The 144179-nt window shown below is 42.8% G+C and overlaps 2 protein-coding genes across 6 annotated transcripts; one reads left to right on the top strand and one right to left on the bottom strand.

Moving 5' to 3' along the window:
* Positions 1-227: 227 nt before the first annotated feature.
* FNTB (farnesyltransferase, CAAX box, subunit beta) lies at positions 228-56394 on the top strand. Its single transcript, XM_090270998.1, has 12 exons — positions 228-448; positions 13022-13086; positions 21598-21670; positions 23867-23958; positions 31379-31525; positions 31628-31711; positions 35789-35875; positions 40490-40619; positions 43664-43796; positions 50016-50127; positions 51029-51143; positions 54909-56394. Exons 1-12 carry the CDS (start codon positions 305-307, stop codon positions 55038-55040), a joined length of 1314 nt encoding a protein of 437 aa, XP_090127124.1. The 5' UTR covers positions 228-304; the 3' UTR covers positions 55041-56394.
* Positions 56395-70621: 14227 nt separating this feature from the next.
* MAX (MYC associated transcriptional regulator X) lies at positions 70622-96787 on the bottom strand. Of its 5 annotated transcripts, XM_090270992.1 has the most exons (6): positions 96549-96787; positions 95796-95822; positions 88096-88203; positions 87621-87683; positions 73372-73495; positions 70622-72137 (listed from the first exon to the last, which is right to left on the bottom strand). In XM_090270992.1, the coding sequence occupies exons 1-6, from the start codon at positions 96582-96584 to the stop codon at positions 71950-71952; spliced, it is 546 nt and encodes a 181-aa protein (XP_090127118.1). In that variant the 5' UTR covers positions 96585-96787; the 3' UTR covers positions 70622-71949. The 5 variants fall into 5 exon arrangements, with proteins under 5 accessions (XP_090127118.1, XP_090127119.1, XP_090127120.1 ...); XM_090270993.1 differs by lacking the exon at positions 95796-95822 and having other exon boundaries at positions 96549-96784; XM_090270994.1 differs by lacking the exon at positions 87621-87683 and having other exon boundaries at positions 96549-96781.
* Positions 96788-144179: the final 47392 nt, after the last annotated feature.

The following is a 144179-nucleotide window of genomic DNA, read 5'->3' on the forward strand; positions in this document are numbered from 1 at the left end:
TCTTTTGCATAACGAACCGAGGCATCCTACACCGTCTCTCAAAGGAAATTCAGCTGTATTGTACACATCCTTCCTTCCTTGCGCTCCAGGAAGCTGAGACTCTTGCAGCAGCAACTCTGACCAGTGGGGGGCGGTAGCATCTTAGTAACTGACTCCCTGAAGATTTGTAGGTAGGAGATAGATTCGCGTTCAAATCATTTTTGACTCTATCCGCTCGCCGTAGCGCCTTAACCCGCTCTAGTTTCAATGCGCGCTGTTGTTGGACGAGGCTGAGTCCTATACAGCACCCGCTGCTCTACTGACCATGGCTTCTCCGAGTTCCTTCACCTACTACTGCCCTCCATCTTCCTCTTCTGTCTGGTCAGAGCCGCTGTACTGTCTGAGGCCCGAGCACGTGAGAGAGCGGTTGCAGGACGACTCGGTGGAAACAGTCACGTCCATAGAACAGGTGAGATGACAGGACTAGGTGAAGCTCCTGCGCGGGGACTTCTGGGAGTGGGAGTCCTAGCCTCTGTGCCGCCCGTGTGCGAAACTTATCGCGGAACTACGACTCCCACAGTGCAGCGCGGAGCCCTTTCTGGGAAGCTCTGGGAGCCCGGGCATGGTCTGGGAAGTGGAGCGTTCGTGGGGAGTGGTCGTTGTCAGGGTTGTGTCGGAAAGGACAGTATCTTGGTCCCCTCTGTCTTAGGGAGCGGAGAGAATCGTGTTCTGTGTTTGGAGGTCAGAAGCACCCCGGGCGGGTCAGACAGCCCACTCCATTCTGCTGGGACATCAGCAGGTTCTGGGATAGATAGTACACTTTCCCCACCTGACTGTACCTCCGGGACATAGAGTGGAAGAGAAGCTGCCAGAGTGAGGACATGCCTTTTCACGATCTGTTTGATTTCTGACCTCCATTGCCAGGGTTGGGGCCTGCCTCGTGGCTGGTCGTTTTAGTAGTCATTCAATCGTTTGAGCACCAGTAGTGTGTGGGACACAATGTTAAACGCTGGAAATAGAAAGAAATAATAGTGCCCGAACATGAGCATGGCACAGCCTGGTTGGGGATGGCAGACAGGAAAACAATCTAGCTTGGAAAGTGTTTACAGTTAAAGTATAAATTTTGGACTACTTGTCATTCATTGAGTCCTCGAAGTAGGATCGGATCTATCTCTTTGAAAAGTGTTTAAGGAATGAGTAGTGAACTATAGTTTTGTTTTTCTTTTCATTCCCAGACTGTTCCCAAGTTATTGTGGAAATGTTTACCCATCTGTCACTAGAGAAGTGGTCAGATTGATTCTTTTAGCACTTACAAATAAACATCTGCTGACTAAAAGAAGATCTTTTAGTAAGATCAGTCCATTTTAACTGTGGAGGGACCTACTTGGACTTTTATATCTGAAGTTGGAAGCCTCCTCTGAGGCAAAAGTAGTAGTGATAGTTATTATGTTGTATATTATGGCTATAAATATAATTATGAATTACTAACAAAAACAAAAGCAAAGGCATGACTGACTGCACAGTTAGACACGCAGTAGCAGAGAGAATGTTAATACCGGAGATTTATGCTTCATGGATCTTAGGGTAGAAAAGGAAACCCTTATTCTCTTTTTAATGCAGCTCCCCAGGTTAGTTAGACCACCAGTGTGTCCTTTTACAGAAGTCTTGCAAAAGATAGCCAAGAAATCTCCCATCAATGAGAAACCTAGAGGACCTTTGCAGTATTTCTAAGCGATGAATTGTTGAGTTGATTCAGATCAAGCCTTTTTCTTTGTATCTGACCTAAGACTACAGTACTGGGTCAACTTTTATTTAATTAACTGAATTGGCCCAGTACATAAGGTTATGGATAGAATGCTAGTGGAGAAAAGGGAATAGAAGTTGGCCTGTGTATTTAGAGACCAGAACAGAGACTTCCATGATCAGAGGGGTCAGTCAAAAAAAGGAACATTATCAACAGCCTCACTGATCTGCTGTTTTTTCTATACTAGTTTTTTTTTTTTTTTTTTTTTTTCTGTAGAATGCCCCTGCTTAGTTCTTACCAGGAAAACACCAGCACTTATATTCTAAGTCCCTAGGCATAAACGAGTGATGCAGAAATGGATACGACAAGGTTCTGGTCTGTAAAAGGCTGGGCCAAGGCTAGGTTCAGATATGGAACATTGGTAGTATAGGGTGCCCAACTGTGGGGTAGATGGAAAAGGGAGAAAAGATTTCCTTTTGTTGTTATTCCAGTTCACATTTTAAAAGTCTAGGATAACAGTTCCAGAGAGTAGAAAGATAATGTAGTAGCTTATTTTCATGGTTGCCTCAATGTTTTAATAATCATAGTGCCCATTTATCAGGTCCCAACACTGTGCTAAAGGCTCCCCACACCCCGTATCATTCAATCATTGCACATTTTATAGTCAAGAAGACTGAGGCTTAGAGAAGTACTAGGTTGGTAGGTTAATAATGATATATTAATAAGAAGTACCAACCTTGCTAGGAGGAGTTGTTTACAGAAGGTACTACTGTTATTCTTTTGGTTCTGACTGAACCATTTATTCATAGAGATTTACCATCAAAGTTCAGTTTTGTGCCATTGCCAGTAGGAACAAATGCTTGTCACCTGCTTCCTCTCTGATTATTGGCAGATTTTATTTGCTGAACAACAATTTGATAATAGGAGTTAAACCTATAAATAGTGGAAAGAGCCCTTAGTTATGATTCCTTCTGCTTTATTAATTCATTTTAATTTAGTCAACAAATACTTTAGTGCCTTCTATGTGTCAGGCACTGGACATGAGGCAGTGAACAAAAGAGGCCAAGTTGATGGCTTTATGAAACTTTTGTTCTACTTCAGGATGCAGTCACTTACAAAAGGGTGAACTTCTATCTATCTATCTTATCTATCTATCTATATATCTATATATCTGGCAATCATCTGTCATTTTTTAGACCTATTAATTAGAAATGCGGTGGAGAACAAAAAAGCAGAATAAAGGAGATAGAGTGTGCCAGGAATAGGTGGAGTGGGAGCAGTGGTAGTATTTAGATAAGGTGGCCAGAGAAAACCTCTGATGATGTGACTGATATTTTAGCTGAGACCTGAAGTAAGTGAGGGAACAAGCCATGTGTGTATTTGTGGAAAAAAGCATTCTGGGAAAAGAAAGCAGCAAGTACAAAGGACCTGAGGCAAGATTGTGCCAGGTGAGTGGAAAGCTACTGTGAGTGGCAGGTTAACAGGGGAACAGGAGGTGAGTTTGGATCGTGTAGGGCCCTCCGTAAGTCCTCTCAAACACCCTGATTGAGATAGGAAGCACTGGGCTGGAGAGCTTATTTCCTTCCCCAGATTTACTCTACCCTTTTCCACCCTTGTGTCCCAGGAGGTGGACCTGCTTGACAGGCTCCCTTGCCTTCTGGCTTCTGGCTGTATTTGGCCATGGGGAGTATGGATCGGGGATGACAGAGCAGGAGAAGAATGAGATGGGCACATTTACTTCCTTCCTACAGGATTGCATGTGCTGGCATGTCTCTAGACTTAAGGTCACATCTCCCTTCAGGTGCCTTCCTCACAGTGCTCTCTGTATCTGTCTCCTTCTCTTCATAGCTTCTGGCCTGGGAGGGGATCAAGCGCCCCTGTGTTGCCAGCCCCAGAGCACTGCACTCTCTTTGGTGGTTTCCATACAGCTGCCCTTGCCTTTGTAACTCGTTCCTTTATAAACGCTCCTCAAAGCACCCACTTTGAGTGTGCCATCTGCTACCTTCCAGACTGATCGGTGACACAGTCTGACTAGCATTTCATCAGGCCCATTTAGGTCACTGTTGGAAAATAGATGGCGAGGTGGAGAGGGTGCAGGGAAACTAGTTAGGAGGCTTTGCAATACTGCAGGGGACAGGTGATGGCTGCTCGACTCAGGGCCATGGCAATGGAACCTGGGTTTTTATAGCACCTTAGGTCAGGTTCTGGGTATATTTTGAAGGTTTCTACCTTGACAAGCTGTTTTACTGATGGATTTGAGGCGTGGAGCACCTTTTATAACTCCTAAAGCAAGATGGAGTTGTGTTGTTAGTGGTTTAGTGGTTGCCTTTTTTTTTTTTTTTCTTTTTCTTTTTGCCATCTGCAGTCACCCCACCACAACTGCTCCGCAGTTCAGGCCAGTAGGTTAATACTGGTATTGTCTTCAGAGGTTATGTACTGTTAAAAACAGTTATATACTGAAGGTATTATTCCTGTTTTTTCCTGCAGTTTGCCCTTGAACAGGGGCAAAAGCTCCTCCACTTGAAATGGCATGATGTCATTAGACAACATTCAGTGAAGTAACAATCAACACGGAGGGGAATCTAGAAGAATTATTAGTTTAGTCCCTGCTATCAGAATTTTTTCTCTCAGAGGAAAAATAAAATAAAAAGAATATGCCTGAAGCCATCACAGAATAACTTATAAAAGCATGTAATTCAGCTAAATTATGACTGCATTGTGTGAGGATTTCAGGGCGGTGGTGGCCAGTCTGCTGTGGACTGAGGCCATCCAGGCAACTTCCTTTCCTGGGACTGGGGTTGGGTTGCAAAGGATAAGGATGGAATTGGGGCAGGGGAGCCATTCCAGTGGAAGGAGCCCTTATGAAGGAAGACTGACCAGGAATGAATGGAGGGTGCAGGTTGGCTGTGGTGGGAAATTAGGTCAGCTGGGTGGGGGAGCCTGCTAGTGGTGGGGTGCCGTGGAGAGCCAGGCTGAAGAGCTGGCTTGAAGTGATGGGCATTGCGCCACCGCAGTTCCTGAAGGAGGGAACGCTTGCTGTTGACTTTTTTCAAGTCATAGGGTCCAAAAGATTATTAAACGGAGGTGGAACGAATCACTGAATATGATCAAACTCACTAGTTGTTTTTTTTTAATGTGTCTGATAGAAGGAAAGAGAGCTCTCTGCTTGGTTAAGTAGTCAGTAGGCTAGCTGTGTGAATCAATTTTATTTTATTAAATTTGGCATATGCTATATTTCCCAACTGTAAGGCAATTCCAAATACCAGAAATTTCCCCATTTTCCTTGTTAAAAATTCCCCCTAAATTTTTTTTTGTCAGCTTGAAAGTACATGTACTTTTACGTATGTAGGCAAACAAATCAAATGCCTACTTACAAAATTTACATTTTAAATTCAGGTACATAGACCTGTTTAAAATCACATGCTCTATAAAATCACACTACTTTATTTTTTATTTATTTTCTCTTTGTCCTCACCCAAGGACATTTTTTCATTGCTTTTAGAGAAAGGAAGGGGGAGAGGAAGGGAGAGAGAGAAAACATCGATGTGGGTGAGAAGCATTGATTGGTTACTTCCCATATGCCCTGACTGGGGACTGTCTATGCCCAGACTGGGGATTGTATACTCCTGGGTTGGGAATCAAACCCACAACCTAGGTATGTGCCCTGACTGGGAATTGAACCCACAACCTTTTGGTTATGGGATGATGCTCCAACCAACTAAGCCACACTAGCCAGGGCAAAATTGCACTCATTTAGAAATATTGTTTTCCCCCCTCCTCCTATTCATAAAATAGTTTTCTTCAAACTCTTCACATCTATATTTGACCTTAGTATTTTTATCATTACTGGAATCACATTTTGGATGAGCTAGTATGTTTTTCCAGACCACACTTTCAGTTTTTTAAAAATTCATCCCTTGTGAGTATGGGTAAGATATTGCCATTGACTATTTTACTACAGGTTACAATTAGAATTCTCTTACAGTGTGTTCAGTCTGTGTATATCTGTGATCACCACAATTTAACCACTTTATTACTTTTTAAAGTGATCTTTAAAAGGTTTTACAATAGTAACTTCCATGTGAAAGTGTGAGTTCATATCCCTAAGAATAATTACTAAATCTGTGTTTAATTTGTCTTCTTTTGCTGATACCATCACCTTACCTCTATAAACAACCAGAACCAGACCTTATTTTAGGCTGATGTGTCAACCCCAACTGCTACCTTGTATACAAAATAAAGAATTGAAAGACTTCAACACAGCAAGAGTTACCTTGTAAAGATTGCTTATAAAGTGACTTTTTTTCCCTGAGAGAGATACATTTTTTTTAAGGAAGAATCCTTGCCTTATATTTCAGCTATTAATGATTCTTTTATCACATCTTTGGAATTAGCATGAGTCTCAAGTAGCAAATCTGCTTTCTGGAAGGGTCCTCCTCTGGGAGAGGGGGGGAGGTGTAGGAAGAAAAGTGATGGTCCATGATGGGAAAGCTGGTGCATCATGAGACTGGCTTTGGGTAGGATCTGTGAAAGAGAAAGTACCGAATGCATTCTTTGGTTTTTACGACTCACCTTATGAATGGAAATTATTCTGTGGTTCTATTGATTGGATTTCTAGAAAAATTTCAGGAAATATATTTTAAACAGGGCTGTTGAGAATGAAGACAGATGGTTAGATCTGCATGTATTTATTGCCGTGGCCCTTCAGTCTGTGGACTTGATGCTGTCACTTTATCTCTGGACCCTAGATTCTAATGCATTCAATCATCATAAAACACAAACTAATATACATCATGTGTATAGATGATATACACACATACTGATATATATTTATTAGTTTGTATTATATATTTTAAAGATATATGTTCACATGAATATGTAAATATAAATATATAGTAAAGCAGGAAAAAAACCTTTTCCTCTACCCATTTTAGGCTCTCCAGTAGACTAGCCGAAGAAAGTTAACAAGAGAAAAAAAATAACAAATTTATTACAAGTGCATTACATAAGTATGCATGGTAGTACCCATTCATCAGTAACCAAAAGGGGTGGTTAGAACTTGGTTTTTTATATTATCTTAGACTAAAACAAAGGAAAAGGGTTTGGGCCTTCTAGGTAGGGGAGGTAAGTTTTGGGAAGGGAATAGGAAAAGTATGGTAAAGAAGAGTCGTTTGGTAAGACTTGTTATAAAGAGTTAGTCTTCTCTATTGGTTAGAGTTGTTAAGAGTTGCCACTTCCTGGTACAAAGAGGGAGACATTTTTACGAAAGGAAATTTTCTTTACAATAGGAAAATTTATGCTCTGTTTTTAGAGCTTTTCCTGTCTCTTGGTTATCAGTGGCCTTTACCTCAAAATAATCCATATGCCAAAGAGGTATATTTTGGGAAGACATATTTTAGTACCCCTCAATATGTATAATCTGACTTTAGCAAACTTAAAAACATCCTGTACCTAGAAGCACCTAGCCTGTGTCCTGTCAGAAGCAGGGGTAAACTTCCAACAAACTAGTAGACTTGAACTCTGAACCATAGTGTTCTCTTTGGCTCAGTGGATTGAGCGCCAGCCTGCGAACCAAAAGGTCACCAGTTTGATTCCCAGTCAGGGCACATGCCTGGCTTGCAAGCCAGGTCCCCAGCTGGGGGCATACAAGAGGCAGTCAGACATTGATGCTTCTCTCCTTCCCTTCCTCCAACTCTAAAAATAAATAAATAAAAGCTTAAAAAAAAGAAAAGAAAATCGGAAGTTGTCCCAGATTCATCATCATTCTTGTTCCATTCTGAACACTCACAAGGGACTAGTGTAAGCACTGGCCTAGATGGAACACAGACTGCACTTCTCAGCTGTGCCTTCCTTAACCAAGAGCTGAAAGGGACAGGAAAATACACAAGAAAACATGTACTCGTATAGTTAAGTGAGTCGATGAATTCTGAATGAAACAAAAGCAAGTGGGAAGAAAACGCACTTCCTTTACTCAAATACAAGCTGATTCAAATCCATATGACTTAATATTTAAAGGCTAATGGATGAGGCCATCTCCTCCTTAGCACTTTGACACTTAGACCCCTGGGAGAAAAGCTTCCAGCCAACAACTCCTCAATGAAAAGTCCCACCTTCAGGTCCCACTCGGGCATCATCAGCAGCCAGGTACTAGAAGAGGAAAATGGAGGTTTATTTCTAAACTAAAATACCCGACAGAAACACAGAGGTACGTCATAAAGCAAAGTAGAAAGTGCTTAAAATATTCCCAGCTCAGTGTCATTTCTTCTTGGATTTTCCTAATCACATTTTCTAATCATATTCTTCAGAATGAACAAGTGCTATTCTCATGCAGTTAGTAACTGACTCATATCTGAAGATCTAAATTATGAATTCCATTAAATACCTCAGTACTTACTATAGATCAGCTTTTCATAATAATGGATAAATAAAAATTTACTTTCATTTTTCTCTTCAGAACTGCTATATTCTTCTAATAGCTTGATGAGATAAAATTCACACACTATTCAACTCACCCATCTAGAGTGTACAATTCAATGGCTTTTAGTATTTTCATAGTGGTGTATCCATTACCCCAGTCAATTTTAGACATGTTCACTACCCGAAAAGAAACCCTGCTCCCTTTAGCAGTCACCCCCAAACCTCCATCCTCCCAGCTCCAGTCTACCACTAATCTGCTTTCTATCTCTACAGAGTGCCTATTCTGGATACTTCATATAAATGGAGTCACACAGTATATGGTCCTTTGTGACTAGCTTCTTTCAGCATAAGGCTGTCAGACTTTATCCACGTTGCAGCATGTGCTGGTACTTTATTTCTTGTCATTGCTGAGTAGTGGCCCATTATATGAACACGAGTATATCACATTTTGCTTATCTGTTCATCAGTTGATAGGCACTTGACCTGTTTCCATTTTGGGGCTATGCTGAACAATACCGCTATAAACATTTCATTCTTCTTGGGTATATATCTAGAAGTGGAATTGCTAGATCATATGGCAACTCGATGCTTAACTCTTTCTTGAACTGCCAGACTATTTTCCAAAGCAGCTGTACCATTTTACATTCCCACCAGCAGTGCATGAGGGTTCCGACTTCTTTGCATCCTCACCAACACATAGTATTACCTGTCTTTGATTACAGCCATCCTAGTGGGTGTGAAGCAGTATCTCATTATAGTTTTGATTACATTTTTCTGATGGCTAATGATATTGAATATGTTTTGGGGGCTAACTGGCCATTTGTAGATCATCTTTGGAGAAATGTTTATTCAGATGCTTTGTTCATCTTTAAAATTGGGTTATTTGTCTTTATTATTACTGAATTGTAATATTATATATTCTAGATATAAGTCCTTTACTGGATACATGATTTACAAAAATTTACTCTCATATGTATTTTTTTAGGAAATGGAGATCACCTAAGAATGCACAGTATAGTTTTTAGAATACAACTTTACAAATAATATTTAGCAATAAGCCTAAATTGGTTTTTGACAAATAGTAATGGATTAATATAGAAACTTTAAAGTACTTATCTGGGGAAGAAAATGTCAAAGCAATCACCAAAAACATGCAACATCCTTTTTTTCCCTCCATTTCTCCTCATACAGCCTGCCAGTGTTATATAAAAGCATTCTTTAAATGTTCTGATTTGCATAGCAGGAGGAAAAGGAAAAAAACTAGTTGGTTACAAAAGAGTTAACATACAGGCCTGAGACTGCTAAGCTTAGGAAGGCCTGTATGAAAGGTTGACCCTTGGCTGGTGTCTGGGAACCTGGATTTCAGGAGAGTTCCCAACATTCCCCAAACTGGTAAGAGGGGCTCACTGTGCCTAAACTGCATAAACAACGTGGTTTACACTGACCAGCTACTTTTCTTCTGGGAATCTGGCACTTTGAGAAGTGCTAGGCAGAAGGCACCTCCGTGAGCAACCCCCAGTAGAACCGTGAGCTCCAAGTCTCTGACAAGCCTCCCCGGTAGACAACACGTCCTGTGCCATCACACTTCGCAGCTCGGTGGAGGAGTGAAGCCGGTCCTCTGCGATTCCAGCGGGAGAGGACTCCTGGAAGCTTAGGCCTTGTTTTTATCCAGGCTTTACCCCATGAGCCTTTTCCCTTTGCTGATTTTGCTTTGTAGCTTTTTGCTGTAATAAATCACAGCCATGAGTATGACTATATGCTGAGTCCTCTGAATCTTTGTGTTGAATCACCAGCCTAGGGGTGGCCTTGGGGACCTTGACACATTAGTAAATTTAGAAATTTAGCCTCCGGGACAGAATTAAGGGAATAGTCATAAAAACTGCACAATATCTATAAGCGAGATATATAAATTCCTTTAAAAAAATTACCAAAATCCTCACTTGTAGGAGAACTGAGGGCTAACTATTAAAAAAGAAAGCTAAGTCATGATAAACTCTAAACACTATACAGCTCTCTAATCAGAACTCAAAAAACAAAAAGCAGCTTCAGTACAGGGATGCTAAAGCACAGCCACTTTCCCTGGCCTCTCATTTTATCTGGAATTTCCTTGCCTCCTTTCCATCCCAAAGGACCAGTCTATTCTACTCTAGCGAGTTTCTCCTTTCTGCATGAGAACCCCCCAGGCAAGCAGTTACCAACTGAGTACAATACAAAGGCTAATTAACAGCCCTATAACCACAGATAATTTTCTTTTGCATAAATAGCAAAGGGCCTATAGGTTCCTTTCCCTTGGGCACAGGGCACATGGTTCAGGACCATGTTTTGTGCATATGTGTGTGTGTGTGTGTGTGTGTGTGTGTGTATTTTTTTCCATTACCATGTAGTCCCTTATACTCCCTCTCCTCCGGCAATCACCACACTGTTGTCTGTGTCCATGAGTCCTTTTTCCTTTTTGCTCAATCCATCCATCCCCCATCCTCCCCCAACTCAGCTGTCCTGCTCTCTATGAGTCTGTCTCTATTTTGCTTGTTAGTTCAGTTTGTTCATTAGATTCCACATATGAGTGAAATCATATGGAATTTGTCTTTCTCTGACTGGCTTATTTCTTAGCATAATGTTCTCCAGGTCCATCCATATTGTCGCAAAGGGTAAAATTGTCTTTTTAATGGCTGACTAGTATTCCATTGTGTAAATAAATGTCCCGTAGTTGTTTTTATCTACTCATCTACTGATGTGCTGTTTTTTTCAATCCTCACCCAAGAATGTCTTACTGCTTTTAGAGAGAGAGGAAGGAGGAGAGGGAGAAGGAGAGTGTGGAAGAGAAAGAGAGAAACATCAATGTGAGAGAAACCAGCTGAGAGAGCAGCAGGCTGAGGGCTTTGGAGGGGTGGGTGGTTGGGAGGGGTGGAGGGATTGAGCAAAAAAGAAAAAGGACTCGTAACATGGACAACAATATGGTGATTGTGGCGGGGAGGAGAATAAGGTTTACGGGGATAAATGGTAATAGAAAAAGTACAATAGAAATAAATTAATTTTTTAAAAAGTGCATAAATACAGAACTTATGGATGTATAAAAGGATTAAAAATGAACAAGAAGAAGTATATACACATAACTCAGGATAAAAGTTGCTTCCAGAAAGGGTGAGGGGCAAAATGTTAATTGTTTTCCTTCAAACAAATAACCAGAAGAAAAAAAATTAAGATATTAGCACTGCTAATACTAGGTTATAGGAAAATCGCTGTTAATTTTGTTATTGTTTGTACTTTTTGTTAACTATAAATTTCTTTTTTAAAAAAGAAAGATTTGAGCTCTGCCCAGTGTGGCTCATTTGGTTGAGCATCATCCCACAAAGTGTAAGGTCACAGGTTCAATTCCCAGTCAGGGCACATGCCTGGGTTGTGGGTTCAGTCCCCAGTCGGGGTGCCTATGAGAGGCAACCGATCGATGTTTTTCTCTCACATCGATGTTTCTCTCCCTTTCTTTCTCCCTCCCTTCCCCTCTCTCTAAAAATAAATAAATAAAATCTTTAAAAAGAAAGAGAGAGAGAGAGATCAGAAAGTGCTTAGTTTTGTGATGCCTTATCCCCTGAGCTTCCCCACATCCTACACAGATGGGCCACAACAAAGACCCTGTGTTCGGAAAGTTCATTGGTAAGTCGGTTCTTTAGACCTTATTTCCTTCCAAACAATGTTATATCTAACAGGTCCCAGGCCAGCCCTCCCAAACCTATTTAATGTAGAACATATCTGTTAGTACTAACAGTACATCTTTCATTTTCTCCAGTCACGAAACAGCTAGTCACTTAATATATGGGACAACTTTCTTAGTCCTCCCAAGTCACGGTCTCATAGTGACTTCAGACTGTTTTTTGAAGTATTGTACATCCTTAGCCAGATCATCCCTCAAACATATGTTCAAAGGCAAATATCAAAGCATATCCTAAAACCACATATAAATAAATTTTAGATTGGCTGTCATTTTAGATGATTCGCATCACTACTCCCCTTATCATCACAAATCATTCCCACACACTTGTCAAAGGGACGAGAAGCTCTGACTCAGTGGGCGTTTCAGAAATAAATAATACATTAAAAAAATTACCCCGAGAGGCCATTATTATATATCTTGAAATCTCAACGAGGACATGCCTCACCACGGAGTGGGGATGCCGATGAAGGTGAAACCCGTATCCTGTTAGCTACCCCTCCCATGTTGCTGTATCTGTTTCTTAGAGAAGCTGCACTGTGTGACTATATCATGGTGTGCTCTTCAGAGGACACAGGTCATATGGTTTCCTGGGTGACTTGGCTCTTGTATATACTTCATTTTGGTCTTGTGAGTGATGCAGAACCAATGTGCAGATATACTATTTCTTTGGTGTTGCTATGATTGATATTCTTGTAAATCCCTTAGGGGATTTTAATTCTGTTTGGTCTGTATTTAAATCTGTATTTAAACAACAAGAAGTATGACTCTTGGCAGGAATTAATTGTGTATTTGAGAATGGGCAGTAAAATGAACACCTAAACAACTATATAGAGCAGGCAAGAATAAATCTTTCAAGCAAAATGTATCTGTCTTCATCTGCTCCCTCAGTAACTGGTATCAGAGAGCCAGACTGCTGTTAGTTTGGACATTATGGATTAGTTTACTGGAAAAGTTGACTGTGATGCCAGCGTGGTACGGGGCATTCTTTCTTTTTCTCCTTGTCTATGCCTGTCTTTCCACAGAGGCCCTGAGTGCAGTCTTACAGTATACCACGGAGTATAAAACCACACCAAGCAACTCCAGCCAGTGGGCTTTTGTGGCAATAGGAATAAAAGCTGATAGAGGTCTTATCTGTATTTGTTTCTCTCTCCCATCTCCTGTGTCCTTTCCAGGCAAAAGTAGAAGAAAAGATCCAAGAAGTTTTCAGTGTTTACAAGTTCAACCACTTTGTACCAAGGTAAGCTGTGAATACGAGTTTGAAGGGATTGGGGAGACGCCACCTCTTATGAGAGGCTTTCTTCTTTCCTCCTTTTTTTTTATTTTTTATTTTTTATTGATTTGAGAGAGTGAGAGAGAAACAATGATTTGTTGTTCTACTTCACTGGTTGATTTTTGTCTGTGCCATCACCGGGGATTGAACCCACAACCTTTGTGCACGGGGTCAACGCTCTAACCAACTGAGCTATTCACCCAGGGCTCTTCTTTCCTCCTTGAGTGTATCCAACTTCGGGAGATGAGTCTGCTGAGAGACTGGTGTTTCTTGACCTTGTGGCTACCTGGATATGTTTATGACCCCAACTCCTTCCTCTGTTAGAATGCTGTGTAGGGACGTTACCCTTGGACTGAGCCAGCAGGTGTTGCATGGGGGCACCCCTCCAGGCCTGAACTCCGAGGCCTAAAGATGAAGAAGGCAGTTCCTTTTCTGCTGCTCAGGTGTGAGCTGCTGCTTAGGTGTGAGCTGCTGCTGTAGTGTTCAGATGAGAATGCTCAAGTTTTTCTTTTTCACGTTATGCTGTGAAACAGATGTAGGGTCCAGGGTGTTGGCAAATGATGGCTTCTTTGATGCCTGTTATTATTTGACTGGGAAAATGTGAGAAGTTTGAGCTTCTCCCAGCCTGGCCCTTATTGGTCGTTGTGCAGCAGATCCGTGGATGAAATTTCAAGTGGGAAACATAAGGCCTTCTGTTTTCTTCAGCACTAAGCAGGTTGAAGCCTCCTAAGCTCTTTGATGTCAGAGATTCCAAAAAAGGGATTATAAGCAGAAACTTATTCTATCATGTGAACCTTTATTTTCGCTTTTTTTTTTTTTTAGTTTTGTAATGTATCCCACTAGAATTGCATGAGGTTATTTTATTCCTTTATTAGCATTTTTCTTCTAGACATAAATTGTTTCTCCAAAACCATCCTGTGTCGTATTTCCAGCCATCAGAATGGATTAGTCCAACACTGCACGTGGTCCTCATTTTCTCTCAATGATGCAACCTCTGAACAAAGTGTGGCCGGCCTGCTGGCTGATTCACTCTGGGTGGGAAGCTGAGGGTCTCGGGTCCAGCCAGGCCACCTGTATCGCCTCCCGACTTCCTGAGACCTCCTCAACAGACTTTCTGGCCAGTTAGGCTCTGGGTACTTCTTTTTATTGGGACATTACAAATGGTTCTAGCCTGAGTTAACTGTGTCTTTTTTACCACCATTCTATTTTGCCACTACTATTTCCTTGAAAAAACTTTTTTCTCTGAGAAAATTAGCTAAGGCAAAAAATAATTAGAAAAGGCAAATTGGAAAAAGGGAAAGATAGATGGAAATGTTATCTTTATCTTTCTTCTCTGGGGAAGGAAAGAAGGAAAATATCAACTAACAAGAGGAGTCTTCCCCCAGACTGCTGAACTGAATCTCTGCATTTGCTCAAAGCTCAGACCTCAGTAAAGAACTATTGCTCTCGTCATGAGCCACAGCCAAGGATTAGCAGATGACACCATTTGATTGCTGTAGGAGGCGCTTTGTGGAGGGGCTTTTAGCAGTCACATCCCTGGTGACTCACCTGGCTGGGCTCTGAGTCACTGTCTACTGTCTTCAGCTCTGTGCCCACATCCTTTGTTTTTCCAAAGGGATCTTGGACCATTTGGCATTCCTTGTTCACCCACCATCAGAATAGAGCCCTTGGACTTGTCTTTCATTCTTCCTGAGCTATGAGGGAAGATGGTAGGGGACAGTCTGTGAGGAAGACGTTGTGTTTTGGGAGTGGTGGTAGAGGATAATAGAGAATCGGTCTTAGGTCAGATGTGGGAGGGAAACAAAAATGTTCCTCTTGGGTTCGGATCCTTTGTGGACAAAAAATATCACAGAGCTCAGGGTTTATTTCAGGAATCTCACATTTCCCATTTTATCATTGTTGCCTATGAAAATGATTATTTTAAAGGATGCTAATGAGCATCTTATTATGTTACACATGCTAAGTAATATTAGAGATATTGCCTGGCTGGTGTGGCCCAGTGGACTGAGCATGGGCCTGTGAACCAAAAGGTTGCTGGTTTGATTCCAGTCAGGGCACATACCCGGGTTGTGGGCCAGGTCCCCAGTTGGGGGGATGCAAGAGGTAACCAATTGATAGCTCTCTCACAAATTGATGTTTCGCTCCTTCTCTTTTTCCCTTCCTCTCATTCTGAAAATAAATAGTAAATAAAATCTTAAAAAAAGAAAAAAAGAAAAAAAAGATATTAGAGATGTTACACATTTTGGCTGAATGCCTGAGTATATAAATCAATATATCAATATAAAGTTGAAGCCAAATATCATCATCACAGAACAAACTTACAGAATATAAAAATAAATTGGAAAATTTATCAAAATTTTAAATTATAATCACAATTTCAGTATTTAACATTTTAGCAGTCAGACTTTAAAAGTCTGACATTATATTGTAGGAACAAACCTTTATTATTAGCTAAAGCGAATATTTAGGTATTAGCAAGAAGTCTAGCTGCTCTGACTTATTTGTTTTTCTGAGGTCACGATGCTGATCAGATGTGAGACAGTCACACACACTCCCAGGACCACTGAGCACACACAGGACCGGGGATACCAGGAATGATGCTGAGGGAGGCACTTGCCTATTCAGTCTTTCAGAACCACAGCCAAATAGCAGATTTGGCTGAAATTCAAGGCTGAGGCTGGATGGCTGTACATTTGACAATCACTTCCCATCCCAGAAATGATTTTACTCTCTCTGTAAGACTGTGAAACACAGGCATGCTATCCTGGATAAGGGGGTCTGTCGCAGGGAGCTTTTTGACCATGCTATTAATAGTCTTTTTTAGCAGCATCCTGCTTTCCCACGGAAGTGATATTTTCCTTCCCCACAGTTAGTCTTACTGTCCCACACACTTATGAATTTACCCTTTTCCATTTATTACATTACCTTTAGTAAGAAATCTGAAATGTGTAAACTAAACACACAATTTCTCTCTCTCTCTCTCTCTCTCTCTCTGTCTTCTCCCCTCAAACTCAGGTATAATTTAAAAAAAGATTATTTTTCCTTGGGAAAAAGTGGCCTGTTGCTCCTAGGAACTGAGAAATATTGATAATGGCCCTGTGCTAGCAGAGCGCTGACGGTTAAGTGTTGACAATTGTCCTGAAGTTAAAATACTCTTGAGTTAAAACTCTCAGAGCAGTTCTCACATAGGTGCCTGCCACACTTCCATGTTCTTCTGCCACTCTGTAGGTGACACTGCCTCAGAATTCCCCAAATCCTGATCACTTAGAGATGTTCTTCATACTGTTGTTTTCAAAAAGGTCCTTCCTTCCAAAAATTTCATTTTCCCACTGCCTCTCACATGGCTTATTACTGACTGACAGTGACTGGGGGAGAGGGAGAAGGGGAGAAAGAAGGGGAAGGACCTAGTCAAGGAACAGGTATAAATGACCCATGAACATGGACAACAGGACAGGGATTGACTGTGGGAACGGGGGCCGGAGGGTAGGCAGGGCAGGGGAGAGCAACAGGGGAAAACTTGGGACAACTAGAATTGAATAACAATTTTAAAAAAAGGCAAAAAAAAAAGTTACTTATTACGTGCCAGAGGCTTACTTTTTGACTGGCGATGCCCCTGGCTTTAGTGGGTTTAAAATCTTCTCAGGTGCCAACAAAGGGCTGACTCCCTGTCCTCTCGCCAGTTACAATCAAAGGCACGATTCTCAGGGATGCTCCAGGCTTAGGGAAAGGAAGTGTGTTTGCTGCCATTCAGTCTGCCACATTCATTTAAAGCCACTCATTCCTTCGCGCCCTCAGCAGCAGTATCCAGAGGTTCTCTTGTTCAGTTGCTTAATTCAAGTCTCTAAAAATGCCGGTTCCCACAGGGAAGGTTAACCTCTGGCTGGTGGGTCTCCTGCAGTGTGGTGTGTGCTGACACCCGAGGGAACTGAGAAACAAACCCCTGAGCCAGAGCAGAAACACTCCTGAGTCTAATCACCCCTCTCCTTGGCTTCTCTGTTTGATTGCATTTTAAATTGCTTTGGAGAGTCATCATTCTTTTTATCGAGGAACATATATCCAGGGAGAACAGTCCTTTTTGGTTAGTTAGAAACTGGCCTTAGTATTCCTTTGTTCTCTCTTTTGTGCATTTGACAAATAGCTGTTGAGACCTGTTCTGTGCTGGGCACCGATGCTGAAGGCAGACGTGAGCTGGGCTCCCAGGGCTCCAGGGCGGGGGCTGGGCAGGCATACTGAACAGAGAGATAATTCCACTCAGCGCGGCCCCTTCTCACCTGGTCCCTTTTCCCAGTGCTGTGCTTAGGATCCTGAACTTTTATTTACAAGGAACCTTTAACCCTGACACTTCTAAACGAGGTGACTAGTGTTCTCCTTTGGAACTGAGTATTTTTCCTTCCTTCTGTGGTTTAGCATTACAAGGTATTCAGCATATCCGAATTTCTTTGCCTGTTTTTTAGGTAGAAAAGAATTGACCTATAGAAAACCCCACTGTGAATCGGTCCTTTCAGAGTTCTGTGCTTGCCCTCGCCTGGCTTGGGTTTCTCAGCCTCCTCTCGGTTCTTGAGTGGATCCCTGCCTGCCCTCATTAATGGTACCTGTCCTGGTCACACCCAGCCAGCTCTGCCAGGGCCAGCCCGTATCGTGAACAATTTCAGCAATTCTGATCTCGTTCAGTTCCTTCACAACTCTACTTTTCTGCTCTCCCCATCTTACCAGTTCTCACCACAACACCTGCATTGCTACTTCTGCTAATGGGTCCCAGCAAGATTTCCAAGGAAACAAAATCATGTAACAGTGCCGGCAGAATGGCTTCACTAAAAGTTTATACCACTTAGCTTCAGCTGGGCCCTCACTACTGCTTTCTAATCCTCTTATTCATGTCATGTAGATACCCTGGCACACTGCAACCACAGTGGCCAGTCCACAGCTCTCCCATGGTCTTGTCTCCTAATCCCTGAAAAAAATTAGGCTGTCCCCTATTAGTCTCCGCAGTTTCCCTCTTCCCCACTTCAGAGTCCTTGCTTTGTCTAACTTAACACTCTCTCCCAACATTTCCGTCTCCAAGAACGTAGAACCCTTCCTTATGGCCAAATTCACCTCTCCTCTTGAACCCTTGATCCCAACCCTCCTGCCTTCTCCCTGGGGACCTTCCTGGTGGATTGCATCTGGCCTCTTGCATTTCCAGCATCTCCCTCTTCCTCGCTTCTCCTCTCTCTGAACCACCCGTCTTTACCCATCAGGCCAATGCTCTTGTCTTTCTTCCCTTACAGTCACTGCAAACTCACTTAGGTTGTGGGTTTGGTCTCCTGCCACTAGCTTTTGACCCCCCCCCCCCATTCAGTGTGCCGAAACTAGTGTGACCTAGAAAATGCAAGTCTGACCATGTCTTTCCTGTGCCTGCAATATTTCAATGACTCCCTTTAAAACTGTTCATTACAAAAATTTTTATAACAGCTTTAATTCATATATCATCCAATTCACCCATTTAAAGTGTAAAAGTTTAGTGGTTTTTAGGATATTTAGAGTTGTGCAACCATCACCACAGTTAATCTAGAACATTTTCATCAATTCCCCAAAACCCGTCAGCTATTACCCTCCAACTCCTGCCCCTTTTGCCCCCTTTCAGCCCCTGACAACCACTTAATCTATTTTGTCTTTAAGAATTTTCCTATTCTAGACATTTCATTTAAACAGAATTATACAATATGCGGTCTTTTGGGACACCGTCTTTCACTTTGCATAGTGTTTCCAAGGGTCATCCCTGCTGTAGCAGAGTGGCTCCCGTTTGCTCTCCGGTTTACAGTCACACTCCCAATGCTCTTTTAAGTCTGTCCCTGTAGCGCTAAGTCTGGCTTCTCACTGCTCACTGCCTTGTGCTTTGGCTCCAGCTGAACTAAACCACACTCACTGGGATGTGCCATGGTGTTCCTTTCCTGAAACACCCTCTGTCCCCTTCGTTTTGCCTGGCTGAATCATGTCCTTTTGGTCTCCTTCATTCACGGACTCAATGCTGCGTCCTTTGGGGTTTGTTGCGCCCCTCCGTGCCTTCCCGTGTGCCACCAGAGCCCCCTGCCTTTCCCATCAGACTGTTTGTTGGACAGGCCCATAATCGCCGTTGGCTTGTCTACACTTGTCTCTGGACCATCGCTCGAGGGAGCTGAGTCAGCATCCACCCCAGCCCTGGACCCTCGGCCCCCACAGGGTGGGTGCTCACTGAGTCCTGACTCCTGCACCTCCTTGAAAGAGCAGAGTCTGACCTTCTCTTCTTTATGATCTGGAATCTACTCTTAGCAGCCCCTAAACTCCCTTGAAGGTTGTCAGCCACTGTGTCGCTTGTCCTCTTCTTCCTCGGTCTCGCTGTGGCATTTGTCACTGCTAAATACCTCCATGAATTCCCTCCTTCTGAACTGCCTGTGACCCAGCACTGCCCGTGACCCAGCGCTGCCCGTGTCCTCCCCAGCTGATGTAACTAACACTCTTCATTTGTCTCCTCGGGCTCCTTGTTCTGCTCCAAGGACGGGCCGTCCCCCAGTCCTGCCCTGAAACTTGCTCTCTGCTCTGTCTTGCACTCCTGCAGCTTCCCCTGTCACGCGCATGCAGGTAAATGGTTCCCAGTCTGTCTCTGTCACCTGGCTCCTGCTCTTGAGTCTCACATGTGTTTCCCACAGTGCGACTGACATCCTCACCTGCATGTACTTTCAGTGCCTTAAAGCCCACCTGTCCAGAAGGCAGCTGCTCATGATCACCATGCTAGTTCGAGCCTAAGTACCTCTCACCTGGTTGACTCTTAATAATTGTTCAGTAAACAGTGGTTGAACTGAGTACCTCAAAAAGAGAATGGTTCGTCTCTCTCCCCACTTAGTGCTTTCATTGAATCCAGTTTGTAAACACATATTGAATACCTACTGCTGGCGGATAGTTTTGCTAAAGCACCATTCTGGTCATTTTCCTTCCTCAGCTGAAAACCTGCAGGGCTCCCCTTTGCTTAGTAATTTGGGTAGAAATTCCTCAGCTGGAACCCCGGATCTCTGTAAAGATGGGCTTCGGCTGCCTTTTGACCGTTCCTTTCGTTTTTCACTCCTAATATTCAGGCTAAACCTGTGACCTGTCACTCCTCTTACACACTAGACCTGGGCTGCATATTAAGTAGCCATTAGCCACCTGCAGCAATTTAAACTTAACTAAAATAAAGTTTACAACTCAGTTGCTCAGTCACACGAGCACATTCCGAGTGTTCGAGAACCACATGCGGACAGTGGCTGCCCTGTGGACAGCACAGCGACATTCCCGTCATCACTGAAAGTCCCTGGACAGCGCTGGTCTGCACCTTTTTGCTTCCATTCCTTCCGGCTGAGCCATCCTCCCCTCACCTCCTCCCCTCTGGCCACCTCTACCTGTAACATGTCTCCCACTCCCAGGGCCGCCCACCCCACATCCCTCCTCTTCCACGTAACCTTTCCTGGTCATTCCCTTCTCAGTGAGTTGCCGCTCCCTTTAGAGCCTTGGTGGGGTTTGATCTGTGTTTCCTTTATGAAACCTACCCATTTCCCCCTTACATTGTGACTGTTCATCTCCTTATTTCATTTCCCGTACTGAATTGGAGGACTTTCTGAGGTAAAGACTACATTAATGATCTTATTTTGTGCACAGCGTAGTGGGAGTTCAATAAACAATTGTTGAGTTAAATACCTAGAAAAGAGAATGGTTCTTCTTTTATTTCTGGAATTAGCAAGCACAATGAATGTTTTGCCATTTCCATCTTTTTCCTTTTCTTTGTAATTGCACAGGCCTCTTCCGCAAGACCAGGCACGGAGGGCAGCCTGTCCTCTGCCTGCCTGCCTGGGCAGGTGGCCATGGGCGGCACATTCCATCTTAGAGCCTGTATTGCTGACATCAGAGCCAGGGAGAGCGGCTGGCTGCAGAGGACTGCCGTCTTCTGGCTGGGGCTGTGGGTCAGCATGTAGGAGGTGGAATTTCAGGGAGGGAATAATAGATGGATAACTGAGGGGCAGGCAGAGTTCGAACTTCAGACCTCAGAGAAGTGACTCAGAAGAAATGACTGGAATGACGGAGGCCAACCAAGTTGGGGAAGTGGCAAGGCTCAGATTTAAATTGCTTACAAGATGGGGAGCCACCGTTAGACCCTGGAAGAACTTTCTGGGGTGGTTTGTCACTGCCTTGCTGTGTGTGTTCATTGTGGCTTTCCACTTACCCCAAAGTCCCCTGCCCTGAAGAAGGGGATCGTACCCAACACATTTGCCAGCACAGTTTCAGACACTTTAGGGCCGTTCAGGTGCTGGACTCTTTTCTCTGATTTAGCTGCCCTTGGAGCTAAAGAAGTTGCTGGCTATCCATTCATTGGGGGCAGGATGTCCTGAAGCTGAGAGTGAGTGTGTGCGCACGTCTGTGTGCACATGTGTTCTCTAGTGGGGTGGAAGCCTAAGCTAGTAGAATAAGTTTACACGTTCTTTGTCTTTCCAGGCTTGTTTTGCACAAGGAGAAGCACTTCCATTACCTGAAAAGAGGCCTTCGACAGCTGACAGATGCCTATGAGGTAAATACAGTGTCCAGGAGCTCTTCCTTTCACATGATCAGCCAGATCATTCTCTCTTTGTGCTATTTGAATGCAGAAGACTTGTGAGTCTGATCTGTTGCTAGTCACTCATTGTACATGTGCCCTTGACAGGAACCAGGTGCACAGGAGTTCAGGCTCTGAGCTCCCTACTCTGCATCCTCCCTCAGAGCTCACAGAGCATCCTAGACAGGGATGGCTTTCTTCCTGTGGTCATGGCTGAAGGGGTCATGTGCTTTCTTCTACATAGCCTGTGACAGCTGGCTAAAAGGCACTTGTTATCTGTTTACCCCTTACCCTTTGCCCTATAAGCTGATATAATCCCTAGGCTGCCCAAAGGATCAGTATATAAATCCCAGAGAATACTGCTGCAGTTTAACAGTGTAAACATGCCCACTGTAAAGTTCATATCCCTCAGATCCCTAGGGTTCCACGGAGGGGCCTCAAGGGACAGGCAGTGATGGTGGGAGAGTGGAAGGGTGTTGGGAATGGGGTTGAGGGGCAGGCAGGGTGTGAATATGAACAGGAGGGCCCAGTCTTCCTGTCCCGCTTTACACAGAGCAGCCCTGCTCTTGATTTGCTTTTTATTTTGGGTTTGTGCATTTGATTATTTACTCCAGGGATGGGCCAACTCAAACGCCTATAGACCCAAGCGGTAGCATAAATAGGAGAAGTGGGTTTGGGGACACTGAAGCAAATCAGAAGCCCCGCACTTTTACTCGTTCCTGCCCATTGCTGCCATCTAGGAATGCAGAGCCAGGATTGTCAGATCTCCCTCTCTCTTTCCCAAATGAAACCAGAAATTCAGATTTTTATGTGAATCTCCAAATGTTAAAATGCTGCAACCAATTTTAAACGAACAAATAAGCAAACAGAACACTACAGGAGCAAGCAGAGCACATCCACAGGCTAGACTGAGCCTCGGGTTCCAAGTTTTTAATCCTTGACTCAGATCATCCATGGTTAGGGCCCAGCCCTGATACAATTAGTACCATACCAACTAACAACCCATGGAACCATGTGCTAAAGGTTTACCGTGCATTACCTTATTACTCCTTGCAACTAACTACTCCATGAGGTAGGTGAGGCTTTACTTTTTACAGATAAGCAATCCGGCATGGCAAGATGAAGTCATTTGTTCAAAGGCAAATAGCTAGTAAGAGGAGGAGCTGGGACTCAAAGCCAGGCAGGCCAAATCCGTAAGTGTCTTCAGTCGCCACACCAGGTGGCAAGCTAGTCATAGCACATTTGTGAAGAGGGCAGCATGGACCAATGGGAGGAGCACTGGCCTGGGAGTCCAGAAACCTGGGTTCTTGTGTCCTCTCTGACATTTATGGTCTTTGTAACCTAGAAAAAGTTCATCTCTCTGGACCTCATTTATATACTTTAAATCTGGGAATCGGGGGCAGTAATCCTACGTGCCTGCCTGGCCTTGAATGTTCCATACATGTTTATGGCTTGAATTAGGATGAAGTTCTGTTTACAAGTCATCTTTGGATGCCTTTCCCAGCTTCCACAGGCAGAGTCCGTCAGTCTCTCACATGTGCTTCTGCAGGACTGTTTCTGCCATTACAGCATTTATCCAGGTATATGCACATGTGTGTTATATGCCACCTGTTCCAGAAAGACAGAAGGTAATCTGTACTTATGTGTCTGTCCAGGGCCCTCTTCCTCTACAGATAACCACACACATTCTATATTCCAAGCATCTCAGGAATAGGAACAGAATTTTATTCATTATTGTGCCCCCAGAATCTAATACAGTGCTTGGCACAAAACAGATAGTTACTAAATATTTGTTTAATCAGTGAATGAGTTAACCCAGGAAATCTCTTTCTGGGATTATATCTGTTCCTGGGTCTACACTGAGAACACAGCCGCACTTAACTTCCTTGATGTGAGAAGTACTCTGCTCAACCTTCCTTAGGTGCCTGTCACGGAAGGACCCGTTGGGTTCAAGGTAAACTTCTCTGTCCCGTTGTCCTTTCCTCACATATGGTTGTTTCAGCTCCTGGCTAAGGCCACAAAGCCAAGTGTCCTTTATTCACGGATTGTTTGTCAGGTGCCCTCCCCGCCTCCCTGGCCAGGCTGCCAGAGTGAGACAGATGCCCTCTTGTCAGCAGTATCTCAGAAGGATTCTGAATAAGGGGTGTGTTTTCTCCCCGGTGCCTTTCACAGTGTCTGGATGCCAGCCGCCCATGGCTCTGCTATTGGATCCTGCACAGCTTGGAACTGCTGGATGAGCCCATCCCCCAGATGGTGGCGACAGAGTGAGTCTGGCTGCGGGAGATCTAGGCTGTTCTCTGGAACTGTACTTAGGGTGCTTTTTGTGGTGTTTCTGTTTTATTTATTTTAAATGAAAAACACAGAGTGCTTTAAAGAAACCCATGCTTTCTTCGCCCTCAGTAACTTCCTGAAACTCCTCCACTAGAAACCCATTGTAAGCTCGTGGGTAGAAAAAGACTTTGAACTCCCAAGGGAAGGATTGTGATTTCTTCTGTGGCCTTTTCTTTTGGCTCTTGTTCTGGTCTTTGAGAAAAGTCTTCATCATCAACTCTGGGAGGGAGACATGATTTTGCCAGAAAGTACAGTATGCATTTGAATAGCTTCTGTGGGGAAGCATGTGCCAACCCAATGGACAAAAATGCCTTTGCCTTCCATAAACACCTCCACAGAAGTCCCTCCCCACCAATGCCTGGGGGACAGAGTAGCTCTTCATGGCACTGGAAGGATTACTGTGTTGGTGTGTAGATGCCATGACTCACAATTTCCTTATGATTAGAGATCTAAGCAACTATTGTATCGGCAGCCGTCCGTCTCGAGAGACGATGGTGTAGCTTCTTAAGAGTCTATCTGCACCGCCGAGAATGGTTGTGCAGTCCGACTCGGGAGTGACACGGTATCTGTCTCCTCCCGTGTTGAATCGACATCTTGCGATGACGCTGGAGTGTCCTCTCCAGTGAAGCTGAAGCTACAGAGCCTGGGCAGGGTGATATGGAGGGTCTGCTGTTGCCCATGCAGCAGACCCCCCCTCTCTTCGCAGCTGAAGGGTCCAAGGGAAAGACGGAGTCAATACAGCTTGGCTTCAGGTGCGCCGCAGGAGTTGCCGGTGTTGACTACAGCGTCAAACCGCCTTAGGGACTCCGGCTCCGGATTTTCTGTCGGGGTTTACTCCCTTAGCCTTTCCCCTGAAGAGGTATGCCGCAAGGCAGCGGAGGTTTTTTGGAGTCAGAGTTTTCCTTCTCTAAGCAACTAATACTTCCCAAACTGCTGGTGCAGATGGTGTTCTCAGTGTGGTACCTCATCCTTAGAAGCTTGTGAAATATATTTTTTAAAGAAGAAGAAGCTGATCATCATGGCAGTCTTAGGGCTACCTGGGGGAGGAAAGGGCAGCTGGGAGTCAGACCTAATGTCCCAGTTCTCAGTGAGAGAGAGCACACACCCCATCGCAAGCAACTTGATTTCATCCACTCCCCCAGGGCTCCTGAGGGAGCGAAGTCGGGGGGAGGAGGCCCTGAGCCAGGTTCGCTTTCTCAAAGCACACAGGGGTGGCTGTACCAGGATACGTGGAGGCTAGCCCATGCCCCTCCTTGGTCACAGTGCCCTGCCTGGGTCACATTGTCAGGTCAGAAGAACAGAACTGCACATTGTCTCATTCACTCTGTCTTAACAATAACCTCTCATTCTTGCCTTCCTGGGCAGGGTGTCTTGTGATGAATGTGGATAGGGAAGATAATAAAGAATTAGACCATTAACCCTTGTGATATATACGATGCTTTCTGAGTGAGAGGAAAAATGGGCATTGTCTTCCCTATCACGATGCTGCTGCAGGCCTACTTGCTTCTAGCTCAAAGTTCCTGCAGTACCAGGCATTTAATTGTCAAAATAAAGGCCCATGTGTTTTGAAATACCACTTGGGGTTGTGGCTTGTTGGAAAGTTTCTCCCTAATGCATACACAATCAGGATGTTCGGTAGGGTAATGGGAAAGTCGTATAGGAGAGGAGAAATAGGGAAGGGGGGACTCTGAGAGTGAAGCACAGATGCCCCCTAGAGGAAGACACAGACCTATGTGAAGCGGGAAGATAGTGATAACGGGGTTCTCTGGGTCAGCACCAATTGTGGGTTTTTTCTACCTTGTCTATAGGGAAGGCTTTTCTGAGGAAATGAGTGTCAGAGCGGCTTTTGTGGCATCTGATAGGAAGACAGGACCCCTCTAAAAGGCTTTTCACACTGAACAATTGGAGACAAATAGTCATAGCAAGGGATGCTTTAAAGGATATTTAAAGTTTAAGTAAATTATGAAGCAGTGCATACAATGAAATGCTATGCAACCATTTAAAATTTGAAAAGGTAACAGATGCTAACTAGACTTATTGTGGTGATCAGTTTGCATATATACAAATATCAAAGTATTATGTTGTACACCTGAAACTAATATTATAAGTCATTTATACTTCAATAAAAATTATATGTAAATATGTATATTTGAATATAAAAATTAGTATACTTATATAGAAATGTTCATGATTTAAGTGCAAAAGGGAGTTTAAAAGATTTCACTTTTATAGATTAAAAATATAAATGGTTATATGCATAAAAAAGCCAGATATATATACACATGGTAGTTATTATTACCATGGGGTTAAAGGTGATATTTTCTCTTTCTTTTTTCTGAACATATTTGCATTTTCTAAAATTTCTACAACGAACCTTCATTGTTTTATAATGAAAGGATGTTTTAAAACTGAAAAGCTGATTTCAAGAACAGCTTGATAGCAAATGACTAAGTTTCTGCTTCATGGCAGTCTTGAAAGCTTTACATATGGTTCTGCAGAGCATCAATTTAACAAACTCTTAAAGAATTACTTAGACTGTCCTAGCAGGCAGTTAACTCTAGGTGCTGATAATATTTGTTATGAACAGAGCCTAGTAGCTCTGACCTACAAGGAAAGCAATTTTTTTTTAAGATACAGAGAAATCTTAATGACTTCTATAAAAATATGGGGATTTGTTTTTTAGACGACCTGACACAGGATATTGCCTTTTTATTTATTTTGCACAGGAAAAAGAAATGCTTTGAAAATGTGGACCATTTTTTTTTTTCTTCCTCACACAAATATTAAGGTGACCTAGAGGCTGAATTTAGCTCTGGACTTTTATTATTTCTTGTCCTCTCTTCTCCCCATTCCCTCACCTAGTACGTGACACACACATACACATACTTTTCTCCTTCCTATTTTGTTCACTGTTGTGCTTCTATTTGTTCAGGGAACAAAATGCCAAGCTGAGTTCCCTCTACTGGTCAAAATCACTTTTGTCAGCTACTGTGACTGCTGACTGAAGCCAGCAAGGCCAGGTTTTAACTGCTCTCGTCAGACCTTTCAAGAATAACATATTCATAGGTAGGAATGTAGCTTGCCTCTGTGAAGACATTATACCCACAAATGTATACATATTTACCCAAAATAAATTTGGGATCCAGACTAAGTACATTTGCTTTTGTTCACAATTTTAGCGCTGAAGGAAGCGTCCTTTAACGAGAATCCCATCAATGCTTTGTTATTGAAACCACTTGAATGAAATGCACAGACTAAAAGGAAAACCGCAGGGAGACCACTGCACTGTTGAGTTAGGTTTTTAGCTTCTGTAAGATCTAAAAATTGTCTTTAGCTTATAAATTGTTTTAGGATTTTTACACTTATAAAGTTTTCCCGGAGATTAAACTTTTCATTTGTCAATGTTTATTTTCCTTTCAAAAGGTTATTAGTAGCTTCTTCCCTGAATAACTCCTTATTTTTTCCTTTTAATTTTTAAATTAAATATAATTTTGTTTCTTTACCTTTTAGTAAGGATACCTTCTTTGTCTTCTGAGTTTTTTTTTTTTTTTTTCCAGCAGCACCTGGCATCTAGGGGGTAGAGGCCAGGGATGCTGCTAAACATCCTCCACAGGACAGTCCCCACAACCAAGAATAATCCAGCCCCAAATGCCAATAGTGCCAAGGTGGAGCAACCCTGCTGTAAAATAACCAACTTTAGACTTGACCACACATTCAAAATGGCAGCATCCAGGGGATTGCCCGTGCTTGATGAAGAATCAGAACACCTGTCACACCCCATGGCAGCCCTGGCCTCCTGGGATCAACAAGGGAGCCTGCTTGCCTTTCACCTGTTCTTTGCTCTATCTCCCTAGGCCAGGAGTTGTCCTCTCCCTTGTAGTATAAGCTGAAGCTGTTCTAAGTATGAAATCTGAAAGGCTTAGTACTAGGAGAAGTTTGATGTCAACTCATTCTTATTACATTGGCATCTACTCCTGAGCCATTCTGCTCAAGGATCACTGTTCCTATTTCTGAAGCTGTAATCTTTGTCACTTATTCTCGACCTTAAGTCTGTCTGTGGTAACCTATTCTGGTGCTAACGTTTTTCTTACATCTAACCTGAAATCTTGCTGCGGATTTTTGTTTTTGTACCAGAAAGTTTGTATAATTACCCTTTGTATTTTGAGATATGTTGCTGGGTAGCTTTCTCCTATGGTTGCCTGTAATATTAAGCCTTTTAAGAGTTTTTATATTTAGCGATTTTTACAACTCTAATCCAAATTTCCTTTGAGTTGAAAAATGGCGGCTTGAGCCAGTTCTGACCAATATTGTGTTTATAATGCTTTTAATAGACACTTTTGTTATTGTGCACAACTGATGGATGCTAACCTCTGGTCCTTCTTCTGCTATATTCCTAGTCCTTTCCCATGTTACATTTATACACTTTACTCATCCCCCCTCCTGCCATGCCTGAGTATGTATATTGCTACTTGTACCTATTTCATTGCTTTTATTCTAATTGGCTTCTGATTTGTTTTATATTATTCTACTTTAATTCTCACCATGGAGGTGTTTCCCTGCTGATTTGTATTATTGTATTATTCACTGTACATGCTTTTGAGTTCTTCCTTCAGTTAGTGACAGTGATGTCCAGAATCGACCACATTAGGTCAGTCTTCAACTGTCTCCTAAAAGTCTGAGTCAACTCCTTATAAGGCTGATGGTAATTCTTTGATACTCTTCTTTGGACTTGATCCTCTTGTAAGTTTTACATACTCCTTCATAGTTGAATGTTAGAGTGGTGGTGTCTAGTAGAACTTTCTGTGAAACTGGAAATGTTCTATATTTTGTGGTAGCCACTAGTGACATGTAGCCTGAGCAGTTGCAGTGTGCCTTGTGTGACCTAAGGAGCTACATTTTAAACTTTATTTAAATTAAAAATTTAAGTAGCATCATATGGCTAGTGTCTACCTATTGGACGGTGCTGATCCCTCATATTACTACCCAAAATGTGGTCCCCAGCCCGGCACCATTGCTGTCACCTGGAAGCTTGCTAGAATGCAGAAATCCGACCCATCTAGGCCTACTGAGTTAGCTCTGCATTGATCCCCAGGTGATGCCTATGCACGCTTAGGTTTGAGAAGCGCTGATACTTGGTTGTACATTTGAATCAAATGGGGAGTTTTAAAAATATTCCTGCCTGGGTCCCATTTGCACTGATTCTGATTTAATTGGTATTAGGTATGGCCTGAGCATTGGGCATCACCCAAGGGATTCTGATTGCCCAGTAAAAACATGTGGTGCTCATACTTTGTGTGTATCCAAATCACCTGGGAATTTGATAAAACTATAGAGCCCAGGCTCTTTCCTGCTTCAGCAAGCCTGCATCTGTGTGTTCTTGACCAGCTTGCCAATGAATCTGATAACACATATTTTGGGTTTGAAAATCCTTGATCTAGAAGATAGTTTCCAACTTTGTTGGTAATGGTCATGTCATCTAGAATGAAATGCCTTGCTGATTTGAAAGAAATTCGATCTGCTAGATCTTTTAGTCATATGACTAAATGAATAATTCATGAATACTTGTTTTTTACAAAGTGTTAGTTGGTGCATTTCTAGTCTTTAAGATAAGTTTTTCTCCTTTTGAGAGATAGAAGTATCAGTCACATTTAGGTTTTCTGAACTGCTAAGAATTCTGCGGATGACAGCTGGTAGCTTCAAGGTCAGTTTGCCAGTTACTTAAGGTGCTGGCCTCTGGATCAGAATGTTCCATAATGCGGAAGTGTCTGAAAGTCAAGAAAAGCCCAATCCCCGTGCCCCAGCGGAGCCCCATGGGCAGTCAGATGCAGCCTGTCAGCTGACAGTGGTTGGCGTGGAGGAAGGATTTAGAGGTGTCTGGTACATTCTGATCCCAGCTCATTCCAGGCTTTAGGCTACCGGGTCAGGACAGTTGCATGTGGCATGATTCCATCTTAGGAGCTGGGCCAGCAAATGGATAACTAGGTGACTTTTTTTTCTCTTTAATGTGCTAAGTTTTATATCAGCCAAAACAAAGAACACTTTATGTGCTAGTGCAGCCAGCCTTTGTTAGGACGTGTGTTTATTAGCTATTTGTTTCTGGGAAGTGTGATAAAAATTAAGGATGGTTTGGGAAATATGTCAACAACAAACTCATTTTCTCTACTAAAAGTAATTGCTATTAAAAACATGCCACAAAACTCTTCTTTTTCTGGTTATCAACTTCAGTTTCAATCCTTGTGTTTTCTACAGTACAATTTTAGGTGCAAATAGAATTTAATGTGTGTTGTTTTTGACCTGTGATGGTTTCAGGACTCCAACAGCAAGTCAGCAGCATTTTCTGTTGCTGTCCCCACCCAGATAATGGAAGATCTGAGATCAAACATGCTGTGGAAAAGCAGGAATAAACTGAGTCCTAGTGGAGATTAGCTGGGCTCTATGTGGTCTCTCTGGCCTTGTAGATAAGAAAGAATGAGACGAGCCTAGGAGAAGGCTGCCTGGGCACTAAAGGGACACAGATTTGCAGTTCATTCTCTTACATGGAGGCCTGGGGTCCCAGCTGAGCTGTGGGGAAAGAACTTGGTAACCAGAACTTTCCTGGGGCACCCCTTTCTGGTGAACTTCAGAGCATCTTGGTCGAATAGGGGCTTTCTGGGTTTCACCTGGAGCAAGAATGTACCTTCTAGGCAAACTGAGGCCGGGTTTGTGGGCAGGGCTTGAAGGCCAGCCCTCACTAAACAGGTCCCGCAGTGAGGTGCATTCAGTGACGTGCGTCAGCAGTACTTGAGGTTTCCTCCATTGAGGTGAGCATGGTTCTCCTAACCATGGAGGCAGACTCCATAAGAGCTTGTGTCTGGTCGGTTAAAGGAATAAAAATCACTAGCCCACTGGGGCTTGGGTGGCGATGGGAGTGAGAAAGCATCTCTTTAAATATTCTTGGTAGGCCTTGATGATGGATCCAGACCTGGGTGGCTAGTATGGAAAGAAGTAGTCGAACACCATAATGGAAAGTACGGGAAGGGTTTGGTCAAGAAGCCTGAAAAGCATGACTGTCCCCCCAGTTCTGTGTGAGGCCATTTGTTCCTGCCCAGCCTTATGCTTTTGCTTCACCACTAGGCAAATGCTTAAATGTAAAACTCAGATGGGAAGGCACACAATACTGATGATAGCAGGGTAGAGAGTTAGGCCTTTTGCAGGATTAACTACTTTTACTATATACTCAAGAGGTGGGAGGAGAGCTGTTTGCTTTTTCCTTATGAGAGACTGGGGAACATTTGGAAAGGCATGGACTCTGGTGGAATTTCATGTTTTGAAATTAATGTTTGACTTTGCTTTTCCCTTTGGCTGCGTACCTAGTGTGTGTCAGTTCCTGGAGCTGTGTCAAAGCCCAGATGGTGGCTTTGGAGGGGGCCCTGGCCAGTACCCACACCTGGCACCCACATATGCAGCAGTCAATGCCCTGTGCATCATTGGCACCGAGGAGGCCTATGGCATCATTAACAGGTACAACCAAAGCCAGCAGTGATGGAAATGCAGAAGGGTGACCTGCCTGCTGACCCTGCCCTGACCTTGCCACCTCTGGCTTCTCTCCCATTCGTTTTTCAGGGAGAAGCTTCTTCAGTATTTGTATTCCCTGAAGCAACCTGACGGCTCTTTCCTCATGCACGTTGGAGGTGAGGTGGATGTGAGGTGAGTGCGGTTTTTCTCAGGCTGCTGCATCGGTAGGTTCGAGAGCTTACCTGCCACTAGAGACGCCAAAGCCAAGTAAGAGCATGGTGAAGCTGCTGCTCTGTCACAGAATGACACGCAGAATGACTTGCTGGTGACACAATATCACAGTCATTGCAGAGATGGTGCAGATGTCCTCATTGTGATGATCATGCGACATCTTTTGTGTAAATATCAAAACATAAGTATGACAGAAACAAAATCAGCTGCTCTTGTTTTAAAAGTTAAAAATACATTCATCTGATATAAAATGATATACCATAATATGTCATAACCATATAGGGTCATATAATTTTTTACCTCTCTGGGATAGAAAGGGAGAGGAAAGCCCAGTAGGGACTTAGTAAATATAATACTTTCTGAATGGACTAGATAAAATCACAGCAATGTTTAACACCTGCATGAGAACTGCTTTGGGAGGTGCAGAAACCCTGATGGGCCAGTGGAGCGCAGGGAAATAGATTTGCATTAACTGATTAGAACCAGTTGGCACAAAATTATTATTTAACTCAAAAACTGTCTGATGTACCTAGCAAGTAGCTTACTCGCCTGGCAGATGATTGCTTATGAAGCGTGTAGAGAATTCACTGAATAAGTCATTTCTCAATGGCAGTGGATCATTGAGATTTTATACCAAATTCTGGTTACTTAGTCTGAGTAATACATTTTCATGAGGTTTCTATATCAAAGCCATCTTATCGCCTATTTGTAAATGTGTTTGCTTCTACACGAGAGGACTAGTATCTTGGCTGAACCATTGGTTTGAAAGTGTAGGGGAAGGAAAAAACATGACAGTTGTGAAGCATAAAATACATTGCAGATAAAAGTAGACAACGGGGAGGCAGGGGCTTTTAGTAAAGGATTTTCTTCTCTCTGTAACTTGCTTGTTCAAATAAAAAAATTAGTTTAGGTATCTACGAGAAAAACTGTTTCTCTACTCATGACACTTCTGATACCACGAATGTGAGTGAGGAAGACACCACGGGGTAAGGGCTCAGTCCAATAAGACCGCCCCTACTTCAAACGCCGATCACAAGTAGTGTGCCCCCTGGTTACTCATACTCCCATACTCCTGCCTGACTTGGCTACAAGTTGAGGGTTCCTGTGATGCTCTCCTGGGGTTCAATGATTTGCTAGAATGGCTCACAGAACTCAGGGAAGCCCTTTACTATTACTGGTTCATTCTAAAGGATATTATACAGTATACAAATTAGCAGCCAGATGAAAAGGTATATAGGGAGAGGACTGGAAGGTTCCAGAGCACAGGAACTTCTGTCTCCATGATGTTGGGGTGTGCCATTACCCCCAGAAGGCACTGGCTGCGTTCACCAACCCAGAAGCTCCTTGAATTCCTTCATCTAGGATTATTATGGGGGTTCCATTATGTAGGTGTGAGTGATGAAATCATTGGCCATTGGTGATTAACCCACTCTCCAGCCATTTACCTCTGGAGAGTGGGGCTGAAATTTCTAGACTTCTAATCACATAGTTCCTTCCTCTGGCAACTGGCCCCCATCCTCTAGGAGTCACCTCAGATACAGTTGAATGGGGCTTGTTATAAATAACAAAAGACTGTCCTACCACACCTGCAACTCAGAATATTCCAAGGGTTTTATGAGCTCTACCAGGAACTGGGGAGAAGACCACATTTATATTTATTATATCACAATATCTCAGTATGTGTTGTTAAAAGGGAAACTGAGGCACATAAAAATTTTAAGAGTTTATTTGAGCAAAAATCAATTTGGATTGGGCAGCATGCAGTCTAGCCGATGGAAAGGAGCTCCCAGGAGCTGCAGCACATGAAACAGTTCTGTAGGCAGGAGGGAGCAGGGACAAGGACGGTGCACTCGGCAGAAGCAGGCTGGTTATTGCGAGGCCCCTTTTCCTTAGGGGGTGGCCGGGGTTTGTCAGGCAGATGACCTACCCAGTGCTGAGCAGGTGACTCCTGATGGACTAGTTTAAGATTTCATTTCTGGGGGAGCCGAAACTAACTACGTCTTGGTTTAGTGTAAGTGACTCCATTTTGGGCTTCTTAAAACATTGTATAGGTCAACAAAGCCAATATAAACTACTGAGAAAAAGCAATACAGTGTTATGTTGATGCTTCTTAAGGAAAAAGTTAAAAGATTTTTTTTTCTTCAAGGTCACTACATTTTCATTCCTGTTCTATAGATATTCCAATCAAACATGCAGTCTTGAAATTCAGCTTTTTAAAACTTTCTGAGATTATTAGGCAAAAGCAAACAAACCCTGGTAAGATCGCTTTGGCATTTTATCACATACCTAGGTGACAGAGCATAGAATGTCTTCAAGAAAGAAGTGCCGCATTGCTGAAGTGTAGAGGGTCTGAGGGCAGTGGGAGAATTGGGGCTGCAAGTACCTGCGGGGAACAGGTGAGGGCCCCTGAAATCTTAAGAAGCCCAGAGTTTATTTTAAGGGCAGTAGGAAGCCACAGACAAATTTTAAGTAGGGAGTGATATAATCCGACTGTATGTGATGTAATCTGTATGTTATTAGTTCCCCAGTTGCAATGAGTAACTAGTAGTAGTATTTTAGTAAGTCTTTTGGTTTCAGGGCTGAAGGGAGAAAGACCAGACAGGAGATTGATCCAGGTCATGGTGACTTGGATTTAGGTAATAGCAGCGTGGATGGAGAGCAGTGGACAAATTTGAGAGATGTGATGACTGGATGGAGGGAGTGAGGAAAAAACTGTACCGAAAAGGTGTATTTTTGTTCCCTCCCCATCTCAGTGTGAGATCTAGGACTAGTCAGTGGCTTTTCCCATCACGTCTCAGTTCTTCCATTTATAAGAGGTGAACTGTGTTTTCAGCCTCCTCCCTACCTCAGAGGTTATAGTAGGATTCAAGAGCAAATATTTTTGAACCTTCTTGAGAGGCTCGAGAACTGAAGGAAATTAGATCAGACCTTCGAAGTCAGCTTTTGGTAGATGGTAACATTTGGCACATAGGACTCTTGCATGCTTCCGATGCCTGCTGGCATAACTCGGCCTCTGCTGTGCCTTTGGCCCGCGTGAACAGGCTGTACAAATGCTTGGGGGATAATAATGCTCGCAGCTTCTGCAGAGATTTCTTTGCAATGTCTCAGTAAGTTTGAGTATTATGAATAATATGGAAACTAGACCCTTCTCATTCCTCCCTTTTATAATTTCTTAGGAGGTCTTAGAAAAAGGATTTGTAAGAAGAATGTATGTCTTCAACATAAAACAGAGCTAAGCTGCTGGCTGTTTGAAAAGACGGTAGAAGGGAAGAAAAGATAGCTTGTAGACGTGTTCCGTCATAGAGGGCAAAGCGGAAATAAATGTTCTGAGAAGAGTTAGGGCTGGCAGAATCATTCCAAATCAAATAGGACAGCATTACAAAAATAAAAAGATGTGCTCTTTTTTTGCATTCAAAAGTGTGTGTGTATGTGTGTGTGTACTGGTGGGGTGCTTGAAATCAAAGGTTTTTTCCTCCCTCCAGGAGCTGAAGGAATGTATCTGAGTGGGCTTATCTAGTCCTCTCTGATCTAGGCAGCCATTAAGGTCTGGTGGCCTGCTTTGAAATGCATTTGTTGAAGAAAAAAAAAAAAAGAAGAAAGACAAGCTTTAATGTGTCCATGCCATAAATAGACAGAAATCCTGGATCTAAAACAGTACTGACATCTGAATGAGTGAGCATTATCAGAAATACCTGAATGACACCATGGAATTTTGGGAACCCTTATCGGTCTTTGAAAGAAAAGCTGAATTCACTTCTGACATGAATGGATATGGCTGTTGTTTGCTCTGATGTAGACTTGACCATGTGGAGGTAGGGAGAATAGAATGTCATGTTCTTTCACTGAAGCCATGCTGTGAGCAACTCTATCCAAATAGAATGTCAAACCTCTCAGTTGGAGACTGAGGAGGACTGACCCTGTGCCAAGAGTGAGGACAGGAGGTGATTACAGCTTACTAGGCAAAAGGAGCTCAGTGAGCCTTATTTAGGCTCTTCCTCAAAGCTTAACACTTTCCCCTCTATTTCTGTCCTTTTTCAGAAGTGCGTACTGTGCTGCGTCGGTAGCTTCTCTGACCAACATCATCACTCCAGACCTCTTCGAGGGCACTGCTGAATGGATAGCAAGGTGAGAGAAGCTGGGATTTGTCTTGACCTCTTAGACAGCTGTGGTCAAACTCTTCTGAAAAATAAAGAAAATGAAAAAAAGACCGAAAGGGAAAAATAAAATTACAAGAGATGTATTGGGGTTATAGCATTGTGAGTTTCAAAATTACCTTAGAAAGTCTCCCCCCCAAACTTTCTTTAATGTTGTATTACAGTTTAGATTGGCAAGGGTCAAAAAACTTAGACAGTAATGGTGAGAGTCTAAGTGGATGTATCCATTTTGGAGAGCAATTTGGTAATATCTCTAAGTGACCCTTGCTGATGACCCAATAATTCCACTGGTGCAGAAACTCACACAGATGCATGAAAGAGACAGACAAAAAGCCGGAAACAGGTTAAATGTTCATAAGCATGACATGGACAAGTAAGTCTTGTTAGAGGCACATTGGAATATAATATAGTCTTTAAAATGAATGAATGAAAGCTACATGGATCAATATGAAGAAATTTCAAAGCTCTCATTTAAAATCAAAGGACAGATAAAGAGCTTCCCAGACAAGAAAAGGCTAAAGGAGTTCATCCCCAAATCAGTATTATGTGAAATGTTCAAGGGTCTTCTTTCAGAAGAAGGAAAACAAAGATATGAACAGTAAAGTGGCAATAAATACATATCTATCAACAGTTGAATCTAAAAATCAAAATAAAAGAGCAAGCAGAACAGAAACAGACTCATAGATACAGAGAACATTTTGAGGGTTCCAGATGGGAAGCGGGTTGGAGGGCTGGGTGAAAAAGGTGAGGGGGTTAAGAAGTGCAAATTGGTGGTTGCAGAATAGCCACGGGGGTGTAAGTACAGCGTGGGAAATGCAGTCAATAGTATTGTAATAACTATATACGGTGTCAGATGGATATGAGATTTATTGGATGATCACTTAGTAAGTTATGTAGTGTCTAATCACTGTGGTCTACACCTGAAACTAATATAATAGTGTATGTCAACTGTAATTGAGAAATAAAAATGATTTAAAAATGAACAAGAACTATATGCATCAACATGGACAAATCTCAACCATGTTGAATAAAGAAAAGGGGGATGTTAAAACATGCCCATCAGGATATTTACTTAAAATGTAAAAATATGCAAAACAGTTCCATGTTGTTTATGGAAAGAATTACATATAATGATATAAAAACATGCATGGGAAAGATAAACACCAAATTCAAGGTGTTGGTTACATCTAGGAAGAGAACAATGGAAGCAAGATCAGGGGAGGTCCACACATCTCCACTGAAGACTTTAACTGTATCTGTAATGATTTATTTCTTTAAAACATTTTTAAAAAACGCTGAAATGTACATGGTTAAATTAAAGGTAGGTGTTAGATACATGTGTGTTCTATATATTATTTCCTATACTTTCCTGGATGCTTCAAATAAGGAAAACAAAATGTATAGTAGGTACATAGGCATATTATGGAAAAATAGACTGTATTGGTTTTATTTTTTTTTACATTTTTATTTTTATCAAAATATATGTATTACAATGAAAATGTAATTTACAGCTAAACCAGATGATATACTATGATGATATCAATTTTTTGGTATAACTTTAATTTTCTTAGACTTAATCATTACCTCTTTTTAAAAATGCATGTATCATGAACTCATTTTCAACTTTTCTGCCAGAACTATAAAATTACTCTCAGTACAGTCAAACACTTCAGGTAATATATTGATTCTCTTTTATGGTTGTGTATTTGTGGTCGTGTATGTGCACACACATGTGTGTGTTTCGAGTTATCCTACCTGGAGCCCTCTGCCTACTGCTTCTGTCTGAACAGATTGCGCTCAGCTTGCTGCAGTGGCGTCCAGACGCTTCCTTTCAGCAGGAACTGCACTTCACGTCTCTCCTTTGCGGAAGCTCTCGCCTCCTTTCTCTTGGTTTACTGACTCATTTTAATGAAGCACATATTCCAGTAGAGCCTCCAAAAGAGCATTTGGGTGATGCATTTAAAATTTTTTTAAAATTAAATTTATTGGTTATGGTGATACATTTTTAAAAATTTTACATGTATCTCTATTCTGGTCTCACATTTGATTGATAGTTTATTTGGTTTTTAAATTGGAAACTGTATAAATTATACCTCTTCAGAATTTTTAAGCATTGCTCCATTATCTTTTGGCTTCTAGTGTCAATGTTTAAAAGGCTGATAATAACAATAACCAACATTTACCGAGGATTTGGTATATGGTGCTCAATAATGGGGTAGCAATAGTTTAGAGATTGAGAGTATAGGCTTTTGAGCTGGACTGCCTGGGTTTGGTAATTTTTTATACTTTCTGTTGCTCAGTTGAAATTCCCCATCTTTTTATTCATTACAAGTATATTTTTCTTTACTTCACTGAGCTAAGTATATAATTATAGTACCTGCTGTAAAACCTTTGGTAGTTTTAACATCTAGGTATTTTGAAGTTAGGATGTCACATTTTCCTGATTCTGCACATGTCAAGTAATTTTTGGATTGTATCTCAGGCACTGTGATGTTCTGTTGTAGACAATGGATTCTGTTAGATGGCTCTAAAGAGCTGAAATACAAAGAAATCCAGTGACCGAAACTGTTTAAAGTTAAGTCTGTGTTTTCTTGCCTCCTAATGCCATGAATTCAGATCTCCTGAAAACACTCATCTTCTGCTGGGTACCTGGAGGTCTAATGGATTCCTATATAAATGTGCAACCAATCAACTTGTTTCAAATGCATCGCACTTTAAGAGGCACCTAGTGTCTCCAGTCCCTTGGCCTTTCATTGGAGCAAATCATCTTGCTTTCTGTTGCCTCCTTCCCGCTCTCTGGGCTGATTTAGGGTTCTCTAGTCTGTTGAGTCAGTTACTTCTCTCTCTCCTTTCTAGCTTTCAAATTTTATCTTCTGACTGTATTCATATTGTCTTACTTTCTCTACCTTGGTGGGTTTATCCCTTTTAAATTGCTTTACTTTTCATTTTACTGGGCTCTTGTGTTCAGTCCGTTATGTTTAGCTAGAAGACACTCCCAAAGAATGTTACTAAGTTGCTTCCATGCATGTAAAAACAAGAGGAGGGAAAGTGGAATGCATATTGTGTGCATGTGTGCGTGCGTGCATTTGTGTGTGTGTGTGCAGAGAAAGAGACTGACTGGGACACAGATACCGACAGGGGTCGTTGCTGGTGAGAGGAACTAGGAGGCCAGTGGGCAGGAGACTTACTCTTCATTGTTGATTTTTGAACTGAATTTTTTAAATTAAAAAAATTTTAAAGGGAAGTTAAGATAAAGAAAAATTTTAAGAGGTCTCTTGTGTATGTATTCTTTACTCATTAGAACATGCAAACTTGAGCTATTTCTATGCCTCACGTAGCCAAATGTACTGGACAGAAAACGTGGAGTGTGTGTTTGGGTGGTGCTTAAGGATCTGCATGGGAATGGCAGCCAGTATCTGCACTGTGATCTCTCTGGGCCTGCGGCACCTCTCAGAAAGGTCTGTGAGTTCCCAAGATGCCCAGCCTCAAGGAGAGGTACCTGGAAGACAGGAGGTATTACTGCTCCCTTTCTGTCCCACCTGGAAGTTCTACCAGCTCTTGGATTGAATGCTCATCCACCTGTGCACTCTATATGTATACTTTCAGATCATTGGAATTCTCTGTTGTTACATGCAAATATACTGAAAATTTCTTTATTTCACAGATAAAGCATGTTTGTTAAAGCAAAAAGAAGAAAGTCTAAACCATTTGTAATCCACTACCAACACCTCCTTTGGTGTATATCTTTCTAGAATTCAAGAGTAATCGTATAGCACATTATCATTTAAAAACTTTTGCATGTAATATATTTGGAATGTCTTTAAATTTATTTCTATAGCATTTTAAATGACTGTAGTATTCTGTTGTACAGATATACCATAATTTTATATAGCTAGTCCTTTACTTTTGAGCTTCTGTGTTGTTTCTAATATTTTACTGTTATAAATGGGAATATAGTAAACATTCCTATAATTTGATCTTTGGAAACATTCTTTTTTTGTAGGATTACTTCCTAGAAAAGGCCTATCTTTCTGGGCCAAAGATTATGCATGTTTTAATTACTAGGAAATATACTCTTAATATATAGTCTAACTTAAAATAATAATGTAATAATCATAAATGAGTAATTTAAAGATATAGAAAATTATAATTAAAAAATAAGTTTATTTTGAACAGTTATAAAGGTATATGTGTTTACTATAGAAACTCTTGAAAACACAGGAAAATAAAGGGGAAAAATATTAGCAATAAACCTGTACTAAAAGATAACCAGAATTAGCAATTATTTTTCAATTTTATTTTAACCAATAGTAATCATATTACATGTATGATTTTATAACTTTTTTCCAAAAAGTAATTACTTGAGGTATGTGTTATGTAAGTAGACTATTTCTGAGTTTCCTTTTATTTTTCTTTTGAGGAAAGGCATTTCCAAAAGTTAATTCATACTTGTGATGGTTTATGCCTTTATGTGAGTGAATACCTTATTTGCCACCCAGGGTTCTACATTTGTGCCCATCTGTTCAGCCTGGCCACTCATAGGTTGACCCTGACCCCGCAATCTCTTTTCCCAATCTTCTCCTAGGTGTCAGAATTGGGAAGGGGGAATTGGCGGGGTGCCAGGGATGGAAGCCCATGGTGGTTATACTTTCTGTGGCCTGGCTGCACTGGTCATCCTCAAGAAGGAACGTTTCTTAAACTTAAAGAACTTGTTGGTAAGTGTTGATCCATCTTCCTCCCAGACCCCAGGCCCCCAGTGATGGGACTCCTCAGGCTTTGGGGAAGCATGGCTGTGGGAGGGGCTCACAGAGCTCCTGCCTGGAGCTGGTGAACCAGGAGCGCAATAGTGAAGCTTTTCATAGAGTTGCTAGAGCGCTCACACTGTTCTGAGAAAGTTGAAGGAGTGAACATCTGCTCTCAGTTTCAGCTCCCTTCTTCCTGCCTTTCTATCTTCCTGCTCTGAACTTTCTGCATAGTGCGTTAGGCCAACTCCAGAGTTTTCCTGAGTCCCTCAGACATCTGGTGTAAGCCAGAGTACCTTCCTCAGACTTCCAAGAAAAATGTAGCTTCAGTCTCTTAAAATTAGGGGTTAGTATGTGTCTTAGAATATCCTAAGAGAACAAGTTATGAGAAGAGCTTTGAGGCATTTTGAGCCAACCTTTTATATCCTACCGTGATGTGAACTTTTAGTAACTATATTTAAATTTGCTGGGCAGAGCTGGGTAATTGCATTGAGCAGCTGACCCAAACATTTATGTCTGGACTCCAAGCTCCTGACCAATACTCAGAATGAACTCAGAAAACTGTCAGCTTTAAGGGGGTCACTAGATTATAGTTAAATTATCATTGGAGACCTAGTACACAAGCACATCCCCTCCCCCCACAGCCACCCAGGAGATGTCTTTGGGAAGCATGCACTCCCTGACTATGACCTTAAAGCAAACCAGGTGCAATTGGCATTCATCTTTTCTCTCCAAGTTTAGATGTGAGGCTCCTAATCATAGGAATTGGCATGAGACCCATCATGAGCTTCCTAGAGAGTTTCTGTTCTACTCTGTAGAGATATGACCAGAAGCTTTTTGTCTACATCGTTAGGAAGCTTCCTTTAACATCCTCTTTTTGAAGGTTGTTCAAAGCTTGAAGGTTCATGCTGAAATGGCAAACTTTGTGCACTGGACTCTGAAATTCACTAAAATATGATTACTAATAAGGCATGAAACACAAAAGTTTTATCTCCCACCATGACCAGGGTGGCTTAGTTGGTTGGGCATTGTCCTGCAAAGCTCAAGTTTGCTGGTTTGATTCCCAGTCAGGGCACATGCCTGGGTTGTGGGTTTGGTCCCCAGATGGGGTGCTTGAGAGGCAACCAATCAATGTTTCTCTCTCTCTCTCACATCAATATTTCTCTTTCTCCCTTCCTTCCCCTGTCTCTAAAAATAAATAAATAATATCTTTTAAAAAGTTCTACCTCCCAGGCAGAAATAAAGAATATAATTAGCAATTGCCTCACTTACAAAGACAATATTCTAGATTCGAATCCTGTCTCTATACTTCATAGCCATGTAACCTTAGGAAAATTGTCTAATCTGTCTTAGCTTCAATTTTTTCCCCCATATAAGATAGAGATAATAGGAGGTTAGAGGAAAGAATATATATAAATAGCCTGGCACATGGTATGTGCTCAATTACTGTTACTATCTTCTTACCTGAACTACTCTCTCCCCTGCATTTGCTTTGGGAGAACTAGGGCCCATTTCTGAAGGATTTTATATAGTTAACATAATGAACCCATAGGCTTAGACACTGGAAAAAATTAATTTATCTTGCTTAAAAACACTTAATATATGGGGTAAGTAAAAATGAAGCATGGACTTCCCACAATAGTCCTATTATCTTTTTTTTTTTTAAGATTTTATTTATTTTTAGAGAGAGGTAGAGAAACATCAATGTGTGGTTGCCTCTCACGCACCCCTAATCGGGGATCTGGCCTGCAACCCAGGCATGTGCCCTTACTGGGGATCGAACCAGCAACCCTTTCATTCTCAGGCCAGTGCTCAATCCACTGAGCCACACCAGCCAGGGCTATCTTTTTTCTTGAGTGATGCATCGCTTACTTTCATTAAATGGTATCAGCCCCCAAGCTTTGGTTTATTTAAGACTGGGGATAAATTAGTGCCTACGTCTGCAGTGCAATTATTTTTTTGTCTTTTAAGAATTTGGGATTGTGACTCTCTGGGTGAGCATTGTCTTAAGGAGAGATATAATCTAAACCCTACAACCATTTACTTAAAGGAGGGCTGGAACCTGTTCCCCCCTTTCTGCAAGGGTCCTGTGTAGCTACTTTCAGGAACTCAGCCCAGTAAGAATCTAGGTGCCAGGGAAATGCCCTACTCTGTACTGTCCAGTTACCAAGGCAGCTCTGGAAGTCCATGGCTGGTGGTTGCAACTGCCTGGCAGGGCTGAGAGGGAAGTGGGAATGTCATTATCTGCTCAGCCAGTTGGTTCTGCTCCTCCCAGGGGCCCAACCCATGACCTGTGACTATCTTGGTCTTAGTAGTAGAGTGTGTTTAGAAAACTTGGAGATAAGCTAGAGATGCTAATATCATGTGTGACCACTGAGTGACATCAAGAGCCATTTTACAGGTCCAAAGTAAAAGGTTTTCTTCTCCTAGCCAACCATAGGTTCCCTGGAGAGAGGCCTGACTGGACAGAGCCATCATTGGCCATCAGAACTAATGGCTACTGCTTCCAGCCTGCGAGTGACTTGCTTAGAGACGTGGGATGAGTTTCCTTAGGAGCCAAGTAGAAGTCAGAAAGAGTTTGAGATCATTTGATGAGATGTAGCGCAAAATTCCTGCTTCTAATAAACTTCCCTGAGCAGGGAAAGTGATTAGAAATGAGCTCTTGGTGGACTTGCCTTAAATTTCCTAGTGAAGCCCTGTTCATTAGGAGACACTTGCAGGTCTCCTTACAAGCCAGCTTGGCCTCTTCATTCTCTCGGCACTGGAACCCATATGGAACCTGGGAAAAGCGGGTCAATGCTGGTTGCCTCCGAAGGGAAGGGTCCGCTTACATGCTGCACTGGAGGTCTGGCAGGGAGGGGAGGGAGGTAAGAAGCCAAAGCCCTAGAACTCTGAGCACCGGCAAGCCGAGAGATGGGAGCCCTCCCTCCCCAGATCAGCCTCTGGAGAACTTGACTCGCTGGAGTTTGTGTCCATTTTAGATGACAGCTGCCTCTCCCTCTTTGTCTTCTTCTCAGCAATGGGTGACAAGCCGGCAGATGCGGTTTGAAGGTGGGTTTCAGGGCCGCTGTAACAAGCTGGTGGATGGCTGCTACTCCTTCTGGCAGGCAGGGCTCCTGCCCCTCCTCCACCGTGCGCTGCATGCTCAAGGTGAGCCGGGCCTGCTGCGGGGGCAGGGGGCTAGATGACTTCCCTCTGCTGCTGACAGGTCAGGAAGCCAGAGTGCATTTTCAGAGGGACCAGAACAGCTCTGTCTGTCCTGGATGTTAAGGTGCCAGCCTGGAACCTTCTCTTAGGCATGCATGTGCAGACTAGGAGTTAGGTCCAATGGTTTTGGGGTCATGGCTGGGAGGAGGTGGTGTCGTCGTGGGCCCCCTGTGGACTGCCACCTCAGCTGGGTGTGAAACCACAATTTCCAGTGCAGTGCTCTGAGCTGGTCATATCAGAACTGAAAACCCATGCTGTGTGCATGTGGTCACAGCAGTGACAGAAAAGGGAACTAGATCAGGGGGCAGAGGACCAGGACCCCCAGAGAAAAGACCCACCGTGTCTGTCTGGCTGCATAATTGCCTCCATAAGAAATGTTGCATTTTAAAACATTAAAAAACTCAAAATGGAAGTTTATTCCACCTGCACTGATCAAGTGGAGAGACCTATGTTCTTTCCCGTGGCCTCTCAAACGGGTGTGCAGAACCAAAGCATAGTAAGCAAAGCTTCTGGGACTGTCCCCGTATTATCTCTTGACATCTCAGGGCACGTGCTGCCTCCTGATTATCTTTCCATTTATTTTGTGAGAGAACAGGATGTTTCTGAGGAAGCCAGTTGGGGGGCGGCGGGGTGGGGGACGTGGGGCATGGCTGCTCTGCTTGGTGCTGATCTGTACTTGCAGTGAGATCCCTTGACCTGGGGGAAGCTTTTCTTTGGACTTTGTAGTTGGATAATCAATTGCTCCAATGTAGACGATGAGATTCTTTCCTACTGCCTACCCCACCTCCACCTCTCTCTCTCTCTCTCTCTCTCTCTCTCTCTCTCTCTCTCTCTCTCTCGTTTGGCTGTTCTTTCTGAGCCCCTTTCTTTCATCTCTTTGTGTCATTTGGGTTGTAGCCACTTTTGAGACTGAACTGAAGTAAACAGAGCCTCTGTCTCCTCCTCCCTTTCTCCCTGTCTCAGTCTGTCCTGAGAGTCCTTGGCCTGGGGCTGGGCTTTCTGTCTCAGGGCATAAAGACTTACAAGCCCCCTGACTCTGGAGCCCACCCTGTCTCTGGCTTGACCACTATAGTGGGGAAGTCAGGAATTCCCCTAGAGTCCAACATTTTCAAAACAGAAATAACATGGTTTTAGTGATCTTTTTATTGGACCTGGTGAGATGGAGCCCCTGGTAAAATCGTCCGTCTTTCACAAGCCTGTCCCTGGCAGGATAAGATGCAGTTGTCCTGTGGCTGCCAGAAAAATGCAGAGAGAGCTGTAACAGGAGCGGTACCTGCCAGAGTTGCCGAGGGCGGCCTGGGTGGACACTTGGTTTATTGTAGCACAAGTTCTGGAGGACTTGTCACATTCAAAGCTTGCCTGTGGAAAAGGTTGCCTGTGACTCGGTGCTTCAGCTTTTCTCACTGCCTGGGAGAAGGCCTGTCCTGGGCCTGACACCCACCTCTCTCGGAAACCGTGGGCTTGGACCCAGCAGGGTCTGGGAAGAAGGGAAGTGTTTTGAACAGTGAGCAAAATCCTGACGTTGGGGGTCAAAAGGAGATGCAGTATAGAAAGACATTTAGACTATACTGTCATGAAAATTAGTTTTCAAGTCAGTATGCATATAATTCCAGTTTTCGTGAAGAGTATCTGGGTTGTGAAATGAGAGGTGATGTTTGTTTTCTTTCTTTTTTATTTGTGTTTTCTAATTTTTCTACAATTACTTTGTATTTCTTATATAAAGAAAAACAACAAAAGTTATTTTACAAAAGAAGGGGAATTATTTAAACAAAACAAGTAGCAAGGTGGGAAAAATATTTGTGACAAATGACAAAGGGCTAATGTCTTTAGTTTGAGAAAGTCATCTAAATCATTAAGAAACAACTAAACCATCTGGTTGAAAACAGGCAAAGGATCTGAACAGACAGATTCAAAACAGACAGAAAAAGGACTGCTATTATTATTACTTCTACTACTGCTGCTACTGTGGCAGCTGAGACTTGCCAAGCGCTCGCCATGCCAGGGGCTGAACTGAGTGTTTCACATGTATTTTCTCATAGGGCCCTCAGAACAACCTTTTAAAATAGTTACTATTGTTATTCCCATTTTACAGAGGAGGAAACAGTGCATTGAGGATAAGTGGCTTGCTTTTTAAATACCTGATTGCTACCTGCAACAGTATCAGAGCCCTGCTTGTATCCACCACAGATGGCCATTAATCAAATGAAAAGGTGATAAAGAAATGCAAATAAACAGTGGGGCACTATTCGTTTTTGCTATCAGATTGACAGAGATTAGAAAGCTTGATGCCCTATGTTGGGGAGAGTGTGGAAAAACAGGCACTTTTGTCATGGTAGTAGGGGCAGATATAGATGCATCCTTTTTTGGAGGGTAGTTTAGAGACAACTGTTTAAATTATTTGAACCTAGCAAGTACACTCCCAGAGCATTACCTGCAGAGATATTAGCAAAGGATGTGTATTGGAGTTTTTAGTTTTTAAAAAAAAATCCTCACCCGAGGACGTTTTTTCATTGCTCTTAGAGAGTAAGGGAGAAAGAGAAACATCAATGCAAAAGCGAAGCATCGCTCGGTCACTTTCTGTACGCTCCTGGACTGGGGACCGAACCCGCAACCCAGTCATGCACCCTGACCAGGGATTGCACCTGAAACCTTTCAGTTATGAAACAGTGCTCCGACCAACTGAGCCACACTGCCAGGGCTGAAGTGAAGTTTTAATAGCAAACAACTCACTGCCCATCAAAAGGTCAAAAGTTAAATAAGTCACGATCTGTCCATACAGTGGCTGTGTACAATGGGCTGATGTTGAGAGCTCTCCAGGACACAACTGAAAGTATGAAAGGCCAGGCCTAGAGCTGTCTGTCTGTGTTTGCACACAGGCTGACATCCACGCAGCTTTCCCTGGAAGCAGACACAAAGCCCTTTTAACAGCGGGTGCCTCTGGGAGAGGAGAGGAAACAGAGGGAAGGGACTTCCTTCTTAAATTTTCTATCCTCTGCCTTTTCTTTTTTTTCCATGTGCATTACTGTTTTTATTTTAGTAAATGAATAAATACACGTTTAAAAGGCAGTGAGCATATGGCTAACTAAAAAGATAACAAGGGACTGACACACTGATGCACATGAACCCAGGCTGGGCCCTGGCTCTGCAAGTGGCTGTCAGTGTTCCCTGCGGGTGCATTCCTTAATGCGTGCAGAAGTGTTTGAGGAGAAGCATGAGTTATTATTAGTATCTTAGAAATATCAGATGCTGACCAAATCAGTGAGTTATTTTGTATTTGTGGAAGAATAAGAAAAGCAGCAGGCCTGCAAGTTCCTGTCTGGATTTGTAGTTACTAGTTGCTTGTTTGTTCTTTGGGACATACCCCAGGCCTGTATTTGTCCACTTGTGAAATTGAGCTACATGTGGCCACACCTGTCTCTTACTGTTTGGAAAAAAAAAACAACTTTTGATTTCTTAGATAAAAGGAAACTTTGAAATGCAAAATGGCATTATAACGAGGATCTATAATTTAAGGGAGAGGTCTGAAGGATGTGAAAGCTGATTCCGGTGCACAGCTATGGCCCTGTAATCATACGCCCCTTCATCTCTGTGATTCTGTGTGCCAGTGTGCAAATTCAAGGTCTCTGGAAGTTCCCTGTCAAGATTAGGAACTTGGAGCTTTAAGACTTCAATAATGTAGGAGGTAACTGAAGCACTCTGTAATCTATTTAATAGTAAACATAGCATTTTCTTTTCAGATTATAATTTTTGTGATGGGTTATCATTTACCTTATAATAAGTCTCTTATTTCTCATAGGATATGAAATAAAGGTATGTTTTGTACAGATGTTTAATGCTGTTATCCTAGAGTTGCATAAATATGCTTTTAAAAATAACAGCTTTCTTGAGATACAATTCACAAACCACATGATTCACTCATGTAAAGTATACAATTTGATGGCTTTTAGTGTATACACAGAATTGTGCAACCATCATCATAATCAGTGTTAAGAGTTTTGATCAAACCCTGCCTCCCACCAAGAATCCCCATACCCATTAAATATGCTTCTTTAAAGAAGAAATTACAAAGGTAAAATCAACAGTGTGATTATAGCATATGGGTTTTATATGTACATGTGTAATTTCTTTAAAACACATATACCCAAACAAAGTGGAAATATGCATAGCATATGGGTAAATATAATAGAAAGCGAGATTGGTAAAACTGCTTCTTGGAGCTCAGAAGACAAAGGATCAACAGATACTCTCAAAAAGAAATGCAATTAGTAAACAAAAGTTACAGGACAGTGTCACCTAATTAGTAATCAAAGGCATGCAAATCAAATGATCAGATACTGTTTCTTTTTAATATTTTAAATGCTGATTTTTTTTTTTTAAGTAAGCAATGCTGGAGGTAACACAGGAACATCTTAAATTTTGCTGCCAGCTATATAAATTCTTAAAGTAGTTTATCAGTATCTATTAAAAGCCTTAAAAATGCTTATTTCCCTCAAATGAATAATTCCACTCCTGTGACTCTATTGGAAGAAAATAATCCTAACATAGAGAAGGCTCCCAGAGATGTGGATTACAACATTTTTTAATAACTGCAAGGAACTGGAAACAACCACGGAAATATGTAAAAGGAGAGATAGGGTGCAGTCCCATCATAGGTGTGTGTATCTTCTACCAAGTCTGCTGTGCTCAGAGGTGGGGAAAGAAGAAGAGGGAAGTAATTAAAATAGTGCGAGTGCTTCAGTGCGTCATCCTCCTCACATGGAGGGAGCCTGAGACGTGGACCTGAGGGCGCTCTCCTTGCGCTGGGCTCAGTTCCTGTGCGCCTCGTCTACTGTGAGCGACTCAGGGCTGAGCGTGACTTGGCTGTTGAAGAGGAGTAGTTTTGTACATGACCCCAAATGTCAGCCAAGCACTGCCCGGCAGCTAGTGCTCAAACCAGAAAGAGTGATCCCTTTCCGACTGCCCCATCTCTTAATCTCTCATTTAAGAAATCTAAAAGTTATTTTTTGTGTGTATTTTATATATATACATACATATATATCCCACAGTTAAATATTTTCTTACCTATTCTCTTTATATAGTGCATTTACTGTAAACATTGACAAATTTTTACCATAGGCGATTCTATACTCATATATGTGACAGTTTTGGCCCAGTGCCTATATTAATAGTTACCTTGTACATCCACATAATGAAATTCTATGTGGCTCTTCAGAATGATGGGTATGAAGATTATGTAGCAGAAGAGGAAAGTTTATATCTATAGTGTTAAATGAAAAACTTAAGATATTGTGCAAAAGTACAATATTATATAGAAAATTGCTTATAGACAAAAAAAAAAAAAAAAAAAAAGAAAAACTGGAAGAAAGGAAAAATAGCTTTCAGTTGCCACTTCAGTTTGCTATTTTTGTAGCCTAGGTATCAAAGTATAAAATTGACCAAGGACTTAATGCACATCTTAAATGTGTATTTTTAAGAAATCAATCCCCACGTAAAGGGTTCTGTGCACATCGTCTCTTGGTGATTTGTCCCTCCTCCCTACTTGATGACCACGTGGCCCACAGAATCCTCTGATCATGCTGCGTGAGCTTCAGAGTACAGAAGCCAGTTGCCTGACAGTACTTCAGCATTCTTACCAGAATCGCCAGTTTCTACTTGGGCTACCATATTATATGATGCAAGAGGACAGTTCCTAGCAATGCTTCTCAGGAACATTTTTGAGCCAAGAGAAAAGTTGGAGAATTTCCTTTGGAGATAGATTAAATTCAGGCTTAGAAAAATCGACAGACATTATCACCCCTGTTAAGAGTTCTCTTAGCTCATTAGAGTCTGGTTAACAAGTTTCAGAGATGAGCTACAGGAAATGTCTTAGAAGCCCAGAGTCAGGAGCTGTGGACCAGGTCAGGAGCAGTAACAGAGGTCTGGAAAGCCGAGCTAACCAACTAGTCCATGTCTGCCTCAGGTGTGGTTGAACTGGTCGTCCAATGTCATGGGTGCACTTCAAACAAAGCAAAAAGCCACTCTGCACTGCTGCTCTTTGACTCATGTCAAGGTTCAGGAGAAAGGACATGTTATGGAAAATAAAATACAAAGCAGTCACTGATACTGTGCTGGACTGTTTTTTAACCAGGCCTGGGCCTGCATTGATCCTTTGTCTTTCCACAGGTGACCCTGCCCTCAGCATGAGCCACTGGATGTTTCATCAGCAGGCCCTGCAGGAGTACATTCTTATGTGCTGCCAGTGCCCCGCTGGGGGGCTTCTGGATAAACCTGGCAAGTGAGTGCCTTCGCTCTGTGGAGGGAGGGATGGAAAGGGGACAAAGAGGTATGTACTTCAGGTCTACTCAGAGCAAGACAGCAGCAGGTGTCGACCTTTAAAAAGCTGGGGTGTCCTTTTCCACCCAGCTGCTTAGTGCTGGTGTGGCGTGGGAAGAAGCACCCCAATTCTGGAGCACTCTCTTTGAGTGCCATCAATCCTGGCACCTCCAGCTTACATGCACTCCCCTCTCCAGATAGGCAAAGAGATCGCTGGGTTGGTAGTTTTTTTTCCTCTTTTATTTTCTTTTAACCAAACTGCTTTAAATAGAATAGGATACAGGATTTAAAAACCCTTAAGTATCATAAACAGAGATTATGATTGCAACTATTACAGAACAGATTAAATATCTTTAGGTGCCAAATAAAAGAAAAAGGGAAATCAAATAAGTTCTGTTCCCTTTGCTTCTCGCCTGCCATGCATATGTGCGCTCTCACACACACCTGCTGCCGTCAGCGTCCAGGGGAAGGCCCACCTGAAGGCTGGTTCCCAGCAATTAATCAGGAAGAATTTGGCTCATTTCTAGACATTTTGGTGTTGGTTTCTTTTTTTGTTTTTGATTCTGTTTTTTAAGGAATGTATTAATTTAGTGGTAGCACTACCCAGGAGAGCCCTTTCTGGAAGACAGCTGAAAGGACTGACTCTAAAGTGACAGTTGCGGCTGTCTGGCAGGGCTGCAGGATGGGGCTTTGAAAACGCAGCTGGGGAAAACCAGGCTTCCTGGGCTGCATGAGGAAGGCAGGGTGGGACGAGTGGGTGCGTGACCTCTGAGTCCGTGTGGTTGCTTTGATGCTGGAGGCTGTGACGGGGGTGGTTGTGGGGAGCAGAGGAGTCCCTGCTCAGAGCTGCCTTGTCCTTGCAGGTCACGCGACTTCTACCACACCTGCTACTGCCTGAGCGGCCTGTCCATAGCTCAGCACTTTGGCAGCGGAGCCATGTTGCACGACGTAGTCCTGGGTGTGCCTGAAAATGCTCTGGTAAGGCAGGATAAGGACGCTTAACACCCCTTCTCCACAGGGCCCCTCAGCTGCGTGCCTCTCTCCTGAGAAGCCTTCTCAGACCACCTCTAGTAAATGAGATCTCCCAAGCGCTCTGCCGCAGCGCCTCGCTTGTGCCTTCATAGCCCTCATCATGATTTGTTTAATGTGTTTTGTCTGCTGCCCTCAAAACCCATTGGCCCTGTGCGCCTGGGGTGTTCCGCATCCTGCCCTGGAGCAGCCTGGTCTCAGGAGACGCTCGGGAGCTGGGACCTGAGTCTAACTAAGACTGTCCACCGCCCTCAGGTAACAGGGCCTGTGCAGGTTGTCATGAAATGTTTCCAACAGAAGAAACACAAATGGCCAGTGCACGGATGACGATCAGAGTAACAGCACTAGCTTTTTCAAGTCTGAACATTTTTTTCCCATTATTTGCCTCCTATACAGCCCTCTTCTGTTCTTCTCCCTCCCTCCTTCCCAGCTAACCCTATCCTGAATTTGACATTTATCACGCTTGCAGATGTTTTTGTGCTGTTACTTCAAATGCTTGTACCCCTAAACAATAGAGAGTTGTTCTGTGTTCTCAAACTTTTTACAATAGTATCTACTGTGCCGCTTACTCCACAGTACTTTTCTCACTAACCATTTATTATACTTCCAAAGTTTATCTGTGTTCCTATGTGTTGCTCTGGTTTATTCATTTTGACTACTATACAGTCTTCCTTTGTATAAAGGTACTTTTCCAGTATCTTGTTGGGTATCAGGGAGCTGATTTCAGTGTTTGCTCTTACAGTGTGGCAGTGAACATTCTGACACGAGTTTCTATGGGAGAGGCTCGCTGGGTGGGAGGAGATCCCCACCTCCATCCTCACTGGATGGCACTGAGCCTGCCCTGCGTGGCTGTGTGGTTTAGCACTCCCAGAGCCCCGAGCCGCTCCATAGTCAGACCTTTCCTTTCTGCCAGTTGGATAGATGCGAAATGGTATCACTGTTTTGTTTTGTGTTTCCCTGGTTACTGGTGAGATGGAGCATCTTTTCAAATGTTGTGTCTGTGAATTTCCTGCCAGTTCATATCGTTTTTGCTCATTTTCTTCCCGATTTGTAATTTCAATTGTTTGCCCTTCCTCATGTATTTGTGGGAGTCCTCTGCAGGTTCTTGATACTGATACTTTGTCAGTGGTGTGTGTAGTGTGAATCTCTTCCAGTTTTTTCACTTTGTTTTTAGTGGGGTTTTTTTTTTGTTGTTGTTGTTGTCGTTGTTGTTGAATAGACTATTTTAATTTTAAAGGGAAGCATTTCATTTGCTTTTTTTGGCTTTTGAGGTTTCTTTATGGGGGTGTAGGTGGTTACCTAAGACATTTTTCCCTATGCAGAGGTCATAGATACATTTCCTTCTAGACAGTTTAAACTTTTGCTTTTCCTATCCAGATTTTTAATCATCTTGGAATTGACTTTTGTCTGTGGTGAAGGTTGGATATAATTTTATCTTTTTTCCATAAGGATAACCAATTGACCAACACCGTTTATTGAAGTTTGCAACCTTTCCTACTGATGTGTATTACGTGTGTCACATACTCAGTTTCTATATATTAGGTGACTATTTCCGAACACTGTTCTGTGCCTTTGGTTTGTTTGCCTACTTGTACCGCTTAAGGAAATCTTATATACAGGTAGGCAAACAAACCCACCCACCTTGTTCTTTTCTTCAAAATTGCATTGGCTTTTCTTTGCTTTTTCCTATGAGTATAGAATCAGCTTCTCAAATTCCACCAAATACATATAATGGAATTTTTATTGGCATTGCATTAAATTTAAGATTAATGGGAGAGAACTGACTTCTCATTATTAAGGCTTCCTGTTTATGATCATACCATGTCCTTCAGTGGTCTTTTATCATTTTCTCCATAAAGAACTAGCACATCTTTTGTTACACATTTTTTTCTTAAGAAATTTATAGTTTTTGCATCTATTGTGACTGGATATTTATTTTCCCATTATATTTTGTAACTGGTGTTACTAATGTATAGAAATGCTACTGATATTTATATTTTAATTTTGTTTCCAGCAACCTTGCTGACCTTTCTCAGTAGTTAATAGTTTGTCTATAAAATCTCTAGGATTTTCCATTTTGAAAGTAATGTCATTTTCAAATAAGGACAGTTTTACCTTTTCCTTTCTGATGCTTAAGAATTTTATTTCTTGTTCTTGCCTTTTAATGGTGGCTAAGACCCCTCTAGAGTGTGGACTGAGGGTAGTAACAGAGGCCATTCCTGTCTTGCTTCTGATTGTAATGGGAAGGCTTCTATGATTTCACCACTAAGTAGGATGCTTACTGTGGGGCTTTGATAAATCCTTTCTATCAGATTAAAGATGTTTCTCTCTGTTCTTGGTTTGTTAAGTTTTTTTTTAAATTTCAATCATAATCTAGTTTTAGATTTTATTGAATGCTTTTTCTGCATCTGGTTTTTCTCCTTTAATCTAATACAGTATGTTTAATTAATAAATATTCTGATGTTAACCTTACATTCTTGGGGTAAGCCCTTCTTGGTTATAGTAATGTGTGTGTGTGTTTTATATTCTGCTGGATTCACTTTGCTAATATTTTTGGCTCAATTTTTTTTATTCTTTTCCAGTTTGTTTCAGGATAATATTATAGCCTCATAAAATTAGATGGATATCTTTCCCCTACCCTCTTTTTTCAGTCTTTGAAAAATGTTGTGTAGGTTAGAGATGATCTCTTTCTTGTAGGTTTGATAGCACTTGCCTGAGAAACCATCTAGGCCTGGTGTTTTTTGGGGGGAATGGGGATGAGAAATCATGGTACCAGAAAAAGCAATTGTTATTATTGATTTAACTTATTCACATAGATTTTAAAGAAATTCTTCTTGAATCAGTTTTGAAAATTTATATTCTATAAAATTATTCAGTCTATCTGAAGTTTTATGTTTGGCACGAAGCTGCTCACAGTATTCTTTAAAAAATTTTAAAACCTCTCCTGCAACTATGTCCCCTTCTTCATTCTCTCAAGTGGAAGAGAGTCCTGACTACTGGCCTAGGCTTGTGCCCTGTCTCAGACCTGAAGTTTCTTTTGGGTTTCTGTGATGTAGTGGAATAATACAAAAGAATTTAATATGGCCTGACACTTTTACTATGAAATAGGGTTGTGGTTCTTTTTCTTTATTATAAATGTAAATACTTGCTCATTATTGTAATAATCGGAATATATAAAAAAGCTTAAATAAGAGAATTAAAAACAATCAATCATATCACTATGCCACTCTTCCTATTTTGGTGTATGTCCAATTTTTGCTTATCCATATACATCACATCTATGAACATATTTTTAGTTTTATATATTTTTATTTTTAATTGTATCTTTTTGATTAAAATATAAACATAAAAGACTGATAAAATATTTTTCAGAAAAATGGCATTTTTCCAAGTGGTGTACCTAAAATGTTATTACCCCGAATTACACACACTGTAACTCAGAATTACAAATTTTTAAAAAGTAAGTATGCAATAATATTGTGTGTACTGTTTTCCCTATATCATTTAATATTTAAAAGCGTGTGTTTAATGGCCCCATGTACTATGAAATTTTTTTTATCAATGCCCTGTTGTTGAACATTAGGGCCTTGTGTGATAACCCTCTGTGCAAACCTCTGATGATTCCTCATGCTAAATTCTTACAAGCACATTTAATGGATCAAATTTCCGAGGACTGTCAGGGCGATTAATTGGCATCCGTTCTTCTCTTTGCAGCAGCCCACTCACCCTGTGTACAACATTGGACCGGACAAGGTGATCCAGGCCACCATGCACTTTCTGCAGAAACCAGTCCCAGGCTTCGAGGAGCATGAGGATGAGGCAACAGCAGAGCCTTCCACCAACTAGAAGACATGGGGTCCCAAGTCTCTGTGTTCACCGCAGCTCAGTGTCCACCTCTTCAGACCAAGGTTTATACGTTTCAATACATACTGCATTCTGTGCTGCACAAGGCTTGGCCACTATGGAGCGGTGATCGCCCTTTCTTGTCAAACAGATCAAAAGCAATGACTCTGGGTTTGGAGAACACAGTGGCATGGTTAAAAAAAGATTCTTTCCACTCCTGAAAAACCAAAAACCTGTCAGCACGTGAAGCATCTAAACCTATTTGGGCCAGGCCAGGGTTGTTTGGGGAAGAGTACACGCCGGGAAGAAGCAGCCCCTCCCCACCAGCTCTCCAGCCTGGACAGTTCTATTGAAACGAATGACGTCCATGAGTATGACAGCATCTACTGCTGCGATTCCCACTTGCGTGCCACCATTAAGTTGCCAGGAAAGTACCCTCCCATGGGCAAGTAAATCTGCTCCAGCCAAAAGAGGGGCTTTGGGTCCCACCAAAATGAATCTTCCAGAAAAACAAACCATGGTGTGGACTCACTAGCAAGAGCCCAAGGCTCTCACCTCCCTCCCTGGTCATTTGCAGTGGAAGAGAGCCAGGCTGGGGGAGACAGGTCTCCTTGAGTTGAGTCCCGCTTCCTTCACCCTGGAGAACTGAGCCACACATCTCTGGAAGGCCACGCTTGGTGCACGGGCAGGATTTGCTTCAGCCTCACATGTGGGAAACCAATTATAAGTGGAAAATGAAACTCAGATTCAACTCTGTGCCAGAGGAAGCAGCCCCTGAGCCCACGCCCTCACCCCACGCCATCATGTACTGTGAAAAACCCCTCTGAGGGCCTCAAGGCAGAGCCTGCAGCCCGTGGCCATTCTGCGTGTTTCCATCTTTTTTCCACCAGAGCCCCAGGCCACTCTCTTCAAAGACTGTGTTGTCTTCTCCCATCCAGAGTATTAACGCTACTAAGTCTTTCACCTTAATTTCTGACTCAGGATTTATTCCCATTCTGCCCACTCCAGGCTCAGAGAAATAAAATCAAGTGCTAGACAGGTTGGCTGCTGCTAAGGCTGGAGCCACATGGACCTGGCTGTGGGAGGGCTGATGCTGTCTGATGTGTTCAGCCTCTGATGCAAACATGGAACCCTTTCTTGGTCAGTGGGGTGTTGAGTTGGGTCATCTGTTCACTGGTACTGTCACAGCAAGTTCCGTGTTGCTGACTGGCAACATGGGCTGTGGGCAAATGAGAGCTCAGAGATGCAGCATGAAGCTCTTCTCAAAAACTGTGGCCATTTGCTGCCTCTGATTCCCTATTGCTTTGGTGTATTGGACTATGTTACCTTCTTCAAATAATAAAGGAATAACATTTTCTATGCTGTCTCTCGTTTGTGCCTGGTACTAAGAAAATTCCTTCAGAATGCTTAGTGTAGGAGTTGCAGAAGGTTGTTCATGATTGGCAGTCTCCTCCTGTGAGCGAGGTTCCATACAGCTGTGCTAGTGACTACAAAGAGGTCTGACTTGGGTTCCGCCATCACAGACCTTCTCTAGCTGAGGACACAGTGGGCCTAACAGCGAGGAGTGGGAAAAGCTATGTTTCCCAAGTTCCCTGGAGCAGTTCGCATCTGCTTTTATCCTAGCATCTGCACACTGCATTTCATGGTCTGTTTAGGTGTCTGTCTCCTCGGCATGACTATAAGCGGGGTCTGTGCTCCTGAGTCCTAAAGCAGGCATTCACAATGAGTGGGTGGGAGCACATCCTGGCCAGAGGCAGGGGGAGCTGTCACAAGGACAGGTCAGAACCCAGTGGTCACTGGGCTTTCCTCCTCATCTGGTTAGAGACCCTTTCCCAAGGAAGACCAAGAAGGTGGGTGCTCTGCAGCCTGACCCCCTCTTGACGGACGAGAAGAGGGTGTCCTCAGAAGTAGAGCATAAACTAAATCCACATCCTGGAATGTAATTCCTGCCTGGATGTTATTTTCGCCTTGCTAAAAAAGGTTTGGGCTACAAAGCAACATATTGAAATGCATCATCCCCATCACTTCAACCTTACAAGAGATTCTAAAATTCCATTCCTATCTACTATCCATGCATTGTACTAGTAGCCTTGTAAAAAAAATTAATAAACAGAAACCTCATTTAAGGTGAAGTAGGGTGAACCTCCCATCAAGATGGAGGCAAAGGTAGATAGATATACTTCGCCTCCTTGCACAACCATAAGGAGGATCACAACTAACCTCAAAACAAGAAACACCCAGAACTGCCAGAAAATTGAACTGTATGGAAGTCCAACAACCAAGGATTTAGAGAAGCCATATTCATCCAGACGGGTAGGAGGGGTGGAGACGAGGAACTGGGATGGAGAGGATGGCAGCAGGGAGGTGGCAGCCAGCAGAATGGGCGGTCCCATATTCACATGCAGTGGATAAAAATCAGGAATGGTACCTTGGGAGTGAGCGATTCCAGCCCCTGGCCAGATCGCACAGGCCAGGGTTCCAGTGCCAGGAAAATAAAACCTCATAACTTCTGGCTGTAAAAATCAGTGGGGGTTGAGGTGGTGGAAGAAACTGCCAATCTTTCAGGAGACTCCATTTAAAGGGCCTACACAGTCCTAGGATGTACTCAAACCCACCCACCCTGGGAACCACTACCAGGGCAACAGCTAGCAGGCTGCCAGTTGCATACGGGAAGGCGCTTAAGTGAATGGAAATGGGGTGAGACTGAGCAAGCCTCCAGCAGCCAGGCAGCAGCACTGTCCTGTCTCCAACCCCTCCCCAACATACAGAGCCACAAAGTGGTGAAGCAGGTTGCCCTGCCCTGGCAATTACCTAAGGCTTTGCCCCATAAAACTTAACAGGTGTGTTAAGACAGGGAGTCAAAGCAGCTCTGCCTAGTACACAGAAACAAACATAGGGAGGCTGCCAAGTTGAGGAGACAAAGAAATACGGTTCAAATGAAAGAACAGAACAAAATCCCAGAAAAAGAACTAAACAGAATGGAGATAGCCAACCTATCAGATGCAGCATTCAAAACACTGGTGATCAGGATGCTCAGAGGACACAGTACAGCAAAAGCATAAGAGAAGAAATGAAGGTTACAGTAAGTGAAATTTTTACAAAATCCATAGTGAGCCAACAGTGAAGGGAAGAAAGCTGGGGTTCAAATCAACGATTAGAAACATAAGGCAGAAACAAATATTCGACCAGAACAGAGTGAAGGAACAATAATTCAAAAAAATGAGAGAATAAGAAGACTCAGACATTTCCAAAAGTACCAACATCCTAATCAAAGGGATGCCAGGAGAAGAGGAAGAGCAAGAAATTGAAAACTTATTTGAAAAAATAATGAAAGAAAACTTCCTTAATTTGGCAAAGGAAAAAGTCCAGGAAGCACAGAGAGTCCCAGACAAGTTGGACCCAAAGAGGACCACATTAAAACATCATAATTAAATTGCCAAAGGTTAAAGATAAAGAGAGAATCTTAAAAGCAGCAAGAGAAAAGCAGAGTTACCTACAAAGGAGTTCCCATAAGACTATCAGCTGATTTCTCAGAAGAAACACTGCAGACAAGAATGAACTGGCAAGAAATACTCGAAGTCATGAAAAGCAAGGACCTACAACCTAGATTACTCTATCCAGCAAAGCTATCATTTAGAATGGAAGGGCAGATAAAGTGCTTCCCGGACAAGGTAAAGCTAAAGGAGTTAATCATCACCAAGCCCTTATTATATAAAAGGGACTTATTTTAAAAAAAAAATGATCAAAACTATGAGCATTAAAATGACAACAAACTTACAACTATCAACAACTGAATCTAAAAAACAAAAACAAACTAAGCAAAGAACTAGAACAGGAACAGAATCATAGATACGGAGATCATATGGAGGGTTATTAGCTGTGAGGGGGAAGGGGGAGATTGTGGGAAAAGGTACAGGGATTAAGAAGCATAACTGGCAGGTACAGAATAGACAGGGGAATGCTAAGAATAGTATAGAAAATGGAGAAGCCAAAGAACTTGTATCAATGACCCATGGACATGAGCCAAGGGTGTGTGTGTGTGTACTGCAGGAGCAAAAGGGGGTACCAGGTGGAGAGGGGCAAAGGGGAAAATTTGGGACAACTGTAATAGCATAATCAATACAATATACTTTAAAAAATAAAAAATAAAATACTACTAATTGTACAACAACAAAAATAAAGTGAAGTAGGGTTATCAGAAGTGGGTGCTCTCATGCCCTATGTGGTGCGCATAGCACAAGGGGGAAACTAACAACCCTTCCCAACTTCCTTTTCCCTCTATAAGAGAATTTCCTCTTCTTTGTTTTAGCCAATTTGACATGCAGGTGGCTTGCCAGTCTTGTTGTCTTGTTGGTCTTGTCCCCACAGGAATATAATTCCTTGTTATTCCCAAATAAACCCATTTTGCTGGATAAATATCTGTCTGACTTTTTGTTTACAGTCAACAGCCCCAAGGTATTCTGAGATTAATTGCAGTAATAATTGGTGTGGTGAAGAGACAGGAGGGATTGCTCAGTGTGAGCTGGCTTTACACCAAGGAGGGAAGATTTGGGCTGGGTCCCAAAAGGTAGGTAAAGTTTGGCCAAGTAGAGAAGAGAGTCGTTTACTGGTATTCTTATCTCAGAATCTTGTGGGCATATCCATGAGACTTCCTTTCTGCTCCCAGCTGAGCCTGGAGGGTTTCCTGACTTGAACTGCATTCAAAGTGGGTCCTTGAGGTAAATTCTCAGTGGATCCTTAAATAGAAGGCAATTACATATCACTCAAGGTGGGTTACTCCAAATAAATATTTCTTCCCTCAATAAATAAATAGAAAACAATTACAGATCTCTATATCCAGATGAGCCCTTACTTCCCCCTTGGGTCCATCTCGCACCCAAGTTGAGTGCTGTGTACGTTGAGAAGGCTCCTACTGGGAGCAGAAGGGGAGCCTCATGGATAAGCCAGTGCAAACTCCACTGAGATAACAATACAGTACCAGTCAACAGTATTCCTAAACTGCCTTCTCTTCTAAGTATTAGTTCTGAGTCAGATGTGATGAGTTGGATTCTGGCCACTGCATTTTATTCTTGAGGAAGCCGCTTCTCAGGAAGACCTCACACAAAAGCCGAGACCATATTAAGTAACTGTTCCACAATGGCCTTCCACTGAGGGCTAGCCTTAGACCTTGCTATGTTGCTTCCTGGTGATTTAACTTAGTGAGATTCAGTTTGGAAAACTCAAGGAGGTGGTTACTTAAGTGACCTTGGCTATTTCATCAATATTAACTGTCTATGCTGCACTTCTGGCAGGGGCTTGATAGTGAGAAATTAAAAATGGAGCTTCCCAATTGCCCCCAGGTGAACTATATTGTTGGTTGAAGTAGAATCTGTCAGCTTTAGATGTCTGATGTACAAATAACAATGCCGCCATTCCATTATGAAAACTGAGGAACCTGTCTCATTCCCACCTTGTTTACATCGATCCTACCTCCTTATGGTAGTGGGTCACCGGGCTACCACTGGAATTTGCCAGTAGCTTTAGCATCTCAACTCAGAGGGGAGGGTAATGGCCTGGGGTGGAAAAAGAATGTTCTTGTGCCTGTAGGCTTCTGAGACTTGGGGACCAGGGCTAGTAAGATACAGGCACTGTATAAGTCAAATCTTAAAGACATAGGATGTCTCTCATGCACTGTCTGGGATAAGTTTGGTTCTGTGAAAGTTTGCTTTCCTAATGCTGATAACTGACCTGATGTTAATGGGATACAGAGGTCTCTGATGGAGGACCACTCAGTGTTGCTTCCATTTGGGGACATGCATATTCTTTTGGGGAGAAGTAATTTGCTAATACTTTATTCTTTCACCATCTACACCAAGGGGCAACAAACTTCCTCTGTAAAGGGCCAAATACTATTTTAGGCTCTGCAAGCAACTTGGCTCTGCCATTGTAGTAGAAAACAGTTATGAACAAAGTATGGCTGTGTTCCAATACAACTTTATGAAAATAAATGGTGGGCCTGACTTGGCCCATGGGCTGTAGTTTGCCCACCCCTGATCTAGACTCAATCTCATCCATATTCATTCGGCATTCTTCCACATCTTTCATGGCTGGGATGCTTTCCTTGTGATGTGTGTCCATTGACAAATGGTGATGTTTGGACAAATGTTCTAGCCACCCACATGCACTGCTCTGGGCACTCATTGCCTTTGAACGGGAAGGAGAATTGTATGATTGAAGACATTGCTGCGACTCAGAAAACTTACCCAAACCAGCTTAAAGCAAAAAGAAAATGTGTTGATGATGTAAACAGAAATGTCCATGAATCAGCTTGGCTGTGAGTGACTTCAGGTCTCTCCCCCTCTCCATCGCTCTGTATTAGCTCCAATTTCAGCCTCTTTCCATGTGGCTGTAAAATGGCAGCAGCAATAGCTCTAGACTTTACATCATCTTAGGGGCAAGTTTAGCAGACAACAGCAACTGGCACAGTCCCAGCCTTCCTTCCCAGTGAGTATCATTGTGTTCACTGGCTTTGCTCAAACCAAGTGCCTGTCTGAGAAGCAATCCAGTGGACAGATCCAGTACATTGATTGGCCTAAGTCTTGATCACATGCTTCTCCTATCAGTGGGAAATAGAGCTCCAACAGAGGCACACAGTCTAAGAATTGGGAAGAATGAAGCCCGAAATGCAAGTTAGGGTTGTAGCCAATAAGGGGAAATGGGTTCTTAGAGAGGCTAATTACCCTTGTTCTCTATCACGGTGAATTCCTCCTGTGATGAAAACCTGTAGTGGTCATTGCTGGAACCCTTTCCTCCCCTTCCCATGTGGCAGACAAAAGGCCTGCATGGATTTGACTCCTCCTACCTCCAAGGCCAAGCCCTGATTGGCCTAAGTGAATCATTTTAACCCACCTCTCTTTGCTTCGATAATTTGTTCAGGTTTAGTAATAACCCAGATCTAAGCCAAAAAAACATGGCTTGTCCTAGCCTCAGTGACTGATTCAGAGCCAAGCACGTGGCATAAAAGAGACCCAAGAGAAGAGTCCTAGACATGTTGTGATAAGAAAAAAAAGCAGCTATTTTTATTAGGGATGGTGGAATGTGTGGCCTGGGACTTCTAAAAAACCATTTTCCTACCTAAAAGCAAACCAACTTTAGAAGCTACTACACAGATTCCCTGAGAGACTGAGAAACATGATGAGACCCTGATCACACTGCTCCTGCAGCCTATGCTGTCTCTGGATTTTTCAATTATTAGCCAATTTTGGCTGGACTTACTATTACTTGCAATCAAAACATCCGAGGTCATACAAAAGTCTATCCCAGGTTAGCCGGCCATGAAGGAAGACTTCCTTGATGACTGAGGAACAATGACCATCCTTGCCACATCTACCCAAATAATACCCCTAAAAGAATGCTTCCTGGTCTACTGCCTCTCCTCATTTCATCCTTGATTCAGCCTCATGAGGTGGGTGAGGCAGGTGTATTAACTGCATTTTACAACTAGAGAAACAGGTTGGAGCACTTAAGTGAATCACGCAAAGTTTCCTAGGTACCAAGTTGTGGAGTCTGAATCTGAACACAGATCTGCTGCCTCCCAAGGCCATGCCCTTCCACCACTCCAGGTCTCTAAAGGAAGGTGAAATGGGTGGTCTTGGGGTGGGAGGAACACAGCTAAACATGCATGGGATAGCTCTGGGACTGGGTGATGAGGCTCGAATGCCTGCCCCATCTTTTACCTGGACAAGGATGGTGAGAGCAAACAGCAGGGGCAGGCTCACCTTACCCTAACCCGTCTCCCACTTTCTGCCAAGTTTCTGGCATTGAGTGATGCTCCCTGCACTAAATGTGTGCCACTCCAGTGCAGAGTGTGACCCTGCATGACTCACAGCAAGGCCACGGTGAATGAGTCTTTCTGGGAGCCGACCGCAGTCCGTGGCAGCCAGCCTCTTCCAGCCTGGCCCGGCATGCCCGACCATTTCCTGGACATCCTCTCTTAATTCCCTGCAATAGCCGCCTCACCTCTGCTTTTCACCAGCTGGTGCAGGAGGTCCAGAGCATGGGCTCTGGCAGCTGACGTTCCTCCCTCCTAGTTCTCAGGCACATCCAAGAACAAAACCAGGCAGGTCAGACAGAGTGCTCATCACCAACCCAGCTAAACAGAAAACTTGCCCTGCCCTCTGCCCAACCCCCACCCCGCCCCCGTCACCCGCCGCAGAAACACAGCTCTTACAAAATAACAAGAACAATAATGCATTTTAAAAAATAAACTTCTTTTGGTCAATCTACACCCCATAGCCAGTTTCCCCTACTGCAGTCACCTTACATGAATATTGTACATCTGTTAGAATGAATGAACCAATATTGATGCATTTTTTATTAACTAAAAACCATACTTTACTGAGATTCCTTAGTTTTTACCTAATGCCCCTTCACTGTCTCAGGATCCCATCCAGGATACCTCATTACATTTAGTTGTCCTGTCTCCTTAGGCAGGCTTTGGCTCTGAGAATTCCACAGACTTGTCTTGTTTTGGGTGATCTTGACAGTTTTGAAGAGCACTGGTCAGGGGTTTTGCAGAATGTCCCTCAACTGGAATTTGTGTGGCTGTTCTGATGATGAGACTGGGGCTCTGGGTTTCGGGGAAGACCACAGAGGTCGGTGCCCTCTCATCATATTCTGTCAAGGGTCACATGCTACCAGCATGGCTTACTACTGATGCTGTTAACCTTGATCACCTGGCTGAGCTGGTGCTTGTCATCTTTCCCACCATGAGGTTCCTTTCTCCCCCTTTCCAGTGTACCCTGGAGAAGTCCTTGTGCACAGCCCACACTTAGGGAATGAGGAGTTATGCCTATGCCCTTGACAGGGAGTATCTATATAAGTTATCTGGAATTCTTTTGTATGGGAGGTTTGTCTAGTCTCCATTTATTTATTTATTTATTTATTTATTTATTTATTTATTTATTTAAGCACTTATTTATATCAGTATGGACTCATGAATATTTATTTTATACTTGGAGTTATGTTCCAATAGTATGGTTAATTTTGTTGCTCAACTTGTCCCAGCTTTGCCCATTAGGGACTCTTTTAATTGACTTGTTTCCCTTTGACATAGCCACACTTTCTTAATAATAATGTATTCTTGATCCCTTTTCTCTCAAGAAGTATTGCATGTTCGGAGGCAGATTTAATCGTGGGTGAACCAGGCACATGCCCTGGGCCCCGACTTCTGAAGGGCCCTGCAAAACCCCAAATTTACACTTTCTTCTAATGACACCAAGTTTGGCTTCATATGTGCAATTTTAATTACGTACAAGTTTCCAATTGGCGGTGAAACCTGATAGTATGTTTGCATTCACTTATTTTCATTATTTCATCACCACGCTGCATAGGCCCTGCGCAGCTGCGCTACCACTCGTCGGAGCAATAGAATCGTATTTGCTACTTTGTACTTAGAAAGGTTCCCCTGCAGTGCAGACTTACTATACATGGATACATGCAAATACACAGGGATGTAAATTAGTTTGTGGATATGTACTTGTTTCATTTACGGTTTTAAAAAGTTTTCTGTACGTATAAATACTTTTATTTTCCCTCTCTCTCTCTCTCTTTTTAAAGGGCCCAATATTTTCTTCTGTGCCCGCGGCCTCAAACGACCTTAATCTGCGTCTGTGCATGTTGATAATCATTGACACTGGACAATGAAGATATTAGGGTTCAGTACTACTCTCTCAACCATTGGTCACATTAAATTCTTCCAAAATAAAAAGTACTGCACATTAAGTTACTTTGGATGTGAAACTTCATGTTCCATCTGCTGTACCTGAGCAGATGGAACAGAGGGTGACAGGGCCCTGGCACTTCAGCTACCGGAGTCAGAGCAGGATCAATGTCACAGCTCTCTCAAGAGGAAGGCTAGGTGGCCTAGGGCTGCAGGGGCTGTGCTCCCCAGGTGTGCTGGCCAGTGCCTGGCAGGCCAATGGTGAATGCCCTGCAAGTAGGGCCTCTGTGAAGGGGATGATGATGGTAATGATGAAATGAAAACCTGGGAGATTTACACTGTGCTCCCAGGAAGGCTGACACTTTGCTGGCCTCCTGCCCTCAAGTACTTCCCCTCTCTTGAGAGCAGTGGCCACCATGAGCCTAGATACCAAGGAGGCCAGTGAATGTGTTGCAAAGTGAAGGGTGACCAGCCCATGCTGAGTGAAGCCTTTGGCCCACTGTCCCTTCACCAACATCCTCCACCCAGCCTCCCTGCCAGCTGCAAGGGAGCCCAAGTCTGGGCTCTCACACGGAAGAAGGGGAGCATACTGAGAGCTCAAGAAGCGATGGCCTAGCCCTGTTCCTTGTTCCTCCCATACACCAGCCCTCTCTCATCGATGGCCCCAACCTCTGAACTCCTCTGGCAATCAGCCCTGACATGTACTTTTGTGCCATGTGCAAAAATCTGTTCTCTACCTACGCTAAGCTCCTTGAAGGCAGGGCCCTAGCTGCATTAGCTGCCCCCAAACTCCATGCCCGAGAGTGCTGGGCTAATACGTGATGCCCAAATACCTGTGGGTTGAACTCATGCAGAGGCAATTCCAGAGCGAAACTAAAAGTGCAGAGAGGAGCATACTCTGGGGAGCTTAAGTCCACTGACACACACACCCCTGCGTACTTGCAGGGTACCCGTGATGGGCCAGGCACTGTGCTAGGGGTGCTGCAACAAGCAAAAAGAGCAGTCCTGGCCTCATGGGAGCTCCCAGTTGGAATGCCTGCCAATATTCATGGCAGCACTCTGCAGGGGAGGGGGCGGGCCCTGGACTCATTTCCTGGATGGGAAACATAGGTTGTTTGAACCAGAGTTCCCCATGGAAAGTCTACCGCTAGCCTTGCAGTAGCCATGTGCTGTGGACGTGACATTCCTTCTCTCAACTGGCTGGCCTTGCTGTGGCCTTTTGGCCCAAAGCCACTGGCTGCTGTCCTTTAGCCCCAGATCTGTCCCTGCTACCTCCAAGCTGTTGATGGCACCGGGAGATATGAAACAATGAAGCTCTCAAGCATGTGTGTGGGAGCCACATGGCCAGCTGGACTCCTCTGGCTGGGGATGGGTGATCAGGGGCATGGGTGGCAGCCTATAAACCCACTGGTTTTTTAAAAAATCACAAGTATATGTATTTTTACATTTTACATTATTTTGTATTAGTTCCAGATGTACAGCATAGTGGTGATACAATTATATACTTCAGTGTTCTGCTATTTCTAGTACCCATCGGGCCCCATACATATTACAATATCACTGACCATATTCCTAAGCTGTACTTCACATCCCCATGACTGTTATGTGAATACCAACCTGTACTTCTCAGTCCCCTCACCTTCTTCACCCAGTCCCCCAATTCCCTCTTCCCTAGCAACCATCAGTCTGTTCTCGGTATCTATGAGTCTGTTTCTGTTTTGTTTGTTTATATTGTTCTTTAGATTTCACATGTAAGTGAAATCATACTGGTTACTTCTTGAACCAGACTTCGCACAGCTCATGCAGCCCTGGCAGGAGCTGGCTTGTGGAGTGCATACCTTTCCCTAACAGGCCTGCCACGGTAACCGTCAGGTTTCTGTTTTTCTTGGCAGCAGGCTTGTCAAACCTTCACCATGTTCAGTACTGGAGTGGAAGGTTCTGGCGCAGATTTAAAATTGGATCCTTGATTCTTCTGTCACTTAAAATTCACAGCAGAGAGCATGCTGAATAATTTTACCCAGGGAAGGCTGTGGGTGTACAAGGGCCCCACCCCTGCAATGGACACCAGAGGAAAACAATCCTAAATGAGGCCTGGCAGTCAGAATGGGCCTGCTGATGAAGTTGGCACCAGCATAGGACGCAGGAGGGAACCTGCTTGGCTGGTTGTGAATTGTCCAGGGCCCCCTGTTTGGCTCTCTTCTAGACACGCCCATCCTACTGGGTGTGTGTGCACGTGCACAGGGCAAACACATCAGCCAAGGCCCACTCGTCAAGACACACAGAGCTACCAAGGTAGTCTGTCCCAACCTCACTCCTGAAAGTCTGAGTAAAGAGGGTTCAACCCCACCTTTAAAAAATTTATTTTTATTTATTTCTTAGAGAGAGGGGAAGGGAGAAAGAGAGTGAGAGAAACACCGATGTGCAAGAGCAACACTGATTGACTGCCTCTCGCACACCCACAACTGGGGACCTGGCCCACAACCCAGGCCTGTGCCACGACAGGGAATCAAATGGGCAATCCTGGTTCGAAGCAGGTGCCCAACACACTGAGCCACACCAGACAACAGGCAGGGCTCAACTCCTATCTTAACCAGGCCCTGGTGGGAACTGCTGCAGAAGTATAAGATGGGCTTGCAGTTGCTCTGTGTCTAGCATGGTGCAGACCACCAGGCATTGCAGAAATGTGAACTAAAACCAGGATGGAGAACATTGCAAAGCAAGCAGCATCGTAATGGTTAATTGTTCCAATCCAGCCAGCAAGGGTATATTTATTTCCCAAATCCGGATTCTTTTCAAACAGATTTGAGGTCTGTCACGAGTTCCTTCAGAACTCAAGCAAAGCCTATTGGTTACCACCCTTTGGTATTCAATATACATTAACTTCCCCTTTAAGGATTTTAATACACTGAAGGATGGCGTTTATTCCCTCCACATTTCAACAAAACTCGAACAGAAATGGTTGCACTGCCCGGGACCTATGATGGCAGACAGACCTGAGGATTGTTAGGCACAGTTCAAGGGCTTTCACACTTAACGCCTTCACGCCTTTGTGCTGTTGCTGGCCTCATATTAGGCCTCAGGAAACCAGGACTGTGTCCCTTTCCCCAACGTCTTCCTTTTGTACCCTGGGCTATTTTATTTCTGGGGGTCAGACCTGAGTGCATGAGACTACCTGGGAGAGCTTGTTGAACTGACTTACGTTGTTGGGCCACAGTATGCTTTAGGTCAGGGGAGCAGGAGCCCGGAACCCTTTCAACCAACACCCCTGGGCATAGGCCAAGGATCTCACTTTCAGTAACACCATGGGCACTTCTGAGCAATTCTTCCTGAGCAGAATGTCAAATATCCCAAGTTCAGAGATGCCACTGAATGGCGGGAGGAGGGAATGCAGAACCTCACTGAAGCTGACACCAGATCTTACTGAGGCTGCCTTCGGAGCCCCTCTGGTTTCTAAGAGGGCATCAGTTAAGTCCTGGGGTTTCCTTGCTGTCTCCTTATTCCCTCTACTTTGTTAGGATAGGACACAACTCAGCGTTGGGGCAGGGGGAAGCAACTGTGAGATACCAAGAAGTCCGCCCTCACTCACCCCAGAAAAGGGTACAGGAGCTAGATTTTTTCATCTTGCAGATTCAGCCCTGGTCATACGCTTTGTGAAGACAATGACAGCCGGCACCTACCCAAGGGTTCACTTGCTCCCGACGTCACGCACTTTATAAGTATACTTCATTTAATCCTCATAACCACCATAAGAGGTTAATACTATTAAAAAAGAAGATAGTTTATGTAAAAATCACAGAGGTAGAAGCGAGCTGTGGAAGAACTGGGCTCAGGAAACAAATTACAGAGACAGAAGGGCCCTTGGAGCTTAGGAGAGGGAAAGGTAATGTGCCTTGGGGTAAGAAGAGGGGGAGGGAAAGGTGCTGGAGTGTTGCAGGGGGAGAGCGCCAGGTTAGTACAATACTATTATTATACTCATTTTATAGATGAGGACACCAAGGCAAGAGAAGCGACTCACCTGAGGTTTCCCACCTATTATTGAGTCAGGATTGTGAGCTAGGCAGTCTGACTTCAGAGGCCATGCAGAAAACTACTCTCTATCCCATCATCTGTTCAGTCTTGTTATTTTTAAACCTTTCCCAGCTAAGACAGCTCTGAGCTAATTCTTTGCTGAAGTTATAGCTTCTCTACATACAAGATAAGTATATCAAGAATTTAAAAACACTGGGCCATTTAAAGTGCTCTTTCACTTGGGGCAATTGTCAAGGTAGGAAAATATCAAGTTCACTGCATGTGAGAAAGAGGTGGCTTTTAACAGGATCCTCGAGGAAGCTACCTGCTGTAGTAACGAAGCAAACCACCAGGTTCACTGGCTTTATGCAGAACTGTCCAGAGTGCAGTGGGGAGAACAAACCAGAGAGTAACATTGCTGTAAGAGAGTAAACCATGGCCACATTTTGGTGTCCTGGTGGGTACGGACATTGGCTTCCTAGACACATATACCAGAGGGAACCTGGGTGTGACTTTCATTTGTCCCCTTGAGAGAGCACAGTTTCTAGCTTGGGTCTCTTACCTTGCTTTCCTTTCCAGGCAGCTGCTTCCAGCGGTACCACCTTCCCTCCACCACTTGCCAGTCTGCTCAGCAAGTCAGCCACGTGCTTCCGATTTCCCAGGTGAATCAGCTATCCGTATACGCTCTTGTCTTCCAATTGGTTTACTGCAATTTTGAGAAGCCTAAAACTTAACCCCTTGTCCAGCCAACAGCCTGGCTCTCAGGGACATCACCTATTCCCGTGCTGGTGTGAATGCCTCTTGTTTGCTCTCTGCCTGCTGGTGCCCCAGCTTCACACTCTTTCCATCTTATCAACACAGCTTAGGACCTGCAGCTCGGTTCTAATGCCTGCCCTGACCAAGCCAACTGTGTGATATGGAGTTTATAACAAAGGCCAGAAATACAGAGAGATATAGTCAGGGGCAATGAAAAAGAGGTGGAAAGCAAACTAACTTTGAGGAATTAAGAAATCACCCAAAATCTCATTCCAATTTTTTAATTCCTATTTCTTTTGTCTTGAAATGGAGTGCCTTTAATAAATAGGGTAATGCTCTCCCAACATCCTTACTGTCCTTACTGCAATCATGGTGGGGGTGGGGGTGTGAGTGCAGTTGGTTTGATCATGTTACAAAATGTCTCTTGTAGAAACATGACTTACCTGTCAACTCCCACTGACCAAAAAGAAATACTGTGCATGTGACATCCTGTTGATAGGGGCCCCAGCACTACCATTCTAGAGAGTGACAAAGCAAAGAACTGATTTGACTTTACCTCTGGCCTAGGTACACTAATATTTTTTGTCAGCCAGACCAAAACACACACAAATTAAGCTGTTTTATGGCCATAAATCCTCTTCCTTCCAAGGTCAAACTGGTCCCTAGCCTGAGTCAAGTGAACTTGATGTTGTTGAAGCCTCCCTTCCTTGCAGCCCTTGTCAGCTCTGCTGCCTCCTCTAACTATACTGGAACTCTAGAAACTGAGAGATCCTAGACAACACCGGTTGCCTTTGAACTGAGCATTCATCACCAGGAGAAACTCAAACCCACAGCTCTGGGCTACCAATTTCCCAAGGGTCATTTATTTAGCAGGAACTGGATCTAGAAGTGTTGCCCTGGATAACCACACCCCTGTTGGAACTTTAAAAGCTTCTATCCAATGAGCAAAGTCATCACCACCAGTTTATCAACCTCCTGCCCTGCCCAGGCTAAGCCGAGCCTTTAGGACAAAAAGGGAACTGCTCCTCTCTCAGGCTTCCACACAGGCCTGGTGGTCTCCACGGGGCCCTTCTCTTAACCATCTTGGCCTGAGTAAGGGCAAGAAGACACCACCACCAAGAAGGATAAAATAAGTTTTTATTTATAGTCTTATAGTAAAGGGGGAAGCCTTAACTTGCAAGACAATTCTTCGGCAGTATGTACAACATACTTTTTATTTCCATGGAATGGAATCAAACACGGACTGAGACTACAGAGTATACACTAGAAATCAGCAAATGCCAGGAACAGAGTAGGAAAAAGACAAAGAAATGAGGTCTAAACACACAAACCCTTCACTGGGATCTGCTGACCGCAGCCAGAACCAGGGCTGGATCACACAATGGGGACAGGTTCCAGAACAGTAGGAAACGGAGTGGGGTGAGGGTGGGAAGGGGCCGCACTGGGGTGCGGGTTTAGTACCAGGTAAATTGCTCTTGGTATTTACATACAAAATCAATTGGCTCTATTTCTTAGAAATACACATGTAAAGAAAGAAAGATTTGATCATTACTTTATGAATCTGTCGCTTTGCAATACCGACATCATCAGAAATAGGGACAATTCACTCAGATTCAAATTTCAGTAGCAGGAAATAAATATCAAAACATCATCACTAACCCTCAATACAAAACCTCTACCCCTCCCGGTCCTCCCTCCTTGTCCCATCCCCTAGCAACCTCTGGTGGCTACCACTTCACTGCTGATGAGCCCCCCACGTACCACATGAGTGCCACACGGCCCTCCCTAGGGCTGGCTAACAGAAGCAGGAGTAAAGCAGGCCAAAGACTCTGTGCTGCAAATATGCCCCCACTTCCTTTCATACCACAAACTTCTTCAAGGATTTGGTCTTTCAACAGGAGCGATAAACAGCTTTTTATGAAAAAAAAAAATCCTTAAAAAGAAGAGGGGGTGATTCTGATTACTTCTTAAATGAGTCATCTTCTTAAAGCAGAGCAGTCCACAGATTCACAAAGTCTATCAAACGCAGGTGAGGGTGGCCAGGAGGAGAGGCCTAGGAGGGGCAGGAGTCCTCTGGGCTTGTGCCCGGCAGGGTTGGAGAAGCTGGTAGGTGGTCAGGACACCATGTGCTCAGAGGTCCGGTCGGCCGTCTGTCCTCCACAGAAAAAGCTGCCAAGTTGGGGTATTTTGGTTTAAAAATTCCTGGTGGGGACAGGGAATCCCTGAAGGGAAATGTTAAAAAAACAAAACAAAACAAAAACTGGAGATGGGGAAGGAGAACGAGAGCTGTTTTCCAAGAGCTTCTATGTAAAAATAAAATTTAAAAAAAAAAGAGAAAGAAAAAAAAATAGAGTCTCTTAGATGGTTCTGAGGGTTCTAAGGAACTGAAAGGAGGATGAGACGACGGAGGAGACAGACAGTTTTTATTGCTGGCCTGCCCCGCGGAGCTTAGCTGGCCTCCATCCGCAGTTTCTTCCTGCTTTGGGGCTCTTCAGGCTCCGACTCTGAGCTGGAGTCCGAGCCCCCATCGAAGGCAGAGATGGTGCTGCCCTTGGCGTTGGTGTAGAGGCTGTTGTCTGAGGAGGGGTAGTTGGTCTGCAGTTGGGCACTCGACCTCGCCTTCTCCAGTGCACGGACTGAAAGGCAACCAAGCGGGGCGGGTTACAGCCTTCTGGAGAATGGGGGAGTAATTGAGTCTCAGGTCAGGGTCCAGCCTGTTCTTCCGAAGGGGTTGCTGGCTGCTGAGGCTCAGAAATAACTCCCTTCTGGTGGCTGTTCCACCAGTACACTTCATTTCTTTCCTCCTTTCCCAGCCAAACCTGGAGCCCAGTGGACATGGCCAGCCACTTTGCAATGCCACCCAACCCTAAAGAGAAGGCTTGTGATGTCACCGTCCTGCCTTGGAAGCCCAGTGTAGAGACAGGAGCAAGAGCTTCCCATGGGACCCAACAGTGTAGTGACAGAGGAGAAGTTGGCCCAGCAATGCCAGGATCCATAAGGGTGTGAAGGCCACACAACAGCAGGAAAGGATGACATAAGATGTATCAGCCAAAGAAAAGTTTTGGCTTAGCTCTCACGTACGAGATCCACTTGGAAAGACAAGCTGGACACTTGCAAGCAATTCACCAATACACACGGAATACCTGAGCCTTTCGACATACATCCCCTGCACGCAGGCCGCTCAGCCTGGTAACCAACCCGCTGCCGCCTCCCTCTGCCCGTCCCTCAGTTCAGCTCATCTTGAGCCTGCAAGGCCAACCCTTTTATTGTATTTTCATTTCATTTTATTTCAGGTGTTCTAACCCAAGTGGTTACTTGCATTTCTTTTTACTTGCATCTTCCATGAGGGAGGAAGAGAAGTGAATTCCCCAGGAACAAAGAACTTGATCAGCTCTCGCTTTCCCCTGTGGTTGTAGGAAAAGGCGGATGTGAGCATGGAGAGCAGCACAGGCCGGGCCCGTAGGCTGCCCTGATTGGACGACTACTGGCAAAGGGGAGAGCACCCTATCCCTGAGCACCTGGAGTTTCTGGTGCTTATGAAGTACACTCCAATGCCAGGACCTTAGCTCTTTTGAGACTCCTGATGCCAGGTGTGACTCTTACTACAGGCAGAGCACCTAAGCCCCAAGAAGGGGAGAGAGCGAGATCAGGTCAGAAAAGCCTCAGATGTCCGACCCCTCGACTCCACTGTTCCCTCACTGGTGGCTCAGGCCCTTCCTCAGGATGACTAACACTCAACTACTCAGAAGCAGGGCCGCGCCTGCTTAGGAGGGCACGCTCCGTAACTGCTGACGCTGGAGGCGCAGGTGCAGAGCCCTGACCTGGCTGGAGCACAGCAGGGCCAGCTGCCCCGCAAGCCCAGGCGCTCACCTTGCTGCTCCAGAAGAGCATTCTGCCGCTTGAGGTCATCAATATCTTGCTGGTGTGTGTGGTTTTTCCTTCGCATGTACTGGATGTACTCTGTGGCTTTGTCTAGGATTTGGGCCCGAGATGCCTGTTGCAATATGAGAAAAAGCAAAGGGGACAAAATAAAGACCTAGTCCAAGCAGTGAGGAAACTTTGGTACCTCTGTCTTTCTGTAACAGCAGCATGGGGGAAGGGAGGCAGAAGGGTGAGGAGGCACGAGGCTGAGGAAACAAAGTAATTGCTACTGAGAGCCTTCTTTGTGCCTGCCCAGGTGCCAAGTGCTTAAACAGCTTACCTCACCAGCACTCAGAGGTAGCTCCCCAGGAACCTGAGGCTCAGAGAAGTTTACTGGTTTATTCAAAATCACCAGCTAGACAGTGGTAGAGCCTGGATTTAAACTCGGGTCCATCTGACCCCTGAACTTGAACTTTAACCCTCCCACCCCCTTTGGTCCTTTACGTTGCTTTCAGGTGTTCAGCCTGGCTGTGTCTGAAAGCATGAAAATACTACTAACTGAAAGCCTGTGCCTCTCACTCTCTGCCAGGGCCTGACTACAGACAGCTGCTCCAGGAACCTAAGAGCCAGATCTCAGTTAGAGCTGGCTCAGAGTGGGAGTGGGTGCAACGCTTTTCATTGAGGTCCTAGATTTCAACCTGACCCTCAGACTGCTGCTAACTATTTCCACTATGCCATGCTGCCGTGTCACTTTTTCAGCCTGCGTGACTAAAAGGACTATCGTGAAAGCCATCAGAGCTTGATGTCAACACAGGAAGGGCATGAGATTGGGCCACTTCAGGAAGCAACCACACCTACACCATGGCCACGGGTAGCTGAGGCACTGCCCTGACAGAGGAGTAAGTTAATAAGTCAATAAAATGGATGTCGGGTTACTCTGCCCCTGAAGGTCACATTTGCCTGGAAGATTCTCTCCAGGTTGCAAACATGGCCAGAGTTACTCATGGCCAGACAGCCAACCAGCTGAATTGGTAGAATGGCACAAAACCAAGAGTTATGATGCCCAAGGCAGGGTAGTCTAGTAGTTGAAGGGTAGCATTCATGCCACCCGGGGTCCTGAGAAGTAGCAAAGCTTCTTACTCAGGGTAGAGCAGTACTTGACCAACTCTGTATTATAACCCCAGTAGGTTCTAAATAACCAGAACACAGCATGGGGAGAGGCGCAAAGAAAACATCCATACTCAGGCTAGCAAAACTAAATCCACATTATTAAATCCTGACAATCTCAATTTACAGACCTCAGGATGGGCTAGGTAGAGAAGTTTGCAAGGTCTGGGTTTATTCACCAGTCCTTACAAGTACAAAAATTTCCAGGCTCTCCTCTTATAGTAGTACCCTTAAGGCTACTTCCTCAAAAGGACACTTCATATTTAACCGTTTTTATACGGTGCAAATTATGTGCAAGGTACTGAGCAGACACTGTGGGGAAACAAAATTATTAGTCATGGTTTCTTTTGCCTAGATGTTTACTTATTATCTAGTTGAGGAGATAAACATATCTACACAGAGACAAATCACAGGGCAGTGCCAACAAGTGTAACTTGAGTAGTACAGATTAGGTATTAAGCAGATTAGAAAGGCCACAGGAAAGATGGTTTCTGACTAGGGAGATTACCCACTGGGCGCCCGGCGCTGGCCTTGGCTCTGCATGCATGTGCACTCACACACACACACCTGAAATAGCGAACCTGGGTTACACTGAGGTGGAATTTGTGTAAAAGGGTCACTGGACCAGGAGAATAGCACTAGCAAGGGTCGAGACAAAGCCAGGTCTTTTGTTTTTGTTTTTTTTTCCCAGGTGTATTTTTTTGGTTAAGTCAGCTTATGTAGGAAAAATGAGAGTACCTAGCAACAGGGGCTTGCAATTCTAGTTACAAAGTCACTTCAGATGCTGTTTCTCATTTCTGCCCAGGGGCACTTATTAGGGTCTAATTATTACATGATTAAATATGGGATTAAAAATAAGTATTGTAGGACAGGTGGCAGTGTGTCAAAGAAGAATTTAGGAATCCAGAAGATAGTGTACCCTAGGCTTTGTCATTAACAGGCTCTGTACCCACAAACATAATTATTTCTTTCTATTGCAAATCCTTATGACTAGGATTTCTCTCAGACCCTAGCCCTCCAAATCCTATGTACTCCATCACTGATCCAACTGCTATGTATATTTACTTCACAGACTCTCTTTAAACTTGCCCATTTTTTTTTTTTTCAATTAATGGTTCCCAGAAAGCAACATTAGCTTTTATTTACTACTCATTGAATCTGGGACAAGGAGAAAAAAAGAAAAATCTCTAAATGACAGAGCACTTACCTGCAAATGATTGGGGCAATAACTTTTAATGAATGACACAGAGTGCCTTGGGAACAAGATGTCTTGAAAGAAGGCTGGATTGGTATAAATCCAGCACAAGGCCTGCAAGTATGCTAAGCACAGCCCTTCCTCCATTCCCTGCCAAAAGAGCAACCCCAGGCCATTCCCAGTACCCCTGACTCCTTAGCCAGTCCAAGAGAATGGTTTAATTAACTGAATTTTGCTCTTCCCAGGGTATTCAACCAGAAGCAAAATCCAACAAGAAAAAAATGTAAGCACAAATTATAGAACTCCTGAAAATTTACATGTACACCTAGTCCAGGGAAGAAAAAGCAAAAGGTTGAAGCCAGAAAATGCTGGATTCATCCAGAGTTCTCTCCTGCCAACATTCTAAACCATGTAAGATCACATGACCAGCCATAGGATTAAGGTGTGGGCAAGCCCTTCCCTGCTTTTATGAGTTTATACTATGTGAACAGTGTACTATGAGGCCAGCAAGAGTCCTGTGCTTTATGGCGTGGACTATGGAGTGGCCGGGCTTTCAGTTTCTGTTTTCTGTAACAGGATCATTTAGCTAAGTCAGCAATCTTCATGTGAGTGTGACTGAGCAGAGAGAACATGGTAAGTCAACATGTCCACAGATCAACTCTTGCCTTTGGGTAACCAGTAAGGGCCTGAATAATTTTTTTTCTCTGCTAGTTTTTAAAATAAGAAGGCATTAATTCTTATTCTGCCTTTCTGAGCAGAAACAGATTCCATCAATGGATACAACCCTGAGACAGGAATAACTGTGGCTGAAGGGACTCAAGAGGTCCTGGATCTCATACAGAGCAATGTGAGTTAATGCAAACTGGCTCCTCAAGCCTCTTTCACCTCTGAGAGCCATGCAAAAGGACAACGCACAGCCCTGCCAGGTCTTCTTCCAAAGGTATGGTTGCACATATGATACAAATGATCATGATGATAATGACAACAGCAAATACTTCCTGAGTATTTACTAAATGCCAGGCATTATTATTTCCTTTTTATAAATAAGGAAACTGAGGTAAAGAGTTGTAACTCACCTCATGTTACATAACGATTAGACTGTAGATTCAGAATTTGACCCAGGCCTCCAAGACACCCATATTTTGGGAACAAAGGAGAGGCTATGGAACTAATAAAAAAAATCAACAGATTTAGAGAGCCAGTATTGTTATGAAGAGGAGGGTTTGAGCAGGAGGAAAAGGACTATAGAAGAATATCCTGATTTATCCACAAGGCTGTCCATGAAGACCCTGGTGAGGGTGGTTCTCTTGGAGAGTTTAGGTACATCAGCTGCACAGATTATGGGTATAGAAGTGAGTTGAAGCTGAAGCAAATATGAAGATAAGTCTTCAGGTTGAAAAAGAAATGAAAAAAAAAAAAAAAAGAGCTTGGAGTAACAGCAGCATTGAAGGAAGGATGTTTTCCTTTTTCTTTAAAAAAAATAGGCTTCTAGCAGAGAAGCAGCAAATAGAGAAGAGCCTGAAGATGCAAGATAGCTTGAGAGAACTGCCTGAACCTGGCCCTGGAGGAGGGGAAATGACAGTCCCCACAGTGCTGTGGCTTTGTTACCCAAGAAGGGTAAAACCTAAATGGACAACGGAGAAGACCTGGTCTGGCCAAGGGGCCCAACAGATTCCTACCCCTTTTGCTTGTGCTGCGGCTGCTTGCACATATGCACCCCTGCCCATAGCAACAAGGAGTCAGAAGAGGGTCAATCCAGCTTCCAGAGGCTCCCACTTGGACAGAACAGACTGCACCCACCTCACGTGCTAGAGGAAAAATCAACTACATATTTAACCAAAGGCCCCAAACCTGAGAGTTTCATTCTAATTAGCACCTTTTTAAGGCCCCAAATGATTCTTTGGTTTTTCCCCTCAGCTCATTTAAAATTTTTTTTTCTTTTATTGTACTCAAATGATTCTTAAAGTAGTTAACACTTATGCTTAGGATGACATCCAAGGTGACTAAATCCCATTTAAGGCAGTGGTCCTCAAAACTTTTCATATGAGGTAAAAATTCCACACATTTCTGGAGTTGTAAATCCTGTTACAGTCACCTGGATTTGTGTAGAACTTCAAACTGTTTAAGAAAGCAGACTGGGAGAGGCATGGAAGAGAGGAGTGGTACCAGACTTAACACAGGAGCCCTGCTGTTGTTCCTTAGAGTCCTAATGCTGACTCCAGAAACAATGACCTTAGTTGTACTGATCACATTTTCCTCCTCACTGTCAAAATCAGATCCTACTGGGTTGATGCTACAACTGCCTTGTTACCCCAAGACCCCAAATGCCATATCCTGGGGAATGAAAGAAGAACTACTACTTCTTCTTTTTAAAATATTTTTATTGTTTTTGAATTATAGTTGTCCCATTGCCCTCCCCTGCCCAGCCCTCCCATCCCTACTCCCATAGTCAGTCCCCACTTTGTTGTCCATATCCATGGGTCCTTTAATACTTACTTGTTCCTTGACTAGACCCTTCCCCTTCTTCCTCCCCTCAGGTCACTGTCAGTATGTTCCTTATTTCCATGTCTCTGGTTCTGTTCTGCTCATTTGTTTGCTTTGTTCATTAGTTTCCACGTATAGGTGAAATCATGTGGTATATAAGTTGTGACACCATTAAAGTCCTAGAGAAGAACTACTTCTGATTCACCTGTTTTATTTTGTACTAGTTATTTTAAAGAAAATAAAATCATTATTTTCTAAAACCTGTGCAAGCTTTTACAGACGTTAAGATAAAGGGAGGACTAGGATAAAACCAGCGTACATTTTTGAGTAAGCCATCTCTGAAAACAAATTAAAAGAATTTGCAGAATAAATTTTGGGTCTGGATTAAATTCATTTCAACATGGAAGCTCCGTTAATGCCAACAAGGTAGGCTGGAAGGCTGTGGGGTCAGAGCAGCACAGCCAAGTGACCCCTTCAAGGCTTCCTGCTGCTGACCCAAAAGACCATGCTGTTGATTAGCAGGGGCAGGCAGAGCTATCATGACCTCTAAGGGGCTAGTTAAAGCAGGAGTCAGACTTTTGTTTAAGGTTGAACACAAGTCATGTTTCAAACCTTGTATTCTTTATTCTTGTGCCCTTGGTAGTATGAAATGAAGGTGTGGCTCTTTCCCATCAAACTTTTAACTATGAAGGACAGGAGCACAGTTACCCAAAGAGGAAATACCATTAATAAATACACATGTGCAAAAGAATTTAGTCTCATAGGTAATAACAAAATACAAAATTACTGCCTTTGCCTACTAAATTTGTCATGCCCCCACGCTCCAAAAAATTCCAGTATTGGTAAAATTGGTATTCTCAAAAGATACTGCCAAAAGGATAACTTGTCTGAAAAAGAAATAAAAGAAAGACATAAAAACAATCCTTCTGAAAAGCATGTTGGCAACAAATAGCAAGAAACCAGATGTTCTTACCCCTAGACCCAGCAATCCAACTTCTGGAAATCTATTCTGTGGGACCAGCCCCATACACCAAGACAATCATCACTACATTATCTGTAAAAAGAAAAAACTGGAAGCAAACTAAATGACCAACAAAAAGTTGCCTAAAATATAAACATGACTAAATATCATGCTCTATCACGTGAGGGGAAAATCATGCTACGTGAAGAACAGTAAACTATAACGTTTTGTCCATGTAAAGTGTGAATATAGAGACCAGAAAGAAATACACACACACCGTCATTTCCTTGCTTCTCAGATTTCATCAATAAATAAACCCATGGATTTAATAATAGCAGCTTTTGTGGGAAGGAAAAAAAGGAGGCAAGTTTCCTGACATCCACTTTAAGATGGAACCCAATTTCAGTCATATTAAAATGGGCGTGGGGTGGAGAGAGTATATCTATGTATCTCTGAACTACAATGTACTATACAATAGGCACTAGCCACATGTGGCTAATGAGCACTTGAATGTGACTAGTGTAAACTGAGATGTGCTGTAAGTATAAAACACATGCTGGATGTTTAAGACAGTACAAAAAATAATTAAAACATCTCAGTATTTTAAAAAATATATATTATTGATTTTGCTATTACAGTTGTCCCAATATTTTCCCCTTTGCCCCCTCTGCCCAGTACCCCCATTCCCTCCAGCAATACCCTTAATTCATGTCTATGGGTCATGCATTTAAGTTCTTTGGCTACGCCATTTCCTATACTGTTCTTAACATCCCCTTGTCTATTTTGCACCTACTAGTTATGCTTCTTAATCCTTGTACCTTTCTGCTCATTCTTCCCCTTCCCCCTCCCAGCTGATATCCCTCTAAATGATCTCCAGATCTATGATTCTGTTCCTGTTCTAGTTGTTTGCTTAGTTTTTTAGATTCAGTTGTTGATAGTTGTACATTTGTTGCCATTTTAATGGTTATAGTTTTGATTTTCTTTTTCTTATATAGTTACCTTTAACATTTCATAAAATAATGGCTTGGTGATGGTGAATTCCTTTAGCTTTACCTTGTCTGGGAATCACTTTATCTGCCCTTCCATTCTAAATGATAGCTTTGCTGGATACAGTAATCTAGGTTGTAGGTCCTTTTCATCACTTTGTTTACTTCTTGACAGTGCCTTCTAGCCTGAAAAGTTTGAGAAATCAGCTGACAGTCTTATGGAAACTCCTTTGCAGGTAACTCTCTTGTTTTTCTCTTATTGCTTCTAAGATACTCTCTTTATCTCTAACCTTTGGCTTTTTAATTATAATTTGTCTTGGTGTGGTCCTCTTTGGGTCCAGCTTGTTTGGGACTTCTCTGTGCTTCCTGGACTGGTATGGCTATTTCCTTCACCAAATTAGGGAAGTTTTCTTTCATCACTTGTTTTCCAAATAAATTTTCAATTTCTCACTCTTCCTCTTCTTCTGGCACTCCTGATTCAGATGTTGGTATGTTGAAAGATGGTTCCCAGATATTCCTAAGCCTATCCTCATTTTTTAAAAATTATTTTTCTTTCTTGCTGTTCTGGTTGAATGCTCATTTCTTCCTTATGTTTCAAATCGTTGATATGAATCTTGGATTCATCCCCTCCACTGTTGGTTCCCTGTGGATTTTTCTTTACTTTACTTACTGCAACCTTCATTTCTGCCTGTGTCTTTTTTATGCTGTTGCAGTACCCAAAGATTTCTTTGAACATTCTGATAACCAGTGTTTTGAACTCTTACATCTGATAGGTTGCTTATCTCCATTTCATTTAGTTCTTTTCCTAGAGTTTTGTTTTGTTCTGTTCTTTCCTTTGGGCCATATTCCTTTGTCTCTTCAATTTGGCAGCCTCCCTGTGTTTGTTTCTCTGTATTGGGTAGAGCTGCTTTGACTCCCTGTCTTAGGAGTGTGGCCTATTGTAGAAAAAAGGATAACCGTGGCTTCTTTAAGTCCTTGGTTATTGGACTTCCATACAGCTCGATTTTCTGATGAATCTGTCTAATGTTTGTTTTGTATTTTAGTTTTAATTTTTGCTGTAGTTGTGCATGGAAGCGGTGTGTTTAACTATGCCTTCATCTTGGCCAGAAGTCTTAAATCGGGCAATAGTGGATACAAGGAAACAGAGATGGCTGTCCCAGAAAGTAGGAAGGGTACAACAATGGACAATCCAAGCAGATGTTTCTCAGATACCCAAAGGCTGCCTCTAGGAAGCTGGTATAGAGCCTAAGCTAGGTGTTTTTCCCCCAAGGTCCATGGGCTCTCAAGATATCTTCTAACTCAGCGGTTCTCAACCTGTGGGTCACAACCCCTTTGAGGGTTGAACGACCCTTCCACAGAGGTCGCCTAAGACCATCACAAAACACATATATAATTACAGAATGTTTTTGTGATTAATCACTATGCTTTAGTTATGGTTGGGGGTCACCACAACATGAGGAACTGTATTAAAGGGTCGCGGCATTAGGAAGATTGAGAACCACTGTTCTAACTGAAGACTTACACTAATTTCTAACTGAAATTTAGCATTTTCCCGGGTTGCGGGTTTGGTAGCCAACCAAGGTGCAGGCGGGAGGTGGCTAAAAGATGTTTTTCTCCGTCTCTCCCTCCCTATTTCCTTACACCCTACACTGGTCCATGTGTGAAAATCCTAACCCAAGCAGAGCCAATCTTTTAGGAAATGACATTAGCACCTGAAGAAGGGGTTCATCTCTTTCTTCCCCAAGACCTGCCCATGGTCAGCCAGGTGGCCTAGGTGGCGACCCCTTGCATGCACCATGCCACAGCTGTAATATATTATTATTTTAAATATATTACATAATTAGATCTTCCTAATTTCTGCATATTAGATTAAAAATTTATTATTAAAATTAATTTCACTTGTTATTTTACTTTTTTATTGTGCCAACTAGAAAATGTAATTGTATTTAAATTATATTTAAAAATGTATTTGTGGCTCAAAGTTTTTGCAATTTTGTTAGAGGGAAAAACGGAAAGCCTAGTAACCAATCCTTATCCTTCCAAATCTCAAGAGGGAGAAGGCATTAGGTAGAGTTTCCTAGCTCTCTAGTTCTCTCCATGGGAGTGAGTCCTTCCCCACTCTGTACTACAGAGACTTCCAGAAGGATGGACAAGGCTTTTGCCCTCAGGGAGTGCACCTTTTAGTTAGATGTAAGGTCAACCAGAAAGAAGGAAGACATAGGAGAGGCTCCACAAATGGCCACTGGGGTTAAAGGAAGAGTGAAATCCTGGGATTCTCAGGATGAGGAAGTGTTTGACGTGGACCCCGAGGGAGGGCAGGGGGAGACTGACTGGCAGGGAGAAACACATGAAGGCACATGAGCAGGAAAAGAGTGCATAGGCTAGGGAACCCCAACATCATCTGTGCAATAAGGCTGGAGTTGGACATTGAGGAGAGGAAAGAATACAGATAAACCGAGAATGACATTCCTGGAGAAAAAGGAGGGTGTACACCCTTCCACAATAAGGAGAAAAAGCAGGACAGCAAGTTGGGTACCTTATTTAGAAAACATGGGCTGCTAGTCCTATCCAAATAGGCACTGAAAAGCCCTTAAAGGTTTTCAGCAGCACATAAATAAAGTTTACAAAGAACTCAATAAGTCAGTGCATTTACAGTTGCTGAGCCCAGAACTAAGGGAGACTTGGGCAACTATAAATAATAATTCAAGATGTAGAAAATTTAAGAAGAAAATAATTGCCCACCTTGGAGTCCAGTCAGTAATGAGGTGAAATGGCTAGGGCTGTGGTTTATATTTTATTTTCAAGATAATCCCTACAGCAGCCCAGATATGATGCAGAGACAGTGCTGCTGAATAAACCGCCTGCCTTAACAGGTGTCCACCAGAAAGAGCCTCTCCCAGTGTAACATGGCCACAGTGGATAGAGGCTTCCTTCCTCGAGTTAATAAACACTCACTCTGCACTCTACTGTGTGCCATGCCCCGAAGGAAGAAATATGACCAATATCTCCCTGTTAAGGAAACCAGGCTTTAATGGACATGAAACGGATTAGAGTTCAGTGTTTTAACCTCTTATCTGATGCTCAGAATGTTATCTTATTATTGTTGTTAGGAATAATCCTCTCCCAATAAGAGAGCAAGACCCTCAGCAGTAGATACCATCTACCACACGTTTTAAATCCCATATAGCACTCACATGGCTCTTCATTAAGCACGTGAGTATAACCATGTTGACTGTTGCTGTTTTCATGAAAAGGGCTAAGCAAGCCCACTGCTTCCTCTGGAGCTCTCATTCCAGTTATCTACTGGGAAATACCATGTGCCAGGGCCTGTGATAGGAGCTGACAGAGGCAGTGCCCTCAAATTCTCATCCAAAATGAAAGAATTCTGAACTTAATGCTTGCTATAAGAAACCTGATTTTCATTTTAGGTCGTACTCCCTCATTTTAACACAACTCTATCCAGAAAGGAGAAATCCAGAGCACAGCTGTCTGAGAGAGCAATTAAGTATGATAAACAGGCATTTAGCAAGAGACTTAAAAGATGAGAAATTTCTACAAACCACAGTACAGCTACAAATGGCAATGCTGAAACAATCCTCTATCACTAAAGTTAACCATGCTAAGGAGATAGTGTTATCGGATATAATCACTTTGGTTTAGATGCTGGAGCTAACTTATGGGGTGGAGGGCAAAACTGTATCCCCATGTAAGGGCAAACTGATGGCTGGCTACCAGGTCTTGTCCCCGACATGAAAAGGGTGAGCTCAGTACCAGCAAACCTCTGGGCAACACTCCCTAGTACCCAGCCTAGGATCATAAAAGCAAAGAATAATTCTGTTCAACAAAAGTAAGTCTTCCTATAAGAAATGGAGTCACAGTGGTTCTTGCTCTTACTCCCCTTACTCCAGCTGACTGGCTGATTGTTCTTATCTCATGCCTCTGTCCAGCTGAAAAACTACATGGGAAATAAGACTAAAACAACAGAGTTCAAGAATCCATTTGCTAACATGGGAGTCTACGGGAAAACCCAAATGAACTTCCAACTATAATGGTCTATTTCTAAGAGAAGCTATGTGGACACAGAAAATTTATAAACTTTAAATGATCCCCAACTCTCTGCACTTCAGTGTTACCTCCATATGCCAATTCAGCGCAGAGTATCTTACTAGTAGTCTCTGTATGACATACTGCCAAGATTATTGGCTTTATCCAGGGGAAGCTCCCTAAAACGAGATATAAGTACTTAAGTAAAATCTCTGTAAAATACAGTCCCTGACTTATGATGGTTTGAATTACGATTTTTGACTTTGAGATTGTGTAAAAACAATACACGTTGATCTTTTTGTGGGATAGAGATATGCAGCATGATACTCTCTCACGACGCTGCTGGATAGTGACAGCAAGCCAAAGCTCCCAGTCAGGCACATGGTCACCAGGGTAAATAACTGATACTCTACACTGCACTGTCTTGCCAGCATTTTTGGGATACTATGTTCTGAGCATATTTAGGTAGGCTGGGCTAAACTACAACATTTGGTAGATTAGGTATATTAAATACATTACTGACTTAATGAAATATTGCAATGGGTTTATTAGGACAAAACCCTATCAAAAGCCAAGAAGCACCTGTATCCTTAGACTGTTTATTCCTATGGTGTGGTAGAAAGATAAAACTTGGCAATTGGCAGTCCTGGGTTCTAGTTCCTGTCCATAAGCTAGTTCTAGTCCGCTGGAATCACGATCTTGATCCAGTTTCCTCACTTCAGAAGCAAGCAGCAGTAGTAACTGACCAATTACAATTGTAATATAATGCTCATCTCAGAATTGCTGTGTTGATTTAACTTTACCTTGCAATACAGATGTTAGTTATCACTGACTTTTTTACTTAAGCAAAACGTGACCATTCTTTATAATGTTTATATTATTGTAGAAATACAGGATGCAAAGGATAAATGGAGTTGACGTCTCACATGAAAAAACCTTTTTTTAATACAAGTATCCCCCAATCTTGGTTTGGATCCAATCAATAAGTATTGGTTTCTCTTTGAAAAAACCAAAGGCTTAGGACACGTATGACAGACAGATAGTCCAAATGCTAAATGAGAAGTCACAAAGGAGACTAGAGGCTTTCCCCTCAAGAACCTAAGATCCCTAAAACAGGGTAAAATAGTCATTCATGATTATTCACACAATGTCATAACCTTAATTACTGCAATCCAAATCAAGAATTAGTCAATTTCCTTTGGGTAAAATACCACATTAAAAAAAGAAATTGCCACATTACTGAGAACTCGGAAGTTGAGAGACCAAAGTATTCTGTAAGACTCCCCATAGATCTGTGAAACAGTGCTGGCAGACAAGGAGATTAATGAAGATTGTGGAATTTAGACAAAAAGGGGTTGGGGTTCAACCAGAGCTAACAGCCAGTTCCTTTATTCACACTTAGTGTGAAATATATGAATGAAAACACAGGGCAAAATTCTGAAATAGGAAAGGCACCTGTAAATTCCCATGCTGGGGCTCTGCTGATGAGCTCTACAAAACCTGGTACCTTGACCACTCCCCTCCCTTAATATCTTACTTCTCTGACCTCATCTCCTGCTACTGTCCCTTTACTCATTCCATTCTACCCATTCTGACTCTGTTCTCCTTGCTGGGCCCAGAAATGCTCCCAGGTTCTTGCCTCTGGGCTATTATACTCAATTTCCCTTCTGCCTGTGATGCTCAATACCAGACAGATGCATGGTTCTCTTTCTTTCACCTCTTTCAAACCTTTGCTCAAATGTTGCCTTGACATTGAGTTTTCTTGTCTGCCCTAATAAAAACTGCAAACCTTTCTTCCCTGTTCAATTTTCTCCATAGCACTTATCTGACCACATATGTACGTATATAAAATAAATATATTTAAATCCTCACCCAAGAATATGTTCATAGATCAGGGACATGGCTATAACCCAGGCATGTGCCCTGATCGGGAATCAAACTGGCGACCTTTCGCTTTGTGGGTCGATGCTCACTCAACTGAGCCATGCTGGTCAGGGCTATATTTTTAATTATTTAGTTCACTTTCTATCTTTTTCCTCAACAGAATAAAAGATTCTATTTTTCTGCTTTTAGAACAGTGCTTGGCTTGTAGCAGTTCCTCAACAAATATTTGCTGAATGGAGAAAGTGAATAAATGAATCGACAAAAAGGTCACAATTAAAGATAAACTATTATTCAGTGTGTAAGGCTAGCAAATTCAAACTGTCAATTCCTGGAAAAAAGGCGGTGACAGGTTTTAAGATAATGTGACTTTAAGGACTTAAGGAAGAATGTAACAGCAATCCAAAATAGGCTGCTGTATAAAGAAAAAAGGCATATTTGGGCTCCTATAACCTGCTTCTTCCACAGTGTTCTCAAAGTTAAGAATGCCTAAGAATCACCTGACTGCTTATTTATTTATAAGCAGAGATCCCCAGGCCTGCCTCCAGAGAGGCAGATTCAGTAGTGATTCTGATATGGGTGGTCCGCAGGCCACACCTTGGGAAACAATGCCTTGGTGCCACTCCTGGTTAGATGTGAGACTTAGCGAAAGCAGTTCTACCCATTTAGTTCGCCAAAGCCATTTTAAGTGATACCATGGCATATGAATAAGCACTGTCACAGTTCAGACACGCACAGAAGGCAATCCTTTGCACGTGTGTACTCTTACTAAAAGGGTGAGTCTCTTCCCATCATAAAGATTTCCTGTGGTGCTTTAGACAGTGTTGCGCCTAGGAATGCTGTTATTCCAGGTAAGAACCTTAGTCCAAGGCCATTAAACCATGTCTATACTAAGTGGGCCTAACCCATGGCAAATTCTGGTTTTGCAATACTAGGTATTCACATGGCCTGTTTTATTGTTTTCATAAAGGTCAGACCTAATCCATGCTTCAGCTACACAGAAAGCCACACCTCAGATAAGGCATAAAGCATATGACTTACCGGAGTGGCAGTAAATAAAAAATGAAACAAAAAATGGTTCAAATTTGACTGGATAACCAAACCCAGGACCCCCGCCAAAGAGCTAAATCAGGAGACCCATTCAAAACACCTGAGAACAACGTTTGGCTGCTTCTTGTAAACACTGGATCACTGAGCCCCCCAAAATAGGTCCTCTTCCCAGCTTACCACTTATACTACTAAATTGCAATAGAAAGTGGAAGCTGTTCAATACATTGTGTCAAGGATAGAACTAACTAGGCACACAGAAGTTTCCTCCAAATCCCAAGGAGTGAACCTAACCCATAGACTTTTTGACTCTAAGCTTCCAACTTTTTCAAATGTAGAAACAGCTGGTACCTCCCTCTCCAGGGAAAACATTAGTCTCTGGAAGGCCACCATGGTGGGTAGGGGGATCAGTAATTTTCTACTTCCATCTCATATGAATATGGCTCTTTATCTAAGTTCTTTTGGCCCACAGCTTAAAATGCTCTTTACATACCTTTGAAATAACAGCTCTTGGAACAGAGAAATCACTGGTGTCCAGGTTGTTTCTCATACTTTCCTGGGAGGTTTCATTTAAAATAAGTATTAACTTTGAGCCAGATAAAAGAAATTCCTATGGAGGTCTAGGGAATCACTGACTGCAGGAATCCTAGTGTTATCCCAAACTACTACAGGTTACTTTCTATACTATAGTGTGTTACTGTAATAATTTCTTGAATGAGTAATTTATTACAAATAATACTAAGTTAAAAGACAACTCCTACTGATGTCTTACAACCATTGCATTGTTTCCTAAGGATAAAATATAGCAGGTAAGGTGTGTGATGATACCTCATAGAATAAAAAGTTAAGGAAACCATATCACCTGAATATCCCTGACTCCATTTCTTTCCAGATAGGTGAGTGTGCTGTTAAGCCCCTCAGCAAGTTCCAAGCTAGTGATGTTCAGCCAGCTTTCTCAATAAACTCACCTTCTCTCCTTGGAGTGATGGGACTGAGTCCCGCAAACTGTGAAAGCTGTCTTTGATGTGGTCCCTACGTTTTCGTTCCAGTGCATTATGATGAGCCCGTTTGTCAGCCTAGAAGAAAGAGCACATGAGCAAAGTTATTCCTTTTGCTTGGTACAGGTGGGAGGCTCATAGCCTGGAAGTATATGCTGTCAGCGCAGTCCCTGGTGAATGGACTGGGAAGGATTTGTTGAGGTGGGCGGTTAGGAGTCTCCAGAATTAGGCTCTGCCAAAGGAGGGAGAAAGGGGTGAGCAAGCCTTGTGACAGGAACATCCAAAGTAGTTCGATGCATCCAGCTCATGCATAAGTAAAATAAAAGTTATTCATGGGGACAAAGTGTGACTCTCCTACAACATAAGTCTTTTCTCGCAACTTATTTATATAATGGAAAAGCCACCAGTCCATGGTGGGGAGACTGACCAGGGAAAAGCTCCAGTGAGCTCCTTCATAAGGTGTAATCAACCTCACTGTAAGTAAGCGATTCCCCCTGGTATGTGCCCAAGAAAGGAGTCAGAGAATTGGCGTAGTGCTTCATTCCATGTGAAGCCTCACCAGTCTGTTCTACTCTCCAGCTCACTAAAAGGTACTAGTTTAAGACCTTCTTACCAAATCATACAACAGAAACTAAAACTTCTGGAAAACCAGGATGCATGAATCTGAGATCGTTAAGACAAAGCTAATATAGACGCCAAGTGCATTCTGAGATCACATCTTTTTAAAGTGGATCCAAGGTACCATCCTGCCAAGGGCTTCCCCTCACACAGGCTGTAGCAGAAAGGTAGTTCTTAGATGGTGACTTCTGACATGCACAGGCTCTGAATAAATATCCTTGGGTACCTGTGGCAGGTTGTGCTTACTTAGCAGTATCTAGAGACCCACGAATCAAAGTCTTTATCTTGTCTTGCTTAGACTCCCAAAAAGCTACAAAAACAATCAGCTGGAGAGGGGCTAAGACTGCCAACAAGCCAGTGATGGCAGAATGCACTGGCTTCCGGCAGAAGAGACAGCGCTGCAGAGCACTGCAGGAGAGCTTCAGCAGGAGCCCATTAAAAGGGCTTTCCCTCCAGATGGAACACAAATGCTTATTGAACCCAAGCATGAACTTCATTACATCTACACCTTAGGAATTACGGAAAATAATATACTGAGAATTTACCCTTAGTATGCAAGGGTGCGCTGCGCTAACCTAAAGAGGACGTCTGTATAAAGGAAGTTCCGGTAGCTTTAATCTATCCAGGCAGAGCACAAGGATTTTAAAAATGAAGCAACAAGAGTAAATAGTTCGGTTTAGCACAAGAAAGCCTCAAATGAATCCTTGTACTAGACAGGATACACAAGACAAAAATCTATAAAGCCAAGAGTTTTGGGAATGAAAGGACTTGAAATTCTATTATCTAATCCTTAAAGTCTGAGTCATTATAGAGGAAGAGGAGGCTGGGAGCAACTTTGGTAATTTTAGTCACTTCCTGGTTTCTCAAACACAACACCTCACCTGTAGCTCTGCTGAATTGGACACATGGTTCCCATCAAGCCTTGGTTCTCCAGAACATAGCACTCATTTTCAGGGCTGATGTCTGCAGCACTTCTAAAGCTCTCCTAAATTTTTAAAGTCTGAATTAACTATAAAATGAGTGTTTGCTGAACTTCAGTGATGTATGGAATTTATGGAGAAACTGAGAGAACTATCAAGCTTAGACAGATAACCTAAGGCTAGAGGTAGTACACTGTATCATACAATATTAGAGCAAGAAAACTGCGAATACCTCTAGTAGAAGTATGAAATAGCTTGAGGGAATCAAACATCTTTAAGCATGCAGTCCTTTTCTAACTCACTGTCCTCTCTAGTCACCCACACAGGTAAATTCTCACCTGGACTATAACCTATTGAGCTTAGAAGGCTGAGACATAGCATTTGGCATCTATCTGCCTCTCCTGTGTTTGCTACATACTCCCTAAGCTGGTTTATTTACATGCAAATTAATCGCCCAGCTTTGGTCTCCAGCAGCAGCCCAAGATACTCTTGTCTACTAAATCACCCTGATTCCTGGCCCTTCTCCCAGTTTAAGAGCTGTGCACAGAAGCAGTGACACCAGAGTTACCCACAATCCCTCTTGTTGATACAAATAAAATTCTAATGGTCTTTTTTCTTTCTGGGACAGCCCTGGAAATCTCAAAAGGCTAGAATCAAGTAAACTTGGTTTCACTCAGGCCTACACTAGAGAGGTGGAGCTAAGTATAATCTAACACCAAAATCATCCCCACAATGCACTACCCCTTCCCATTCACTGAGCTCTGAAAGGACTCAAATGGACAAATCTTTTGGTTAGAGGATTGTAAGTGAACTTGGCTAAGGACCATCAGCAGAAATCTTGGCTTCTCATCTGGGGAGCCAGCCAAGTTTGAGAAGTTGGCTCAACAAGGGAAGGCAGCAGTCCACTGCCTGGTAGAAAGCCTAGGCTGGGGACTGTTGTTCTCAAAGTAGTGGATGGAATTTCTGTGGTGATTCCAGGTCCAATTTAACCAGCAGAAGAATAGAATCTTAGTCCAATCCCTGCTGCCATATCCATCTCCAAGCAGCTACACTTAACCAGAGTCAATTTTAAACCTCTCAGAGACAGCGGCAATGATGTATTTTTCTCCTCCCCGAGCCTGATTTGAAGGAGCAAGTTAAAAATATGCAGAACTAATATGCCTAATGCCAGGCAACTCTGAACTAAATGATACCTCTAGTGGCTTGAAAGAGCATATGAAAAACCTTTACACAAGGCAGAGAATTCTGTTTGGGAAACATTTCCAAACCACAGATCCATCCAGCCAGATAACAACCCTCCCCACCCCCAAACCCACTCGACCCAACCAGTTCATCCAAGTGAGGGGCCAGCTGCCAGGCTTATCACTGCTTTCTTAACTGTCTTCACTTGATGGCAACCTTTCTTGAAAGGGCCAAGGTTTCAGAGTCGAGAATCAAAAACTGGGTGAAGAATTCCAGTGTAAGGCATCTGAAATCCTCCCACAAACTTTAAACGAGTTGTTGTTTTTTTAATTAAAAAAGAGGGCCAAACAATTGTGTCTGTAACAAATAAAAGCTCAACTTTGATGACCCAGCTTTCTCTCACCTGTACTGAGAAAGATGTTTGATTATGACAATGGGTGGTACCAAATTCTAGGAGGTAATAGAGGTTATTCTCAGACTGTACAGCAGGTCCCTAAACTCCTCTCCTCTATAGCCTATAGAAGCAATGGCTGAATGCTGCTGCTCTTCAAGTATACTGGATTTGTGGTCTCTGCCAGAAAACCCTGCCTTCAGGGCATTCCAGGCTAATAGGAATACTAAAAGGCTGAGTGATACTGAAGAATGGCCCACAGATGCTCAACAGGAACTCCAGTACCAAATCGCTTCCAGCTTTGACATCTCTGCCAAGATTTTTATTCAGCCTCTCAGTTTTATTTCCACCAAACTTTCCATACTGGCAGCCAGAATAAAAATCTTCACCTACAATTTGTCCATCTCTGACATTAACAAGCACGCGTATCTTAAGTGTTGTTAAATGTTGAAAGAAAACATTATTTTGTTAGCCAAGAAGCTGCTAAACTGGCAGGAGGTCATTCAAACTAAGAAGGTCTGTTCATAATTGAAGGGAATCTTTTTAAGTTGTTTAATTCCAACTTGTTGCATAGAGAATGCATCTTCATCCAAGGCATTGCATCAGTCAGCAGCCTTATTTTCTACAAGTTCTAGGTAGGCAAATGCATGGGGAAATAAATACTCTATTATTGAAGAATGCACAGGTTCTCCAGAACAATGCCATTTCTTGCAGGCTACCTCACACCAACCCCGTCTATAAGGCGGAGTCTTCTCAATTCCATTATAGAAAATTCTCAGCATACAGGGAATTAACAGTTGCCCACTAAACATTTACTAACTTTTATAAATTTAAAGGTTGCATTTTAGAGGGAAGATAGTGTTGCTTATGATTATTAATAAGCTATTCTTATTGAATAGTAACACTGAAAACACAGAAGCTCAAAATTCTCATTATAAAAGATCTATTTATTACTTCTGATAGATGGGAAGAGGATAGAATAAATAAATAAAACTGAATTTCTAAGCAACTCATTTTAATCAACATGAAAAAATAGAACATGAAGTAATGGGCAGCTAGAATGAGAAACTCACTAAGGTCCTTAACAGGAAGTTGTAAATTTCAACTTCCCCACACCTCTCCTGTTTGAAGCCTGCTATACGTGTCTAACATTTAATAAAATACATGTGGCCCTGGTTGGTGTGGCTCAGTGGACTGAGCATCAGCCTGTGAACGAAAGTGTCGCTGGTTTGATTCCCAGTCAGGGCACATGCCTGGGTTGGCGCCAGGTCGCCAGTTGAGGGCACGCAAGAGGCAACCACACACTGATGTTTCTTCCCCTCTCCTTCTCCCTCCCTTCCCCTCTCTCTAAAAATAAATAAAATCTTAAAAAAACAACAACAGGTTTTCAAACTTTTTAAAAACAATCATGTGGTGGTGCCTAAGAGAACTTGATAACACTATTATTCAAACATGCCACCATACGATAGCCATTTAGGAAAGTAAGAATGCCTTGATCAGGAAATTTTAATTGAAAACCAAGTTGTATTCCTTGAGCAACTATTTCACCATTACTGGAATCTTGAAAAAAAGATAAGAACACCTTATAATCTAACAGGCATATTTATGAAACAAACCTGGCGTTTCTGTATCACTGTCAACACTCTAAGCAGACACAAAGTACTTGCATCATACAGCACTTCACCAGGCAACTAATTCCAGGTAAAACAAGACAGTAGTTTCCAGACTAAATCCCAATCTCAAAGGCAGCCAAGCTCATTAGATACACACTGCAATTCCTAAAGAAGCAAAGAGCTCTGAGAAGTTAAAAATATTTCATACCAAAGGGGCCAGAAATGAAGTCGCACAAATCTTTTTTAAACCCCCGACAGGTATACTGTACCTTCATGTTCAGCTGTCATGAAGGATAAGAAGTTGAAAAGGGCCTTGGGTTTTCTGGCTAACACACTAGCCCTACATTTTCTGTATACTTTTGTTCTTTCTAAAAGGAATTTCCCAAACAGAAGTAAAATTAAAAGATCACTTTGCAAGAAATACACCTGCCCCAGAAAATTATCTTTAAAAAGCAAAAAATAAAAAATAAAAATAACACTGGTGGGATTCTGAGCTGGATTAAATTTAATAATAAAAATATTGTTTGGGATTACTTCCTTTAACACAGCTTATTGGTCACCAGAGAAGCTGTCTTCCGTTTGCACTGAGGCAACAACAACAAAAAAATTTATCAAATCAGTTTCACTTTCTGTTACAGTTAGCTTCACTTCCTAACTTTCCCTGTGAAGTACCCGACATTTCTCATGCAGTAAGCCTGTAACTATTGTAGTGACGCTATAAAACATGAATGTTTCTTTTCATAGTAGGAACCAGTAGAACCTCTTCCAAAAAACTTTTTAAAAAAAGTTCCGTAGTCCTAAATATGTGGTTATTCACAGTTTGCATCTTCTTCTGAACTAGGCAAAGCTTAAGAGTAGTTTCCCCCGATTTTAAAAAATGTATTAGCTATACTAAATGTCAGTAACTAAACAGATGTATTCAGAGAGAAATAATGAAATCTTTTTTACCCTACATGTTTATGATAATTATTTGATGTAATATAAAATTTGTCTATTGCTTTTTCTCTCCATGCTCTTGTGATTATCCTGTGCCAGATAATATTTAAAAATCTCACCAAGTAGACGTGTCAAATTAAAAACAAACTGTTAAACCCACTCCCTTTGCCCACCCCCCCAAATCAAAGAGAAAAACGCTAGGCACCTTAACACAAAACTAAAAATATCTAGAAAAAACAATGAGATTAGCATTTCAGGAGAGCGGAAACACTAATAATTTAATAAAGCAATTTACATCAACATCTATGTAGATGAATATTTTGAAAAGCAGAAAGCTTTTCAAAATTCAGGCCAAAATTTCACAAAGAAAACTTTTCTCTCACTGGAAAGCCAATGTAATTCCAATTCAAATAATGATGCTGCAAAGGATGCCTAACCAACCCCTATCCTCCAACCCTGACCAAGCTCTGAAACAGATTTAATCATTGGAGACTTGGAGAAAGAAATGTTTTAAACAGACTGGGTCCCAAAGATGAAACTCCACATTCACATTATTAAGGATAATGGTAACTAAAAACAAAGCAAAACAAAACAACACTGAATTTTCAAATATATGTATAAACATTAAATATCTGACAATACTTCAAGAAGAAATAAAACAAATTCATTTCAGTGACTATTAGCCAGGGGTAATTTTTAAAACCCCTGGAACAACTGCATCCTTGGATTTTATGCAAATATTAATTCTCAATAAGTAATTTTTTTTTCTTAATGCCTATATGCTTGGACAAATGGCAGAATCTTTGCTTGCTCTAATGAAGATACAAGTAAGAGGACTTACTTTTATCCTGTGGTAATTAAAATCTTAGACCAGAGCTATCAGAGTGACATCCTACAAATTCTAACAAGCTCCCCAAACAACTGGATTGTCCCACACATCAGAAAAATAACATAAAGGATTTCTAATGTTTCTTTAAAAATAAAAGGACCTGGCTACTCTAAGCCCTCGTTCCCACATAACAACCCATTGCAGGCTTGTGTTCCCAGCGCCCAGGTCCTCACCTCTGCTCTCCACCTTGTTCCTGACTACCTTACTGCCTGGGTCCCCCAGAAGCATCTAAATTTTTCACCCCCATTCTATACATTTCACATGTTCCCAGCTGTCAAATATTAGACAGTGATATACTTATTTCTCTTTCCCTCTCTGATTCTGGTTTATTTTGTCTGTTTTTTTCATTCTCTAAACTATTCATGGAAAACCCACAGTACTGTCTCAGTCTCCAGATATAAAATTAGTGTATATCTACATCCATAAAACCATCTACTGAGAAAATCAATATCAAAACCCTGAGAAATTACCGATAACCCTGCATGGTCTCAACCATCACCCTTTAGCAAAACTATCTCTGCAATGCCATTTTTCTTCAACAATTTTTCTATTTTCTTTACACCTCTCTGCCAACTCATATATAGTCAGACCATAATAAGCTGCATGTGTCACTGTCACATTCAACTTTGGCTCCTCGACATTACCAATTTCTGCATTAGAACACCACCATGGTACACTAAACCCTACAGGTCTACAGCAGTCACATGACTTTTGGTTAAAAGTGATTACTGCTTGTGGCTTCAACTTCACACAACCATGTAGATATGTTTTAGAACCTACTTATTCCGGAGTAAATCTTCTGACCGCTCTGCCCTGAAATAATACTACAATTTACTTCAGAATGATATAGTTCCCATTTCCAACATATACAGAACGACTCATTTCTTTGCATAGAGCTCTTCGCACCCACAGTCACTGGAACTTATCACCTGAGAATGTAGAATTGTAAGATTTGCACCCCCCCACCTTGAACCCCAGAACAAGGCCCCACTTCACTTTAGCGGTTAATAGGAGAGGTTACTACAATATTAAAAGTAACAGAATGATCTTTTTTCTCTCTGACCCCAAAAAGGACTAGAACTGAATGGAAATGAAAATGAAATGGAGAGTAGGAGACGTACCGCAGATTGAAACCTCGGTTGCTCTTCCTGGAATAAGAGAGAAAAAAAAATAGAAAATATAGAAGTTATTTTTACACTTCATATTCAATAATAAGAAAGAAAATGCCGGCGGCGGAGGAAGCGGCGGGTGGGGAGTCAGCCCGACCCCCCCTCTTTCCCCCACACCCTCATACCCCCAGAGGGATCAGGCAGCGGGACAAGGGGGTCCCGAGCGCCGCCCCTCCTTCCGGGATTCGACACAGGCCAGCGTGGGTAGGAGCACTGTCTCCTGACCTCGGACCCAGATCGGGGCATCAAGGCTCTCCCAACCCCTCTCTTGTCTACCCTCATCCCCCCGGGATTCGCGGGTCAAGGGAGGAGGGGATCGCGGACCGATGGGGACAGGTCCTAAGCATCGTCCCTTTCCCCAGAACCCGGACAATGGGATCCTGGGCGCACCCTGTCCCTGTCCCTGTCCCCTGTATCCTGAGCGGAATAGGGTGGGAGCGGGAGGCCGCAGCACCCTCCTCCACTGGGGGAGGTGGGGATCCCAGAGGCCGCAAGTCTCCTCCCCACCTTCAGTCTCAGAAGGCCGCTCCAGCTAGGAGCCCGGAGGAGAGCAAGACGGGAGGGCGACGGACGGGGTCTCATCCCCGGGGTGGGGGGTAGGAGTCGGCGCCTGCCCGGCCCCCTGCGGCCGTCGCCCCGCTGTGAGTCTGGGCCGCTGTCCCCGCCTGACAACCCGCAAGAGAAGGAAGAAGCCCCAGGACTCACGTCGCTCTCCACCTCGATGTCATCGTTATCGCTCATTTCCTACGGCCCAGGGAGCGGCCACTGCAGCAGCGGTAGGGAAGGGGAAAGGGTGGAGGGGAGGGGGAAGTCACCGACAACAACAAGCGAGTCCCACACACACACACTCACTCACTCACTCACTCGCTCTCTCACTCACACACACTAACAACACGGCGAGAACCACCTCTTCACTGCAGCACCGGATAAACGGCGGCACGCACGCCCGGTCGGCCCCCTGACACGTGACCGGGTTCTTCACGCTGGGGCCGCTGAGACTTGTAGTTCTTGTTTCTTTGACTGACGGCTCAGCTAGCGCCAGAAAAACTACGAATCCCATAAGGCACTGCATCCAGTCGACTCTAGCTCAGCTTGTTGACGAAGCCCAGAGCGCCTGCGTATGCCCTGGAGGGGGCGGAGAGAGGAGCGCCGTAGTCCCTGCTGGGAGTCGTAGTCCCTAGACCGCGAGTTGTCAGGTTTCCTCCCGAGGCAGCAGTGGAGGCTGCTGGGAAGACAGGACACGTGGAGGGAGCTGGGGCTCCCAAAGCCGGGCACCGCACGAGTGCTGGGCGCTGAGCCCAGGGGACAGGGTGGAGGCTCTGGGGAAGTAGCTGGCTGCCTAAATAACGCTCCCTCCCCTTGGCGCGACTGGTTTTACTTTGTCGTTTTGGTTCCCCGAGTCGCCCTGCATTGCGTCCTGGGGCGTAACCGCCAGCTGTGGGGATCTTGCTGTGGCGGACCAGGGGGCGCGGCTCGGGTGCACACGAGCACACGAAGACCCTTGGGGTCTGGCTGTGGGGAGATGTCAATGGCAGGTATTAAGTGGTGTTACAAGACAGGCAGAATGACCGGGCTCGCCGAGGGGCAACTCTCAGACGTAGAATCTTGTATTTATTAATCAGGACTGATCATCCTTGCTCCACACATGAGGCTCCTTACAGACATCCGCACCACTTCCCCCACCCCCACTCCGCAACAGCTGTTTCTGTGGAAGTAAAAAGCCTCTTCTGAGTTTGTTGTAGCCCAGACAGTTTAAGGAGTGGCCCAGTTCAGAGTACCATAATTAAGAATTGCAAAAAGTAGTCAAAACAGTGGCCAGGTAAGAAACATCCAAACCTATCGAGAATTTTTCTAAGAGTTTACTCGAGCCAAACTGACAACCTGCCAGGGAGGAAGATCTCAAAAGCTCTAGGGAATAATCTCAAATTATGCATTTGAGATCAAGGAGAGGACGTAAAGAAGATTACATGAAGGTGTGAGAAAGTGAGGCGGGGTTAGGCAGGGACTGGTTAAACACGCTTTAGGAAGGGTCTGAAAGGGGGCTTTTCAAAGGCGTGTTAACTTAGATGCACAGAAAAAAAAAAATGCACAGGGCATGCTTAAGGCAAGATAAGCCTTTTACTAGAGAAGTTCTATGCCTGGGGGCATGACTATCCACCATGAACTGCCCAATTAGGAATTTATGATCAGATCACCCTGAGGTTACTTTCCATAGAAGCCCTTTTTCCATCTGCAACAGGAAATTTTTGCAGCTCCCTATCCAGTTAAAAATCATATTTAAATACAGTGGCATGTGGTATGATCATATCCATTCTACCAATATTTATTAAACACCTAACATGTACCAGTACGGGGATGCCATAATGTACAGAACTGGAACAGTCCCAGCCTTCATGCTGCTCGCAGCCATGGAAATAAAATTGAGACTGCCTTGCCACCATTTTAAGAGTGAACATCAAGTCCCACAGGAAGAAGATAACAAGACACTTTCAGCTCTGACATAAAGTGGCAGAAATACTATTTTTACATCTGGTCTGCAAAATGAATGAAATCTTGAGCTTGTCCCATAAATTAGATTCCTTGTTGAAAACCATTTTATCCTTGACGTTTGAATACAGAAATTTGGGAATATGTCACATTTGTATTTCTTTTGTATTTTGTTTTATTTCTTATTTAGTGATCCAGTCCTACTGAAGTTTGTGCGTATTTACAAGTAATCAAATCATCTTTTCTAAATGCTTTTGTTTCCTAGTCGTCTTTCACACTAAGTGGGGGAGATAAACATAATAAGCAGAACATTATGTTATAAGAGCTGATGGGCCATAAGGGAGACAGGGAAGGCAGCTCTTGGGTGAATTAATTAGCTGGATATTTGAAGTTAGGGCTAATTCATGCACGTTTACAACAAACAATTATTGGGTGCCAGTTATGTGCAAAGCACTATAGGCCAACCTTGGCTAAAAGTTAAAATCACTCCAGGGCTATTAAAAACTTCAGTGCCCTGGCTGCACCCCAAACCAATTAAGTCAGAACCTCTGGGAGGTGAGAAGCAGGCAACAGTATTGTTTAAAAGCTCTGCAGGTGACTCCAATGTGCAACCAAATGGAGAACCACTGCTGCAAAGGCTCCAAGGTGAATAAGATGGTCTTCTACTGAATCGTATTTTTTACGAGAGTGGATTTTATGGTTTATCAATAATTATATTTCAATAAGGCAGTTATATTAAAAAAAATAGGATAATCTGCACACCTGGAGTCTAAACCTGATAGGGAAGTGTGTTATGAATACAAATAACTGCAATGAAAACAGACGAAGTGTTAAATTGGCTACACAGTGAGTGAATGTTGGAAGAACTCAGAGGAGCAAGAAATATTTCCTGGTCTGAGGTATGGTGGGTAGGCGTTGGTGATCAGGTAAGTTTTATTGGGCTGTCAGCTCCATCAGGTAAGGACCAGGTCGGCAAAGACCAGGTCAGGTTTTGGTAAACATGATTTCCCTTTGTTGGATGGAGGTGTGGGCAAGGAGGCAGTCTAGCTTGACTGACAAGAAAAGTACATATACAGAAAAATTAAATACCATAAGATAGTATACAACAAAATGTTAATTGTTCAGCATTGATGATGTTTTATTCATTTATTCACTCATTCATAAAACATGCGCTGAATACTTCCTATGTTGAAGCACTGTACTAAGCAATTTTCATAGTTTTCAAAGGCTTTCCAGAAATCCTGGAGATTTTAACCCATTTCTTTTTAGTAACTGTTAGAATGTGAAGACCTATCAACCCAGGTAGTAAATTTGATCTAAGAGACATAAAACACTTTACCCATCAATGGTAGAATATGTTCTTTTCAAGCTCTCATGGGATCATGTTATGAGCCATAAAGCTAATTACCAATAAATTTCAAAAGACTGTGATCTTAGAGAGCAAGTTCTTGGACCTACAGCAGTTAAAGTAGAAATAATAACTAAAAGATAACTAGAAAATCTTCATAAGTTTGGAACTTAAGCACTTTTAAGTGACTCAAATGGACGGACTTTCATGAGCAAGTCATATACGCAGGAAATAATTAGACACACAGGAACAGAAATTTCCTGTAGTTTTCCTTTTTAGTGTTTTTATGATATGAATAATAATCTAGGACCCTAAGAATTCATTTTCATCTCTGCATGTTCGACTCTCTTTGGTAAAGCCCTATGTGAGCTTATCAAGACTGGGTCTTGTCACTGGGCTGCCCAATCTAGCCCCTCACTTCTTCAAGTTTGGTCCAGTGGTATCCACCATCACCAGGGAGCTTGTTACCCACTCAAGACATACTAAAACAGATCTGCATTGTACAGTAACAATATGCCCAAGTGATTCATGGGCACATTAGTGTTGGAGAAAATCTGATGAGAGAGGAGGGGGGACTATAAGTGGGGAGGGCAGGCAGACTGCTTCCATTTTCTCTTCAGTTCTTTCACAATTTGGTTTTCATTCTACCACTTGACTTACCCTGGCCACCAGCTACCACTTTATTAGTAAATCCAAAGCACTTTTCTTATTTGATCTGACAGTGGCCTTTTACACTGTTGACCATTCCTCTTTCCTGAAGGCCAAGGGCTCTCTTTCGTTCCTCCTGCCTCCATAGCTGCTCCTTCTCTGCTTCCTCTGGTTCCCCATGCCTGGTCATTGTTCGAGTTCCAGGAACTGTGGTGGCCCTTGCTCTTCTCCTCCCAGCCTCTGCCTGGTGGGCTCCTCTGCCTCCCGAGGCTTTGGTGGCCATCTCTCTGATGGCGACCCCAAGACTGTATTTCCGGACACATCTGCGTGAGTTAATCCACAGGCAACTGCTTATGGGTGAGTGAGAAAAAGTAGGATTGACATAGAATTTGGTGTATATTTTATCCGTATAAAACTGAACACATTTATTTGAGTATATATGTGTGTAGAAAAATGTGTAGAGGATATTCACCAAAATGTTAATAGCATTTGTTTGTGGGAGGTGGAATTTCCAATGATTTTTCTTTTTCTTTCCTTGTTAAGTGAGCAGCATCATTCTCACCAAAACATTAGGGCTATTAAAAGACAACCACTGTGTTAATAAGTCCACTATCTTTCCTAAGCAGCAGACTTCTCAAGCCACAATCCTTAGGAAGACAGTCCATGCTTTTCCCATGTCACTTACGCCTGCATTTTTCTTTTTGAGGGGAGAGGGAATAACCTTTAGAGGTCCCAAAATGAACCAGCTGGCACTCTCAAATTAGGATCATTCAAGGAGTTTTAAATAACAATGTTGTTTACAAATATGTAGGCAGGGTGCAAAGAAACTATAAGGGATTGTGCAGCGCCGCTGGGACGCTGTGCCCATCCCTAGGCCCGCAGGGGAGAGAGAATGAGCGGTTACAGAACTGGGCCAAGGGCTGTATGGAAAGGGCCCTCTGACAGCAGCTCAGACCTAGAGCCCCGGGGCAATTGGATCTGGAGGGCCCAAGGAAGGTCTCTAAGGCACAGCAAAGACCCTTTCCTCCTCTTTTCACATTTTCAGAGAAGGCTGGGAACTGTCAACAGTGCTGCCTGTTCACCCTGAGGTCAGAATGACTTACCAGGAACGGATTATCTTTACTCTCTTGATTAAACCTTTCCATTCATCTCAGTGTTCCCAGGATAAGGCCTGAACTCTAGAGTTTAGCACATAAGAACCTTCATAACCTGGCTCCTTGGCCAATCTCATCTTTCTGCTCCTGCTCTCTCAACCTCTACAGTCTAGCCATGCAGAATTTCTTTCTTTCTTTTTCTTTTTTTGCCTAAAGGAACATGTTTCCTTTCACCTCCAGGGATTTCCACATGCTGTTTCCTCTGCCCTGAGTGGTATCTCCCTCAACTATTCCCACTTATCTCCCTTTTCTTCTCATCCTTTCTGGCATAGCCATCATTTTATCTTCCAAGAAGTCCTCCTGGATTCTCCCAGTCTGGATTAGGGAGAATGCACTGAGCCACAGGCAATGAGTTTCACCTTTCAAATTTGCCAGGCTGATGAGTCACTCTTCCTCCAAACAGAACAGAGGAGTGGGGCAGAGATATCAGAGTATCCCTGCCATCCTTTTCCCTCCCTGAAGAGTCGCTGACTGGTCCCTTGAAATTCTAGCCTCCAGAATTGTGAGCAATAGATTTCTGTTGCTATACACCACTCATTGTGTGGTATTTTGTTATAGCAGCACAAATGGACTAAGCCAATCAGCATCTGTTTCTATTTGCTATTTGTTTACTTATTTATGGACAATCCCCCACTAGAACAGAAGCTCTATGAGGTCAGGGGCTGTGCTCATTTTTCTCCTAGTCATATCCCTGGCACCAGTCAGGTAGCTGATATTTGGTGGATACACAATAAATACTGTGATACTGAACCTTGCAATTGTTGATCTCAATCTCATCATACTTTGGACTGCATTGCTAAAAGTGAATTCACTCCCAGAAGTACCAGGGAAAAAATCATAAAGGTGGTTTTATCTTTGTCAGGGGGCTGAGTAGAGCTTCCCTACCAGACATAAACATCCAAGGGTTGATGGAAAACAAAGACTATTTGTTTGGTCCCGCTCTACACAGTGTGCTTGGCAGGACTGTCTCTGCTAATAATTGCCCAGCTCTGAGTTCTTCTCAAAATGTGTTTCAGCAATTCTGAGGACTTAGGGGTCACGGTGGAGAGGAGGGGATTATGTCAAGGGCTAATCTGTATTTAGCCTATACCTTACATGTAGTCCTTGAACTAATTTGTCTCCTTTGTCAGAAAACCACAGGCCTCGGTTCATAGCTGTTGTAAGAAAGAGCCAGCAGAGGACGTTTTGTTCATTAGCGCCAGGGTTAGTTGCCTTACAGACATTGGAAACTTGTGATGGAAGTTGTTTCACGGATTACTTTTACTACTGTTAGTGATATACAATCGATTTTATATTATGTAGGTGAAATTGCAATATGATGGAAATTTCAATATAATGGAATAAGATTGTGCATCTGTTCCATCATGTAGTCAAAGCCCAATTTACAAAGAGCAAACAAACAAAAATCACAGATCTTTAATGGAGATGTTTGAGGTTGAAGGAGACAATAACTTTTATTTAAAGCAATAACTCCTCAATTGGTCTTCATTGTGATGCTCTCCAAAAGGCAAAACATATTCCAAGGGCAGCTTTGAAGTCACTGCTGGGAAGTGTGACAGATTCTGTAGTTTTGATCTGTTTTCTTGCTTATCATAGCAAGAATATTTTGCCTACGAACCCCAACTTCCTTTTATATTAGAGGAACATGTGCCAGGGCACGTGGTTTTCCCAAAGAGGTGTCCTTTGTCTCCTCCTAATGACAAAACTAGGGACCTTGGAAGGAAGATGTCTCTTAGAATCTTGTGGAATTTAGATACCTATCACCAAATTTTTAATCAACAAATTAGTTGATTAACTATTGGCGTTATTTAAGTCGGTGGCTTCAAACATTTAAGCATTCATGGGAAAGGGAAGATGGGAGAGAGAACTGACTGAGGTGTCTGCAACCTTGGAGCACATCGCCAAATCAGTGAAGAATAGCTCCGGAGTGGAAATAGCTCCAAGTTAGGAGTGGAGGTGGGGGTTCCAATTCCACTGGAGTGCCACTTCCTCTAATGTCTCAGTTTCCCATAGCAAAAATGAGGAATTTGCCCCAGGTGATGGAAATATGGGGAAACAATGGTTTTCTTTTAATTGAGGTATAATTTACATAAAGTAAACCCCAGTCTTCATATTAAAGTGCACATTTCTGCCAGTTTTGATAAACACATACAGTCATGCAACCCAGTACCACAATCAAGTTATAGAACAGTTCTAGCACCCTCTAAAAGCCTCCTGTGCCCCTCTCTAGGAAACACTTCCCGCCATCCCCAGAGCCTGAAAATGACCCCTGACCTATTTTTTTATATCTGTAATTTTACCTGCTCCAGAGTGTCACAGAAGTGGCAGCCTTTTGAGTCTGGCTTCTTTTTCTTTGCATTTAGGACTTGTCCAAGTTGTTGCATATGTATCACCAGTCCATTGTTTTTAAATTGCTAAGTAGTATCCCATTTTTGATGGGCTTACTGGTTGGTTATCCATTCACTATTTGAAGGACATCTGGGTTGTTTCCAGTTTTTGACAATTATAAATATCGCTGCTGTAAACACTTGCATACAGGTTTTTGTGTGAATGTAAGTTTTCATTTCTCTTGGAATAAGTACCTCAGAGTGGGGTTTCTGGGTCACATGGTAGGTGTGTGTTTAACTGTATTAGATATTGCCAAACTGTTTTTCCAAAGTGGCTGGGCCATATTTGCATCTCCACTAGCAATGTGTGAGTGATACAACAATATGTTAGAAAATAAAAATTTCTACACATCATTTATACAGTCAGGTGGAAAGCAGCTTTCCCCGAACCGGGAAGGGCAACTTAGACACAATTCGGTGTGCCCAACTGGCCAACAGATGCCACAGAATTCAGCTGAGAATGTTTACTGAATCTTGGGAGCAATGCTGCAAAAAAAAAAAAAAAAAAATTATTTAGGATCACAGTCAATAGTGGGAAACATTTAATGAGCACTCCCCATGCCCTAGGCACCGGGTTTCTCGCTTTATGTGGATTTTCACAATGACCTTTCTTATCACCCCACATCATTATAGGCGAGGGTATGAGACCCAGAGAGGGCAAATCACATGCCAAAGGCAACCCAGGTCATAAGAGATCTATCAGGGAATAAAATTCAGGTGTGTTGGACTCCAGACACTGTAACCTCATAACTGCTCTCCTATGCTGATCTTGTAGCCCCTAATAATTACTAGTTATTAACACTCTTTGGATCATACTTTCTGCTTTTCCTTGCACAAAAAAAGCAGGCCAACATTGAGCAGAAACCAAGCTTTCTGCCAGGTAGCCCTGAGCCTTTCTGCTGCTGATCTTTCAGTCCAAACCCACAGGGCTTCCCTGCCAGACTCAGCTCTTGGCTCTCAGCCTTACTTGCTGTCTCCAAATTATGCTGTAAGTCACATAATTTCTTCTGGGAAGAAAGCCTCTTGCTGATCTAACCGAATGTGGGAAAGTCCGGTGGAATGACCACTCTCTTCCAGTTTGAGAAGATCAGGCTGAGAGTCTACCGCTAAGAGATGGATCTGGTTCTTCGTCTCCAGCTCTTGCTTTGATGTACGTCAATCCCCACAGCCATATGGAAGCACAAAGATGCAGAGTTTTAGGGGGATCATCTTGTGCTTCAGATGTTGGGTTCCTCAGAGTGCCTTGGAATCCCAAGATCCATAGAGCAGTGATGTAGAGCTCAGAGACCCCAGAGCCCCCACATTCTGACTCATAGGACTCACTGAATTAAATCGATACTGGAATTCTGACAATGCCACTTACTGGTTGAGTAACCTTGGGCAAGATGATTAACTTCTCTGTGCCTAAGTTTCTTTGCCCATACAATAGGGACATGATTCTTACACACAGGGTGTTTTAAGGACTGAATGAACAATGATTAGAACACAGTGCCAGGCAAATAATAGGTGCTCAATAAATGATAGCTTAACATGAATACAACCCAGAGTTGTTAAGTGACACTTCTAACACCAACATTTTTCAGAGCACAGTTAGAGTTAGGCAGTGTGGTGCCACAAATGGGACACTTGATGGGGACACAGGAGAAATTTGAGGTTAAGGACAGACTGACAAATCAATAAGCTTTTCAATCTTGAACAATCATTTAACCTCCCCTCTCACTTTTCTTCAATAATTACATCTGAGAACTTATGGTTATGTTCCTTATGGTTACTACTCCAAGTTTTTAAAGTAAAAAAAAAAAAAAAAAAAGAACTGTTTAACCAGCCCTCCCCTTCAGAGTGTCACATCCTCCTTTATTCTATTCAGTAACACTTTTAGAAGAAAGTGTCCTTGTCTCTAGAAAAATTTTCTGTCTGTTTTTCCAGAAAGGTAAATTTCTTAACAGTAGTAATAATGGTAGCCATGGCACAGAGCATTTTTGCTGGGCCAGCTGCTGTGCTAAGTTCTGCATCATGTTACAGGCACCTCCCAATAGCCCAGGGAAGATGGAGAAACTGAAGTTGAGCAAGGTCAAGTAACTTGCTCGACATCACTTAGCTGGTAGGGGCAGAACCAGAACCTGAGACCAAGTCTGTTTGATGTTGAAATGTGTGCTTTCCACCATGCCGCTGCTGCCTTCACTAGGAACATAAAAGAGAACTTTAGAATGGAAAGGAACCTTGGACGTGACCTAGTCACATGACACCAAACTACTCCTTTTAATCAACCTCAGCATAGTTACTGCTATCTCTATCAAATTACATAAGCTCCATGCCTACTCCAGTTAGTAGAATAGTGAGTTGAAAAACCCAGGCTTGTGAATTCCTTATGTGAATCAAGATCCTTATGTAGCCAGCACAGTCTGCAGTTGCCATGCACTTGATGGAGACAGGAGTTTAGGGCTACCAGGGTAATGAAGGGTGGCAGTCCCAGATGCTGGTTCCCTGCGGCTGTGAAGTAGACAGGTGTCTGGAACACTCAGATGCTCTTTCTAAGGACAAGTGTGGAAAACACTGCTGAAGCTGTCATATAACTTTTCAAAAATCCAGCCCTCTCTTCAGTTGCCAATGCTGAACCCGGAGTTTCTGCATTCCCCTCTGGGCATGGTAGGGATGGTAATACATGGCACAGCCCGTCTGCTGGCTGAAGACAATGCAGGATCCCCCCCTCTTCCTTCCTGTCACTGTCAGTGGCTTGTGAGACCTTGAACATGTCTCTCAAGGATCAGTTGAACTGTTTAGGCCCTAAGCATATTGATTAAAATAAATAAATAATAATGATAAAGCACAAGCAATTGTTCTGTATTTATTGGATGATCATCTTCTAGGTGACTTTCCCTCTTCCCCCCACCTATGTAGTACAATTACAGGCCAAATGCTGTGGCAATTCAAGGAGGATGAGAGGAAATTTGCTTTGAAATAGGAGGCTAAACTGACCTGGCTGGTTTGGTAACAGGACCTAAGAACACAGTGTCCTCTGGACGCTGACAGCTGCTGGAATCAGTCTGTTCTTGTTGGTCAGGCCGACCCTTTCTAGCCAATTGACTCATGGCAAGCAGAGAAGGTCAACAACATTTATGGAAAGCCCACTCTATCCTTTACAGCAAGATGTACTGACATGGAGATGAGAGAGATTTTTATGTACTGATAAATAATGGGATGATGTCCATAATGAAAAGTGACACGATGAAGCAGGTTATAAAACAGTATGTAACAGAGTATTGTAATGTAACAAAGTTCCCATATACCATTGACCCAGATTCCTCTAATGTTAACATTTTCCATAGTCATAATACAACTGTAAAAACAGGAAATTAATATTGACATTAATTTTAATTATAATATTGATATTAATATTAATTCATAGATCTTACTCAAACTTTATCTCTTTCCCAGTAATGGCCCTTTTCTGGTCCAGGATTCCATATTGCATTTAGTTGTCATATCTCCTTAATTTCCTTTATTCTAGAAAAAATTTCCTCAGTCTTCTTTGATCTTTAGTGATACTTACATACATTTTTTAAATTAAAAATTGATCAGGGAAAATTTTTTTTTCTCTTGCTCCTTCCCTTCTTTCTGAAAAAGTTAGTGTAAAACCATTAACATGGGCCGAAGTAGCCATCAGTGGGGGTTGGGTTACCTGCCACATATATGAACCGAGATGGGGCAAGGCAGCACCTATGAGTGCAGGGTGGTGATGGCCCAATAAGGTTGTCAGGGTCTGAGTTGAGTGAGGGGGTCCTTTATGACAGTGCAGGGGGTGAGGGTGGGCCCAGAGCAGGTGAGATGGTAAAGGCATCTGTGCAGGGGTGTGATGGCAGCAAAAGAAGATTCATTACACACAAGGTCCCTGATCAAATAAATATATTGAGAATAATGAAAGACAGGTGTGTCCTTATCAGAGAGAGAAGTTATGATATGGAGAGGAATGTTACTAGAATTAATGAATACCATAATGTTGGATTAAAATTGAAGGTAACTGTGCCCTGACTGTTGTGACTCAGTTGGTTGGGTGTCATCCGCAAAGTGAAAGGTCACTGGTTCAATTCCTGGTCAGGGCACATAGAAACCAGTGTGAAGGGGTTCCCACTTGCCAAATCTGGTACAATCTGAGCAACAAAATAAGTAAGGCTAGTTACAGATTATAACCCATGTGATAAAATGGAAACCAATGAGTCTATGCTGAAATAAATAAATGCATAATAAATGGGGAGAGGAAATCTTTTCTTACCATGGAATGTCAACTAACAAATATAAAATAATGATGGAATTATAAAATCACGTTGGCATCCAAAATAATAATAATAATTCAGCCAAGAACCATCAAGGGATACTAGACATAGTGAGTGAATGTTGAATGAGGAATGAATATTTGCATAGCTTCAAAGTACCTCCCAACAAATACTTAATGATTACAAAGGAAGAAGGGTAACTTTACAGCACAGAAGCCTGGTGGCCACCACCTCATCAAGTGAACAGGGTAAAAATCACAACTAATGGAACATCGACATTGAGCACTTCTTGGTAGAATGCAGTGAGAAGCACCCAGCATCTCTTCTATGATGATCTGGACAAAAATGCACAACCTAAATCTAATTGCAAGAAAACATCAGACAAACCCCGAATAAGTCACTTTCTAGAAAAGAACTGGACTGGAATCTTCAAAAGTTTTAAGGCCATAAAGGTCAGAAATGACTGGGAAATTATTTCAGATTGAAGTAAATTGAAGAGACATAACAATTAAACGCTCTGTATGATCCTGGATTGAATCGTTTTGCTATAAAGAATGGTACTGGGAACATTAGTGAAAATGGAATGGAGTGTGACAATTAGATGCTGGTTCCTGATTTTAATAGTTATATTATTGTAAAGAAAAAGTAATCAAGGAAAAGAAACAATTTATCTACCCAAGGCCTGCTACTTCTTTGGTATTTTCTATCTTAATTGGCATTACCACCATCTATCCAGAGGTTTCTGACTGAAACAAGGGACTCATCCTTGACAGCTTTCTTATAACAAAAAAGTCAATTTGGAACAATCTAAATATCTATTAATAAAAGAATAACTTTATGAAGTATCTATGCCTTAGAATATTATATTCCTGTTCAGAGAAAGAAATTAGGTCTGTGTAGCAACATAAAAATAAAAGAAGAAAGATGTAAAATGTCATATGAAGTAAGATCCCTTTTTTGTTCATTTTTGTATATGTATAGACCAAGGTGTGGTGAAGGATATACCCCAAATTGTTAATGGACGTTCTCTCTTCAGGATGAAATTATGAATTTTCTCCTTTTCTGTACTGTTTGGACTTTGAAAAAGTGATACACTTGAAAAAGCACAATACAGATATTTTACATTTGATGAACCTTTTAATATAAATGACATGGCAGAAACTTACAAAAGAGATAGGAGCTATTCACTTTCAAAGAAGTTCCAGTTGAATAGAACAATGTAAGCATTATTTCCGTGCTACAGGATACTTATTAAAACAACCCAGAAGAAACACAAATTTATGAGTAAACTGCAGCTATAAAAGAAAAAAAAAATGTTTGATGATACGAGAAGAAAGAAAGACAGACTGATACTGGATGAGTTGGAGAGACCAAACAAATTGGGCACAACTGGGAGGGTCCTGGCTATGAGATGTATTTTGAAGAGAGTCGCGGGAGGCAGGGGAAGGGCTATTTTCTGAGAGTGAAGCCAGACTGAATCTTGGTTGAGAGAGGTGAGCCAGGTTGATGCTTAGCTGACAGAATAAGTAGATTTCCCCCTGAGCTTTTGCCTTTCTTTAACCTCTTTCAGTTTTGATTCCTCTTTCTTCACTGTCCAGGAGCTTAGGGGTAAAATGCACCCCTAATCACTCGAGGAAAAGCATGAGTAAAACTCCTTTAATAGAGCTTTAAGGAGTTAACATGAACAAAATCCACTTATGAAAAACCAGGGAATACATAAAGAAAATAATGCCTGATAATTAACATAAAAATTAAGCCACTTAGGTCTAGATTTATTTATTTATTTATTTATTTATTTATTTATTTATTTATTTATTTATTTAGAGGGGAAAGGAGAAACAGAGGGAGAGAAATATCACTGTGTGGTTGCCTCTCACTCGTGCCCCCAACTGGGGACCTGACGTGCAACCTAGTCATGTGCCCTGACTGGGAATCGAACCAGCGACACTTGGCTCACAGGCCGACGCTCAATCCACTGAGCCACAGCAGCCAGGGCCTTAGATTTTTTATTTTAAAAAAAATTCTGTGAAAATATCTAAGATCTGTTCATAGCCTGGAGTTTCCCGGCTCTTCTTAAAGACCTGGCATAACTTTGCAGGCACCAGGTGTGGCTCCTTCCCCACCCAGTTCTTCTGCCTGCCTCTTAGCTATGTGGTATCTGGGTGACAGCTTGTTTCCTGGTCTAGGGAAGCTGGCCCAACAAATACATCTTGCTCCATGTAAGGACAAATTCCAGCTCCATTAAAACTCAACCTTTTAGAACCTCTAGAAGCCTCTCATTTTCTTCTAGTATAAGTTAGTGTAAGGGCACACCTAGTTTATAGTTTATAGCAGAGCTGCCAGACAGTACTGATGGACATCTTTAAGTCTTTCCTATTAGGTCCTTGGCTCCGTCCACTTTAGAAGCAATCTGTGATGATTCACTCAAATGAGTCCCTACACACAAGGAAGGGTCTTGTAAAAATTTGCCTATTATAGTCTTGCAACATGATAATAACCACATAGTAAGCATTCCATTCATACAGTCGAATTAGTACATTTATAGTAATGAGGAAGGTCATCCTTATTTACTCAGTGGAATGGTAAAATCTTGCCTGCAGGGTACATGTTGAGCAAGCCTGAGAGTAGGTTTGTCTAGAAGCAGGTGAAAGCCTGAAGATGCTCTTTCAAGTTCTTCCCTCAGCTAGGTGGTTTAAAGATTTAAAAAACAGACCTGACTGGTGTGGCTCAGTGGGTTGAGCATCATCCTGCAAACTGAAAGGCTGCCGGTTTGATTCCTTATCAGGGCACATGCCTGGGTTGTGGTCCAGGTCCCTGGGGGCGTGCAAAAGGAAACCAATCAATGCTTCTCTCTCATGATATTTCTCTCCCTCTCTCTCTCCCTCTCTTCCCCTCTCTCTAAAAATAGATAAATAAAATTAAAAAAAAAAAGATTTAAAAAGCAACTGTGCCTATCACTATCACCTCAATAAATTATTTTAAAAAACCACTTGCGCCCGTGTCCAACTCAACATAGAGATATCTGTGAAACCCAATTCAAAGTATAAGAAATTTAAGCTCCTTTGGTTAAAATAATTACTGTTTATAATAGTTTCTGGGGGTAATTCAATTTGTACTAGGCTTGAGGGTGATTTTTATATAGATTTCTCTAAGATGAGGGTCTACATCAGGTGTAGTCTCAGCTCTGTGACTTTGGTCAGCTCTGTGATTCTGACATTATGTCTTTGAGCTTCTGTTATGGAAGACCCTTAGGTAATCCCCTATGGGGCCTGAGACACGCCCCCCCCCCCAACCATGCAATCATTTCTTGGTAGTATGATACCTTTGTTATAAAGATTTTTCTGTGAATACACAGCTATCTTTGCCTGTTGTCCTTGTCATTGTTTGGAGGAGAGTTTTTAGAGCATATGAGTTGGGTTTTATTTGAGAGATTGGATTAAGAGTTTTAAATGGCATTTTATGAAGATGAAAGTAGAAGAAAAGAATGGGCCCTGAAAACTTTGCTTGACTACTACTAAGATCAGGTGCACACTTAGGGATATCTCTTCATTTTATTTCAACCATTTAGTCAACCACACCAATCATCCCATAAGCAACAGAAGCCCAGTGTCCTCCTGGCATTAGCAAAGACAACTGAAGAAGCAGATCCTGGATGCTTGTGCCCACACCCTGAGTTTCTGAGGGAGAGCTATTCTCAGAAGGGGCTTCCCATGAGGGGCAGAGGGTTTGTAGGGCTCATTTTGAGGACAACCAGAAAAAAAGAAAGATTTTCTCAGTAACTGGATGAAAAGGTGAAAGTAGGGGTCAAACCCTGCTTGTTCTAGGATGACACTTGGCCCCCTGTGTGGTTAAAACATTTAAATCTGAAGAATACCAGGACTTCCAGCCAAGATGGAGGCATAGACCAACATGCTCTGTCTCCCTCCACAACTAAGAAGGACTGCAACTACCGCAAAACCAAAAATAACCAGAAGTTCCAGAAAATAAAGCTACATGGAAGTCCAACATATGAAGTCATAAACAAGTGATGCTCATCGGGTGGGTAGGAAGGGCAAAACCGCAGCTGAAAGATTGAACTGTGCTAGAGGCAGCAGCTGCAGCAGTGAACAGCGTGACCCAGTAAGCAGACACTCATATTTGCGGGGAGAAGAGAAGCACCTGGGAGCCGGCCCCGGCTGCAGACCAGACGAGTCAGCTTGCGATTCCAATACCGGGGAAGGCAGATCCCATTGTCTCGGACTGTGAGACCCAGAGGGCGTGGGGACGGAGGAGGAGACTACCAGTACATCAGCAGAGACTAACAGCAGGAATCCACCTTGGACCCCCAACCCCATGCAAAGCGCCACAGTGTGGTGAGAAAGGTCACCAGGTTGTGATGAGCACATGGGGCTCCACCCCCAATAGGGTAGGAGGTGTGACAGCACCTCGCCCAAGAAGGAAAGATAAACAAAACGGTCAGAATGGCAAAATTAATAATTGAAATATCAATCACACAGCTAACGAAAAAACAAATAAAGGCCTTGACCGATGAACAAATAGTGAATCTTTCTGAGGCTCAGTTCAGAGCTTTAGTCATAAGGCAGCTTACAGACCTAACAGCAGGGCTGAATCAAGACAGGGAAGAAATGAAGGCTAGTCCTGCTGAAATGAACAAAAATACATACAAGACAAGTGGTGAGGAAGGGAAGGCCAGGGATCAAATCAACAAATCAGAACATAGGGAGGGAACAAACAGTCGACTAGTGCAGACAGAGGAAACAAAAAGTGAGGAATATGAGGAGAGGCTCAGAAACCTCTGGGACAGCTATAAGCGAATGAACATTTGAATTATAGGATTGCCAGAGGGTGAAGAAGAACTAGAAATTGAAAAATTATGTGAAAAAATAATAAAGCAGAACTTTCCTAACTTGGGGAAGGAAATGAACTTACAGGTCCAGGAAGCACAGAGAGTTCCGGATACGCTGGACCCAGGGAGAACCTCACCAAGACACATTATAATCAAAATGTCAAAAATTAAAGATAAAGAGAGAATCTTAAAAGCAGCAAGAGAGAAGATAAGAATTAGGTACAAAGGGGTCCCAATTAAACTATCAGCTGATTTCTCAAAGGAGACTACAGGCAAGGAGGGACTGGCAAGAAATATTCAAAGTAATGAAAATAAAAACCCTACAACCATGATTACTCTATCCAGCGAAGCTGTCATTCAGGATAGAAGGGCAGAGAAAGTGTTTCCAGGACAAAGTAAAACTGAAGGAGTTTGTTAGCTCCAAACCATTGTTATATGAGATGTTCAAGGGACTTGTTTAGAAGAAGGAGGATCAAAACTATGAACATTAAAATGAAAACTGCATCTCAACAACCAAGAGCAGAAGCTAGGGAACCAAAACAAAGGCAAACTAAGTAGGCAACGAGAGTGGAAAAAGAATTATAGGTATGGGGAACATACTGGGGGGAGGTCAGCGGGGAGGGGGAAGGGGGAAAAGGAAGGGAGATGATGCAGGAATTAAAAAGCATAGTAGGAGGGAGTGGAGTAGATAGGAAGATGTTGAGAAGAACTATATGCACAACCAATGGGTACGGACTAAGGTGGGGGACAACTAGATGGAGGGGGGTCACAGGGTGGAGGGGAGCAGGGGGAAAAGAAATTGGGACAACTGTAACAGCATAATCAATTAAAAAAAAAGAGAGAAAAAAAGAAGACATTCAAATCTTCCTGGGCCTGTCTTTTAAGACACCAGAGCAGAGGTAGGTGAGAATCTGATTGTGATTTCACTTCGGCCCTATAGCCCAGATGTCTCCAGGTTTCAGTTAAACCACACTTTCCTCTGCACAGATTCTTGGGCCATGCTTAACACACATCTCGGGAGCATCTGTCTGATGAGATCCCAGTGCCTGGGAACAGGAGGAATAGGAGAGCCTCTGTGGTTTGGGAGGCACAGAGAGTTTTACCTCGAGTTTCTTCCGCTCAGGTTACCTACTACTTGGAAGTAAGCACTGGCAGATTCATTGTCTGAGGAGCGAAGAAAAGAGGGGGTATTGGGAAGGCAGCTGAGGGAAGGGATGAGGTCAGTTTGGGCAAGTGGCCCTGAGTCCTGGCAAGGCTATGGCTGGCTGGGTGGCCATCTGCAACTCTCCGAGAGGAAGGGAGCCAGGCCTGCTCCAGGCTCAGAGTGAACCACTGGCTGTTAGAGAAACATTTCTGACTGGCCTTACTTTTTCTATGTTAAGACAGGTAAATCTTGGGAAACCCAGGTGTGCCCCAGTCAGCACAGGACCCTCAGAACTACCTGTGGGCCAGGATGAGGGTGAACTAGTGAGGTGCCTCAGGCACTGAGTTTAAGGAGGTGCTCCCTCTTAGGGTCAGGCAAGCGCCCCATTCCTGGAGTTCTGGCCCGTCTCCCCAACACTGGGCTGAGTAGGCAGGAGAACGTTTCTCAGGCTGAAGCTTTACTGCCATCCTGAGGCCTCCTGCAAAGCTCAGCCTGGCCTGACAGCTCGTCCAGCCTCCTTACCCCTTCTTCCTTCCTCCTTGTCTGATTCCTTTCCATCGTCTCTCTCCACCATGAATGTCAACAACCTTAGCTAGTGTTTTCCTTAAGAGTTCTGAGACACTTTAGGACAAGAACTGTGAGAGGAAGCCCTGCCTGGCACCCTCTCTCTGCACTCACGGCAGCAGGTGGCTGTCAAACCTGTCCCCAGATCTCCTCCTGGGCTTGTCGGACCTTTTATCCCCTCTCCCTTCCAGAAGAACACCGCTGATGTCCATTTGGATTGCCTCAGTGGGCTTGTTATTCTGAGCCATTTACCTCCCGTTTCCTCCAGGGTGGTCAGCAGGTTCTCCAGGGACAGAAAAAGGAAAATGCTTTGAGCTCCCAGCCAACAGGTGCTTTCCACATGTATCATCCTTTCAAGCTAAAAATAAATAAATAAAATAAAATCTGTGCTGCTTCCCAGCGGCAGGGAGAAGCCTGACCTCCTATCTCTGTTTTTAGGTCAACAATGACCTCCCCAGGAGAACGCAGGACTTTTCATTGACCTTGAGCTTCTGCAGGATATGGTTGAGTTGTTTATTCGTCCTGTGGAATACGTGGGTTCTCTTGACCAATTCAGTTAACTGGGGGAACTAATGGTTTGGCTTTAACATTTTCACCCCTAGAAATAGACACACGTTTTTGCAAATCAAAGATGAGTTGACTTACTTCTTAGGTGTAAGAGAGAGAAGAGCAAACTGAAGACTCTGCTCCCCAGAAATGACATGTGGAGGAGAGGGATACAATTTGGGAACTCGCCCAGCACTCATATTTGCAGAATTCAAGACAAGAGAACAAATGGAGGACTGCATCTTTAAAAGTTACACATCAAGCCAGCAAAATGCTTAATAAGTTGTGTCTTCCTACCTTGACAAGTATACTTTCATAACAACTTTGAAGGTCAGGTACACATGGAGAATTCTTGGACTTCTCAGGGTTCTGCATAGGGACACAGCAGCCCGGGAAGTGCCTATCCAGCCCTCATCCACCCCTTTCTCTTCCTGTCCTGGCTCTACTCTGCATCGCGAGGGACCTGTGAACAGTAGTGTTGACACACCAGCCTGCATGTCCTAGCTCCATCTGTGTGTCCCCTCTAGGCCACCCCTTGGGTTTTGGGAACTTTTGCTTCTGTGGAGGTCTGTGTTTAGGAGGACAAACCCAGGGAAGGAGATAATCCATGGTTTGGAACTGGGCTCAGGGTTGTTTGAGCAAGAAATGTTGGGAATGTTGTCTAGAAGAGGGAGCTGGGACTTGGGTGTTACTCTTGCCCAGGTGTAAGGTCAGTACTGCTAGGAATAAACAGCTCCCCTTCCAGGACCTTCCTCTTCTATGAAGACACAGTTTTCCCCAGGTCCTTGTTCTCACATGTACTCCATTGACTAGGGAAGAGGCCAGGAGGGAGGCATTGGGACAGAGTTCAATGCCACGTGGACACCAGTTTACAAAGAATTCAGTAACCCAACTTCATATCAGCTCCCAGGCCTTCAGTAATTGCTAATGACCAGTGCATTGCATTGGAGCCACTACCCCAGTGGAAACATGGCCATTCTCAGCCTCTATGGGACCCAGCCAAACGCTTTGTATGGAATAGAGGCAGAGGGAATGTTGTTAATCATGTCTGGGCTTGCCAGGCTAATTCACCATCTTCAGACCATTTCAGTATCTTGACAGGAAGCAAAAGCAAGACTTTGTGATGACACCACTGTCCTCTCCCCTCACTAGTCCGTAAAGAAAACAAAGAGGGCTCAGGTACTTCCCAATGCCAACTCCAGCCCCATCCTACATGAGACTTCCTGACTTCCTATATAATCTTCAGCCTCCTTAACCAAGCAGACCTGCATGCATCCAGAGTCTTTGTTTTATAGGCTGTTTTATAACTGGAAATAACTTGCTTATTGTAAATCTCTCCTGTGGGATTTATAGAGGTGTTGTCTGTTCTATTTTTCTGGCTCTTTCACACATTTATTTAACTTTACTCATCACTCACTAAGAACATTTTGAATTCTAAGTCATAATTATGTAAGAAATAAATATGGTCCTGCAGACACAGCCCTTACTATATTGATTGGTTCATAAGAGTTGTGTGTTTAAGTCTGTGGGATTCCAAGGGTGCAAAGTGCTTTTTTAAAGCAATAAACTGATGTTTATTATTGCTCTGTAGTTTTACAGACTAACTTTTGTGCAAGAGAGGGACAAAAATACATTCTAATTTTTCTCAATTGTTAACTCTTAGGTTGGTCCCTGACTTCCTTATCTGCCATTGATCCCAGGGAGTTGAAGGGTCCTTTTAACCATTCTGTTGGCATTTGTTGTATATGTGTATGTAAAATACACATAACATATAACTCATAATTTTAAGCATTTGAAAGCATACAATTCAGTGGCACAGGGTTGTGTAACCATCACCATTATTTCCAGCACTTTTTCATCATCCCATCAGAAACCCTGTCCCCAGTTTCCCATCTCCAGGCATGTTGATCCTTAGCTTGCACAGTGTTTAAGCGAATATACTTTAGAGCCAATGAACTTGAGTTGGAATCGGCTCTACCCTTTCCTAGCTCTGGGACATTGAACAGTTTGCCTGATCTCTTCAATTCTTGGTTTACTCACCTGCAAAATAGAGCTAATAAGAATCAGAATAACAGCCTTTTTAGAGTTTTTATGTGCATATAATACCACATGCAAAGGAATATCATCAGCTCTCAGTAAGCATTTTGTCTCCTTCTTGTTGTCAGTGTCTCATTGCATTGGGGTTCTTGGTTCTCACCCCCCAGATCCCTAGATCCTCATTGTCACCTGGGCTAGACCTGGCTCCCTCTTCACCCCTTGAGCTAGAACTAGGAGGAGATTTGCATATTTTTAATCTTCACAATAATAACAAACATTTGTCTACTGCTTCCAGAAGAGGAAATTGAACACAGAGATTGATCCTACTGAGATCTTCTTCATGTTACTTAACAGGTGAAAGACAGGATTTGAATGTAGAGTCTGGCGTCAGGGTCCATGTTCTCAGCCACTAAAGTACAAGGATTTGATACGGTAATGAGCATCTGGCAATGATGATGGCTGAGGTAGAACTTGGAGAGAGAAATTTAAGTTAACCCAGCAAGTCAATGGCACTGCCAAAGCGGTAGTCTATGTCTTTTGGCTCACCACTCAATGCCCCAGCCACTGACTCTGGATGTGCGGCAGTACAGTTATTCTAAGAGTGTTATGTCAACAGCAACCAAGGAATCAGGTAATTAACTTTCCTTTCCTTAAAGTGAGGTCTGAAGTCTTTAGGGAGCTTTTGGACATGAACAATACTAATGGCTTCCCTCCTGGAGTATTGCTTTGATGGCTTCTCTCATATATCTTCCCATAGATCAGCCAAACCACCTACTTAGAGTTGCCTAAAGATGAGTGTCACCAGCCACCAGCCACCCACCCTCCCAATGCCACCATCCTGATTCTCAGTCCACCAGAATATCCACCTTTAAGACCTTATTGACTGAGTGTGGGTGGTCACATTTAGGATTATATTCACACTTTTGTGTTTGTTTCTTAGAATGGTTTTGTCAATATCCTTCATTTGGAACAGAAGACTCTGTTCCTTGTTCTCCAGAAATCGATGGAAATTCTCAAACTTACAGGTCACTTTCTGTCACCCAATTTCTGTGTGTTTCTAAACTAGATAGACATAAGTAGTCACATGAACACTAAAGTGATCACATGCATCTTCCCTTTTCATCATTGCCCACAGATGCTGCCCTATAATTTCCTCTTTGTTTGATTCTATTCCCATCACATACCCACTCTAAGGGAATTTAAAAGGAGAGACAAAACGTAAACATACTTAAGACTTTAAAGTGTATGTCATGCAATGTGATTTCAAACTGAGTTTTTTGCAACTCTGAGGATATTTCCAGCTATCTTAGGGCTAATATTAATTATGAATGTTTCAGAAAATTAATTTTAATTTATTTCAGTTCAAAAATAGATGCACCCATGTGTTCCTAAGAGAAGAATGGGACATGTTATGAAGTTAAGAACATGTGTCTGTGGGTATAATTATGAAAAGACTGGGAATGTGGATGTCTGCTTTGTGGTTCAGTTCCTTGGCTCTGCGGAGTGTATCTATCTTAAAAACGTACAAATGGGAAGAGTTCAAAGAACATGACTAATACTGCCATGTCCAGATTCTATTTCTGACAAATAACAGAATGACTCCAGTATGGATACTGAAGAGGGAATATAAAAGACAGAAGTCAGATATCCCAGAGAGCTAACCTGCTTGAACCACGAGGGTGTATGCTGAGAATAATTGGAGACATGGATAATTATTTACCACCAAGAGCTGAAGTATCAGGAGCTGAAATAATCTGAACCACAGAGATAATAAAGTCTTTTTAAAAATAGCCCAAATATAAAATGATCATTTAGAAAAAACTCAGAATTGATAACCATTAAGGTAGACAAACTGTATCCAACTTGGGTCTTGTTACAAGTAACATTTTTCTTGGTCATTTTCTAAGTGAGGGATTGGCAAACCACTGCCTGCTAAGCAAGGACAGCACCACTGCCTGTTTTTGTGTGGCCCTTGAGCTAAGAATGGTTTTTAAATGGTTAAAAATAAGTCAGGACCTCCAGCCAAGATGGAGGCATAGGTAGACATGCTTCATCTCTTTCCACAAATATAAGAAGGATTACATCTACCTCAAAACTAAAAACAACCATAACTATCAGAAAATCAAACTGCATGGAAGTCCAGCAAACAAAGATATAAAGAAGAAATACTCATCCAGGCAGGTAGGACAGGTGAAGCGGAGGTGGAGAGATTGTGGTGTGGTGGTGGTGGTGACGGAGGTGACAGTGGCAGCAGCAGTGGCAGCAGCGGCAGTGGCTGTGGCTAGCCAGCAGAAAGCGCAGTCACACATTATAAAAGTTGGGAGGGACAACTGGGGAGCGATCCTAGCCTCAGACCAGACCATGCAGCTCATGGTTCCAGCACCAGAAAAAATAAAGCCTCATTGCTTCTCACTGTGAAAACCAGTGGGGGTTGGGGTGGGGGAAGAAACTGCTGGTCTTTCAGCAGAGTCCATTTGTTTGGAGGGCCCACACAGTCCTAGAACATCCACAAACCTACTCACTCGAAACCACAACCAGGGCAACAGCTAGAGGGGTGCCAGTCCCATACGGGAAGCAGCTGAAGTGCCTGGAAAGGGGCGAGTGCTGAGCAAGCATCATTGTTTCCTCTCAGACCCCTCCGCTACATACAGTGCCACATGGTAAAATAGGACACCCCAGTTCTGACAAATACCTAAGGGTCCACATCCTACAATGTAACAGGTATGACAGTTCTATCTAAGACACAAAGGCAAACACAGGAGGCTGTCAAGTTGAGGAGACAGAGAAGTATGGTCCCAAAGAGGGAGCAGATCAAGGTTCCAGTGGGAGAACTGGACGAAAAGACACCCAACCTAAAAGATGCAGAGTTCAAAACACTGGTGATGACAATGCTCACAGACATGATAGACATGCTTGAGGATGGAAAATGCATAATGGAAGAAGTGAAGGCTATGCTAAAAGAAATGAAGAAAAATCCCACGAAATCAATGGTGAAGAGGAAACCAGGGTTAAAATCAATGATTTGGAACATAAGGAAGAAATAAACAGTTAACTAGTACCGAATGAAGAGAGAAGCATTGAAAAAAATGAGGAGAGGCTTAGGAATCTTCTTTTGACTTTTTAAAAAAGTATATTTTATTGATTATATGTTACAGTTGTCCCAATCTTCCCCCTTTGCCTCCCTCTATCTGGTATTCCCTTTCGCTCCAGCAATCCCATCCCCCTTAGTTCATGTCCATGGGTTATGTGTGTAAGTTCTTTTGCTTCATCCATTCCTATATTATTCTTAACATTCCCCTGTCTATTTTGTTCCTACCAATTATGCTTCTTAATCCCTGCACCATTTCCCCCATTCTTCCCCTTCCTGCTCCTAGCTGATAACCCTCCAAATGATCTCCATATCTATGATTCTGTTTCTGTTCTGGTTATTTGCTTAGTTTGTTTTTGTTTTTGATTTTTAGATTCAGCTATTGATAGTTGTGAGTTGTCATTTTAATGTTCATAGTATTGATCTTCTTCTTAAATAAGTCCCTTTAACATTTCATGTAATAGTGGCTTGGTGATGATGAACTTCTTTAGCTTTACCTGGTCTGGAAAGCACTTTATCTGCCCTTCCATTCTAAATGATAGCTTTGCTGGATAGAGTAAGCTAGGTTGTAGGTCTTTGCTTTTCATCACCTTGAATACTTCTTGCCAGCCCCTTCTTGCCTGCAAAGTTTCCTTTGAGAAATCAGCTGATAGTTTTATAGGCAACCCTTTGTAGGTAACTCTTCTTTTCTCTTGCTGCTTTTAAGATTATCTCTTTATCTTGAACCTTTTGCATTTTAATTATGATGTGTCTTGGTGTGGTTTCATTTGGGTCCAGCTTGTTTGGGACTCTCTGTGCTTCCTGGACTTGTATGTCTATTTCCTTCACCAAGTTTGGGTAGTTTTCCTTCATTATTTTTTCACATAAGCTTTCAATTTCTTGCTCTTTCTCCTGTCCTTCTGGCACCCCATATGATTTGGATGTTAGCATGTTTAACGTTGTCCCAGAGTTTCCTAAGTCTCTCCTCATTTCTTTTCAGTTCTTGTTTCCTCATTCTGTACTGGTTGACTGTTTTCTTCTTCCTTATATTCCAAATCACTGATTTGAATCTCGGTGTCCTTCCCTTCACCATTGATTTTGTGTGGATTTTTCTTAATTTCATTTAGCATAGCCTTCTCTTCTTCCCTTATGTGTCTGCCATACTTAAGTATATCTGTCAAGTCTGTGAGCATCTTTGTCATCAGTGTTTTGAAGTCTGCATCTGTTAGGTTGGATATCTCCTCTTTTGTTAGGTTGGCTATCTCCTTGTTGCTTAGCCCTTTGAGTGCCAAAGTCGCTGTGAGCGATGCTGACAAATTTTCCCAAAAGTGCCAGTGTCGCTTCCAGCGACTCTTTTTTAGATGGCTATGAATGTAAATAACAATGGAATAATTCGTATTTTATGTTTTGTTCTCATTTTTTGTACCTCGGGTTACATATTGATATAACTTTTTCTCATGTTGATCCAAATTTCAAATTATGCATGGAACTCACAGGGTTAATTCTCCCACTGGAACCTTGATCTGTTCCCTCATTTGGGCCATACTTCTCTGTCTCCTCATCTTGACAGGCTCCTGTGTTTGTTTGCCTCTGTGTCTTAGGTAGAACTGTCACTCCTGTTACGTTGTAAGGGGCGGAGCCTTAGGTATTCATCAGTACAGGGCGACCCGTTTCACCACGTTGTGGCACTGTGTGTGTGGGAGGGGACAATGTTGCTTGCTCAGCACTCTCTCCCTTTCCAGGCACTTCTTCCACTTCCGTATAGGACTGACGCCTCTCTAGCTGTTGCCCTGGCCTTTGGTCCCAGAGTGGGTGGATCTGCAGACATTCTAGGACCATGGGGGCCTTTTAAACAAGTGGACTCTGCTGAGAGATCAGCAGTTTCTGCCTCTGCTCCAACCCCCACTGATTTGCACAGTCAGAAGCAATGAGGCTTTATTTTCCCCAGTGCTGAAACTGTGGGCTGTGTGGTCTGGTGCTGGGAGTGCTCCTCAGTTGTCCCTCCCTACTTTTTAAAATGTGTGACTGAGCTTTCCACTTGCCTGCCGCTGCTGCTGCTGCCACCACACCACATCCTCTTCCCTCCGGCTCTGCCTCTCCTACCTGTCTGGATGAGTATTTATTTTTTATATCTTTGTTGGACTTCCATGTAGCTCGATTTTCTGGAGCTTCTGGTTGTCTCTAGTTTTGAGGTAGTTGTATTCCTTCTTAGTTGTGGAGGGAGATGCAGCGTGTTTGTCTAGGCCTCCATCTTAGCCCGAAGTTCTGTTGTCATTTTAATGTTCATAGTTTTGATCTTCTTTTTCTTAAATAAGTCCCTCTAGTATCTCAGGTAGTAATGGCTTGCTGATGATGAATTCCTTTAGCTTTACCTTGTCTGGGAAACACGTTATCATCCCTTCCATTCTAAATGATAGCTTTGCTGGATAGAGTAAGCTAGGTTGTAGGTCTTTGCTTTTCATCACCTTGAATACTTCTTGCCAGCCCCTTCTTGCCTGCAGAGTTTCTTTTGAGAAATCAGCTGATAATCTTATTGAAACTCCTTTGTAGGTAACTCTTCTTTTCTCTTGCTGCTTTTAAGATTATCTCTTTATCTTGAAACTTTTGCATTTTAATTATGGTGTGTCTTGGTGTGGTTTTCTTTGGGTCCAGCTTGTTTGGGACTCTCTGTGCTTCCTGGACTTGTATTTCTATTTCCTTCACCAAATTATGGAAGTTTTCTTTAATTATTTTTTTCAAATACATTTTCAGTTTCTTGCTCTTCTCCTTCTGGCACCCCTATGATTCAGATGTTGGTATGTTTAAAATTGTCCCAGAGGTTCCTGAGCCTATCCTCACTTAAAAAAATTTTTGCATTCCTTATTCTTGTTTTTGTTTTGGTTGAATATTTATTTCTTCCTTTTGTTCCAAATCATTAACTTGAATCCTGTTTTCCTTCCTTTCATTGGTGAGTCCCTGTATATTTTTCTTTATTTCACTTTGTGTATATTTCCTTTATTGTTTTTGCCATACTCTATGAGTTCTCTGAGCATCCATATCACCCGTGTTTTGAACTCTGTATTTGATAGGTTGGCTATCTCCATTTCATTTAGTTATTTTTCTGAGGTTTTGTTCTGTTCTTTCATTTGGTTATATTTCTTTGCCTTCTCAATGTGGCAGCCTTCCAGTGTTTGTTTCGGTATATTAGGTAGAGCTTCTTTTATTTCTTGTCTTAGTAGCCTATGTAGCAAAGACAGCTGTAAATTGTGTGGGGTGGAGCCTTAGGTAATTGCCAGGGCAGGGCCACCTGCTTCATTGCTTTGTGGCTCTGTTCGTGGTGGGGGGTTTGGAGAATGGACAATGCCACTGTGTGACTTCTGGTGATTTGCCTGGCACTCACCCCATTTCCAGTCACTTCATCCACTTCTCTTATGCAACTGGCACCCTTTCAGTTGCTGTCCTGGGGTTTGCGTATGTTCTAAGACTATGTGAACCCTTTAAGTGGTGAAAATACAGCAGCTTCTTCCACCACCTCAACCCCCACTGGTTTTTACAGCCAGAGGTAATGGGGGTTGTCATGCTGTTTTTAATTTGCTATTTAATGTCATGCTTCCTGGGATATATGGAATCAAGGAGCACAGATCCTTTCAGGCACTGGGGTTCTGGCTCTGTGACTTGGTGCCTGCTCATGTTGCCCACTGGCAGCAGGCTGCCCCTCTCACCAGCCTCTGCTTGGAGATGCTCTGCCCCATGGAGGCAGGACAAGGGAGGTGCAGAAGTCAGACGAGGCATCTCCCCCTCATTTGTACTGCCACCAAACGATGGTGGGCTAGGGAAAGGCAGGGGGTGGAGGGTAGGTCATTAGATGAGGGTGAGGAGAGGTTGGGTCACCAGCAGAGATGGGAGCTAGTTGGATGGGAGTGGGTATCTAGCCAGGAAGACAGGGAGTTGGTGGAAGTCAGGCCTGAGTGTGAGTAGAAGCTTTAAGCTCTGGCACATGCACCATTGACCCATCAGACTTCACTTACAAACACAAATTCAAAGGTAAACTTGTTAAGCATTTCAAGATGACCACAGAGCATGAAACCACAAATTTGGGACCCTTTTGAGCACAGCCTTGTGAGAATGCTTAGTTGCACACCCATGAAACCAGCTCTGATGATGGCTGATCACTTTTATTTTTTTCAAAAAAATTATCCCCACACCTTAATGTCCACACCCTTAGTAAAAAACTGCTACATGAACAGCCCTGTGTTGGGCCAGCAGTTGCCTTGGCAAGTTAAAAGCAAAAGGGACTGATTTCCTTCTTTGGGTCTATGCCAGCTGAGGAAACAAAACTAATAAACAGGCAAGGCGAGGAGACTCAGATTTCAGCATAAACAAGAAACGTGTGAGAGGTGGCCGTGAGAACACAGTCCCACTGGGAGCATGCAGACATTTTGGGCTTCCAACCATGCAAGTGACCAGAGCCAGCTGGACTACTTGGAGACAGCCAGATGGCTGGCACTTGGGTTTCCCATAGTGTGACTTTGCTTATGGGGAACATGTTAAAAATATGGAAAAATCATCTGAGGATATTTAGTAGTCTATTTTTACTGTATGCATTTCCCTATGCTAACTGTGGTCTTGTGCTCGTTTAATTTGTCACTGTTAATCACTAGTGACAGGAATCAGCAGAGAGAGATGGAAATAAATCTTAGCTTAAGTTCTGGTTCCTACTTTATACCTCAGCTTCCATGTGACTTGAAGCAGAAGCTGGCCTTATGCCAAGAGTCACCCTCACAAAATAAAGAATATATAATGCATCTTTTACAAAAAAAAAGTCTAAGACAAGGGGGAGTAGAATCACATCTGCTCAACCAACATGGCTTTGATCAGAATAGATTGATGAAGAACCTGGGGAAAGGAGCTGTGACCATGCTTAGCTTGCCTGCGCAGGCTGACGGCATTGAGTAAATAAAAAATAAATAACTGATGTAAACCACTATTTATTTAACACTTTCCAGTGTCAGACATTCTGCCCAGTCATTCTCTGCATTATCTCACTTAATTGCTATGCTGATGGTATGAGGCGAATTATGTCCTAATTTACAGATGAGAAAGTTGAAGCTCAAAGAAGTTATACTTGTTTATGGTCATGCAGCCAGTAAGTGCCGGAGTCCTGAACAAACCCAGGTCTGTCTGCTTTCAAAGTCCAACCTCTTCAGTCATGTCTAAGAAAATGAGCTTATATAGGCTTTTGCCAAGAGATGAAACCCTTTTTATTCTTAAATATTCATATCCAGAAGGTCCTGAAGCTGCTTAGAAATTTTTTTAATAATAGTCACCTAAGACAAATTACTTTCCAAACACCAAACATAAAATAGAGTCAATGGAGGTAATCAATGGCATTGGTATTTAATATTATTTTTTTGTTTGTATTGAAGTATTTTATCTCAAAGATTGAGGACTAAGATCATGTCTCTAATGCCTCGTTATATCCTCTGTGTCCTACAAATAGGATTTATTCAATAAATGCTAAAGAATGTAATACTTAGAGAACAGCCTTAATATAAAATTGTTGTTCATCTTGAAACTTTTGGTAAATAACATGATATACAGCTGTTTTAGGACATAATAATCTATAAAGAAATATTTGGCTGTCATTTGTTATTGAGTTAATCTGTGATTTAAAATAAAATGGTATTACAATGAGATATCACCTCATACCTGTCAGAATGGCTATCATCAACATATCAACAAAGAACAGGTATTGTCAAGAATGTGGAGAAAAGGGAACTCTGGTACACTATTAATTGGTATGCAGATTGGTGTAGCCACTATGGAAAACAGTATGAATATTCCCCCCAAAATTAAAAATGGAACTGCCTTATGACCCAGTAATTCCACTTCTCGGTATGTAATCTGAAGAAATCCAAAACACTAATTTGAAAAAATATATGCACCCCTATGTTCATTGCTGCATTATTTATAATAGCTATGATATGGAAGCAACCCAAGTGCTCATCAATAGACAAGTGGCCATAAAAAGAATGAAATCTTAACCATTTGCAGCACCAGGGATGGACCTAGAAGCTATTATGCAAAGTGGAATAAGTCAGAGAAAGACAAATGCCAAATGATTTCACTTATATGTGGAATCTAACAAACAAAATGGAAACAGATTTGTAGATACAGAGATCAGACTTGTGGTTGCCAGAGAGGAGGACAGTGGGAGGGTTGGGTGAAAAAGGTGAAGGGAGTAAGAAGTACACATTGGCAGTCACAAAATAGTCACAGGGATTTAAATTACAGCATAGGAAATACAGTCAATAATATTGTAATAGTTAAATATGATGCCAGGTGGGTAATTAAAATATTGGGTTGACCACTTTGTGAAATATATGATTATCTAACCCCTATGCCATACACCTGAAACTAATACAAAATAACATTTTTAAAACATTATAAAATAAAATAATATTTAAATAAAAGTAATTTGAAATGAAAGAGTAAACATTTAAAAAATTATCCATTTCATCCTCTTTATTATATAGCAAAATAACAGCTCTGGAGGGGACAAATGTCTGGTCCTAGTCTCCTACCCACGTCTCAGCAGCTGACTTGCCTGCTGATTCATGGAGGTTACAGAAGCCATTCAGGTTAAGTCTAGAAATTTGGGCTTGTCCCCTCCCTTAAGCTCCATGTGAACCTGTCACCAGGTTCTATCACTGAAGTGTCTCTTGAATGTGTCCCTTTCTTCCCTTTCCCACTGACACTGCCCATTTTCACACAGTCCAAATTTCTTATTCGGGCTATTGCATTAGTCCTCATGATCCAGTGCACCCTGCACCCTTGGGTGTCATATTTCTAAAATGAAAAGGTGGTGCTACCTTTCTTCTGCTTAAAATCCCTGGAGGCTGCTGAGAGTCTAGAGCAGTTTGCCCGAAAGAACTTTCTGTGATAAGAGCAATGTCCAATATGACAGCCATTAGCCATGTGGCTGTTGACACTTGAAAGATGGCTAGTGTGACTTTGGAATGGAGTTTTTAATTCAATTAAATACCTGTATGTGGCTAATGACTACTATATTGGACAGTGCAGGTCTGGGATGACATGTAAATTACTCAGCATGGCCCACAGGGCCCTTCATTTTTCCCTTATTCTCTTTCTTATTCTCATTTTCTATAGCTCACCCCTCCACACTCTGGGCTCAAACAGACTGCTTGGTTTTTTCTAGATGCACACACTACTTTATTGCAGGTGTTTTTTTTTTTTTTTTTTTCTCCCAAATACCCTATCCTACTTCATTAACCTGACAAAGTTTCTACTCAGTTTTCAAGACTCAGTTGAGATAACCTTTCCTCTATGAGGCCTTCCTGTACTCCCTCAGGATGAATTCATATGCCTTCTCTGGGCTTCCTCCAGGGCCTCTGCACATCTCCAGGGGGCACCATTTATACTGGAGTCCATGCAACTGACATCTTCTGGATTTATGCAGTTCCCAGTATATGCAGCCCTCATGGTAATCGAAGTCCAAACTTTCTTTTTATATATGTTGCTGTTTTGATATAATACTTTAATTCAGTTCATTCATGAGGCAATGGGCTTGGCTGGCATATAATTTTTGTCTTTTGTTTTTATGTCTGACTCTTGTGCCACTCTGCGCCAATGTAGGGAATGACATTCTATTCCTGAGACCTGGCTTCGTGCCTGGCACATAATAGAAACTCAAATTTCAGTTATCACTGTGTATTAAATGTGAGTAATTACATAATGTACACACTTTGCGGCTAGCTCTTCTGTCCACAAACCACTATGTAAACAATGATGGACATCATGATCAGTGAACTGTTATGTCACTTGTTTTAAGTCTGTTGGCTATTGGTTACTGGGCTCTGTTATTTAGCTTATACACAGACAGCAAAACACCTGGTTGTGTTACCTCCTTGTCTCCCAATGATAAACCCATATGACAGGTCACAGAAATGGTTATTTAAAAGAGGGCAATTGGCCAATGAAGATGGGAGTGCAGCAAAGTAATGAGAAGTGATGACACCCAAGTGAAACTGGATGTCATCACAAGATCAGAAAATGGTGACAGCAAAGTGAAGACAGGATGAGATCAAAACCTGTATGAAGCTACTGTAGAAATTGTATTGAAAAAGTCTAATGGATATAAAAACAAGCTTAAGTCACTTCACCATCTTTTAGTTTAAGTTGCACTAGAATAGAAAGTTGCTTATGGTTGAAGGGAACATTTACTTCTGATTTAGATTACACTCAGCATGGCAGTAACTTTTACTGCACGGTGCAAATAGCTTTGCAGGATTGGAATCTCATATAAATGGAATTAGAGAAAAAAAAATAGCTGGCCATGGGAATGTTGACACTGCCCCTGTTAGAGAGATTCTAGATATGAGGTTAGAGGAACTTGGTAAAGTAGAGTTGGTATAAATGAGGAAAGTGGTCGTGACAAAAATGAGGAAGATGTCCCAGAGAAAGTGACATCAGCAAAAAAAAAAAAAGACATGAAAGGAATTCTTAGAGCTATTTCACAACATTGAAAGTGCAGTGGATAAAATGTTGGAAAGATCCAAAACAGCAGGAAAATTCACCAGGGCAAATAAATGGTGCTCGCTCTGTGTTGTAAATTATATAATTATATAATGAGAAAAAGACACGAGCACTATTTAAACTACTCTTGATAAAGTTCTTTTTAAAGAAATAGAACACATTAATTCTCAATATTTCTAATGTTTTGAATAACAATGTACTATATAAATATTAGAGTTACTAATTTAAAAAACACCACTCTACATTTATAACTGACAGAGGGTTTCTAATGTTTTGACAAAAAATTTAAAGGTCACAGAACAATCATGATTTTTCCAATTTACTATTTAGGTCACTTTGAACAATTTCAGCTTGCAAAGTCATTTTTATGGTCCTTCACTGCCATGCAAAGTGGGGATTGCCTGTACTTCCTCATGAAACAGTACATATAAGACTCTTGTTGTTTTAAATTGTGGTAAAACATATATAACATAATATATACTATTTTAACCATTTTAAGTACACAATTTAATGACATTTAGTACATTTCCAATGCTGTGGAACCAACACTACTATTCATCTCCAGAACTTTTCATTATACCAAACTGAAATTCTGTTTGTTGAACACAGCTCCCCACTGCTGCCCCCTCCAACGCGCCCCCCCCCCCCGCCCCCGCCAGCTTCTGGCAACCACCTTTCTCCTTTCTGTCTCTATGGATTTGTCTACTCCAGGTACCTCATATAAGTGGTAGCATACACTATTCGTTCTTCTGTGTCTGGCTTATTTCTCTTAGTATAACATCCTCAAGGTTCATCCATATTGTAGCATGTGTCAACATTTCATCCCTTTTTATGGACAAATAATATTCTATTGTACATATATGCCATATTTTGTTGATTCATTCATCTTCAGATGGACACCTGGGTTAGCTCTATCTTTTGGCTATTGTGAATAGTGTTGCTACAAACATGGGTGTCCTATAAGAGACTTCCCAGAGTAATTATCTCTGGAAAGTGGTACCAGGGCTCAGAGAGTAGTCTTCATTTTAGAGCCTTCTGTATTATTTAATTTAAAAAATTATAAGCACATGGCATTTTAAAACTAAATGTATCATGACATTAATATTGGAGCATGTGGAAAATCTTACCACTTAGGGTTGGGTTAAATGTGGAGAGTGGATGGGAAGGCACCAAGCGTGGAGCTGGAGGATAGAAGGCACGTGATGCTACTTACATGGCAGTCAGAATCCTAGAAGCTCCCCTTTGGAGAGAGGGCATAAGAGTGCCTGCAACTGGCCAAAGGGTAGCGCTCACAGGAAGAAAATATGGGGTTGCATTAGAATTTGCTTGGCGACCTGTTTGGAGGCTGCTGCCTCCATTTTGGTTCCTTTCCCAGAAACCCAAGTGCTGGGGCTGCTCCAGGGCCATCTCAGCTTCCCTTATGCACGTCCATCTGGGCTTGTCCTCCTCAGTCGCCCACACCAGGCCTCAGGCCACACACCGTGTTCAAACCCCTTCATCAAAAAGTCCCTGTCCTGACTCTTATCTCCTCAGGACTCTGTCAACATGGCCACTAGCCATAACAGATTCATGTGTTCTCTCTTGGACATATAGCTGCACTGTAAATGTGAAAATATTTTTTTCCAAGGACAACAACTCTATTGCAAACCATTGGCACTTCTTTTCCAGTGCCCATGGCAGACACTTGCTAACTGATTCAAATGTCCTTCTGCTGAGCCCAGAAAAGGCCTCAGAATCTTTTTGGGGAAAAAAATCTGCTCTCAAAAATTTGGAGTTGCAATTAATTAAACCTATTTGCCATCCTTGTGACCCAAAGAATTGGCCTTCTTGGTGTAAATTTCAGTTGTTGGGGTGGGGGTGTGGGAGGGAGATTTGGGGGGCAGACCTTGCAGCACCTCTAAACTCACGCTGTGGATTAGGGGCTCCTCACTGATGCATTGCACCTGTAGAGCTTGAGCACTGGTGATTCTGTCTCGATTTGTAGATGGAAAGGTCACCTTGTGAAAACCGAGCGAAAAGGGAGACCTCAAAGCACCAGTGCTAGGCCTGTCTCCTGACACCATAGGTAAGCACTAAGATTGTAAGATTGTCTGTGGCATCCTCACACCTTCTGTGCATCTTCTGGGAGGAGCAGGAAAGCCTGTAGCCTAAGTTATAGCTATGAGCAGGTCTGGGAAACTGGGTCATGTTGAGGCAGTGCTCTGCCTGCTTCTGCTGACTCTTCCTAAGAATTAATGAGTTCCAATCCTTGCAGGTCCCATCTGGGAGGGAGGCAGAGAATATTTATCATAAAAAAGGAAAGAAAAGAAAAGGAAAGGAATGAAAAGAAAAGGAAAGGAAAGAAAAGAAAATGAAAGGAAAGAAAAGAAATAGGAAAATCAAATGGTCTGCTTTTGTCACAATGGAGCATGTTGTGTTGGTAGGAAGACCAGGAGGGCCACCTTGGCCAACTGAACAGGGTATGGATTCCCAGTGGTCTGGTTACCAACTTCTTAGATCAAGCTGTGTTCACTGAACACTGGAGGTGAAACCAGTAGCACCCTACCACTGGCAGTTTTAAAATCTGGTTTTCTGGATCTTTGTTGTCCTAGGACTAGAGATCCATCTTCCATAAGGGCTAGTGTTGGGAAAACAGGCTCTGTTAATTCAGATGCTTATCTACCCCTAATGACTATAGTAATAAAGAACAAGAATAGCAATTATTTAAAGTTTACTATGTGCGAGGCACTGTGCTAAATGCTTTCTACATATTACTTCTCTTAAGCCTTACAACTCTAAGAGGTAGAAACTGTCATTTTATACATGGAGAGATGGAGGTTTAGAGACATTAAGATATTTATCCAAGGTGGACTCCTAGGGGAAGAGGCAGAGTATAGATCTCAATCTATATGTCTAACTCCAGATCCCTGACTCCTAACCACTAGGCCACTTGAAAAAAAAGGACTTTTTCCTGTAAAGCTTTTGCTGGTACCTCTGTGAATATGTTCTGGTGGTCTATACTAGGGAGATATGCCAGTCTCCTACAAGCAAACATTGCTTCTCAGATCCCCTTCCCTCTCTCTCTCTCTCCTTCCCTCTGTCTGCCTGTCCCCAGCTGAAACCCCCTGCTCCACCCCTCTCCTCCCAACCACTGCTGGCCCGCGTGAATGGGAATCCTCGATTTGTTCAGCTGGTCCAGGCAAAACCCGCAGAGCAGGGGCCTCCTCCTCACCTGTGTCCTCCAGGTGCTGCTGTTAGCCCTTGAGGTGCAGGGACTCTGCCTCCTCCAGTTCCAGTGGCAGCCTGGTGACACCCAGCGGCCTGCTGGGCTTGAAGCTCTTGGCCCGAAGGGCTCTGGTGGCACTGCGGACAACCGGGCAGAAGGGGCAGGTGAGGCCCTGTCCCAGCTGTGGGAGAGGCAGGCCTGGCAGAGCTGTGGCCACACTTGGTGGTTACTGGGTCTTCGAAGTGTTTGAAACAGACATAGCAGGTGACTTCCTCTTTGGGGTGGGTGAGCGGCTCAGCAGCAGCCATGGCTTTGGAGGCCAGCGAGATGAAGGGGCTGTCTCCCTTTCTTTGTCTCCACACCCTCTCCATCATCTCCTCTGAGCTGAAAGCATTGGCTGTGGCTGCCCAGACCAGCCCCTACAAGTCATCTGAGGTTTTTGGCTTTGGGTTCCTCTCAGTTTCGCAGTCAGAAGCTGCTTCTCTCAGCTCGGCTGTTTTCCCATGTGCAGGCCTGCTGGTCCTCAGTAACTGGAAAGGAGACTGTGTAAGGCGGGGAACCAGCAGGGTTTATCCCCCATTACCCTTCCAGGGGCCAGTGGGGCTCCCCATTTGTCAGGTCAGGATCTTGGAAAAGGGCTCTGCCTTAAGGGTTATGCTGGCCGCATAAGATGTGAGCCCCGGAGGAGGGCAGTGATGGCCATTTCCCTGAGGGGCTCTACTGACCCCACAGGGCTCTGGCTGCTCCCGGGGCTGGGGGAGGGGCCGGAAGTCTGGTTTCCTGAGGGTTAGGAAGGACTTTAAGAAGTTGGCAGGGTGATATTGCCTGAGTCACATCTCAAGAGAATTTGCAAGAAGTGCTTTTTAAAAACTTTTCTTCATGGAAAATTCGACTTTGCATTCAACAGGGAGCTGGGAGCTGGTGGACAGGGTGTTCTTTTCAGAGGGCAGCCTCATTGACTGACATCTGAGCCTTATGGGGGAGGAATCGGGGATAAAGGATGAGTGGCAATCCTGGGTTCTGGTGGTGGCTGTGGAAGGACGCCATTAAATTATCCTGATGATCTCAGGGCCTGGAGCTCCTGCCTCTACAGTGACTTCTGCTCCAGAAGAGGAGACTGTGTGCCTGTTGGTGGGGACGGAGGGAGGAGTCCTGGACTGGAATCAGAGAATTGCTGCTGTCCTTTGGCACTGAGAGGTGAGCCTACAAAGAAAAGATCATAAGAAGGTGATGTGCTTTCCTAAGAACGAAGCTGGAGATGGCCCAACATCATTCCTGAGTTGGAAAACCTGATGAGGTAAGATATGGGAGAAGGCCTCAGGTTTGGCCTCAGAAGCTCCGGTCAACCAGAGAGGAAAGTCCTGACTGATCCGTGCTGACTCTGGAAGCACCGTGAACTTTCAGTGAAAAGATGCTGGCCACGGGGGTGTGAGAGCAGTGAGAACCCCTCTGGCTGGGCCCAGCCAGAGTGCTACAGCTTTGCTTGGGAGCCAAGTGTTGAGTGACCTGTTTCATGAGCCCCTTTGCTCTTGTTACCATTCCCTGAATACTTAGTTTGCCCCAGACAATATTCTGGAATTGCGAGCATTCTTTTACAAGTAACCTGTGGACACACTCACAGCCTCCTTCTTCAGGCTCAGGCAGAAGAAGCACGTGCTTGAGGCCAAACTTCCTGAGAAGCAGTGGAGCCGGATCAAGCCCAGGTCGACTTGAGGTCAAGGCCCAGGGTTTTTTTAACCACCAACACTAGTGACCCAGCATATACTGTGAGGGACTTTGAAGGAATAAGATAGGACCTGTCCTCTGTGTGGGGCTAAACATTCTCCTAAGGGAGAGAAGTCACAGAGACTTTTTTCCCTTGCCTCAGTAGAGAAGATATTCTTTGCTCCTTGTCCTTCTGTGTATCTGGAAAGCAGCAGTGGTGAAAAGTTGCTGGACTTGTCCTAGGTATGTGAAGAAAGGGTGCTTGCCCTGGTTTTCACACATGCTAGCCTGAAACATCTGGACTGGAAATATTTAGCCACAAGCTCTTTTAGTACGCGTAGCCATCAGAAGTGACAGTGACATTTCAGACCGGCTTTTCGGATGTCTCCCAACAAAGCATTTTATGGCATGTGAGCATCTGCTGCCCCTCACAAAGTTTTGGAGACCTGAAGTTGCCCCCTGCTCCAAGTTGGACAGGAATATTGGAAGAGTCAGAGGGAGGTGGACTCAGGCAGAGGGCCAGCTGTTATCATTATAGATGAGGAGAGACCCACGCAGTTGCTGACAGTCAAGAAACACTTGTTTTAGGGCTGAATCGACGGGAAATCTTGGTCATACGGATGGAAAGATGACACTTTGTCAGATACGGAGAGAAGCCAGTGGAATAAATTTGCATGTTTGTTCTACATGGGTTCCTCTGCTGATTCACAGGCCAGCCACAGGAAAAAAAATGTGTGAGGTTTTCCAAAGTATTTCTTACAGCAGATTCTGTACTGCACTGAGCAGGGCTTGAGAATGAGCATTTTAATACTATGCCTGCACCCATGTATGCTTTACTGAGTAAAAAGCTTCCTAATTTTAATTTTTAAAAGTGCCTTTGACAAATTAGGATAGGCAGACAAGGGGATTCATGAGGGCATATGGTCTTTCCAAATGGCTTGCAGAGTAAAATGTCAGAAACGCTCCTGTCAGGAAGAACAGGTTCTGCATCAAGGTCTCCTTGTATGGGGCCAGTCAGCCTTGTTTCAACAGATTTTTAGTGGGAGACTCGCTCTACCCTCTTTCTCACTCAGGGAGGGAGAGAAATGCCATCCCTCAGGAAGGAGCCACCTGAGGATGCTAAGGGGACCCACAAGTCTGCAGGCTGGTAAAAGGAGAGACCACTACCCTTGCCTCCTAAGTATCCTCATTCTTTCTTTTAATAAAATTGTATGTATATACATCCATAAAAAAAAAAAAAAGAGAGACTCAGGGAAAACACCAGCGGTGCATGGTGATTAACTCTGGGTGACTTTAATTTCTTTTTTTAATACTCAAATGTGTTTTTCAAAATTTCCACAAAGAATGCGGGTTCCATTTATAAGGAGAAAAGGAACACATTGTAAATACCTCTCTCAGGTAGCAAAATAAACATTTATATAACACTAATTTATAAAGGCCTTTTCACACCCATTCAAACTTAATCCTCTCAACAGCTGTCTCTGATGATTATTTCTAGTTAGGCTGCAGAACACACGCCTCAGAAAGTTTAGAAACTTTCTCAAGAACTTCCAACTCCATCCACGCAGCCGAGCGGAACAGAACCCGGTCTTCTCGCTGCAGCTCTCACTCACCATCTGTCAGGATACTCGCATCCTGGGATGAGTGGACTGAGGCTGAGGGAGAGAGCAAGGGAAATGCCACCCTCCTGAGAGGCGGAGGTCTGGCCGCTGCTGTTGAGGGAACTGGGGTCATGATACTTCTGATTTTGTTTGGTGGCCCCAGGAAGATTCCCGGGCTGAGTAGAAAGTGTCCTCAGGAGATGGGTCCCCTGGGGCTCCTGGGCACTGAGGGGTGTGGCCCTGCCTGGCTCACCTCTCTAGTTGGAGACAATTGGGAACTGCTTCCAGGGTCATGCATGGCTCTACACTTTCTCCTTTCCTGGGCCCAAGGCAGAGCCTCCTTCCTTGTGTGTGTGACAAGGTGAGAGGCACAGGGTCCAGGGTTGGTCAGCTTCCTCACACCGGAAAATTCTGGGACTTCTCCAGGAGGTGTCCTCTGCTGCCGTGGGTGCATCAGGGCTGAGGCAGGCCTGTGAGCCCAATCTGTGGGGAAGGAGTGTGAAGATGAGGTGGAGTGTGAAGGAGGTTGTCTTGCAGAGCTAGGACATGATGTTCTGGGCATTCGCTCTTTCCACAGTTGGTTAGAAATGAAAAGAAATGGAAAGAGGGAGGGAGAGGAGGAGGGGAAGTGGACCATGAGCCACCTGAGGATGCTGAGAGAACACTCCCGGTGGCACCCCCATTCTCTGTTTGGGGTCAGCCTTGCTGGGTGAGGCTGATCTGTCCCTGTTCACTGATGTGCACCAGCTAGAATAATTCTGGAGTCCAGGTAATTGGGAAGCAGGTATATATATTTTTTCTCAAGATAAAAGAAGCAGTATGTTGGGGCCAGCTTCTACCAGCTTGCAAGAGGCCCATGGTTAAATTGTCAACAATCTTCATGAAGTCAGGTCATGAATCATCACGTTAGTGGCTTGAAATTGGTCATAATGGAAAATGGCAAATAATACAAATCGGGGCTCCCCTCTGCTAGAGAGCTTGTGTTAAACATTTACCTGCACATCGCTAGGCAGGAGTCCCATCTACCTCATGGTTTGGGGTTCACTGTGGTCTTTTGAGGAAGATGATGACAACAGTGTGAGGTTTGGCCTCCTCTCTAATGTCATGATGGGAAGTGGAGCCATCTTTGTGGCTTTCACTGTTTTGCTTTTCCTATATGTAAATCACAGAGAGTGGGCTTGGCTGGAAAGGGACTGCCATGTCCTCCATTTCTACTCTCTCTGGACCACGTGGCAGCAAAGAACGCCCAGGACAAAGCAGGCACTCTAGGAACAGTTGTGCAAGGGAGCTGAGCACATCAGTATCACCTGCATTAGAATTTTAGAATTTTCTTGACTGTTGTCAGCAGAGGGCACTATAGGACCAATGGTTTGTGAGTTACAGCTCCCTCTGATACTCTGTCTTGAAAAGGAAAAAATAATCATTAATTTTAATGAATTAGGAAGGGACCAAACTGAATTGTTGATTTTTAGGTAAAGCATCAGTGAGAAATAGTAGTAGGGTTCAAGTACTAATAGTGAACAATGCTGTAGTACTTCACAGTTTACAAAAGCACTTGGCCTACGTGGTCTTGTGTAATTCTCACAACAACCCTGCAAAGCAGGTGAAAGCCTCATGGTATAGCAGATACATGTGTGGGCTCTGGAGTCAGTGTCTGAGCTTTGAATCTTGACTCTGTCAATTACTGACTCCCTGAGTTGGACAGTTTAGAAAAGCTTGCTGTGCTTTGGGGTAACACTGGCATTTGACCTTGAGTTTGGTGTGAAATAAGAAGATGCAGACATAGCACTTAATAGACTGCTTTGTAGGTGAGAAGCACTCAGCAGATGTGAGCTCTTACTATTCTTGTTATAAGACCAGGCACCTGATTTGAGCGTGAAGGAACCGCTGAAGGTCATTATCACTGATAAGGGCAAAGGCAGGACAGAAGTCCCACTTCTTCCAATGCAGGGTCTTTGCCTTGGGCTGCCCTCATCCTCCAGCTGTCATTGCTGACAAATCTCCCAGATGTGCTAATAATGCTTGTCATTACTGCTGAAGTGCTTGAAAACTACTTCTTTAAAAATTCCCTCTTGAAATTCCATTTATGCTATCAATTTGCTTAGTAACTCATTTTTCTGAAAAACCTCACAACTGACGTAAGCTAGTGCTCTCCCGGTCTCATGATCTGAGTGTGGGTGCTCAAAATCAAGCAGTTTTACTGTCCTGGGCAGTTTAAGCCTGGTGTCATGAAATTGTGGAGTCCCTGCCCAGTGTGAAGTAGGAAGTGGATATGTGGCCGGACATGGCCAGATTTTCTATTTTTCAAGAGAATCAAGGACTCCATGTTTTTATGTGAAATATCCCAATTAATAACTCTTGTCAACTAATTTTAAGTTTTGTGAAACTTAACTGTGAGGACCAAATCAAACAAGTTTGTAGGCCGTATCTACCCTGGCTACCAGTTAGCAATCAGTGGATAAGCCTTACAGTGGGGGTGGCATGGGGCAGTCATGACACATGGTCTGGGATCCCAGGGGTGACAAAAGCAATCCCACTTCAGTCTGGAGAACCCTTTCTAAAAAGCCTGTGTATTTTGCTCAATTGATCATTTTCTCCCTTTGGCTGAGTTAAGTAGCAGTCTTTGCTCTTTCCGTAAAGAATCAATTGCTTGTCTAAGTGATGCTGGAAGCTTCTGGAGGAAGAACTGGAATGAGTGGAATCTGTCTGCTACTGGTGGTGTTCCTTTAGGCAAGTTTCAGATTCTCTCCCACCAACACACCCAAGGCAGCTGGGTTTCTGCCTTGTTAAGATCAGCAATGGTTGTTGTTCTCCCTGCTGTTCAGAAACTTGCTTAGAGAAGGAGGTTCCAGTTTCACAGTGCTAGGCCAGGAGCCTCCTCATTGGTCTACATTAAGTTCTCCCCACTCCCAAATTTTGAATTATTATTTTCATTGCTTGTTTGTTGACATTCAAGCATCTTTGGAATCATACATATCTGTGATGTACGTAGTCCATGCAGTAAGGCAAGGCAGTGTGTCATTTTGGGTTCTCTGAGCAGCAGATGCCAAGATGAAATTAGGTATGCAATAAATGTACTGGGGAGAATACCTGTGAGGGAAAAAGGGTGAGGGAGGAGGGGTGGAGAGGAGCCTTCAGGCAACAATGCAGGCCTGCCTCTTGCCAAAGGAGGGAGGCCAGGAAAGAGAGTTGGGTAGGAAGAACCTCAGACTATAGCACAGCTCCAAGAAAGTCTTGGCCAGGCTGCTGGGAAGCCCACAACCTGCTTCACCCTGTCAGCCTCAGGGTGAACACTGCTGGGATCCTGAAGCTGCTATGGCTGGAGGCTGTCGGCTCGCTACACCCCTTACGGCAGGATCGAGACTCAAAGAGAGTGAGTCTCAGTGCTCTCTCATGGCTGCCACAATCAGCAAGAAGATTTCCATAATTCCATAAAAGTGTGGTGTTACTTATTTTTACACAGAGAAACCAGAGTGTGGGGATCAATGTTTGTGGCTCCATCACTATGCTGGCTCTGACCTTAGGTAAGGAGCTAAATTTCCTTACCTGTTCAATAACAAAAGTGAAAATTACTTTCCTATGGAGTTGGGAGAATTATAGAATGTATGTCAAGCACAGTGCCAGGTACCTCGTAAGTGTTGAATAAATATTTTTACCGTGGAATGTAGTATGAGAGGAAATATAGGCTACCTATCCAATAACCTTTTCTTTGATATTTAGAGGTCTTGTCTTCTAAAACGACATTGTTAAGATGAATTTGGTCAGTAGGTCAAGTGAGGTTCTATTATTATATCATCTTACAGATAAGCAAACTAAGGCCCAGAAAGGTCTTGGTGACTTAAGGGAGCAAGTGACTCAGTTATGACCAATCAGTTCATTGCAATGCATCCCCTTGGTGCATGGATGGGCAAGAGACCTATTCACAGCCAAGAGATATAACGAGACTGGCTAGAGAAACTGCAAAGATGTTGGGCTTTTTTACTAGTGGCTTGAACCAGGGAGGGTGTGAGGCTGGTGATGCTGAAACTGTCTTACTTCCACAAAGGTAAGCCCCTTGAGAATGAGGTGGAGGCAGAAAGAAATAGTTGGCCAGCTAGCACTACACCCTTTCAGACCCTTTATCCCATAACTGTTTTGGAGGAGGTTGCTAATTATCCTGCAATACACCCCATACCCTTCATGTTAGAAACAGAACTCCTCAAGTTTTAGCTAGACATATGGATACCCAAATTCTGCACTCCCCAGATTCTCTTGCAGCTACTTGTGATCATGTGACCAGATTCTGGCCAAGGGGATGTGAGCAGAAGTACAAGTGATGAGTGTAATTTCTGTGTCATATCCTTAATAAGAAGCTTCTTGCTCTTCTCTTTTACTTTCTCCCTTCCTGGCTAGGAAATGACAAAATGGAGCAACCAATCAGACCCAGTCATGCAGAAGCAAAATCATCCCACAATCTTGGTTATGACTTCTCTTTGAGCACTATATGAAGAAAACAAAACAAACAAACAAATAAAAAACCTGCCTCTGCTGTAGGGTCCAGAAAAACCTAAAAACATGCTTTCCTAGCCTACTCAGTGATGAAGTGGCCATGTGCATGTGGCACCAATGTGCCCAATGAACTGGAGGCAGAGATCAGTGTGGACTTTGGGGGAGGATTTGCTTTTCTGGATAAAAGAATCAGATAGAGCTACTTCTTCCTGCCTTGAATGCCTGGAGCTAGAGCAGTCCTCCTGTGATCCTAAAGGGGCTTGAGCAGAAGTGAAGAAAGAGTCTGGGTTCTTCATAACATCGCTGAGCTGCTTCATAGTCATGCCATCTGTGCTTATTCTGGGCTACTTATTACCTGAGAAAAATAAACCCATTTCTGGATTTCTTATGTGAGAATAACAAATCACACTTTGTGGAGAACTCCATTAGCTGAGTTTTATCTTCTTGCTATCAAAATATCAGTAGAACTTGGTGAGGCAGAGAGTCCAGATGTTGGTGATGTAATCTGGTATCCTGAGCCTAGCCCATACCCGTGACTTTTCAGTTACAAGAGACAGCAAGTTCTTTTTCTGCTTTAACAGTTGAGGATGAGTTTTCTGTTGCCTGAAATGGGAAGACTCCTGATACAAGTACTAACAAATAGCCAAGTAGACTGATTGAGTTTTCACCTCCTTTCAGTCCCTCCACCAAGTTTTGAAAAAAATGAATGAAATAAAAGGAGGAAGGAAAAAAGAAAGAAAGAAAGAAAGAAAGAAAAGAATACCAAATAGTAGTTAGACTTGAGCTAAATCAACAAACGGGTTTGTTTTAACAGTTCCTTGTTCAGAAACCTGGGTCCTAGTTTCCCTCCGATTCAATATGTGGCACAGTCCACATTAATCTGTGTCCTGAACCAATCCAATTGTTCTCCTGGGCTACCCTTAAGACCATGGGCCATAACCCTCTTGTACTTACTGATCTCTAGGGTTTTCATCACTTCTGAGAATGGACCATTTAGTCCAACCTTGGTGCAAACCAACATTAATAGGCAATTGCCACAGGGAGATAATACAGAAAGAAAAATGGCTAAAAATACACAGTGAATCACAGAAAATTACATCTCTTAAAACCTACAGTGTCTTCCTATCCCCATAGCAACCCCTGGCTAGTAAAGACAGAGCTGATTTATTGCAGGCTTTCCCCAGCATTCAATTCTGCCAGAAGCATGTCTGGCCTGTGGTGCCAAGTCGCAGTGAGGGGAGGGCTGGGCACATCCCAAACCCAGTGTTTCTCTCCTCCATTCCTTCCACGGGTGCTCTGGGGTGAAGAAACTTGAGTTCCTTCAGTACAATGAAGAAAGCCACTTTTCTGAGATGACTGTTTCTAACCTCTGACGCAATATGCTGCGTGCTTCCTGCCCAAATCCCTGCAGCAGCAGGAAGCTGGCTTCCTGGAGGGGTTAGTGTGCATGAGGGACTGGAGGAGCTCTAGGTGCCAGACCAGTCTGAATGAATGAAGTCGGGGCTCCTCCTTCCTTCCTTTTTTTCCCTCTCTACCTTCCTCTCTCCTTCACTCACTTCCCCTTTTTTTTTCTCCCCTGCTATTTCCTCAGTAGGTCCTCTGTGAAACCGACTGGCCTCATGTCAGGACTAGGAGATGCGACTGGGGGTCAAGCCTTGATTTACCAAATGAGTGTGCTGTAGAGAAAGACAATGATATATATGCAAATGAACATTTTGTTATTCTATTGGAACTCTAAAATTCATTGGCATATAATGTGATTTGTTATAATATTAAAAAAGATTCATGAATGCAATTTAAACTTCCATGATTTGGAGAAATATTCTGGACCAGAGTTCCAGAGCATCCTTTCTCAAAAATAGCCCTGCCTGAAAAATAAATTAATGGGACTATATTAAACTAAAAAGCTGCTGCACAGCTAGGGAAACTGCCAACAAAACAAAAAGACAACAAACTGAATGGGAGAAGATACTTGTAAACAACAGCTCCGACAAGGGGTTGATACTCAAAATATATAAGAAACTCATACTACTCAATACCAAACTAACAAACAATCCAATTAAAAAATGGGCAGAGGACCTGAACAGACATTTCTCCTAAGAGGACATACAAATGGTAACACATATATGAAAATATGCTCAGTGTCACTAGCTATTAGGGAAATACAAATCAAAACTACAATGTGATACCGCCTCACACCTGTTAGGATGGCTTAATCAACAAGACAGGTAATGACAAGTGTTGGAGAGGTGGAGAAAAAAAGCCCTCCCTCACTGCTGGTGGGAATGTAGACTGGTACAGCCACTATGGAAAACAGTATAGAGGTTTCTCAAAAAATTAAGAATAGAGTTACCAGGGAAAAAAATAATTACTATATGATCGAGCAACCCCTCTTTTGGATATCTACTTGAAAATGTTGAAAACATTTATTCATGAAGACATATGTACCCCTATGTTCATAGCAACATTATTCGTGGTGGCCAAGACATGAAAACACTGAAGTATCCTTCAATAAATGAGTAGATAAAGAAGATATGGTACATATATCCAATGGAATACTTACTCAGCCATAAGAAAAGAAGAAATACAGCAGTCCCTCTCTATCGCAGTTCACTTATCGCGGCCTCACTGTATCGCGGGATTTTAAAAAATATATTTAATTATTTATCATGGATTTTTCGCTATATCATGGGATTTTGCGGTACTGTATACATATGTTGTTAAAGTTACATAGGTTTAAGAGTGTAGAATAAATGTAAGGTTTCTACTTTGCGGGGGGGTCTAGAACGTAATACCCGCAATAAGTGAGGGAATACTGTACAACCATTTGCAGTAATATGGGTAGATCTCAAGAATATTGTGCTAAGTGAAATAAGTGAAATAGAAAAAGTCGAGAACCATATGACTTCACTCATATGTGGGATATAAAATGAAAGCAACAAATGAAAAAACAAGAAAAATAAATAAGCAAAATCTCAGACACAGACAACAACATAGTGGTTACCAGAGGGAAGAGGGGTGGGAGACCGTAAAGGGTAAAGGGGTTCAAATATGTGGTGGTGGAAAAAGATTTGAGTAGTGGGCATACAATGCAGTAATCAGATAATGTATTATAGAGTTTCACAATTGAAACCTATATAATTTTATTAACCAATATCACTCCAATAGAGTTAATTAAAAAGAAAAGATTAAAGGTAAAAAAAAAAAAAAGGAAGGAAAAAGGCCCTGCCTGGACACATGGGGTTCAGGGCCCTGTGATTAAAAAAAACAAGAAAAGACACCTGGAAGGAGCTCCCAATAGCTAAATCTAAGGCAATCTGAACTTCAAAAAAATAAAATAAAATAAAATAATAGTAGTGTTTTATAATCCATTGAATAAAATAAGAAATACAAGTTTATACTGATATAAGCAAATAAATAAATGGAGGGAAAAAAAAAAAGCCCTTTCTGATAGTAAAATTCCAACTAATAAATGAAAAAGAAATGATGGAATTAGAAAATCATCATTTGGCACTTTCACAGTAATAACTGATTTGGGCAAAAATGATCAATATATGTGTAAAACCAGTGGGTATAAGTTTGGTGAGACATGGTGTACTTATATAACCTTAAAGTATTTTCTCACAAGATACTTACTGATTTCTAAGAAAAAAATAGTAACTTTATAGTGAAGAAGCTTGACAGACCCCATCTGAACCAAGTCATCAAAGTTAACATTGCAAGGGACAGACAAATGGCCCACAGCAATATCATGCATGTCCTGATGTGATGAGCTAAGAAGGACACAATAGTGGCTCTGTAGTGTTCCTGCCTGTCAGAAATGCACAACCTGAAACTACCTGTGAGGGAACATCAGACAATCCCCAAGAGAGGGACAGTCTATTCATTACATGGCTTATATTCTTCAAAAATGCCAATGTCATGAAAGACAAAGTTTGAAGAGCTGTTCTAACTGAAGGAACCTAAAGAGACATGACAATGTATGATCTTGGACTGGATTACGGATCAAAAACATTTTTTTTCTCTTTGCTGTAAAGAACATTGTTATGAAATTGGAAAAAGATGTGTAGTTTAGATAACAGTATCATATCAATATTAATTTCCTGATTTTGATAATTTCTTGGTGTTATAAAAGAGAATGTCCTTTTTAAAGGAAATATATGCTCACATATTTAGAGATAAAGAGGCATCGTATCTGCAACTTATTTTCAACAAGTTCAAGAGAAGAACTATATTACATTCATAAAGAGAAAATGATAAGCAAATGAGGTAAAAAGTGCACAGAAACTCTTTGTACATTTTGT

The sequence above is a fragment of the Furipterus horrens genome, unplaced genomic scaffold (genome assembly GCF_987537825.1).
Source record: "Furipterus horrens unplaced genomic scaffold, mFurHor1.1.pri manual_scaffold_3, whole genome shotgun sequence".
Taxonomy (NCBI): domain Eukaryota; kingdom Metazoa; phylum Chordata; class Mammalia; order Chiroptera; family Furipteridae; genus Furipterus; species Furipterus horrens.

Excerpts from the sequence above, each read along its gene's own strand:
- FNTB (XM_090270998.1), top strand. The coding sequence starts at position 305 with ATGGCTTCTCCGAGTTCCTTCACCTACTACTGCCCTCCATCTTCCTCT. Across the intron at positions 449-13,021 it reads CAGTCACGTCCATAGAACAG|GCAAAAGTAGAAGAAAAGAT; the intron begins GTGAGATGACAG and ends TGTCCTTTCCAG. Across the intron at positions 31,526-31,627 it reads GCCTATGGCATCATTAACAG|GGAGAAGCTTCTTCAGTATT; the intron begins GTACAACCAAAG and ends TTCGTTTTTCAG.
- MAX (XM_090270992.1), bottom strand. The coding sequence starts at position 96,584 with ATGAGCGATAACGATGACATCGAGGTGGAGAGCGAC. Across the intron at positions 73,496-87,620 it reads CAAGAGCTGTTATTTCAAAG|GCATCTCGGGCCCAAATCCT; the intron begins GTATGTAAAGAG and ends ATATTGCAACAG. Across the intron at positions 72,138-73,371 it reads TGCTCTTCTGGAGCAGCAAG|TCCGTGCACTGGAGAAGGCG; the intron begins GTGAGCGCCTGG and ends GTTGCCTTTCAG.